This window comes from Nyctereutes procyonoides, unplaced genomic scaffold, assembly GCF_905146905.1.
Source record: "Nyctereutes procyonoides isolate TBG_1078 unplaced genomic scaffold, NYPRO_anot_genome, whole genome shotgun sequence".
NCBI lineage: Eukaryota > Metazoa > Chordata > Mammalia > Carnivora > Canidae > Nyctereutes > Nyctereutes procyonoides.
Window position 1 is genome coordinate 68598554 of NW_026575140.1, and position 143710 is coordinate 68742263.

Genomic DNA, 143710 nt, shown 5'->3' on the forward strand with positions numbered 1-143710 from the left:
CCATTTAAGTATATTGATGGGAGAATGGAGGACTAGCTGAGGACAAAGCACAAGCCTGGGGCAGCACATTGACAAGTCCTTGAAACAGTCAGAGTGACCTTCCTCTACCGACTCAACTGTCTCCTTGCTAAGGGCAAAAGGCAATCTTAGCCCAACCCCCAGGATCCTGTAAGTCTACTTTAAAGTTCAAAAATTTATTTAGAAATGTCCTTTATCCCTAAATCCCCAAGATACGTGTTGGCAATCATTCCCCAAGCACATGGCCCACCGATATGGATTTGAAGGGTCTCATGACTCAGGTTTTATTAGATGGTAAATAATACCATATTCCCAATAATAGCTAGCCCTCTCAAGGTCCTGGAAACCTTGCTTCCAAAATTCCTTAAAGAGTACTTTTATTCCCAAACCGCTCCCAACTCCCAGGTATATAATCAGTCCCTCTTCACAGGCCCAGGGCAGCAGCTCTTCCTGCCCATGAGTCCTGTCCCCATGCTTTAATAAAACCAATAAAACCACCATTTTGCACCAGAGTGTCTCAAGAAACTTTCTTGGTCGTTAGCTCCGGACCTCACCTATATTCCAAAACTTCATCATACAATTCAATGATGTTTAGTTTTAGATTTAGATTTACCAAGTTGGGTAGGGACCACCATTTGGGGGCAGTCCACCCCAAAATGTATCATTTTGGCATGTAGATTACTTTAAGCTGAAAACAATCAAGACCCAAAAGACTCAGAAAGAAACTTTTTGACTTTCTTACAAATGTCTAAGAAGAATTTAGATAGAGGACCTGTTCCAAGAAGGGAGGTATCACCATGGATAACTATAGTATATAAAATGAACTAAGGGTGGTAAACAGCGAGGAATTTAGCGGTCTGTTTGTTAAAATTCCTCTTTATGTCCCATTGTTTCTGAAGGGCCCAACAAACATTTGCTTACTAAATATTTATTTTGTTTCATCTCTCTGTGAATTGCTTTCCTTCTCTTTGAAGTCCCAGACTCCTACACCACTTTCCTTAGTTCCAGATGACTTATATACTTCATTTTTGCCTATCTTTGGTATCTCATGTCTGGGTGGATTTCCCATACATATACAATGAAATTTGATTTTCTCCTGTTAATCTGTTTCATGTCAGTTTAATTCTTAGATTGGCTAGAAGAAATTTGAATGATAGAGTAAAATTTTTTCCTCCTCAACATGTGCAACCATCACCATATCCAGTTTTAGAACGTTTTCCTCTAATAAGATCCTTCATATCTGTTGACAGTTAATCCCCATTTCCACCCTTAACTGTAAGACAAACATGATATAGTTTTTGAATGTAGGTGAGATCCAGAGCTGAGGACCAAGAAAGAATTCATGAGTTGTCTTTGGTGCAAAAAGGTGGTTTTATTAAAAGCACAGGGACAGGACCCATGGGCAGAAAGAGCTGCTGCACCAGGGTTGTGAGGAATGGTTGATTATACACTTGGGAGTTTCAGGTAAGGAAAAAGGGAGTGTCCAAAAGAATTTCATATGCTAAAGAGGACCTACAAGATATTGGAGACCTTGCCATTGCCAAGTTAAGGTTGTTTCTCCCTCTAGCAAAGTATTAACGTTAAGACAGTTGGATCTTTACTTTTGGGAGTTAGGTTATTGATAAGAATGTTTTTTTGTTTTTTTTTTTTCTCGTAAACCACTAAGACATTTGTAAACTGAGGGAGGCTCACATCTTTCTGGACTGTGATCTCTATTAGTTAGTCATTTGTTTTTCCTTCCTGTAGCTTTAGGGCAGGCAGGAGTGCCTGAGGAATGTCACATATATCTCACCTGGATTTGCCTTTCCTAGACATTTCATGAGAATTGAATCATAATCTTTTGTGTTTGGCTTCTTTTATTTAGCACAATGTTTTTAAAGTTCATTCATGTTGTAGCATGTATCTATATTTTACTTTTTATTAGTGTTGGTATTCCATTATGGATATACCACATTTTGTTTATTCCTTCATCAGTTGATGGACATTTGGGCTTTTCTCACTTTTATGACTATTATGAATAATGGTGCTGTGAATGTTAATGTACACATCTTTGTGTGAACATGTTTTTTTCTAGTGTAGATATGTAGGAATGGAATTTTTTAAAAAAAGATTTTATTTATTTATCCATGAGAAACACAGAGAGGAGAGAGAGAGAGAGGCAGAGACACAGGCAGAAGGAGAAGCAGGCTCCATGCAGGGAGCATGATGCGGGATTTGATCCAGGGTCTCCAGGATCACACCCTGGGCTGGAGGGGGCGCTAAACCGCTGAGCCACCCGGGCTGCCCCGAGAGATTTTATTTACTTTTGAAAGACAGAGAGAGAGGCAGACATAGGCAGAAGGAGATGCAGGCTCCCCTCAAGGAGCCTGATGCAGGATGTGATCCCCAGGACCTGGGGATCACGACTTGAGCCAAAGGCAGACACTCAGACCCTGAGCCACCCAGGTGCCCCAGAAATGGAATTTCTATATTTATCTTTTAAAGAAACTGCAAAACTGTTTTTCAAAGTGGCTGTACTATTTGTATTCCCATCAGCAGTGTATGAGAATTTGTTTCTTCACATCCTTACTGACACTTGACATGTTGATGGTAGCCATCCTAGTGGACAGGAAGTGGTTTCTCATTGTGGTGTTAATATGCATTTCCCTAATGACTAATGATATTAAGCATCTTTTTTTTTCTTTCTTTAAAAAAAATTTTTTTTTTTTTGAGAGAGTGCACAAGCGGGGGAGGGGAGAGGGAGAAGAGACTCTTCAGGGAGTCCTGCCCAAGGACACATGGGGCAGTGTGGATCCTGGGACTCCAGGATCACTCCCTGGGCGGAAGGCAGGTGCTCAACCACGGAGCCACCCAGGCATCCCTTGAATTTTGATTAAGTCCAATTTATTTATTTATTTTAATGGGTCATGCTTCTGGGATTGTGTCTAAAAAGTCTTTGCATAACCCAAGGTCTTGACATAAACCCAAGATTTATAGCTTTATTTATTTATTTATTTATTTATTTATTTATTTATTAAGTAATCTCTGTGCCCAACGTGGGGCTTGAATTCATGACCCTGAGATCAAGAGTTGTATGCTCTATCAACTGAGACAGCCAGGCACCCCAGCTTTAGCTTTTACATTGATGTCTCTGATCCATTTTGAATTTTTTTAAAGATTTTTTATTTATTTATTCATAGAGACAGAGAGAGAGAGAGAGAGAGGAGCAGAGACACAGGCAGAGAGAGACAGAGACACAGGTAAAGGGAGAAGCAGGCCCCATGCAGAGAGCCTGACGTGGGACTCCATCCAGGGTCTCCAGGATCACGCCTTGGGCTGCAGGCAGCGCTAAACCGCTGCGTAACCGGGGCTGCCCTAATTTTTATATAGAGAGTGAGATAAGGGTCTACATGCATCATTTTGCATGTGGATATCCAATTGTCCCAGCACCATTTCCTAAAGACTCTTCTATCAAACTGCATTTGTCAAAAATCAATTGGTCATAAATATAAGGGTTTATTTCTGAATTCTCAAATCTGTTCTATTGATCTGTGTTTATCCTTATGTTAGTATCAAACTGTTCTGATAACTGTAGCTTATATTAAGTTTTAAGATTTGGAAATAAAAGCTCTTCAACTTTGTTCTTTTTCAAAATTTTTTGGCTATTCTGTGTATTTTGGATTTCTATACACATTTTAGATTCAGCTTGTCAACTTATGCAGAAAAGATGTGCTGGAATTTTGACGGACATTGAGTTTAATCTATAAATCAATTTCAGGGAACTGCCATATTAACAATATTGAGTGTTCCAATCATTGAACATGGAATATTTCTCCATTTATTTAAATCAAGCTTAATTTCCCTCAATGTTGTTTTTAAATTTAGTGTACAAGTCTTGTACTTCTTTTGCTAAATGTATTCATAAGTATTTTATTCTTCTTAGTACTGTGAATAGAATTTTCTTTTTATTTTCAGATTGTTCATTCTCATATGTAGAAATAGAATTCATTTATTTTCATATATTAATCTTGTATTCTGCAACCTTGCTCAACTTGCTTATTAATTATAATAGGGGTTTGTGTGTATATGTGTGCATATATATTTTGTGCATATGTGTGTGCATATATTCCTTGGGATCTTCCATATACAGAATCATGTTGTATGTCAAATAAGGACAGTTTTACTTTTCCCTTTTCTTTTTTTTTCTTGTGATTGTACAGGCTAGAACCTGCAGTATGATGTTGAATAGAAGTTGCAAGAGCTGACATTCTTGCATTATTTTTTCGGCATTAAGTATGATGTTAGCACTAATACAAAAAGAGATATGCCCCCCTATGTTTATTGTAGTATTCTTTACAATATCCAAAACATAGAAGCAACCTAAGTGTCTAGTGATACATGAATGGATAAAGAAGATGTAGTATATATACAAAATGGATTTTTACACAGGCATAAAAAGAATAAAAAGAAATCTTGTCGTTTGCAACATGGATGTATCTAGAGGGTATAATGCTAAGTGAAATAAGTCAGTCAAATACAAATATCATATGATTTCACTCATATGTGGGATTTAAGAAACAAAACAAATGAACAAAGAAAAAAGACACAAAAACCTCAGACTTTTAAATACTGAGAACTGGTGGTTACCAAAGGGAGGTGAGTAGGGGGATGGGTGAAATAGGCGATGAGGATAAGAATATACATATCATGAGAGCATTCAGTAATAGAATTATGAGTCACTGTATTACATACCTGAAACTAATATAACACTGTATGTTTATTGGAATTAAAACGTAAATTAAAAAAAATATATTAGCTGTAGGTTTTTCATAGATGCCCTTTACTACATTTTAGAAGTTCTCTTCTTTTTCAAGTTTATTGAGAATTTTTATTATGAATTGGATTTTGGCTAATGCTTTTTCTATATCTATTGAAATTATTGTGTGGTTTTTATCTTTTATTTTATTAATATAGTATATTATGTTAATTTATCTTATAAAATTAAACTATCTTTACATTGCTGGTTTGAATGCCACTTGATCAGAGTATATAATCCTTTGTATATGTTGCTGGATTCAGGATCAATCTGACTTTGGAAGAAATGCAGAAATTAGTCAAGTGAAGTAGTCTTTACAAAATCTTGTTTTTAATGATATTTTTTAAAAATTAGAAAGTTCAGTTATCAGTATCTTTTGTCATTAGGACTAGTAACCCAAAAGATTGAAAGCACTTCACAAATATAATCTATGTTGCAATTAACAATGTAGAATGTGTTTTGAAACTATACATTCTTCTAATGTTAAACAAATATTTTATTCACCTGGATAAGGACTAATTTCAATTTTGTGATACCTGCCTATTCATTTCTTTTTTCTTTTAATATTTTAATTATTTATTTTAAGAGAGAGCCTGTGTGTGTGAGTGGAGGGAGGGGCAGATGCAGAGGGAGAGAGGTTACCTCCCATGCTGAGTGTAGAGCCCAACGTGGGGCTTGATCCCACAACTGTGAGATCATGACCTGAGCCGAAATTAAGAGTCGGGTGCTCAACTGCCCGAGCCACCCAGGTGCCCCTTATTCATTTCTTAGTGGTATATTTTGAAACTATAATTAATTTTATTTCATTACTACAATTAAAGGATCAAAGTCTCTTATGACCTTTCTGAAAGACAAAAACTCAGAAAATTCAAACTGCAATTTTCATATCTAGCTCTTGTTTTGAACAGTGAACATTATGGATTTATCCCCATTTTCATCCTTTTCTTTCAAAATGAGTTTGAAAAGATCGTTCTCTTTTTTACAAGCTAGAAAGTGTCCTTTGTACAACGAAGACTCAAATTGTATCTTATCATCATGGCCTGGAACACTTCTCTGAAAGAATATGATGTCATTTCCTTCATCATTGATACTATCCGGAGGACTCATTTTCTACAGAGGGGAAAAAAAAAAAAAACATGGTTCAATTTTTTAAGGGCATGAACAGTTTGAATACATGTGGTTTATTTTGAAGTTTATCACTACACAGAACTAAAGAAGTTTTTATTCTCATGAGTTAAGAAAAAACAAACCTTTCAATGTAACATTACTGATCTCCCCTCCCTCTTATTTATCTATTTATCTATTTATTTATTTATTTTAAATTTTATTTATGATAGGCACACAGTGAGAGAGAGAGAGAGAGGCAGAGACATAGGCAAAGGGAGAAGCAGGCTCCATGCACCGAGAGCCCGACGTGATATTCGATCCCGGGTCTCTAGGATCGCGCCCTGGGCCAAAGGCAGGCGCTAAACCACTGCGCCACCCAGGGATCCCCTTATTTATTTATTTATTTTTAAATTTATGATAGTCACACAGAGAGAGAGAGAGGCAGAGACACAGGCAGAGGGTCTTCTCCCTCTTAATTCCAAATCTATTCTTCCTGTTTACTCTTGCTTTTCCCACCATTGAATGCACATTCAGGTTTAGGCTTGTAGTTTCTTTTTTCCTCTTCCCTGAGTGGAGTCCATATCTGGTCAAGACGAAGTAGAGTTCCAGCACAGACCAGCTGTTTGTGCTGTTAGTTCTTGTCTTCTTCAACCATTCACAGCTAAACAAGTTGATAACTCCACTCCTAGGCATAAGCTAGCTCTTGTGAGCCAAATGTGAGAGAGGCAGAAAGTGGCATCTTAGCTTCTTTCTTCCTTCAGTGGGGCCAAGGACTGAAACTTGCTATAAATAGATCCCCTACTTGTACTGGGGCCAATGCCTTGGGTTCCAGTATAGCCTTGCTTATTGGCTGAGACAGTACTTTTGCTCTGCCAAGCACTCTAGTTCCATAGTAGATTTCAATTTTTATCCTGACATTGGCTGGGCCCTACCCTGAACCAAATGTTGACTCCTATATCTTTCAGCCACAGCATAAGGTTTTCTCAAGGATAGCTAGATCATTTGAGACTATAATCCTGCTGGTCACCCAACTGTACTTTTCCTATTATTGCATCATATTTACTTCTTGGGATGGGCTAGAAAATGTGAGGATCACCTGAGATTCTTTCCATGTTAATCCCAGAGCCAACAGACATTTTGATTTTAATTTTGAACCCTTGATAGGAAAGATTACCCTGATCCTAAGGAACTGATGGAAAGAACTCCAGACCCAAAATAGCATTCCAGCATCCTCTCAAGATACCTGAAAGAATCTGAGTGGAGGGGGCTACCTCCAAACTTCTCAATCAGTGGAATTTATAGGTCTAACTGACCTTTGTCCTTTATCAACAAATGAGAGTCCTGAACTGATGACAGTATAAACAAGTTCACTCCAAGCTCATAATTCTATGCCTGTCTACAATATACCAGAATTTAGGAAAAGACCCCAAACTGAGGGAGCCAATTTGGGACTAAGCTAAAGTCTAATGTATAAGTAATAGATCATCCCTAGTTAAAACTCCAAGAGGTCTAGAAATATTAGAGAGAGGTAAACCTTTTAGTTCAAATCTAGTGTGGAAAATTATTGTTGAAGGTAGAGGTGTGGATAAGCAGAATAGGTGATCTCTAACTAGTTCGATGTCCTATTTCAGAACAAAGGCAAGGAAATCTTGGGGCAGTGGCTCTCCTCGGTTTTAGTGTTGATTATTCAGAGCCCTCTTTGAGAAGGTGCACAAGTGGACATGGAAACAATCCCAATGACCTTGGCGAACCCTCAACTTGGAAAGGTCTACCTGGTGAAACGGGTGCTCCAAGGGCCTAAAGTATTCTTTACATCAGGAGGAATTGAATCTGAACCCAGGGAAAGGGAAGCTTGATCTAACGTTTAATTATTTTGGTCCTCTCCCAAGTGCACTTGTAAATCTGAGAGAACCCTGACCCTGCCTGTAGTATAAACAAAAAATAGACACTGACAGTAAGCTCTTGAAGCAAATCCCTCTTGGTGTCATGAAGGTTCCTGCCCAAAGAAAATCGGGGATAACCAGAAGCACTAGGACTTTATAGCTAGTAACCAACCCAGAAAGGTGAGCACATAATGGCAGCCAGTTGTGTTTTACAATCTAGAATTTAGTCTATATTTATAATCATGACTAAGATCCTTATTAATGGGTGGAAGACAGATTAAAGAACATGCATTAAAAATTGTCCTAGGGATCCCTGGTTGGCTCAGCGGTTTAGCACCTGCCTTCGGCCCAGGTATCACAAAAAAAAAAAAAAAAAAAAAAAAAAAAAAAAAAAAAGGTGTTCAAGTAATGATACACCCATTTAAAATATTCAAAAAAATAAAATAAAATAAAACTGTTCCTAAATCCCTCCTTCCCACTAAGTATCACCTGAGTCCTTCCATTTGCTATGAAGCTAATGAAATTTAAATGTCAGAGCCCCTCACTTGTCTTCCTAAAGGCCTTTTCTTTCTTTCTTTTTTAAGATTTTATTTATTTGTTCATGAGAGACAGAGAGAGAGAGAGGCAGAGACACAGGCAGAGGGAGAAGCAGGCTTGAGCAGGTAGCCTGACATGGGACTCAATCCTGGGTCTCCAGTATCAGGCCCTGGGCTGAAGGCAGCACTAAACCGCTGAGCCACCGGGCTGCCCAGGCCTTTTCTTATTCTAAATAAACCATCAACTTTATTACTTTGGTGATTTTTTATATTCTCTTTCTTTAAAAGGGCTGCCCAAATTATAGAAGCTTCAGGCTCTCGAAGACCTGGATTTGCCTAGTTCCTACTCTACGCCGAGCATTATTTCCATCTTAACATCCTCCCCAGTCTCTCTCAACAAGACTGCTTACAGGTTAGGTTCATCCGTTTCTGAATCTGCCAACACAACTGAATTAGTTGTCCTCTACCCCTGAAGGCTGGAGCTTAGTCAAGTCCCTCCTTCCCTTCTGAGTTTGTTGCTAAATAATAACGTGCTTAACCCACTTCAGCTCATTTGTTAGCTCTCAGGCCTTGAAAGCCATTATGATAACTAAGCTTCCTGCCTGTCAGGTCAACATGGGAGATTCCAACTGCCACCAGAAGGGAGTGGCACTCTGGTTGGAAGGCGATGGCCTAAGGGCACAGCTAAAGTTGGAAGTATTTGTTGCATTGGTCTTCCTTGGAGGATATATTTTAATCAATTAACTAATTAATTTGAGAGAAAGGGAGAGCGCACAAGAGCTGGGGTGGGGTGGGGAAGGACAGAAGGAGAGGAAGAGGGAGAGAGAGAAGGTAAGGTGGGATCTCACATTCCTGAGATCAGGACCTCAGCTGAAATCAAGAGTTGGACGCCTAACCAACTGTGCCACCCAGATTCTTTTTTCTTTCTTTTTCTTTCTTTCTTTCTTTCTTTCTTTCTTCTTTCTTTCTTTCTTTCTTTCTTTCTTTCTTCTTCTTTCTTTCTTCTTTCTTTCTTTCTTTCTTTCTTTCTTTCTTTCTTTCTTTCTTTCTTTCTTCTTTCTTTTTCTTTAGACAAGAGGGAGGCAGAGACACAAGCAGAGGGAGAAGCAAGCTCCTGGTTATGGAACTTGATCCGAAGACCCTAAGATCATGCCCTGAGCCGAAGGCAGATGCTCAACCACTGTGCCATCTGGATGCCCTGGATTATATTTTAAAATGGCTCTTTCTACCTTCCCAAATGTTCCCTTGACATGTTCACTAAAGTTATAACTAGCTTCCAGTAGGAACTGGGTGACCTTGACATCAGTTGTTTATTGGCAAATCCCCACTTAGCAAGTCTTTCATGTTGTGGATTCACCTTTGAAACACTGTCAACTTGTGAGCATGCCCTGGCTGCTGTTATTGGGAAGAAAGTTTTCTGGGTCAGTCTGTAGCTTTAGTTAATGGTTGTTTATTTGATAATACTGGAGAAAATAGAGAAAAATAATGGAGAAGAAAGAAAAATAAGCAGTGGCCAGAGGTAATTTATCTGACCTTGAGACAGATTAAAGAGCGTTCAGTTGGTTTAAGTGTCTGACTTTTGATCTCAGCTGGAATCTTGATCTCAGGGTTGGGAGTTCAAGCCCCACATTAAAATGTATTTATTCACTAAATAAATAAATAAAGAAAATAACATACACAAAGAAAGTAACATATATCAATTGAAAGTTGAAGGATGTAACCAAGACTTAGGCTAAGAAGCAGGAACAAAATAATTAGGGATTAAAATATAAATTACATTATCATCAAAATTTACAAAGTAGAGGGCTTACAGAAGGTCAGTTAGCTTCATTCTCTGTGTTAGGACTCATTCTGTAAAGTCACATGCCATTCTTTACTAATACATGATAATTCATGTCTGTATTTTATATTATTACTTTATCTATGGGTTGATTATTCAGAAGACTCTGGTTCTGAAACAAGTCTGCCCCTTCTCCCCCTATAGCAGGCTCAGAAAAACTATGATGTTATTGTAATGTTAGAGAGTCTGACAATTTTTAGTAACTATCCATTTTCATGCTTCTCTGCTTCTTGCTACTCTTGTTCTAGATAAAAGGTTGGACTGAGGATATTTGGGTTTTCAAATTTTGCACAAAAACATGACTAAAACAAATTAAGGCTCAGTCTTACCTGAAAGGAAATAGTTTTGTTCTTACAGGAGAGAGTAGACATTGTCTTATACTTCACAGAGATAGTTACTGCCAGACCTCTAGTGAGGCTATCTTTATACATATAGATGATAAATATGGTATGGGGTGCATTATCTGAAACAAACCATTAATAAAGGAAAACACTAGTTAGAAAGAAGTCTTGCAAATCAGTATTTATGGAAATTAGCTTAAGGATAATCCTTAATAGACCCATTACCATTACTTTGAGGTTCAGTCAGTTCAATAGGCACCCTCACATTCTTTAAAACACATTCACAATATGTATTGTAACACAAATGATGCAACTTTTTGAGTGTTTTACAGATCCTTTGAGTTCTAAAAGATTGTTTTTAACTTTATTTATTTATTTTAAAGATTTTATTTATTTATCCATGAGAGACAGAGAGAGAGAGAGAGGCAGAGACACAGGTAGAGGGAGGAGCAGGCTCCATGAAGCCACCCAGGCTGCCCGTTTTTAACTTTATTTTTTTTTAAACTTTTTTTTTATATATATTTTTTAATTTTTATTTATTTATGATAGTCACAGAGAGAGAGAGAGAGGCAGAAACATAGGCAGAGGGAGAAGCAGGCTCCATGCACCGGGAGCCCGACGTGGGATTCGATCCTGGGTCTCCAGGATCGCACCCTGGGCCAAAGGCAGGTGCTAAACCGCTGCGCCACCCAGGGATCCCCTGTTTTTAACTTTAAATGCTAAGTAGAACATTTAAAAAAATCTGTTAAGGTAAAAATTTAGTTTTTTTCAAAAGTGCACAGTCACTGTTTCAACTCTGCTTTAGCTCTGGTATTTAGAATTCAAACCTTGGGAGGCAAACTGATTCACTTTGTAAGGCACTCTAAGTTTCTGGCGTAAGACAGAGTTACCTGAAATGCTTGTGTATTTATTTTTGAGTTTTGAAAATGCTACCAGCAATTTCAGCTATAAGCAGCAGGTATTAAGGATCTATGTAGAGATCCTATATAGTTAATGCTATTAACAAGTGAAGGGATTGATAACCTATATGTAGGGTCACAGCAGGACCTCTAGCAATGTCTATTGCGTCTAATTTTCACCCCAACTAAAAAAATGTGGGATACCCTATCAAGTTTCTTATGAGTGAAATTATTACTACTCCTAGGACTTTTCATCTGAGGATTAGATCTATCAGAGAAAAACAGAGGTAGTTAAATGGAGTGGCTAGAAGTAGTTTATCACTTTTATGTTACAAATATATATTTTTAAAAATACCTGTACAGTCAGAATCAGGCATATCCTCAAATACAGGTTGATTTCCCTCGTTAACGAAGAGGACTTGGTCGTTCAAATTTCGTATGATTGAGAGTTTAGGTTCAAGCTTGCCAAAGTAATCTGATTCCAGGCCTTCTACAATGCACATTAAATATCCTTTAAAAATACGTTTTCCCCCCGCTAAATTTACAAATAAGCATACTATATGTCTTTCAGTTTTCAATAGCTACTGATCATAATCTGGTACAGAAGCAGCTATGATAAAGTTGCACAGTGTTTCTTTAACCCACTTCCAAGAGCACGCCCCAGTTCTTGTTATCACCCAGAACTACTCTACTTTTACAGTTTTATATTCAAATATTCTGTTTTCTAACCACAATGTCTCATTCCTTTAGCTTTCTTAAGCTTTTCCTCTACTTCAGAGTTCTGCCTCTTAAATTTTCTCCCTGTCTAACCTCTTCCTGTCTTCCCTATGCAGCTTGGACCTCGTGGCTCATCATTTTATCTACCCCTTTGCCAGTATCTTAAATCTCGAATTTGTTTGTCCTCCTACTACAAAACCCCAAACCTGGCCGCCTGAGTGTGGCTAGCAAACAATTATAGAAATGTACAAATTGGTGCCATCACAAATTCACCGATACAATGTCAATACATTCTGTTAACACTATTTTTCCTAGTGTTCTTAAGTTTCAGTGCCTAAAATTATTTATAATAAACACATTATTTCTATAATCAGAAAACATAAAGCTCTTTTCACTTTGAGATTTAAAATTCCTCCATCAATTGTATCCAGTCTGTAGCTGGCCTTGTTTCTTTCTTCCTTTTAATAGCTAAGCTTCTGGTAAGAATTGTCTGTATCACTTCCTTACCATTTACTCTTCTACCAATTGCAATCTGCCTCTGCCTCCATTTCTCCATTAAACTGCTTTCGCTGAGATCACCAAATTCCTTGTTGGCAAATGTGATAGACTTTCTGGCCCTTGGTTTTCAAGGCTGCAAAATCTAACAGGGTGCCTATGAACTCCAGCTTGAAAGGCTTTCCTGGGATTCTGTGGCATTCTCTTGTTTTTTTCTCCTTCCTTTTTGGTTACTCTGTTCTTTATCAGCTTTTTTACTGCATCCTTTAAATCCTTTCCATAGAGTTTAGTCCTTGGCTTTCACTTTCTCACTCTATACATTTCCTCTGATTTGTCTTTTTAATCCTATAGCTTCAGATGTCATTTCTATGCATAAGTCTCCTACATCTATATAACCAGCCCAGATTTTCATCCCGAGCTCCAAACTATATGTCCAAGGGTCTACTGGACATTTCCACTAGGATTTCCCACAGACAAGATCCAAAACTAAATTGATGTCTTTCTCTTTGCTCTGCAAACCTCTTTACCCTATTCTTCCTCTTGTGTTTCCTATTTAACTGAATGGTAGAAATTGCCTATGTGAAAAAAAATGTAGCCATCATCTTTTCTTTCTCTCCCCAGCCCCAATCATGTCCTGTTGATTCTTTCAAATATTTCTAAAATCCCTCCACAACTCTTCCTTGGTACCTGCTGTGCCTACCTTAATTCATGTCACCATCATTTCTTACAGGGACTGCAAGAATAGCCTCTTAATTGGTATCCCCATGTCCGTACATCAGTTCTTTATATTGAAGCCAGAAGGAATTAAAATTCAATTTTAATTAAAGTTGAAATTCAGAGAGATGATCATATTATCTCTGAATTTTAACGAGGCACATAGCCACTCAGAATAAAGATTAAAATTTCCAGATTTCCTCACAGCTGGTGTGGCCACATGACTAAATTCTAATGGATGGAATATGAGTGCAGTTGATGTGTGTGACTTCTAAGAAGAGCCTTTAAAAGGAATGGGGTTTTCTTCCCCTTATTTTGAATCCTTTCTTGCTGGCTGGGATACGGACCCAGGAAATGTGATAATGCTTTTCGAGTATGTGAATGTGTTCAACAACCTAGGGATGCTGGAATAACAAGAGAGAAGAAACTTGAGGTCCCAACATCATCAGGCAGTATCCAGCCATACTAATCCTAAATTACTGACTTGGACTTGTGTTTGACAGAAGCATTTCCTATCTTATTCAGTTACTATGTTTTTGGAACTCCTTGTTATGGCAAACCACTCTGAATACCAGATCATGTACACTGTGCACAATGAACTCCTATTATCCCAAAGATAAGGTCCAAATTCCCTATCTTGGAATAAGGGAACCTTCTTTATCTGCGCCCTATTATCATTCTTCTCTCACCATTCTCCTACTCCCATTCTGAGTTACTTTTAATTCCTCATAGCTGCCATGCTTTCTTTCATATCTTGACCTTTGCATGTGGTCTTTTCCCTACCTAGAATACTACTTCTTGGCTAACTCCTATTCACTCTTCAAATCTGTCCCTCCTTCAAAGTGCCCTCCCAGAATCTACTGGACTGAATTAGGTGCCCGTTTTATGTGCTCCTTTTGTGCCTTTGTAACACTTAACATATCGTATTCCAATTGCCTTCCTGATGTGCTTGCTACTTTCTGCGGGAACCATGTTTTGCTCACCATTGTATCCTACTGCTTAACATAGTGCCTGGGATATAGGTATCAATATTTATTGAATTAAATAAGTGGAGAGTAGGGCAATCTTTAAGAAACATGAGGGGTTATATGCCAATTATATCTCAGTAAAGCTGGGGGAAAAATAAACATGAAAAAGTAGTATTTTTTTTTTTCAAATAAATTGCCATCTTCTATTTCCAGTTCAGTAGGATTACTTTAAGAATGGGAAAAGTGCTATTTTTAAGGAAAAGTATGAGAAACTATACTGTGGACTTTAATAACCTGGGGGTCTGTTAGAGGGTCACCGGCCAGACATGGGTATGATCTTACCTAAATACCAGAAGGACAAGGCCTGGGTGCATTCACATCTTAATAAGACTCAGTGACTTAGCCTCATAATTCTGCCTGCTCCACCCTTCCCCAGCTCCTCTATTTCCAGAAATCTCTGGCTCCTGGGCACCTCCCAGGCTTTTTCCCAAAGCATTTCTGAGAGAGAGGGTTGAAGAAGGAAGATTTTCTTGATTTTGGACAACTCTCATGCTTCAATCCCTTTTTCCTCCAGAGAATCAATGATTTCCTGCTAATCTCAGGATCTGTATAACAGGCAATGACTACTTTGTAGATTCTAAGGGCTAGAGAATTTCCTAAGGTATAGAGAGAAACATATTTTGCTAGAGGTTCCTTTTGTATCCCTTAGGGTCATCTTTATTCCAAGGCTGTTCTTTGGGGTCCATATTCCTTTGAGGGAAGATTCGCTTCTCAAATATACTGGTACCAGTTTCTCTCAGCTGAGAGTGGTGATATGAGTGTGTCTGACAGACACTTACTCAAGTAGTTACTTATTTTACAAAGAAAGAGAAATAAATTTATACTTTACCATCACTTTCCGCTAAAGGAGAAAAAAGAGAAACAAAATACGTTAAGTTCTATATTTCAATTCAGAATATTTTTTACCCTATCATTTCATTGCTTTCCTGTCACTCCCCAAAATTTAACCACTATCTTACCAGTGATGGCCTTTGTGGAACTCCATCAGAAATATTATATAATCACCTTAAAGGTCCCATAAAATGAAGCTCATTAGACTTATTGTGTTCCCAGGTAAATTAGATATAAAACCTATATTCAGGGTTTATAAATTTAAATTTTCAGTTAAAATGAAATTTTATAAAATGAGAGATTTGCTCTTAAGTTCATTGTTTCTTTTTAAAAATATTTTATTTGTATATTTGACACGAGAGAGAGAGAGAGCACAAGCACGGGGAGCAGCAGACAGAGGAGAGGGAGAGGGAGAAGCAGGCTCCCCAGTGGAACAGTGAACCTGATGCAGGCTGGATCCCAGGACCCTGGGATCATGACCTGGGCTGAAGGTGGATGCTTAACCGACTGAGCCACCCAGGTGCCCCAGGTTTATTATTTCAATGGAAAAGTCACCTGGGGATTTTCTTTGAAGCTTTCAAATGAAGTCAGCCTTTCAAGTGAAGCCCAACTGCCCAGGGAAGATTAGTCATTAGCACCTGTTTTTGTCAAATATGTTTACCTAAAATGGTGTAACTCACTCACCGAACTCTAGATGTAAGGCATTTCTTATATGATTTGCAGTTTGTTTTGGGAAATTATATTCCCTGAATGTACCCAATTTTGTGGGATTTTCATGATGTGTACCTGAAACCACCTTGAGTTAGCTACTGTTAAAAGTGCCGGGATTTATGGTGGGATGAGGTGCTAGGATGTTGGACATATTGTGGTTAATTTCTAGAGGCCCAATATTTTTTCTCTCCAGAGAAGAGTGTCATTACAGAGAGTATTACAATGCAATTTGGTGACAAAAAAGAGGCACTTAATAGTTCACCTCAACATATTTTCTAGCTGCATACATTTCTGAACCCTCATTTGGCCTATTGCCATAAGCTTACCTTTAAAGTACAGTGTATTATTAATAAATTTCATTTTCACAAAGTTGATGCAATCATCTTCTATTGGGTTAGTAGCCATCTTTATTCCTAATGAAAGCAAAGCATTGTCTATGAAAAGGTAGTGGTTGATACATATATATAAAAAGAATTTTTACTATTTACTGCCTTGTACTACCCCGAATTCAGAAGTCAGTGTATCACCCAGCATGCTGATGAACACTTTGGACACTTAATAAATGGTTGGGTCTTTGCCTTATGAATACACATACTCAGATGTTCTCTTGCCAACCATCAGATATTTGGAATCTAGAAAGTGCCTTTTCATAAAACAGTGTTATAAAGGATGGATAAGTGGCCCACTACTGAACTGAAATATTGTCCTAGTATCTTGGGAGAAATAGAATATCAATATAAATATAAGATGCATGTCATTTAACTACAGATTGGCTCTATCTCTTTCAACCAAAAGGATCACGTGCATGGGGATTCAACAGGATCACTTCATTGTCAAAATACTTAAAGTGAGACAATGATAAAAATGATCCCTTCACTTGGCAGTGAGGGTGAGGCTTGTCATCTGGTGGCTCTTTTTCTCTCTACACAGCAGCAGCAGCAGCTTTAGATCTGGAATTTGGCTTATACTATGCCTTTTACACAAATAATATGTAAATATACAGTATTTCTGTAAAAAACAACAACAAATAATATAGGCCTTGAAAATGTTAAAACTTTTCTTTGCTCTTCTCTTGTGCCCCTACTCTACTCCACTCCACTCCAATATAGTATGTATCCTTCCAGACCTTTGTCTATGAAGCAGGGAATTTGTGAACTTGGATGGGAAAAAATTTACATATTTATTTATACCAGTTTCTAACTGAAATTTAGCAGTTCCTTCCATTATGGTGTAGGAAACAAACAAATTATTGGCAGTACCTGTAATGTCATTAACAGAAATACATATTTCCTATTGTGGTATCTTGAGTTCTTGAAATAAGGTTTGAAATATACAGAAGTGATTGGTCCTCCCAGATTTTGTAATTTATGTGTTAATGAAGAAGCACATAATTATACTATATCAAAATTGGTTAAATTTTTTTGATAACTCCATTTTGATACAATAGATTTCCTTTATAATCCTAAGTATTTAATGTTATGCATGTAAAGATATTATTTTGAGAAGGGATCCATAAATTGCACCAGATTGTGGGTCCATGACACAGAAATGTTTAAGAGGTTCTATCTACTCCAGAGTTCAGCAGTACCTTGGATTCCTTTTTTTTTTTTTTTTTTTAGATTTTATTTATTTATTCATGAGAGGCACAGAGAGAGAACAGAGACCTAGGCAGAGGGAGATGCAAGCTCTATGCAGGGAGCCTGATGTGGGATTCGACCGCGGGACTCCAGGATCATGCCCTGAGCTGAAGGCAAACGCTCAACTGCTGAGCCACCCAGTCGTCCCAGTACCTTGGATTCCTTAGGGTAGTTACGATTGGGACTCTAAGGGAGGTGGTTGGGTCACAGTCGTCGTTGGCATATATAGGGGTATTTAAGCTGAAGGTTCCAGTTAGAGAATTGACTCGAACATTTTTCTGATATAGTCTGCTGAAGCCAGATATATATGGTAGAGGAAGCAGGAAATTAAAACCCAGTTTAAAAACGTAATCCAAATTAGGTTAACCCAAAACCCTTGTCAATTGGTGGCTATTTAAATTTTATCTAGGTTCAGTTCCTTATACACATACAAATGTGGATAGTTATCAAATTTATATAGATATATAATATACAAACATATGAAATAACAGCTAGGGTGGTCTTCTCACAAACTTTTGTTGGACCCTGGCTCACGGGTGCCAACGTGTCCCGGTGGACGCCCCAGAGACTCAGACCCCAGACAGGCAGATGCAATTAGCAAGAGGGTTTATTGAACGTTTGCGCAAACGGGCTCTCCGCCTCTGAGGAGGAAAAGAGCCCCGATTAGCAATTACAGGGATCTTTTAAAGGCAAAAGAACCGCGGGAGTCGCATGGCATCCAGGTTGATTCACAGAGGGTCAACATGAACCTATTCAGGGACATTCCAATCAGGGTGTGGGGGGAAATGGTTTTCTTATTGTAAACAGAATGCTTTTAGTTGCTAAAATTTCAGGAAGGCGCCTGGATGGGCTGCCTCTGGGTTAGGGCTGGCCCTACTTACAAGGGGGGAGGTTTCTTCATTCCCTCCTCTTGTTTGGGCTGATTTTAACCTTAAAATCTTAGGGAACATTTATTTCTTCAGTTTGGAGGGCCCGACATTGCTGAGTTAATACCAGAGCTTGGGTAATAGACAATCTTTCTCGGATGAACTGGAGCAGCCGGTTGAGGACGCAGGGGCCGAAAGTTAGCAGCAGGAGCAGGATAACTAGAGGGCCCAGAATGGTAGAGATTAGGGTGGTCAACCAGGGAGACTGATTAAACCAGCTTTCAAACCAGCCCTGCTGGGCCTCCCGGTCCCTTTGTCTTTTATTTAACCTTTCCCTGAGTTTGGCCATGGAGTCTCTGATGACTCCAGAATGGTCTGCATAGAAACAGCATTCCTCTCCCAGGGCCGCACACAGTCCTCCCTCTTTCAGGAATAGTCAATCCAAGCCTCTCCTGTTTTGAAGTGCTACTTCTGAAAGTGAGGTGAGGGACTGTTCTAACTTAGAAACGGACTGCTCTAGTGTCCGTAGATCCTCATCTACAGCTGTTTGGAGTTCTATATAACGTCGTGAGCCCTGGATCAGAGCAGCTGCGCCAGTACCCACCCCAGTAGCGACCCCTAGTCCCAACACTTTAATGTTATGTAATGGACTCGTATTTTTGGAAAATAATTTACCCAAAAAGTACTAAGTAGTATGTGCAGGAATTGTATGAATTTACTTATGTTTACTAGAGTGAGTAGTGAATCAATGAATGAATGGATTTAGAGGACACTGTTACCTTAAAAAATAATAATATTACACAATATTTGAAATCATCAGTTAATTACTGAGCATGCACTAGGTGTCAGGCGTGGCGTTAGAAAGCTGACAAAACACAATACCTACCCTCCAATTACTCAGAGTCTAATGAGAGACAAATACATAAAATTCCAAAATAGTATAATGAATGCTTTAAGAGCTAGGTTTACAAGAGACCCTCTCTGTGTGCCTGGCGTGTTGAAGAAGATATCTTAGAGGAAGTGATAACTGTGCTGATTTGTAAGAGAGACAGGCATTTTCAAGGCCAAAGGAAAAGCTTTCCACAAAGAGGGAACAGTCTAAGCAAAAGCCAGGAAGCAGGGAATTCTGAGAGACCATGGCTTATTTGGTGCCTCATCATTATTATTGTAGTTGATGGAAATGCCCCTCCCTTCCCATTTTACAGGAGGTAAGCATTCTTGATGATCTCACATAGTTAAAGATTAACTTTTCCTCAGGAGTAAACAGAAAAGTATGTGAAGTGTTATCCTTGGAGTACATAAATCTACAACAACCAAAGTAGTATTCTAGCTTTCTTTCTTTGTTTCAACTTTCTCACCCACTAAAGCTTTGCATAGTGCTCTCTCCACACACTCTATCATGGTGGTACTTTGGCTTTAATCTTGCACCTGTTTTTCCAACTTATTTATTTGGAGATGTTTTTCAGCACAACAGTAACAATACCCCTCGGCACTTCAATAACATTACTATCAGGTATAAAAATATTTAAAATTATGAGAGTAGTGAATATTTTAAAAATACCATACAAAACCTGTATGTCTCAGGAACTTCTGATATATTTAAAGAATAGCCTAGTTTACATAATACTGACAAGGAAGTAGATCATTGTCAGGTATAAGAGACATTTAAATGTGTCAAGCGTGTTTTTTTTTTTTTTTTTCCAAGAGTGTTAACAGTTCACAACTCACTTAGCCTACCGGCTTTGAAATTATGTCATTCTAGATAAACTAATTTGGAGGACTTCACATATTTTCATTATGTCTATGAAGTGAGGCTCTTATTTTTTACATTTCATGAATTGATCCTGCCTAGTTCAATTCATATAAAATGCAACTTGCGATGTAGTTCAGTTTGACAAAACTCTGGAAGGAGATTCAGATTATAAAGACCTGGCTTAAGTAGGCTAAAGAGTTTGAACTGTTTTTCTGAAAAAAATACTAATTTTCTTCAAGTAGGAGAAAGACAAATTTATGTTTTAAAAAAAAAATGGACAGAGCCCAGAAAACAACCTCAGAAGCAATGTTAACAGTTCTGGTAACATTTGATGAAGCTATAAACTAAGGTAGTGGCTGTGGGGATGAAAGGAGATTTAACAGCAGGATTTTTAAGCTGATTGGCTGTAGATCAAATTGGAAGAAGGAGGAACTGCAAGTGACCTCAAAGTTGATGGCTTGGGCAATTTGCTGAGTGGTTATAACTCAAAAAGAGAATGACAGGCTTCAGTAGAAGATAGTTTAGTTTTGCAAATCTCAGAGAGAAGTGTCAGAGAAGGCAAGGGAGAAAGGAATTTCAAAGACAAGCTTGAGATCAAAAGCTGTAGAGCTCACAGTTTAGATACAAGCTCAAACTTGTTCGTTGAACTTGGCAGTTAGTAGGAAGTTTTGGTGTTAGCACAGTATGGGGAATGTGGAGGGAGCAGAGGCACGCTGATAAAGATCTAGAGCAGAATTGGGTGGGGAAGGACTAGAGGTGCAGGGAAATAAGACAACAAATACAAATCATTCTTTTAGGGAGTTTGGCTATAAAGCGAAGAGAGAGTGGGGGAGCTAGGTGGCGGGGGAGGTGGGCAGGGGCAGTATGTAACTTGCAAATTTCAGTTTCTGACTCCAGACCCACAGTCCAACTGTAGGATATACTAATGAATTACTTTCCGAAACATTCTCAAGTAACCTGTCCCAAATGGAAACCAGGGAGTCCTCGACTCCTTTGTCTTAACTGCTTCATAAATACTGTAAATTATAACTCAGAAAGGTCTCTAGAGGGGATCCCTGGGTGGCGCAGCGGTTTAGCGCCTGCCTTTGGCCCAGGGTGCGATCTTGGAGACCCGGGATCGAATCCCACATCAGGCTCCCGGTGCATGGAGCCTGCTTCTGCCTATGTCTCTGCCTCTCTCTCTCTCTCTCTCTGTGTGACTATCATAAATAAATAAAAAAGGGCAGCCCCTGTGGCTCAGCGGTTTAGCGCCGCCTTCGGCCCAGGGCGTGATCCTGGAGACCCGGGATCGAGTCCCGCGTCGGGCTTCCTGCATGGAGCCTGCTTCTCCCTCTGCCTGTGTCTCTGCCTCTCTCTCTCTCCCTGTGTCTCTCATGAATAAATAAATAAAATCTTTAAAAAAAAAAAAAATAAATAAATAAATAAATAAATAAAAAGTATTAGAAATGTCTCTAGAATTTGGTATCTTTTCTCCATTGCCATCACCACTGTTTTATTTATTTATTTACTTTTTATACTGATTAATCCAGTTTTTTAATTTAAATTGAATTAATTAATATATAGTATATTATTAGTTTCAGAGGTAGAATTTAGTGATTCATCAGTTGCATACAACACCCAGTGCTCATTCCATCACCCAGTTACCACCCCCCCTTCCAGCAACCTTCAGTTTGTTTCTAGTGTTAAGAGTCTCTTATGGTTTGTTTCTCTTTCTGATTTTGTCTTATTTTATTTTTCCCCTCCCTTCCCCTTTGATTCTGTTTTCTTTTTTTTTAAGATTTTATTTATTTATTCATGAGAGACATAGAGAGAGGCAGAGACACAGGCAGAGGGAGAAGCAGGTTCCATGCAGGAAGCCCGACGTGGGACTTGATCCCGGGTCTCCAGGATCACACCCTGGGCTGAAAGCGGTGCTAAACCACTGAGCCACCCTGGCTGCCCTGTTTTGTTTCTTAAATTCCACATGAGTGAAATCATATGAAAATTGTCTTTCTGACTGACTTATTTCACTTAGCATATACCCTCTAGTTCTATCCATGTCATTGCAAATGGTAAGATTTCATTTTTTGATGGCTGAGTAATATTCCATTGCATATATACACATCTTTATCCATTCTTCTGTTGATGAATTCACCTGGACTCTTTCCATAGTTTGGCTATTGTGGACATTGCTGCCATAAACATTGGGGTGAAGTTGCCCCATTAGATCACTATGTTTATATCCTTTGGGTGAATACTTAGTAGTGCAGTTACTGGATCATAGGGTAGCTCTATTTTTAACTTTTTGAGGAACCTCCATACTGTTTTCCAGAGTGTCTGTACCAGCTTGCATTCCCACCAGCGGCGTAAGAGGGTTCCCCTTTCTCTGCATCTTCAACATTTGTCATTTCCTGACTTGTTAATTTTAAGCCATTTGGACTGTCCACCAGCACTGTTTTAAATCCAGCCCTCATCACTTCCGACATCTTCTATTTTAATACTCTTTGACTTGGTTTTCCTGCTTCCAGACTCCCTCAGGCTACATACTGTTGCCAGTGTCACTTCCCCTACCAGGCCACAACTTCCCTGCTTTTGTTGCCTGCCAAACCTTTCATTCTTCATCCTTTAAGGCCCAGCTCAAACATTTTCTCTAGGGAAGCCTCCTGGACTCCTCCATTCCTACCTAGTCATTCTTTCCTCAGTGACCCCCTCCATCAATGCCGGTTTATGCTTCTCAAATAGCTCTTACTACAAGATTATTTTGATTACAAATAGGTCTGCCCAGCTTCCATCTGAGTTTCTTTTTTTTTTTTTTTTAATTTTTATTTATTCATGATAGTCACAGAGAGAGAGAGAGGCAGAGACACAGGCAGAGGGAGAAGCAGGCTCCATGCACCGGGAGCCCGACGTGGGATTCGATCCCGGGTCTCCAGGATCGTGCCCTGGGCCAAAGGCAGGCGCTAAACCGCTGCGCCACCCAGGGTTCCCCTGAGTTTCTTTAAAATGAATTGTCCTTTTTTTCTTGTATCCTCAACACCTGGAAAGCTTGTATACAGCAGGAGTTCAATAAATGTTAAATGAATAAATGTTTGCTAGGATAAATTGTGCTGCCATGACAACAGTGTAGAGGGGTTGGTAGAATTTTTTTTGTCTTAAAACCTTCACTCTATCTGAAAGCCGATGAGAAAGAGAAGGAAAATGAAGAAAATCTGAAACATATTTTATTTTACTTTTAAAGTGATTTTACTTATTTGAGACAGAGAGAGAGGGCATGCATGCTTGAGGAGAGGGGTAGGGAGGAGAGGGAAAGGGAGAGGGAGAAGATCCCGGGCAGACCCCATGCTGCTAAGTGGAAGCCCTATGCAGAGCTCTATCTCACAACCCTGAGATCCTGATCTGAGCCAAAAGGAAGAGTGAGATGCTTAGCTGACTGAACCACACAGGTGCCCCTGAAATATATTTTATAAAATAGAGTAACTTCTTCAATATTCTCCCTCTTTGTTTTTTTCTCTATTGATTTTTTTATTTCATGTGTTTATTTTTAATTCTTTATTTCCTTGCCACTCTGTTAGATCTCAATACAGCTAAGATTACAAATGTTGTGCCCCCTTTCACTCCTCTCCTCAATTTTCCTCTTTTGCTTTCTTATCCGTGTTCCTTTGCTTTCTTAATTCTAGTCTATGAAAATTATAGTTCCCATTGGATAAAGATACTTTGAATATCTCATCTACAATTCTCAGATTATTGACTTTTTCTTTTTTTAAAGGTACAAACCACCTTGGAACGATCCTCTGGGGAATATGCACTGGAAATTGGTTCTTTGAAACAAAGCCAGTTTTAGTTATACAAGCCTTGGAAACCAGCCAAAGGCTAGGGAATGGTAGAACTCATGATGGAAATTAGGTGGTGGGCTTTGCAGTCTTGCCTGGGGCGAGGGACTTAATTTGGAGAGTCTCAGTTTCCTCATTTGAACAAAGAGGAAGTTGAATCGTTAATTTTTCAGATCTTATCCAACCCAGCGGTCTGTAATTCTAGATTCTAGGTAAGGCTGCAAGGAGAGAAACATTTGTACGTGGCATATATGCTCGTAACCACTTCCTCATATCTAAAACAATATGTAATGATTGAATATTTATTATATAGCCAGCACTGTTAACCCATTGGAATTTAAAAACATACTATTAAAGTAAAAGTGTCTTGAATTTGAAAAGCAATCACATTTATCCTTGCTGTGGAATTACAATTCTGTGGCATAGGCATGTCATGAAGTGAAGAAGCATATTACCTAGTTCCCTAAAATCAGGTACGTAGTCATCCTGATAGCAGCAAGATCAAAACCTAACTATTCAGTTCTATAAATCATTTCGTTCTTAAAAATGTTGCCCTTTTATGAATATATGCATGTAGGTGTGGCAGAAATGGGATGGAAGAAGACCTAGATAAAAATTTAGGTAGTTAACGATAAAAGATGTATATGTAATCAATGGGTACATACAGACTCAAAGGAAAAAGCAAAAATGGAACTGATGTAGTTGGAATGGCCTTGTGTGAAAAGGAGAATCAAATTTAACCTTAAAGAATGCTTAAGATTTGAATGAATGGAAAAGGAGGTGAAAGAACATTTATGTGATCATTAAAACAATGTTGTGGTGGAGGGTGGACTGAAGGAACCATATTTTAGACTGTAGTGAAACAATCCTGCTGTCCTCTAGTGGACTCAAGGCAGGGTGGGGTTAGAGAGGGCTTTGGAAATCACTGGAAGAATGTGAATTTATCATCTATTTATCTGAAGTTTATTTATTTTTCTTAGTTAACTTCTATACCCAGTGTGGGGCTCAAACTCAAGACCCCCAGATCAAGAGTTGCATGTTCTTCTGACTGAACTAGCCAGGTGCCCCCGGAAGAATGTGAATTTAATCTTGCCGGCAATAGGAATGCAGATTACTGAGCGAGCAAATGCATTATGAAAAAGACAGAGGCAGGCTGACACTACTGTAAGAATTCATGTAGGAATTCACAATATTCATGTAGGGATATTATGAACAGGCCAGGTTATGAAAAATATTGTGGAGGATGATTTAGCTGACATAGTCAAAATTGAAGTAGCTGGACATAGGCAAAAAGAAAAGAGTTTAAGGGCATCCTAATTTTTGTTAGTCACACTTCAAAACAGAGATTTTTATTCAGCCCTTTCCTTCTTGTAAAATAAAATTCTCCTGGGGAATACTATAATTTTGTAAAACTGTAGGCCAGCTAAGGGTGTTGATGCAGATTCTATCCAAATAACCAATCTTGGGCAAAATTTTTTGTTTGCTTTTAGAATCATAGATTCAGAGTGGAGACTCCCTTTGGAGAGAAGCTTACTTATTTTATCACTTATTTTTTTTAAAGATTTTATTTATTTATTCATGAGAGACACACAGAGGGACAGAGGGAGAGAGGCAGAGACACAGGCAGAGGGAGAAGCAGGCTGGCTCCATGCAGGGAGCCCGACATGGGACCCGATCCTGGGTCTCCAGAGCCTTGCCCTGGGCTGAAGGCGGCACCAAACCCCTGAGCCACCTGGGCTGCCCCTATCACTTTATTTTTTTTTAAACAGATTTCATTTATTTATTTGAGAGAGAGAGAGAGAGAGAGAGAGAGAGCACAAGCAGGAGCAGGAGGGGCAGAGGGAGAAGCCGACTCCCCGCTGAGCTGGGACCCCCCCCAGAGCGGGGGGGGGGAGGGGGGGATGGATCCCAGAACCCTGAGATCATGACCTGAACTGAAGGCAGACACTTAACCCACTGAACCACCCAGGCACCCTTATTTTATCATTTTAAAGCAGCGATTCTCAAAGGGCTAATGAGGTCAAAGCTATTTTCATCACAATTTCAAGATATGATTTGTCTTTTTCTTCTCATTTTCTCAGGGGTGTACAATACAGTTTAGCAGAGGCTACATTCTGTGTGATACTGTATAGATTGAACGCAGAAGCAGATAGAAATGCAGCTGTCTTCTATTAAGCCAGACATTAAAGAGATCCATAAAAATGAAAAACAATGTCACTCTTTAGAGTAGATTTTTACAAATATACAGTTATCTATATTAAAAATATTATTTATGCTAACCCATGATGTGCTTATTGCTATTTTAAAATAAATTAAAAAGTCACTATTTTTTAAATTTCTCAGTTTTAATTTCTAACACAGTAAATGACAGTAATACAGTAAATACCCTAGAAGAATAAAACTTTTTCAGGCTCCTCAGTAATTTTTAGGAATGGAAAGAGGTCACAAGACCAAATAGGTTGAGGACATTTGCTCAAAAGTGATACACTCCATTGTTGGTTAAAAAAGAGAAAAATCTTCCACTTTGACTTTGCTATATGTTCCCTACATTGTTACTGCCTGGCCATCAATTAGTGGTGTCACAGGACTCACATTGCTCTCAAACACTTTTCTAGCTTACTTACTTTTAAACCATGACTCATTTCCAAACAAAGAGGAATGATATTTCTTACCTGTGCTCGATAGTTTCCTATAAGAGGAAGGGATCTGGAAGGTTTGAGGTCTCTTTCTTTTCCTGAGGCTGTGTAGATGGGAAAAGGTGGCAGCTGAAGCAGCCAGGAATGCAGAAAGCATCGAAAACAGAGCCAGCTGTCGTCTTATCTAATAGCCATCTGGGGGAGGAGACCAAGTGTCTGGGGGAGGAGACCAAGCGATTGGGAGAAAGGAGGAAGAAGGTGGAGGGAGGAGACTGCTATGGCACGCCTTGGACCTGCCGTCAAATGTGGGCTCTTTCCTAGGGCAAAAGAACTTGAAGTACTGTTAGAGAATATGGGTATTTCTTTTCATGTAAAATCACTATTTTAATGAAATAATTTCTTCTGTAAAAGTTGGAGTTTTGGGCCTTACAAAGCTTGTGCCTCTTTCAGAAGCACTGTACTTCCAAGACTCCTCCCCCCTTTTTAAAAGATTCCTTTTTTTTTTTTTAGATTTATTTATTTTAGAAAGAGTGAGCATGGAGGGGATAGAGGGAGAGAATCTCAAGCAGATGCCCCACTGTGTGGGGAATCTGACTTGATTGGGATGCGGTGAGTGCAAGGTGGTGGTGGAGGGAGACTATCTCTGGACCAATGAAATCCTGACTTGAGCTGAAACCAAAAGTCAGACACTCAAGAGACTGAGCCACCTAGCTGCCCCCTAAGCCCTTTTAGAAAAGCACCTGCGTGGCCAATTAGAAGCATCTTTTCTCATATTAAACCCTGTTTTGAGGGACGCCTGGGTGGCTCAGCGGTTGAGCGCCTGCCTTTGGCTCAGGGCATGATCCCAGAGTCCCCAGATTGAGTTCCACATTGGGCTTCCTACATGGAGCCTGCTTCTTCCTCTGCCTGTGTCTCTGCCTCTCTCTCTATCTCACATGAATAAATAAATAAAATCTTAAAACAACAACAACTCTGTTTTGAGCCTTTCTATTCACACTTTGGCACAAAACTCCTTATCTTGCGGTGCTGAGTAATCAGCCCTATTAGAATAGTCCCTATAACGTAATATAGCACCTAAAATGTAACTTAAAGTAAAATATTACAGCCTTGGAAATAATTAGCAGATACAAAGTTCCTTGGACAATTTTCTCTTGAACATGTGCTAAATTGTATTACCTTGCTAGCAAGGGAATTAGCAAAGCAACTTTTTGTTTTTGCTTTTTTTGTGCATATAGAGACTGTATAGAAACAGAGGGGTTGGGCAGCCCCTGTGGCTTGGTGGTTTGGCGCCGCCTTCGGCCCAGGGTGATCCTCGGGATCAGGGATCAAGTCCCATGTTGGGCTCCCTGTGTGGAGCCTGCTTCTCCCTCTGCCTGTGTGTCTCTGCATTGCTTTATCTCTCTCTCTGTATCTGTCATGAATAAATAAATAAAAATCTTAAAAAAAAAAAAAAAGAAAACAGAGGGGTTCTAGAATTAGGAAGTGAAATGTGTCCATAAGTAGCTAGTTGGGCTTGTTTTGTTTTTTAAGAAAATAGAGTTTTTATTTTATAAGGTCAAAAACATCAGGTCCCAGGAGTGATTACAAAGGAAGTCTGTGGTGGGATAGTCAGAGTGCTTGGTGCAGAGACCACTAGAAGAAGAAAAAATCACATATTTAAGTAGTATATAATAAGAATCTACATATGATTGAAATAGAAATAACAGATTTTTCCTCCTCCAATTATAGAGTATGAAAGCATGAAGTGGAGTCAAACAGTGATCAAAAGCATAGCACCAAACGTGTTAATTGCCAGTGATTTTTCTCCAACTGTAAAGATGTGGAATGCACAATTTACCCATTTCTTAGTTCTGGGATAAACATTTTTTTGATACAGAGTACCCCAGATGTCTTCATGTCCTGCCTACTTCACAGGATTGTTTGTAAAGGTTAAATGAGATGATGATAGCCCTCTGAATATTTTAAAGCACTAGACAACTATAACTCTCCATGTATTCTCACTTATTCTTACTCATTTAGTTTATACAATGGAGATAACATTTTAAAAATAAAACTTAGGGCAGCCCCGGTGGCGCAACGGTTTAGCCCCGCCTGCAGCCCAGGGCGTGATCCTGGAGACCCCGGATGGAGTCCCCCACATCGGCCTCCCTGCATGGAGCCTCCTTCTCCCTCTGCCTGTGTTTTTCCCTCTCTCTCTCTCTCTCTCTGTGTGTCTCTCCTGAATAAATAAATAAAATCTTTTAAAAAAAATAAAACTTATATACTGTTCTCTTAATCTGGTGTAAACATTTATGTATTAGGTGGAATCATTTTTCTTGGAAATATTTTAGGAACTAGATAATGATCTCTTTAGATATCATACAATGTGAAGTCTGAAAGAGGAATTAGATCAGTATTTCCCAGGCTTTTGGATTTAATGGACTATTAAGAATAATGACAATAATGATAACGCAGAACGAATGAACACTGAGTGGGCAACTTTATATTTTTTCAAGTAGGACATTAAAAGCCTTAAAAATCTTTGTGGTTTTATTTCATGAAAAACCACTTTCACACCAAAAAGACTAGGAAGTACATAGAATAAGAGTAAAGGACCATTTTTTCAGGTAGATGCTGCGGCTTTATGAAAAGCTCTACTTTCCCCCCTCATTTTATCACACAAGGGGAAGATGTCAACACAGATTGTGATCAGTCCCCAAACAGTGGTTGGGATCCTATAAAGACTGCCCATAATAACTGCACCCTGATCATCTAGTCTAGTTTTATGAAGTAACTTATATTTCACAATATTAGCAAATCCAGTGAAACAAACCAAGTACCTATTTCCTGGGAGCTTACTTAAAACGAATGGCCTTTTTCACAAATAGCCAACACACACACACACACACACACACACACACACACACTGAGATGTTTCAAAGGGTGTGTGTGTGGGGAAGCATGTGCAGAGTCAAACGTAGTTTTGCTAAGGTGTGAGACTGTGTACCTGGAATTTATGATGTTATTGACCTTTGTTTTATGAGGTGATATATTTTTTTCTTTCCCATCAACTAACTGGGCATAACCTTAAGAATGTCTATCTTTGAAATTGCAGGTCAAAGTCACCACAGGAAAGCATGAACTTCAAAGTATGTGGGCCATGTATGTTAGAAAGTATTTTTTGAATGCTGCCAATTAAGTCGACTAGACCTAGGGACAGCAGGAAAGGAATCTTCCAGCAGGGGCCCGGGGGCGGGAGGAGGCGAAGGCAGGGAGGGCCCGGGGTTGCAAGTCTCGCTTCCGAAAACGCCACCTGGAACAGGATGGAAGTCTTATTTGCGAAGCAGTGTCCGGTGACCCATTTTGTGCTCCTTTACTGACATTCTAAGCAGGTGGGACACATCCCACCTAGCCTCGCTCAGGCAATTCTCGTTCTTTCCTGAGAAACCAGCCTCAGGGTCTTCCCATCTTCCCCAAATACACACTTGGAGGCAAGGAGAGATTTTTGACTCACGGATCGCAACTGGGGGGTGGGGGGGGGCGCCCCTCGGCCAAGCGCGGGAGAGCTCCTCGCAGCGCTCCCGGAAGCTGGAAGCTGTGCGGCGGCTCGTCACGTGGCCCACGCGCTGCCTGCTGGGAGCCCGCGGAGTCTGCGCACTGGCAACGCTCGGTCGCGAACCAGGCCTCTTCATTCCCGCGCTTTCGCTGAAGTGGAAGGTCCCGTCGCCATGTAGTAGTAGCCTGGGCTTGGGGTGGGGCGGGAGGGATGCATGTTCTCGAGGGTGTGAAGCCAGGCGGTGAGAGGACGGACGCTTCCTCTCAGGGGCATTAGCGGGTCTGGAACACAAGGAGGGAGGAAAGGCCGCGGGGAGGGAAGCGAGGGGAAGAAAAAAAGGTAGGTGACATGGCCCCAGGGGCCCACTAGGCGTTGAGGAGAAACAAGATGAGGAGAAAAAAAAAAGTTGCGTAAGGTGCAGGGTCATTGCTTGGTAAAGTCTAGGTCACCGGAGCATTGGCTTGCGGAGCCGAGCTCGGCGTCTGCGAGTGGGGTGTGTCACGGGAGGAGTCCCACCCAGCCTCGTGACCCGGCGGACTCAGCAGGGCGGGTGGGGGAGGGCGGCTAAGTGGATGACAGAAAAAACAACAACAACAACACAGACAGATTAATTTTTGCAGAAACAGAATTACCTAACTGTGGAAGTTTTCATTTGCTGTCCACACGCGTTCTGCTACCCTGAGGGGGAGAGAAGAGGTGTAGAAGGAAAAAGGGAAGAGAAAAAGGGGAAGGGAGAGGAAGAGAAGGGCTCTGGTGGTGGCTTCTCTTTTGGAACTTCCCAAGGCAGAGTGAGCCCTACGGGGCACGTGTGGTGTTTTCCTGCTGCTGTGGTGGTAGACCGTGTGGAGCACCAGGAGGGAATTCATGATCATCATCAGTGTTTTAGTATTGTTCGTTGTTGCTGTCTTTCTGTCTCATTTATACGAATATGATGTGTGACCAACCAAACAGATTCATTACAATTTTTCAGGTCACCATAGTTTATACAAGAAAAGAAGAAGAAGAAGAAGAAGAAGAAGAAGAAGAAGAAGAAGAAGAAAAGTAAATTGATATTCGAGTATAGACCAGTCTCATCTCTCTTTTTTCTTTTCTTTTTCTTTTTTTCTTTTTCTTTTCTTTTCTTTCTTTCTTTTTTTTTTTTTTCCCTGGGCTCATCTCTTCAGACGTAGAGGCTATCCCTGTGTGGGTTTCTACATTTTTACTGTGACCGTAATCTTTCAGATTCCTAGGGAAATCATCTTCAGGATTTATGGAAAAGTAATTTAAGAGTAAAATTTGATGCTCTGTGAAGGTCAGATAGGGCGGTGGAAACTCCGACGCGAAATCTCGGTTCTAGACTGGCTCAGTTGTACTTGTTTGAACTTGGCCAGTGATCTCTGCCTCTGTGTTCACGTCTGTGAAAAATGACATTGAACCAGTTAGGTAGACTATGAGATCTATTTCACCATTAAGATTTTTTTTGAAGGTAGAAGAATCTTAAATTCTGAAACGAGGCAAAAGTGCCAAGGAGACTAGTTTGGCTGAACCTAGGCAGAGGGAGTAGGTGAAAATCATGGGTTGGTAGGTTGGCCCCAGGTGACGTCGGACTTTAGATGCCCTGCCATGGAAATTGAACTTGTTCTGGAGCAATGAATAGTGGGAAGGGAATTTTGAGTTAAGGGAATATGGTAATCAGTTTGAAATATTGGCAGTAGTTGATAGGATGGAGTGGGGTAGAGGGAAATTCAGTAGTTCAAATAAATGACAGATAACGAGAGCCTAAATGAACAATTAGAGCTTAAATAAAATTGGTGGGACTAGGAAGAAAGGGGAAGACTAAAATAAGCTGTAGCATAGAGTTTGTACTTACATTTGGCATTCCTTTAAACTTTGCAGCTCTTGCCTCCAGAATATGATGGCAAGTCACATCGTAAAACCTGATACTAGGAATTGCAAGAGACCAAGAGAGCTGGAGGTAATCCATATGCTCCTGGAGCCTTAACCTTTGTTTTTGTTTTTTTTTTTATACTTCTCAAAATTTTTTTCTATTTAACAAAGTTCTGTTGATGAATGGAATTTAATGTTTTCATATTCCCGGAATTGGGCTTGTCCCAGCAGGAACTATGTTGACTCCAGCTGCTTTTTCACTAAATTAATGGAGGTCTTCAAGAAACTATTGGGAGATTTCTTTGTTGTAATTAGTGGTGTAGAAACAAATGGTTTCATGCATGTATGATACCGAAGATTTTAAGTAATTGTTTTGCTCTAGTAAGTAGGAGACCTAGGTACTATAGTTGCTGATATTTTCAATTAAGAGCACTGTGTTCTGCCCTTCTTCACTACTGCTCCCACCAATAGATCTGTTTGCATTTAGGATATTATTTGCTTCCTTAAAGATCTTGCAGAGGGGATCCCCGGGTGGCGCAGCGGTTTGGCGCCTGCCTTTGGCCCAGGGCGCGATCCTGGAGACCCGGGATCGAATCCCACGTCAGGCTCCCGGTGCATGGAGCCTGCTTCTCCCTCTGCCTGTGTCTCTGCCTCTCTCTCTCTCTCTCTCTCTCTGTGTGTGTGTGTGTGTGTGACTATCATAAATAAATAAAAATTAAAAAAAAAATATCTTGCAGAGTTTTCCAGACATTTGTCTGTTGTCTAAATGAAAGTTTTACATTATTGCTGTGGAAACATCTACCCTTTCAGGATACAGGAAACTTTTCCATCAAGGGATTCATACCATAATCAAAGCCTAACGTAAAGCCAAAGTAAAATTTAGCATGTTGAATAAGGTGCTTGTTAGGCCTAAAAATTTTCTCGATAATAAAATGACTAAGTGGGACATGAGTGCATATAATTTCTAGTATGTTTGCTCTTTCCCTGAAAGATATTTTATTTGCCTTTTTTGGGGACAGCATGCATATGTTCTAAGAATCCTGTTGACTATTTTCTTTACTTTTTTTTATTAGCCTCAAATGCCAGATAGTCCACAACTGTCTTCTCTTGGAAAATCAGATTCCTCTTTCTCTGAAAGCTCTGGACTGTTTTATAAAGATGAATCCCTGGAGAAAGATTTGAATGGTGATATATAAAATGCATATATTTCTAAACAATGATTTTCTAATACAGAAAGTTTGTTATAGTTCATAACTTACTCAGTGACTTTTTTTTTGAACAGATATGAGCAAGGAAATTAATCTAATGTTGTCTACATATGCAAAGATCTTAAGGCAAGTACTTATAGTATATCCTCTTGAGTCTTTCTCTTAGAAATGATTTTTTTCTCGAAACCATAATGGGAAGTTAGTTCAGTGGCTGCAAATCTGTCCAGTAATTGTAATTTCAGAGTTTTTAAATAATTAATTAGTTGGTTATTTTCAAAGACTAACATGAACTTTTCCACTAAAATCCTGTGTTTTGTTACTACCAAAGCTAAGTACTAGGTTGGTTGTATTTTGATCTCTGATTAGATGATATAACATTTAACATTTTATGAAAAAAATTTCTTTGAGAAAGATGCCATTTGTTGAAGTTAATGATAAGAGTGCTATTAAAGATAAATATATTTATGAGATATTAAAATATTATGTCATATATTTGAAGACTGAATTTAAATATTTTATTTGCCTGAGATTATCATGTTTGTAAGATGTTTGTTGTTGTTTTGTTTTTTAAGGTGTTTTTTTTTTTTTTAACTACTGGACAATCATTGTATTTGGAAGATGGTTTGTGTGGCTGTTAAAATAATGTGTATAGTTTAATATGGGAATTATAATGTATTGTAAGATATATAGTCTGCAGTGTCAGGAGACTTTGAATAGTCCAAAATGTTTACATGACTAATTTAACTTTCACTGAAGAGTGTTTGTAAGTTATTGAAGCTTTTTGATATGCAAAGCTATTTAAATGAAGTTGCTAACAAATAACATCACTGTGATAGTGTCACTAGACATTATAACTATTTAGTTTAACGTAAAACTTTTTTTTCCTCATTAGTGAGAGAGCAGCAGTAGATGCATCTTATATTGACGAGATAGATGGACTCTTCAAAGAAGCCAATACTATTGAAAACTTTCTAATACAAAAAAGAGAGCTCCTGAGACAGAGGTTTACAGTGATTGCAAACACATTGCACAGATAAAATTGTGTACTTAACATAAGCTGAGAATTTAAGCCCATTATTGTACTAAAAGAATGACATTTATGCTCTGAAAGCTCTCTAGTTACTAAAGAAAATGTGTACCTTAAATGTAGAAGGGGAAATTCCTTGCATTTCTTTTCTAGATTTAAAAGGGCCTTTAAACTGGACATTAATATGAAGTATGTAGCTTTTTTTTTGAGGGTTGGATATTTGGCATATTTCATAGAAGTATAAATTATTTAAGTTCTCTGTAGATTTTTTTTAAACCTCCTAGCCTTTCTTAAAATTCTAAAAGAGAACTCAGTGAGTTAATTTGATAATGTTTAACAATAATGCACTTTTTCTTTTAGAATACTCTGTCTAAATAGCAGATAGATAGCTATGGAGATAGTTTTTTATTGGAGATAGTTTTAAATGGTTTTCATGGTCAGTATTATTAAAAAAAACTAAAACCTCAAGATAATTTGTCCAGTTTCACAATATGTAATAAAATATGACTCAACTATTGCGTTTAATGTTATCGTTTGATTATTTTAACTATTATTATATATGACTAATAAAAATTCTTGGCTTAAAATTATTTTTTTTGTGATAAAAGTGATAAAATAAAAACCAGAAATTACTAACCAGAACCTTACATGAGTTGGCTTTTTTACATATCAACCATACAATGGTGCAGTTAATAAATTATGTTTAGAAACCTTAGCAACTGTGTGGTATAAGATTGCCTAAACAACAAAGTAACCTTGGTGAGTCATTTAAAACCTATGATAATTCATAAATTGAATTTCAATTAGAGGATCTAAAACTCATCTAGCTAAAAAAAAGGTTGGAAGGTTGTGTATGATTTTATCAAAGACTTTTAATATGTTTTATAATTATATGTTAACTATTATATGTGATAACTATATTAAACAGAATTTTAAAAATCAGCACACATTTGTCAATCATATAAGTAATTCAATCTATTTTATGTATATTTTGCCATATAAGCAATCACAAATTTGGACATATTTACAAATAGCACCACAGGGAATTTGATATTCCTCTGGTGTGCAGGATATTTGCCTTGCTGCCTTCTAAATGTTAAAACTCATCTGACAACTAAAATAGCAATCACATTACTATTTGAAGGCATATATACCACATTTATATAAGTACTCATGCAAGAAAGGATTGAAAACAGTAAAATAAAATATTAACTAAAAATATTGGTTAAGTGAAAAAAAAATTAATTAGGTTTATAGAGGGATATGCTAATGGCACAGGATAGGTTGAAGGTCAATGAGCTATTAGTGATGGAATTTTATTTATTTATTTTATTTTATTTTATTTTTTCAATTGAGATAACTCACTACCTTCGGACCAGCCAGTAATGGAATTTTAGGGGCAGCCTGGGTGGCTCAGTGGTTTAGCGCTGCCTTTGGCCCAGGGTGTGATACTGGAGACCCTGGATCGAGTCCCACGTCGGGCTCCCTGCATGGAGCCTGCTACTCCCTCTGCCTGTGTCTCTGCCTGTCTCTCGCTCTGTGTGTGTCTCATGAATAAATAAATAAAATCTTAAAAAAAAAAAGTAATAGAATTTTATTTTTTAAAAAAATATTTTATTCCTTTATTTGAGAGAGAGAGGTAACAAGAGAGAGCATGAGTGGAGAGGAGTGGGAGAAGCAGACTCTCCATGAGCAGGGAGCCTGATAGGGTGCTCCATCCCAGGACCCTGGGATCATGACCTGAGTCGAAGGCAGGCACTTAACTGACTGAGTCCCCCCAGGCATTCCAGTAATGGAATTTGAAAATACTAAATGTAACCAGAAGATTATATTTGAGTTGCTATGACATGTCACATAGGTTTTGAGTTATTCTGTTAACTTACAGAATTTTATAATGTTCTAAATACAAAGACATCTATTGGCACATCATAATTTAATGTTCCCGAGTTACTCTTTTATAAGCATTTATTATTAATGAGAAAGATAAGGCTAACATTGTTTCAGAGGGCATTTCATAATATGCTTGTTATATCTTGATGGTATCACCATTGTTCAACATGTTCTTTTTTATGATGGTTCAGAAAATTGGTTTGATCATTTCCTTTGGTGTGATTAAGACTAGGGGAACTGATTTTTAGTTACTATGTGTTCACTGGTCAGAAAAGCTACCTCCTATGATAAAAGTTCCTGAAAGCCTAATTAAGACTGATTTTTATCACGTTTTGGTGTTTTTTGTACCATCCATATAAACAAAAATAATTATCTTTGGATGATTAACAACTGCAGATACGTTATTACCCTTTAGTTTGCACTTCTAATATCACTCATTTCAATAAAATGTCACAGTTTATAAATTATTTCTCACTAGTTACCAATAAAAATAGATATTGAATATTTTTGTACATCATACTCTGCTAGGCATTGAGGGGAATACAGAATAAGATACTCTATTCTCCCTTTTGACAGTTGTAACCACTCCTTTCTTGAAATATACTTACATGTCTTTGCTAGGAAGCCAGGATAGGTAAATGTTAAAAGTATCTCTGTGCAGTGCTAGTTAACTCCTTAGTGGATGTTGGCAAAGGGGTCAGAAAAGTAGTGAAACGAGTTTTGGAAAGGAAAGAAGTGGATATTTCAGGCAGGGGAAGACTTGCTAAAATGGCACCAAAGAACAAAATCATGTGGTATGTTGGATAGACATTCTCTGGAGCTGGGAATTCACAAGGGAATAGTGCATCATCTAAACTACCAGAGAGCAGGGACTGAATCTTGTTTCCTTATATTCCTAATTTGTAGCACAGTATTTGATATATTGGTGTTCAAGAGTGTTTGTTTAATAAAAATATACAGGGTTATATGTTTTTTAAGAGCATACCTTCACAGAGCCTTATTCATACTAGCTTGTCAGAAAATGTTTTGTAAATTAAATAAATGGAAAAGAAAAGGAGGGATGAAATATTAGAAAGCAGAGAGACAAAAGATGGAAAGGTAGGTGTGGCCAAAAAGGTAGAGTCCTTTGTTGCTAGACTACGTTGGACTATATTCTCTAAGGAAAGAGATGTGGATCTTTGAGAGAAGTGGCATAATGAAACTGAGCCGATGGATCAAGGGGTTTAATTGTACTGTGAGAAGAGGTTTGAAAGAAGAAAGTTTAGGAAAGGAGACCTCTATTAGTGGTCTAATTTCAGAATTTGAAACAGCTATTTATGATAGGTTAGGTAGTTAGGATATGTCTCCTGAAAATGAGACTAAGAGATTGCAGGTGTCTGGAAGCCCTGCCCCTTGTCTGCCTTCCCTGACTCCCTCCCCCATTCCCTCCTATTCTGTCAGTGAGCCAAGGACAGCCCAGGAAGTGTGAGGTTTTGGAAATCACAGGATCTGCTGCTACTAAATTCAGTACCAGAATGTTTTCTCAGACCTTTCTCCATTTTGTCAGCAACCTTTCTACCATTGCAGTGGGGTTCCTTTCTGTGGTAGTTCACTGGATCCCAGGTAGGGGATTTGCCCCTTGCTCCTCCCCTTCCTCCTCTTCCTACGTAGCACCTTAGGCTTCCAATTCTGTGTCTCCTTCCTGAAAAGTTCTGGGGGCTTATGAAGCTTTTCACTCTGTGTGTAGCAGGTGCAGGCAGCAACACCATGGAGCTGGGAGTTAAGGAAGACTTGAGTCAGGATCTGTTTACTTGTCAGGGAAACAGTCTTTCTATTTGTATATTTTGTATAACATACAGGGCAGGATTCAGGGTTTAGGGATTCTCTTGAATCTGCAATATGAAGAATATTCACTATTTAGACCCTTCTCAATTGCAAATCACTGCTACTCATCCTAATGTAAATGTTTGGTTATTCTATTTGCGTTCTGGGGGACTGCTTTAAAACGTCTGGTGGTTGTTTTCTAGCTTTTTATTATAGGTACTATCATGACAAGATTTTATTTCTTGAAATTGGCTGATGTTGAACTACCAGGAATCATACTAATATGCATTATAAACTTCAAAATTGTTTAATAATTTAGTGCTTGTAGTATGCAACATAGTGTGTTAGGTACTGGAGTGGGGGTAAAAACAAGTGATCCTTTATTCAAGAAATACCAGTAGTAGAGGTTATAAATTGTATTCATCTTTATCACAGAAGAGAGAGTAAGATGAGTGCCTTAACAGAGCTGAAATAGATGCTGTGTGAGTTCACACTAATGAGAATCAGTTCTTGCTATAGAAAAATGGGAATGCTGTGTTTGAGAAGCACCTGCTATGGGCACTGGATCTTGAAGGATGAGTAGGGTAAGTGAATTTCACCTGGAAGAGATGGGAAATATCCTAGGTGAAGAGAAGGTTGTAATTATGATGAGAAGAGAATGGGGAATGGTTTAGTTTGGCTGGAGTGGAAGGCATTAGTGAGGGGGCACCTGGACAGGTAGGTTGGTGTGAGATCGTACAGTGCCTTCAGTGCCTGCCAAGAAGTTTAGACTTTACTTGATAGAAGCGAGGAGTTATATGTGAAGGCTTTTGGAGGATTATTTAATACAATCAGATCTGTACTTAAGAAGATTAATTTTGTAACAATGCTTCCCGAAATTTTTCACATCATAGCACACATAGAAAATGATAATATTTTTACCTTACATTGGAGTAAATTGGATGGGATCTTTTAGAGCTGGAGACAATTGGCCTGTGGCCTCTGGCCATCCCAAGGGATCAAAGGATCACGAGGCCCACCCAGTCAGAGGCTCTGCAAGGTAGATAGCTTCCCTATCTAGTTTCTCCTTCCAAGTAAGAGGCTATGCTAACATCTTCTAAGAGGATGTGAGGACCTAAATTAGGACAGTAGAAAGGAAGTGACTGGATAGGTAAGAGAGATTGAGGAGGACAGGTTCAGGCAGAAAAATTGGGGGGGGGCGGGTGGCACTGCCCAGGTGGGGTGGACTAGCAAAAATCTTTACAAAGGATTTCCCCAGGCAACCTTGTAAACTTCTCAGCCCTAATAGTTTATACTGGCCACCCCATATCATCCCCTTAGCATTCTTTTCCTGGTCCTGTCTGGGGATAGTCAGAATTTAACCACTTAGTGAATGTGAGGGGCCAGTGGAGAAGATGAATTCAAGGCCCACAGAGATTTTGAAGCTAGATGATTTAGCAGGTGGAGAAAATGGATTTGGAAAGGGGAAAATGAACAATTCTCTTTTGGCGTGTTGAGAGTCACCTGTAAGAAGTACTTGGTAAAATTAAGGGACTTGGTGAGACTACCAGGGAGGGTGTGCTGAGATTATAAAGAGTAAGGTCCAAGGTCAGACTCAAGAGGTGATAAGAAGAGGAGCCAATTAAGGGAAACTACTCTTATTATATTTAATTATGACAACAAATACAAATGGGAAATATTATCCTCCTTTCACTCCATGATCCCCATATTACCATTGAAAAACTTGAGGCTCAGAGTGATTGGTAACTTACCCAAGGTTGTCAGCTAGTAAGTGAAGCTAGTGTAAAGCAAACAAAGAGAGAGTAGGGAAGTTAGAAAAATGCAGTGTTTTCAGGAACCAAGAATAGAAAAGGGTTTAAAGAGGTATAGATCACAATATCAAGTGCCATGGAAGATTTGAAGTGTACAAAAAACTGCCAATAACATGCTATGGCATACAAAACATATGGACATATACATTTTTTTCTAAAATGCAAGGTTTTTTTTTTATAATTATTTTTTTTAAATTTTTTTATTTATTTATGATAGTCACACACACACACACACAGAGAGGCAGAGACACAGGCAGAGGGAGAAGCAGGCTCCATGCACTGGGAGCCCGACGTGGGATTCGATCCCGGGTCTCCAGGATCGCGCCCTGGGCCAAAGGCAGGCGCCAAACCGCTGCGCCACCCAGGGATCCCGCAAGGTGTTTTAAATTCATGAATCTCTATTCAGACAAATGTCCAATCTGGGTATTCAGTTTCTATTTAAGTGTGAGGACTAAAATCACTGACCTCGGGACATTTATTTTAATGTTAAGAGGAGAGTGAGATGAATATGCATAATATAAATGAAAGTAATAAGATAAATTCCTCCTCCAAATTTTCAAAGTATCCTCTTTATACCTCTAATATTGGGGTTCTCAAATTTTGGTATAGCTAAGAATACTTGCTTGCTGTATCTGATTCTGCTTAGGTCCAGTCTGGAGACCATTAATCTGCATTTTAGCAGTAATACCGTGTATTTCTGTTCCAGGTAGTCCTCAGATCATACCTTGAGAAATAGTGCTCAAACAAAACACTGATTACAGTACAAATGGTCTGTTTGTATGTCCATTTACTAGGGAACAAGTTCCTTTACATCAAATTCAAATACCTTTTATCCCTTACCAGTTACCACTTTGTAGAATGAATAAATAATTTGAAGGAAAATGATGTTAGGTCTTGTTGGGTTGATCATTGAAAGCTATATAAATAATGATAGGTAACATTTTTTTCTAAAACCTTGTTCTAAAACCTATACATAACCTAACTCATTTATTTTTTATAGCCCTAGAAGTAATAAGAATTATTATTATCCCCATCTTAGAATGGAGGAAACAGAGCACAGAGAGGTTGTCTTGTTCAAGGCTATTTATTTGAAAAATGGGAGGCCAGGATTTGAACCTAAGTAATCTGGAGCCCAGCAGAAGAACCTGGGCCAGTACTTTTATCAAATATTACACTAGACTTCCTCTTAAAGGAGGTAGCACTTGAGATAGAATTTGAACAATACTAGCATTTCCTTAGGGATAGATGAGTCAATTTTATTTGGGAAATTAGGAAATAGTTCAGTTTGAATTGTTATTTATAGGAAAGTAGAAGGAATCATGTACTCTAAACTGAATTTTATAGATTTGGAAGAAATGGGATAATAGATATAACATTGTAAAATATTTTGCTAAAATCATGTAAATCTCACTTCTTCGGAGGAATAGTATCTCTCTGTGTTAGTTTTTCTGGTTTAGATTTCTATTTTACTGTTCAAGATCTGTGAAATAAAATAAAGCACAGTCTAATTATATATCTCACCACCTCTCTGTATTAGGCAACACTATCTTGTGAACATCAAATAAATATGAAATAATAGGGATAATTTCCAGCTTATTATATAGTAATGATTTTTTTCTTCTCGTGACTTTTGAAGCCCAGATAATTTCAGACCATGTATCACTGCATAATTGAATTCATGACATCCTTCATTTTTTTAAAATGACACCCTTCTTTTAGAAAATACCATGCACATTCATGTGTATGCCACTAAAATGGAAGAAATTGAATTACAGATCCTACTAAATTCTCATAAATTGCTATGAAATCCTTGGCATCCCACTTTGGTGTATCAAAAGTACTGACATAGATGTAATTAGGATAGTAATGAATAGTGGTCATTTTTCATTCTAACAATGAGGTTGCTTTTAGCACATCTGAGGTTAATATGTAGAGTCAGTCTTGTGAAAATAGGACCATTGTTCAACTGTGAGAAATGATAGTAGTAATAAAATCTTGAGTTAATTCTTAGGCAGATTTGTACTGCAAGACTACAAAAAAAAAGGATTGTTTTAGTTCAAAAATGGAGACCCGGGATGCCTGGGTGGCTCAGTGGTTGAGCATCTGCCTTTGGCTCAGGGTGTGATCCTGAGGTACTGGAATAGAGTTCCTCATCAGACTCAGGGAGCCTGCTTCTCCCTCTGCCTATGTCTCTGCCTCTCTCTTTGTGTTGCTCATGAATACATAAATAAAATCTTAAAAAAAAAAACAATCCAGAGAGGTGACATTTGAGAATGAGGAGGTAGAGGGATTTGGAGATGATATTTAGTATTGGGTTTACTTTTCCCTTACTAGTAGGTAGGAGTATTGTCTCTGGAGAAACAGGTATCTTGTACAATTTTTTGACTCTTGATTTCCTCTTCACAGTTTTAAAGAAATACATGGAAGGTACTCATCAGAAGAAGGCAGTCTTCCATAAGCGTGAAAGGCTCCCGTGTATTGCACCACTACTAACCACGGTGGAGGAGACGCCACAGATGGTTTCTGCCCAAGTCCGAGGACAGTTTCCTGAGTGGCTCAGTGGCTATCTACTTCGAATTGGGCCTGGGAAATTCGAGTTTGGGAAGGATGAGTAAGTCTTGATTTTGGAGAACAATTTAGATTTTTTTTAGTGTGACTGGTTCTGCATTAATGTGCATTAAGTCTGTTTTCTCTCTGAGGCTAATGTTGCATGCAGTCCCTTTGATTACAGGTGAGAAAACCGTAGTCTACAGAAAAGAAAAGACACTTAATTCTTAAAAAAAAAAGAAAGAAAGAAAGAAAGAAACGGGGATCCCTGGGTGGCTCAGCGGTTTGGCGCCTGCCTTTGGCCCAGGGCACGATCCTGGAGTCCTGGGATTGGGTCCCACGTCGGGCTCCCGGCATGGAGCCTGCTTCTCCCTCCTCCTGTGTCTCTGCCTCTTTCTCTCTCTCTCTATCATAAATAAAAATAAATAAATCTTTAAAAAAAGAAAAGAAAGTTCAGACTTTTCTGCTTTGCAGAATATTATGAATTCAGAGTCCTCTGAAGGCTTATGCCAAAAGAGAAGTGCCTGTATGACTACCAAGCTCTGTTTCACCACAAGTTCCTGAAGGAAGAGGCAATGTCTTCACCTCAGACAGCTCCCCTACTCAGTGCTCGCCAGACACCATGACTTTTTCAGTTCCTCAAACTGGACACATTTATTTTTGCTCAGGGTCTTGGCATTGGCCCTTATCTGTCTTCCCAAGTCTGATTCTTGTCATTCAGATATCAGCTCAAATGTCCTTTGAGGCTTTCCTGATCTCCCAATCTAAAAATGCTATTATTAATTATATTACCTATTAGGGCGTCTGTGTGGCTTAGTTGTTTGAGTCCCTGACTCTTGGTTTCTTGGCTTCGGTTCAGTCATGATCTCAGGGTCATGTGATGGAGCCCAGTGATGGGCTTGGCACTTGGCTCAGGGTCTGTTTGTCCCTTTCCTCTGCTCCTCCCCTTGCTCATGTGCCCCTCCCCCCAACTAGATGAATAAAATCTTTTTTTAAAAATGGTGTTACCTATTTTAATTCTATGCATAGCGCTGTCAATGCCTAGTATTTGTTGTTGTTGTTTATTTGTTGTTTTATTGGCTGTGTTCTTCCACTAGAATATAAATTCCATGAGGGCAGAAAGTTTTTTCTTATTCACCCTATATCCCCAGTATCTAGGACAGTGACCTGTTCTTTTTTTTTTTTTTGGCCTGTTCTTAAATAGCTCTCAATAAATACATATAAATAAATGAAAAACACCAGTGATTCTTTATTATTACTTTGTATGTTTAGTAGGGACATGAAATAATTAAAGAAACCCCTATGGTAAGGAAGGAATCTTCTTTGCCTTAAACTTTTTTTAAAAAAGATTTTATTTATTCATGAGTGACATACAGAGAGGCAGAGACACAGGCAGAGGGAGAAGCAGGCCCCCCACAAGGAGCCTGACCCAGGATCTAGGGATCACAACCTGAGCCAAAGGCAGATGCTCAACCACTGAGCCAATTAAGTGTCTCTTTAAACATTTTCGAATATTAGAAACTTTTTTTCGTTATAAAAGTTTTTACTTATATAAAACTTTTTGAAATATAGAACAGAGTGGGGGAGGGGCAAGATGGTGGAAGAGTAGGGTCCCCAAGTCACTTGTCCCTACCAAATTACCTAGATAACCTTCAAATCATCCTGAAAATCTATGAATTTGACCTGAGATTTAAAGAGAGAACAGCTGGAATGCTACAGTGAGAAGAGTTCACGCTTCTATCTAGGTAGAAAGACGGGGGAAAAAAGAAATGAAACAAAAGGCATCCAAGGGGGAATGGCCCCGTGAGGAGCCGGGCTAAGGCCAGGGCGAGTGCCCCCAGGACAGGAAAGCACCATCCCAGAGAAGCAGGGGCTTCACCAATCTTCCCGGAAAAGCAGGGGCTTCACCAATCTTCCTGGAGGAAAGGCGCTGGCAGGGAGTTAGAGCAGGACCCCAGGAGGGTGGGGATGCCCTCAGGCTCCCTGGGACACTAACAGACACTTGCCCCTGGGGAGAGTGCGCCGAGATCCCTAAAGGGCTTCAGCCCGCGGCACGGCTGGACCCGGGAGCAGCTCGGAGGGGCTCAGGCTGCAGCTCCGCGGAGAAGGGGCAGCGCGGCCGGGAGCTTGAATCCAACAGCGCAGGCCTGGGAGCACAGGACATCGGGGACACAGCCCAGGATCTGGCCTCTCCCCGGGACAGGCAGAGGCCAGGAGGGCACAGGACAGCAAGGACGCTCCTGCCCCAAGCTGAACAGATCAGCGGCCCTGCCCCCAGAGCATCCAGGCCCCTGCAGACTGAGAGCTCTGTAGCTACTGCGGGAGCTGAATCCAGGGCTCCAAGGCTGGCCGCTGCCACTGTGGTTGTTCCTTCTGGGGCCTCACAGGGTAAACAACCCCCACTGAGCCTCACAGTGGCCTCACCGATAAACAGGATAAACATCACTTACTGAGCCCTGCACCAGGCAGGGGGCAGAGCAACTCCCCCAAGTCCTAACACCTGAAAATCACAACAGGCCCCTCCCCCAGAAGACTAGCTAGACGGACGGGGGAAAAACAAATTATTGACCAAGCAGCACTGGAAAGTTCCAGGGGAAGTCAAGGGACTTACAGTATACAGAATCAGAGGATATTCACCCTTGGTTTTTTTTTTTTTTTTTTTTTTTTTTGATTTTTGATTTCTGTTTGCTTCCCCCACCCCTTTATTTTCCTTTCTTTCTTTTTTCCTCTTTTTCTTCTCTTTTTTTTCTTTTTTTCTTCCTTTTTTCTTTTTTTTCTTTTCTTTCCTTCTTTCTCTTCTCTCTTTTTCTCCTTTTCCCAATGCAACTTGTTTTTGGCCACTCTGCACTGAGCAAAATGACTAGAAGGAAAACCTCACCTCAAAAGAAAGAATCAGAAACAGTCCTCTCTCTCACAGAGTTACAAAATCTGGATTACAATTCAATGTCAGAAAGCCAATTCAGAAGCACTATTATAAAGCTTCTGGTGGCTCTAGAAAAAAGCATAAAGGACTCAAGGGACTTTATGACTGCAGAATTTAGATCTAATCAGGCAGAAATTAAAAATCAATTGAATGAGATGCAATCCAAACTAGAAGTCCTAATGACGAGGGTTAACAAGGTAGAAGAACGAGTGAGTGACATAGAAGACAAGTTGATGGCAAAGAGGGAAACTGAGGAAAAAAGAGACAAACAAAAGACCATGAAGATAGATTAAGGGAAATAAATGACAGCCTGAGGAAGAAAAACCTACGTTTAATTGGGGTTCCTGAGGGCGCCGAAAAGGACAGAGGTCCAGAATATCTATTTGAACATCATAGCTGAAAACTTTCCTAATCTGGGAAGGGAAATAGGCATTCAGATCCAGGAAATAGAGAGATCCCCCCTAAAATCAATAAAAACTGTTCAACACCTCGACATTTAATAGTTAGGCTTGCAAATTCCAAAGATAAAGAGAAGATCCTTAAAACAGCAAGAGACAAGAAATCCCTGACTTTATGGGGAGAAGTATTAGGGTAACAGCAGACCTCTCCACAGAGACCTGGCAGGCCAGAAAGGTCTGGCAGGATATATTCAGGGTCCTAAATGAGGAAGAACATGCAATCAAGAATACTTTATCCAGCAAGGCTCTCATTCAAAAGGAAGGAGAGATAAAGAGCTTCCAAGACAGGCAGGAACTGAAAGAATATGTGACCTCCAAACCAGCTCTGCAAGAAATTTTAAGGGGGACTCTCAAAATTCCCCTTTAAGAAGAAGTCCAATGGAACAATCCACAAAAACAGGACTGAATAGATATCATGATGACACTAAACTCGTATCTTTCAATAGTAACTCTGAACGTGAATGGTCTTAATGACCCCATCAGAAGGCGCAGGGTGTCAGACTGGATAAAAAAGCAGGACCCATCTATTTGCTGTCTACAAGAGACTCATTTTAGACAGAGACACCTACAGCCTGAAAATAAAAGGTTGGAGAACCATTTACCATTCAAATGGTCCTCAAAAGAAAGCAGGGGTAGCCATCCTTATATCAGATAAACTAAAATTTACCCCGAAGACTGTAGTGAGAGATGAAGAGGGACACTATATCATGCTTAAAGGATCTATCCAACAGGAGGACTTAACAATCATCAATATATATGCCCCGAATGTGGGAGCTGCCAAATATTATCAATTAATAACCAAAATTAAGACATACTTAGATAATAATACACTTATACTTGGTGACTTCAATCTAGCGCTTTCTACACTCGATAGGTCTTCTAACACAACATCTCCAAAGAAACGAGAGCTTTAAATGATACACTGGACCAGATGGATTTCACAGATATCTACAGAACTTTACATCTAAACTCAACTGAATACACATTCTTTTCAAGTGCACATGGAACTTTCTCCAGAATAGACCACATACTGGGTCACAAATCAGGTCTGAACCAATACCAAAAACTGGGATCGTCCCCTGCATATTCTCAGACCATAATGCCTTGAAATTAGAACCAAATCACAACAAGAAGTTTGGAAGGACTTCAAACAGGTGGAGGTTAAGGACCATCCTGCTAAAAGATGAAAGGGTCAACCAGGAAATTAAGGAAGAATTAAAAAGATCCATGGAAACTAATGAGACTGAAGATACAACCGTTCAAAATCCTTGGGATGCAGCAAAAGCAGTCCTGAGGGGGAAATACATCGCAATACAAGCATCCATCCAAAAACTGGAAATAACTCAAATACAAAACTAACCTTACACCTAAAGAGCTAGAGAAAAAACAGCAAATAGATCCTACACCCAGCTGAAGAAGAGAGTTAATAAAGATTCAAGCAGAACTCAACGAAATCGAGACCAGAAGAACTGTGGAACAGATCAACGAAACCAGGAGTTGGTTCTTTGAAAGAATTAATAAGATAGATAAGTCATTAGCCAACCTTATTAAAAAGAAGAGAGAGAAGACTCAAATTAATAAAACCATGAATGAGAAAGGAGAGATCACTACTAACACCAAGGAAATACAAACGATTTTAAAAACATATTATGAACAGCTATATGCCAATAAATTAGGCAATCTAGAAGAAATGGACGTATTTCTGGAAAGCCACAAATTACCAAAACTGGAACAGGAAGAAATAGGAAACCTGAACAGGCCAATAACCAGGGAGGAAATTGAAGCAGTCATCAAAAACCTCCCAAGACACAAAAGTCCAGGGCCAGATGGCTTCCCAGGGGAATTCTATCAAATGTTTAAAGAAGAAACCATACCTATTCTACTAAAGCTGTTTGGAAAGATAGAGATGGAGTACTTCCAAATTCGTTCTATGAGGCCAGCATCACCTTAATTCCAAAACCAAAGACCCCACCAAAAAGAATTATAGACCAATATCCCTGATGAACATGGATGCAAAAATTCTCAACAAGATACTAGCCAATAGGATACAATAGTACATTAAGAAAATTATTCACCATGACCAAGTAGGATTTATTCCTGGGACACAAGGCTGGTTCAACACTCGTAAAACACAATGTGATTCATCATATCAGCAAGAGAAAAACCAAGAACCATATGATCCTCTCATTAGATGCAGAGAAAGCATTTGACAAAATACAGCATCCATTCCTGATCAAAACTCTTCAGAGTGTAGGGATAGAGGGAACATTCCTCAACATCTTAAAAGCCATCTACAAAAAGCCCACAGCAAATATCATTCTCAATGGGGAAGCACTGGGAGCCTTTCCCCTAAGATCAGGAACAAGACAGGGATGTCCACTCTCACCACTGCTATTCAACATAGTACTAGAAGTCCTAGCCTCAGCAATCAGACAACAAAAAGACATTAAAGGCATTCAAATTGGCAAAGAAGAAGTCAAACTCTCCCTCTTCGCCGATGACATGATACTCTACATAGAAAACCCAAAAGCCTCCACCCCAAGATTGCTAGAACTCATACAGCAATTTGGCAGTGTGGCAGGATACAAAATCAATGCCCAGAAGTCAGTGGCATTTCTATACACTAACAATGAGACTGAAGATAGAGGAATTAAGGAGTCAATCCCATTTACAATTGCACCCAAAAGCATAAGATACCTAGGAATAAACCTAACCAAAGAGGTAAAGGATCTATACCCTAAAAACTATAGAACACTTCTGAAAGAAATTGAGGAAGACACAAAGAGATGGAAAAATATTCCATGCTCATGGATTGGCAGAATTAATATTGTGAAAATGTCAATGTTACCCAGGGCAATTTACACGTTCAATGCAATCCCTATCAAAATACCATGGACTTTCTTCAGAGAATTAGAAAAAATTATTTTAAGATTTATGTGGAATCAGAAAAGACCCCGAATAGCCAGGGGAATTTTGAAAAAGAAAACCATATCTGGGGGCATCACAATGCCAGATTTCAGGTTGTACTACAAAGCTGTGGTCATCAAGACAGTGTGGTACTGGCACAAAAACAGACACATAGATCAATGGAACAGAATAGAGAATCCAGAAGTGGACCCTCAACTTTATGGTCAACTAATATTCGATAAAGGAGGAAAGACTATCCATTGGAAGAAAGACAGTCTCTTCAATAAATGGTGCTGGGAAAATTGCACATCCACATGCAGAAGAATGAAACTAGACCACTCTCTTGCACCATACACAAAGATAAACTCAAAATGGATGAAAGATCTAAATGTGAGACAAGATTCCATCAAAATCCTAGAGGAGAACACAGGCAACACCCTTTTTGAACTCGGCCACAGTAACTTCTTGCAAGATACATCCACGAAGGCAAAAGAAACAAAAGCAATAATGAACTATTGGGACTTCATCAAGATAAGAAGCTTTTGCACAGCAAAGGATACAGTCAACAAAACTCAAAGACAACCTACAGAATGGGAGAAGATATTTGCAAATGACGTATCAGATAAAGGGCTAGTTTCCAAGATCTATAAAGAACTTATTAAACTCAACAGCAAAGAAACAAACAATCCAATCATGAAATGGGCAAAAGACATGAACAGAAATCTCACAGAGGAAGACATAGACATGGCCAACATGCACATGAGAAAATGCTCTGCATCACTTGCCATCAGGGAAATCCAATTCAAAACCACAATGAGATACCACCTCACACCAGTGAGAATGGGGAAAATTAACAAGGCAGAAAACCACAAATGTTGGAGAGGATGCGGAGAAAAGGGAACCCTCTTACACTGTTGGTGGGAATGTGAACTGGTGCAGCCACTCTGGAAAACTGTGTGGAGGTTCCTCAAAGAATTAAAAATAGATCTGCCCTACGACCCAGCAATTGCACTGCTTGGGATTTACCCCAAAGATACAGATGCAATGAAACGCTGGGACACCTGCACCCCGATGTTTCTAGCAGCAATGTCCACAATAGCCAAACTGTGGAAGGAGCCTCGGTGTCCATCAAAAGTTGATTGGATAAAGAAGATGTGGTTTATGTATACAATGAATATTACTCAGCCATTAGAAATGACAAATACCCACCATTTGCTTCAACGTGGATGGAACTGGAGGGTATTATGCTGAGTGAAATAAGTGAATCGGAGAAGGACAAACAGTGTATGGTCTCATTCATTTGGGGAATATAAATAATAGTGAAAGGAAATAGAAGGGAAGGGAGAAGAAATGGGTAGGAAATGTCAGAAAGGGAGACAGAACATGAAGACTCCTAGCTCTGGGAGACGAACTGGGGTGGCGGAAGTGGAGGAGGGCAGGGGGTGGGGGTGAATGGGTGACGGGCACTGAGGGGGGCCCTTGACGGGATGAGCACTGGGTGTTATTCTGTATGTTGGCAAATGAACACCAATAAAAAATAAATTCATTATTAAAAAAAAAAAAAGAAATATCGAACAGAGCAGAGATGGTGGTTGGGGGGAATGTGGACCATATCCTGGTAGCACTTTGGTGTATTTCCTGCTAGGCTTTGCCCCATTTGTATAGATTGGTTTTAAATAATTATAATCATATTGTGTGTAGAATTTTTTTATTGAAGTGTAATTAACATAACATTACTTTCAGGTGTACAACCTAATGATTTGATATTTGTATGTGTTGCAAAATGATCATCAGAGTAAGTCTAGTTAACATCTGTCCACACATAGTGTTTTCATGTTATGAAGACTTTTAAGGTTTTTTTCTCTTAGTAATTTTAAATATGCAATATAGATTATTGACTATAGTCACCATGCTGTATATTACATTCCCATTACTTATTTTTGTACTTTTCGACTTCCTTCACCCATTTCACCTAACTTACCCCTCCTCCTCATCTCTTGCAACCACATGTCTAGTTCTATGAACTTGGGGTTTCTTGTTTTTTGTTTTGTTTTTAAAGATTCTTTGTATTAATGACATCAGGTGGTATTTGTCTTTTAACACCTGATTTTTTTTTATTTAGCAAAATGCCTTTACCATACTGTCACAAATAGTGGATATCCTTCTTTTTTATGATGGAATAATATTCCATTGTATATACATATACTTTATCTTCTTTATGGGTTTACCCATTGATGCACAGATTGTTTCTGTGTCTTTGCTATTGTAAGTCATGCTACAATGAATGAGGGGGTGCAGATATCTTTTGGGGCTAGTGTTTTATTTTCTTCAGATAAATACCCAGAAGTAGAATTACTAGATCATATGGTAATTCTGTTTTTAATTTTTGTGGAACCTCCATACTGTTTTCCACAGTGGATGCACCATTTACATTCCCACTAACAGTACATGAGGGTTCTCTTTTCTCAACAGCTCACCAACACTTGCTACTTGTCATTTCTTTGATATTACCTATCCTAACTGTGAGGTGCTATCTCATTGTGGTTTTGATTTTCTTTTCTTTTTTTTTTTTTTTTTTTGATTTTCATTTCCATCATGATTAGTGATTTTGAGCATCTTTTCATATGCCTCTGGGACATCTGAATGTCTTCTTTGGGAAAACATCTACTCAGATCTCCCCATTTTTAAATTGAATTGTTAATTAATTAATTAATTATTATTATTATTTTTTTTACTATTGAGCTGTGTGGGTTCTTTATATCTTGGATAGTAGTTGATTTTTTTTTGCCCTTATTTAGAAAGTTTCACGCTATCATAAGCCTTTTAACCCATGTTGCTATGAAATCTGACCATTATTTTTATGGCTGGATGGTAGGTGGTTTGGAGGCAGAGAAAAAGAAGGTGAATGAGCTGGTCTGTGGATCCCCCTGGCCCTAATCAGCAGAGTTGAGCTTTTTTCTATTTCCATATCTTGATTCCATGCAAGTTATAATTTGAAAATATAAGCCAAAAAGAAGAGGGAGGAGGAAGAGAAAAATAAAACTACTAGTCCAACCCTGAGAGGGTAACAGTCTCTTGCAAAAGCATATGGTCTTTCATCTGCTGCAAAAGTAGCTCTAATAAATTTTAAAACTAAGCAGCAGGGCTGCTCATGGCCTAGGCTTGTACTACATGCCTCTTTTTTTTTTTTTTTTACATGCCTCTTTAAAGATAAACATCTTTGTGGGGGAAGTGGTAATGTGGCTGGTCCATTTTTTCAGAGCCGGCAGTAGGCATTTACAGAAGGACAGGATCTAGCCTTCCCCTTGGGTATGAGGTACATATGCCTTCAGGTCAAAGAAGAGGTTTGGTTTAGTGATTGGCCCCCCGATCAAACTTCCTGGGCAGGTGGAGAACTAAAGCCGGGGGACCCCAACCTATGGATGAGAGTAGCCCCACTCAGTCATGAGTGTTGGTCCCTTTGTGAGATGCCATTCAGGAGTCTCTGTCAACATGCAGACATAGTAGTCTTCTTCAATTAAGAGCCATTTTTCAATCAAAAATATTTCACTGATTTTATCAGTGATTTAAGCAATGATATCAATGATTCCATGCTTATGAGTTTTTAAAATGACATGAATTTGGGTGGAATGGGAACTACACTTAGCATTTTCATACCTACCACTGTCCTGGACTGACTTCAGGACCTCCCATCCCCGCTGCAGTGACTCTCCCCTCTGTGCCACAATGACAAAGCTACATCTGCATCATGGAACTTATGCCACAGAATCGTCCTGCCCTTGATATCTTGAACTCTGAGACTCTGCTCTCCGTTCAGTACTCCAGTGTCCCTACTCCTTCATTCCCATCAAACTTGTTTTCAGTGTTGAGACACCTGGGTGGCTCAGTGGGTTAGGCATCCAACTTTTGATTCTGGCTCAGGTCATTGATTTCAGGGTCATGAGATCGACCCCTGTGTCAGGCTCTGTGCTTAGCAGAGTCTGCTTGTCCCCCACGTAATTTCAATCTCCTCAGGGTTTCCCGTCCTCTGTCTTCTCTGTCCTCTCAATTTATCAATGCTCCTCTGACTTGTCCCTGGTACAGATCCCACCGTCTGTTACTTCAAACCCACTCTCACCACTGTCCATGCTTCCTCTACTTGGGGATCCCCACATCCCCTCTGACCACTACCAGTCCTGGATGCACCCATCTCCTCTTCCCGTGCAGGCCTGCCCAGCAGTTCCAGGGGAGACCACATAACCCGCTGGCAGGTTCAAGAACAGCACCATGTTTGGCAGCCCCAGCTGAATCTGGTATTGCCGGCATGGTTAGCATTCACTGTTCTTCCCAGCTTCTCACAGCATCCCTTCCTGAAGCCTCCTTTACTCCATCTGTCCCTCTCAATGTCACAGGCACAGTAAAGCCAACTTCATAGTGAAGAGGGCCATCAGACTTGAGCTTTGTCCACTACCCTCTTCCCAAACTTCTCCACAAAATGCCTCTTCCTGCCTTCTCATGATCAGAGGAGCAAATGGCCCTTGTCTTCTCCTCTGAAACCTTTGCCACATCATTCACACCCTCCTTTGTGTCTGTTTCTCCTTAACCAACTCCTCATCTCAGCCTCCAGATGCTCTCTCACGCTAAAACACCTTCGTTGGCTATTGTACCTTCCCCTTCAGCTAATATCCATTCTCCTCCCTCACTGCCTCTGTTTACCTGCTTCCTCATGTCTTCTTGGTTCACGGCCCTCTGACTTCTAACGCCCCACTCTACAGTATCTGTTCTCAAAAAGGTCACCAAGCCTGTGTAATTATTAAATGAAATGGGCTTTCCAGTCCTTAGCCTGACTTTTCAATAGTGTTTAACATTATCGACTGCCTGTCTTAAAATAGTGAAAGGGAATATAAGGGAAGGGAGAAGAAATGTGTGGGAAATATCAGAAAGGGAGACAGAACATAAAGACTCCTAACTCTGGGAAATGAACTAGGGGTGGTGGAAGGGGAGGAGGGCGGGGGCTGGGGGTGAATGGGTGATGGGCACTGAGGGGACACTTGACGGGATGAGCACTGGGTGTTATTCTGTATGTTGGTAAATTGAACACCAATAAAAATTAATTTATTAAAAAAAAATAAAAATAAATAAGCCACCACTGAGGTGGGCACTTGATGGGATGAGCACTGGGTGTTATTTTATATGTTGGCAAATTGAACACCAATAAAAAATAAAACATAAAAAAAATTCTCTCATCCCTGAACTCCTCCATACCAATTTCTCCTGATTCTTTTTTCTTTTTCTTTTCTTTTATTATTTTTTAAAGATTTTATTTATTTATTCACGAGAGACAGAGAGGCAGAGACACAGGCAGAGGGAGAAGCAGGCTTCATGCAGGGAGCCCGACATGGGACTCGATCCTGGGTCTCCAGGGTCATGCCCTGGGCTGAAGGCGGCACTAAACCACTGAGCCACCCAGGCTGCCCTTTTTTTTTTTTTTAAAGATTTATTTATTTGAGAGAGAGCACGAGTGTGGGGAGGGGAAGGGCACAGGGGAAAGGAGAAGCAGACTCTGCTGAGCAAGAAGCCTGACCTGGTACTTGATCCCAGGATCCTAAGATCAGGACCTGAGCCAAAGGCAGATGCTTAACCAACTGTGCCACCCAGGTGTCCTCTCCTGATTTTTTTTCTACCCATCAGATTTCTCATTCTAAAATAAATTTTTTGTTCTTCATCTCACTTCCCTTGTGCCTTTGGTGTTGATACCTACCAGCCTCTGCCCTGAGTATTCTTCTTCTCTCATTATATGCTTTCTTTGATGTAGTAGAAATAATACATTCTTTGGAGTAGATGGAGTGGATTCAGATCCCATTTTGCCATTTATCAGTGCTGTGGTCTTGGGCAAGTTTTCCCATGAGAAATGGGGCTAATAATACAGATTTTAGTGATTGGGCATGAGAATTAAAGGAGACAATGCATAAAAAGTACCTCAGTCAGTGGCTAACAAGAATTGGCAGTCAATACATTTTCATTTTCTTCTTTCCCTTCCGTGCCTTCTCTCCCCACTCCCTTTCCTGCCAAATTACTTTTTATAGTTCACCTTAATTTTTGGGGTGTTGTAAGATCCCACGATTTGGGGTCAGCACTGAATTCAAATCCCTTTCCTGCCACTTACCAGCCCTGTGACCCTGGTGTGTTTTTATTCTGTACATTGGTTTCTACATCCTTAAAATGGTAATAATATCTATTCACAAGATCAATGCATGTGTGAGATAAATATTAAAATAATATTTTATGTTTATATATGAGTTAAAATATGTTATAGATTTATTTTTATGTATGTAGGAAAGGATGTGGTAACATGCTTATTAGCACAGTCCCAGTGGGTGCTAAGCACTCAGTACGTGGTAGTTACTGTCTTATTTGCACCTCACCTGTGCCTGTCACACACAGATACTCTCACACATGCAGCTTCCACCCAGCCCCCATGTCTTGTGCTCTAGCACCTGTAACTTTGCCAATGGGCTGTAGAACATCTTTACTCTGATGGCTTCAATTAGCTTGACTCTTGTTCAAAATGGAATGCTGTGCTCTTCACATGTTCTCCATCTCAGTGAAAGTATCTCTATCTCTCAGGTATGACTGTACTTTCTGTTTTTGTCACTGCTTTTATCCTATCAGTCATCTCATTTGTTTCTGGAATTTGTCCTTTTCTAATTATACTATGTCAGTTCAGGTTCTCATAATCTCTCACTTGAATTGTTGCCTGGTCTTTTTATTGGTTTCTCCGAATCTGGATGCTCCTCATTCTGTCTTGCATTCTACTGTGTGTCCCAAGTGACCTTTCTAAAATGCACATCTGCCTGTTTCACTCTTCTTGTTTCAGAACTCCATACATTGCTGTTAAAAGTCTGAGCTTGGGGATCCCTGGGTGGCTCAGTGGTTTGATGCCTGCCTTTGGCCCAGGGCATGATCCTGGAGTCCAGGGATCACATTCCACATCGGGCTCCCTGCATGGAGCCTGCTTCCCCTCTGCCTGTGTCTCTGCCTCTCTCTCTCTCTCTCTCTCTCTCTCTCTCTCTCTCTGTGTGTACTCATGAATAAATGAATAAAATCTTTAAAAAAAAAAAGAAGTCTTTGAGCTCTAAGTCTAAGTGTGGATAGATCTTGTGCTGACTGATTTCTCCACCATCACCAGCCACTGACAGCTGCCCACATATGGATTTGTTAACTGGATGTTTCTCCAGGATCACCACATGCCTTCAATTCTCTTTTTTTCTTTTTCTTTTTCTTTCTTTCTTTCTTTCTTTCTTTCTTTCTTTCTTTCTTTCTTTCTTTCTTTCTTTCTGTCACCACCTCTCCCTAGAGTACCCCTCCCCCATCTTTAGTTGGCAAACATCCTTAGGGAATCAAAGTCTTCTCTCCTCTAGACCCTTCCGCGATCCCCACATCCTTCCATTCTGTTGCTCCTTCTGTGCACAGATAGTATTAGTTAACACCTTTCTGTTGTCTCAGAGAACAACTTTATGACATAGTTATGTGCCTGTAAGTACTCATCTTGGCACGAGCCTGGCAGAGTAGTAGGGGCTCAAGAAAAGTTGGCTGGTTTGAGTAAATGGATGCATGGAATGATAAGATCTAGAAGGATTTTATGAGATGGAATCTAACAAGTTGAATATTTTTAAAGGTAGATGAGATGAAGAGAGATTTCATAAGCACAAGTAATTCATAATGTAACAGCATAATGTGTTAAAAATTACTTAAGCGTTTTGGTTGACAGCTCAGTGTGAGTCAATACTATGAGGTGGTAACAAAAAAAATAAGTAGGAAAGAAAAAAATATGAAGTTTCTTAAATGAAGAAACTTGAGTGTCTGCTGTTATACCCAGAGTATTGTGTTTGGGACTCTGTGTTGTGGTTTTATTTTATTTTATTTTTAAAATTTTTTTTTGTATTGTGGTTTTAGAGATACTTAGATTATAATAGCAATAATTATTGAAATTATTTTCTTTATAATGTTTTTGGAAGAAAATTACGCAAACAGAGAAACTACTAGCTAATACAATCAAGAAGAAAAAGGACAGAAGCACAAATGTGCAAAACAAGAAATGGTAGGAGGAAAGGAAACCATCGAAACATAAGAATGTACAGGAGACTTTGCACACCTCTCAGCAAATACATTTGAGGACCTTGTGAAACGGATGGTTTCCTGGGAAAGCACAGATTACCACAATTGATAGAGATAGCAGATGTGAACACAACAATTTCTACAGAGGAAAGAAGAGATATGTATTAAGTATCCACCTCTCAAAAAAAGCACTAGGCCCAGATTTCTTCACAGAGAAATGCTACCAAACCTTCAAATATCAAATACTCCTGATGTTCTCTATACATTATTTCAGAGAATTGGAAATGAAGGGAAACTTTCCACCTTTTTTAATGAAACAAGTGCAATTTTGACTATACACGATACAGATAGTACAGAAAACTAGTATTCATATTATTTCTGAATATCCATGAAAAAATATATATAGTGTTAATACAAGACAAATATTTTATTAACAAATAGAATCCAACACTATTTTAAAATATAAATAACTATGATAAGATTAATTCCAAGAATGCAAAGTAAGTTCATTATTTGGAAATCCACCAATATCATATACCATATTAATAAGTTTTAGGATAAATAATCATAGGATTATCTCCATAAATGCTGACAAAACTTTTGTCAAAATTCAACATCCATTCTTCATGGAAATACTCAAGAAAACAGGACCTGATGGATACTTTCTTAATGTGATATTATATATATTTATATATATGTACACACAAGTATAAATATATGTATACATAATTTATACATATATGTAAATAATATGTATGTGTGTATATGTATATATACACATGTGTATTTATATTGATATATGTATGTATATACACATTATATAGTTTGTATGTATATGTGTATATATGTATACACACATAAGATATTTTAATCTTAGTCTTAAAACCAGTAATATTAAATTGGGAAATACTACAACTCATTTCTTTAAGACAGGAACAGGGGAGAATGGCCACTATTCCACAGCTTTCAACCAGATGTAACCAATACAGTTAAACTAAAGAAATTGACTAGAGTTCTAGCAGCCATGTCCACAATAGCCAAATTGTGGAAGGAGCCTCGGTGCCCATCGAAAGATGAATGGATAAAGAAGATGTGGTTTATGTATACAATGGAATATTACTCAGCCATTAGAAACAACAAATACCCACCATTTGCTTCAACGTGGATGGAACTGGAGGGTATTATGCTGAGTGAAGTAAGTCAATCGGAGAAGGACAAACAGTGTATGTTCTCACTTATTTGGGGAATATGAATAATAGTGAAGGGGAATATAAGGGAAGGGAGAAGAAATGTGTGGGAGATATCAGAAAGGGACACAGAACATAAAGACTTCTAACTCTGGGAAATGAACTAGGGGTGGTGGAAGGGGAGGAGGGCGGGGGGTGGGGGTGAATGGGTGACGGGCACGGAGGGGGACACTTGACGGGATGAGCACTGGGTGTTATTCTGTATGTTGGTAAATTGAACACCAATAAAAATTAATTTATAAAAAAAAAAAAAAGAAATTGACTAGAGGCACGAGGATTAGTACAGTAAAACTCTGTTGTAGATGATATCTTAGTAAACCTGGAAAACCAGGCAGAATCCATGACAAAACCAATTCAAGCAATAGAAGGTAAGGTAACAGGGTGTAAAATTAACCTACTGAAATAATAGCCTTCATATACACAAACAACCAGTTAGGGAACAATAATAGAAAAAACCTTTACAGTAGCAAAAAAGATTAAATATTTAGGAACTTAACAAGAAATGTGTGAACTTTAGAATACTCCTGAAAGACCCAATTAAATGAAAAAACATCCTGTATTCTTGAATAGGATAATTCAACAACATAAAGATGTTAGTACTCCTTAAGCAGCCCAGGTAGCTCAGCGGTTTAATGCCTGCCTTCGGCCCAGGGCCTGATCCTGGAGTCCCAGGATCGAGTCCCATGTCGGGCTCCTTGCATGGAGCCTGCTTCTCCCTCTGCTTGTGCCTCTGCCTCTCTCTGTGTCTATCATGAATAAATAAAATATTTTAAAAAATTATTTTTATTTTTTTTGTAAAATTTTTTTTAATTTAATACAATCTTAATAAAAATTCTAACAAGTTTTTAAAGGAAGTTAAACAAAACAAATAAAAAAATAAAGGAAGTTAAATCAATATAAAGTTTATATGGAAAAATAAATATGCAAAAATAGTCAAGAAAACACTAAAAAAGATTTTTCAGTGAAGGGACACGCCCTTCTAGACATTAAAATATACTATGAGGTGTCTAAGTGGCTCAGTCATTTAAGTATCTGACTCTTGGTTTCAGCTCAGGTCAGGATCTCAGTGTCCTGGGACCTAACCCCACTTTCAGCTCTGTTCTCCGCAGTCTGCTTCTCCCTCTCCCTCTGCCCTTCACCTTGCTCTTGCTGTCTCTCTCTCTCTCTCAAATAAATAAATAAATAAAATCTTAAAAAGAAACCTATAACATAAAAATTACCATCTTAGCTATTTTAAAGGGTAAAGGTTAGTGAAGTTTATTCACATTGTGAAAGAGATCTTCAGAATTTTTTCATCATGCAAAATTGAACTATACCTTTTGTGTGTGTGTGACTAGATTATCTCATTTATAACAGTGTCCCCCAAATTCTATGTTGTAGCATGTGACAGAATTTCCTTCCTGCTCATTGCACACTGGGTTGCTTATTTTTTGATTATTGTAAATAATACTGCTATAAACAAGGTGTACGAATATCTCTTTGATCCCCTGCTTTCTGGACCATTGCCTTGAGGCAGTGGTGTTAGCCTGGCTTATCCATGCTGAGGACATTAAGCATTCAATCAAGCACGTTAATGAAAAGACTGTAAGGTGTGAAACCATTTAGAAAGCAAAGCCACAACTTTTCCTTATGGTTTTTTGATGTTCTGTCATTTATTTATTTATTTAAGATTTTATTTTTTTATTATTTATTCGTGACAGACAGAGAGAGAGAGAGAGGCAGAGATACAGGCAGAGGGAGAAGCAGGCTCCATGCAGGGAGCCTGATGTGGGACTTGATCCCGGGACTCCAGGACCACGCCCTGGGCCAAAGGCAGCGCTAAACTGCTGAGCCACCCAGGGATCCCCTGTTCTGTCATTTAAATAGATCATTTCTACTGTAATTATATGTATAAAAATGATTAGCCAGTAAGGACAGTCATCTTATTTATTTAGTTTAGCAAAATTCTGATAATTTGAAAAATTTTAAAGTCAATGGAAGATATAAGATATGAAGATAACTTCCTAAAAATTTAGGAACCCATTTTAATTGAGAAAATGTAAAGTATTCTATATCCTTGCATGTTATTCTCTTGGCCATAGGCTAAAAAAATCAGAATTATCTTTGGAGTCAGCAATTTGGAGATTATTTTTAGCTTTCTAAGTGTGAGTTTTTTGATGGGGTAGGGGTCAGGAGAATGTAGGTTGCTCTTTCCCGTTATATTCCAGGATATACTCAAAAGGTATCATCCCTTAATTTCAAGTTTTCTAATTAATCAAGTTGTGCTAGGAACCCATTCTGATTCCTTATCTCTATATTTGAAGGCTCTCATTTTGACACCATGTTTTTCCTACTGATAACTGTTTTTCTCTTTTTGCTCCTGTTTGAAGGTACAGTCACTGGTTTGATGGAATGGCTTTGCTTCACCAGTTCAGGATGGAGAAGGGCACAGTGACCTATAGAAGCAAGTTCCTACAGAGTGATACCTATAAGGCCAATAGTGCCTATGATCGAATTGTGATCTCAGAATTTGGCACACTGGCTCTCCCTGATCCATGCAAGAATGTTTTTGAACGTTTCATGTCAAAATTTGAGCTGCCTGGTAAGCAGCCTTTACTGTACTCAGAATTTGTGGGTGATAGTGATGATTATTTCATTATGATATGTATCAATCTATATAAATATATACTTTGAAATACATATATCTAGGTATGAGAGGATGTTTAAACTGTGCTGTTGCTCTGATTGCGTGCTACAGTAAGTTGTGATGTTTAATTAACTCTGGGGTTTGGTTTCAGCAATAACTGACAATACCAACGTCAACTATGTGCAGTACAAAGGTGACTACTATGTTAGTACTGAGACCAACTTTATGAATAAAGTGGACATTAAAACTCTGGAAAAAACAGAAAAGGTAAAATATAGGTAAAAAATGAATAAAATAGACCCTACAATTTTTTTCCTTTCAAAATACTTTTTACTGTAGTAGATACCTGAAGAAGAAATTGAGGGGGCACCTGGGTGACTCAGGCAGTTGAGTGGCAGACTCTTGATTTCAACTCAGGTCATGATCTCATCTCAGTCTCCTGGGATATAGCCCCAAGCCTTTCTCAGCATTCTGCAGGGAGTCTGCTTCAGGATTCTCTCTCTCCCTCTGCTCTTCCCTCTCTAAAATAAATAAGATCTTAAAAAAAAAAAAAAGAAAGACAATTCTAGACTTCTTAGTCCTAATATCTGAAGGCTATGGCAAAGGAGAAATAGAATAGTATAGATTTACATTGGCTGTTTCATGTTCTTCCTAGCTACAGGTAGAATTGGACTAGAGATTGTCTAGACCCATACTGCTTTCACTTAACACATTAATTAAAAATAAATAGGATTTTGGACCAGAATTTTAATTTTAATTCTTATTTTTTGCACTTTCCTGTGATCTTGGGGGGAAAATCCTTACTGGATAATTGTTTTTGTCCATTTGTTGTTAATGATGTTGCAGTTTTTGTTTATTATTTATTCTCAGTTTCCTTAGTAGGAAAAATAAATTTGATTTCTTGGGGGTGAGATACTGGGGCTTATACTATAGTTTTTCTATTCTATTTTTAAAATATTTAACACATTCCTACTGTCTATGCTGCAAGTAGGGATCTGCCTATGTAACATTAAAAATCCCTGATGGTCTTAAATTTACAGGTAGACTGGAGCAAATTTATTGCTGTGAATGGAGCAACTGCACATCCTCATTATGACCCAGATGGAACAGCATACAACATGGGGAACTCCTATGGGCCACATGGTAAAGTTGAGATGGAGGTCTTTTTAAAAATAATTAGGAGTTAACTATCTTTCCAGGATTCCATTATGGTTAAGGTTGTAAGCCCATAGGAACTTTGTTTGAAAGGTTCTGAGAGAATTTTCCAAAGTGGTATAATTGAGCTTAAAGTATACAATTTACTGTGTTCTGTGGTCCTTCTGCACATACGCTTAGCAACTGATTTGCTATTTGACCTTTTCAGCATGACTTACATTTTTATATTCTATCATCCTTTTTGGCTCACAGGCATTGTAGGGATTTTTAATATGTATTTCACAAACTTGAATTTCTTAAAAGTATCATATTGCAAGTACAAAAATGTAGAATGCTACCACAAAGAGATATGGGGGGCAGGGAAGGTATATTGTTTATCACATGGGAAGGAATTTATCAATGGAATAACATACTGAGGTAAGTTAAGGTTATAGTGTGGTTGTATTTACAGCTGTTTATAACACATCTTTTTCCTGGTCATCCACATATTTTTTCAACTGCCTACCAATCTGCTCTGGAAAGTTCTTTTTTTTTTTTTTATAAATTAATTTTTATTGGTGTTCAATTTACCAACATACAGAATAACACCCAGTGCTCATCCCGTCAAGTGTCCCCCTCAGTGCCCGTCACCCATTAACCCCCACCCCCCGCCCTCCTCCCCCTCCACCACCCCTAGTTCATTTCCCAGAGTTAGAAGTCTCTATGTTCTGTCTCCCTTTCTGATATTTCTCACACATTTCTTCTCCCTTCCCTTATATTCCCTTTCACTATTATTCATATTCCCCAAATGAATGAGAACATACGCTGTTTGTCCTTCTCCGATTGACTTACTTCACTCAGCATAATACCCTCCAGTTCCATCCACGTTGAAGCAAATGGTGGGTATTTGTCGTTTCTAATGGCTGAGTAATATTCCATTGTATACATAAACCACATCTTCTTTATCCATTCATCCTTCGATGGACACCGAGGCTCCCTCCACAGTTTGGCTATTGTGGACATGGCTGCTAGAAACATCGGGGTGCAGGTGTCCCGGCGTTTCATTGCATCTGAATCTTTGGGGTAAATCCCTAACAGTGCAATTGCTGGGTCGTAGGGCAGGTCTATTTTTAATTCTTTGAGGAACCTCCACACAGTTTTCCAGAGTGGCTGCACCAGTTCACATTCCCACCTACAGTGTAAGAGGGTTCCCTTTTCTCCGCATCCTCTCCAACATTTGTTGTTTCCTGCCTTGTTAATTTTCCCCATTCTCACTGGTGTGAGGTGGTATCTCATTGTGGTTTTGATCTGTATTTCCCTAATGGCAAGTGATGCAGAGCATTTTCTCATGTGCATGTTGGCCATGTCTATGTCTTCCTCTGTGAGATTTCTCTTCATGTCTTTTGCCCATTTCATGATTGGATTGTTTGTTTCTTTGGTGTTGAGTTTAATAAGTTCTTTATAGATTTTGGAAACTAGCCCTTTATCTGATATGTTATTTGCAAATATCTTCTCCCATTCTGTAGGTTGTCTTTGAGTTTTGTTGACTGTATCCTTTGCTGTGCAAAAGCTTCTTATCTTGATGAAGTCCCAATAGTTCATTTTTGCTTTTGTTTCTTTTGCTTTCGTGGATGTATCTTGCAAGAAGTTACTGTGGCCAAGTTCAAAAAGGGTGTTGCCTGTGTTCTCCTCTAGGATTTTGATGGAATCTTGTCTCACATTTATATCTTTCATCCATTTTGAGTTTATTTTTGTGTATGGTGCAAGAGAGTGGTCTAGTTTCATTCTTCTGCATGTGGATGTCCAATTTTCCCAGCACCATTTATTGAAGAGACTGTCTTTCTTCCAGTGGATAGTCTTTCCTCCTTTATCGAATATTAGTTGACCATAAAGTTGAGGGTCCACTTCTGGGTTCTCTATTCTGTTCCATTGATCTATGTGTCTGTTTTTGTGCCAGTACCACACTGTCTTGATGACCACAGCTTTGTAGTACAACCTGAAATCTGGCATTGTGATGCCCCCAGATATGGTTTTCTTTTTCAAAATTCCCCTGGCTGTTCGGGGTCTTTTCTGATTCCACACAAATCTTAAAATAATTTGTTCTAAGTCTCTGAAGAAAGTCCATGGTATTTTGATAGGGATTGCATTGAACGTGTAAATTGCCCTGGGTAACATTGACATTTTCACAATATTAATTCTGCCAATCCATGAGCATGGAATATTTTTCCATCTCTTTGTGTCTTCCTCAATTTCTTTCAGAAGTGTTCTATAGTTTTTAGGGTATATTTTGAGAACCATTTGAATGGTAAATGGTTCTCCAACCTTTTATTTTCAGGTTGTAGGTGTGCTTTTGTCTAAAATGAGTCTCTTGTAGACAGCAAATCGATGGGTCCTGCTTTTTTATCCAGTCTGAAACCCTGCGCCTTTTGATGGGGTCATTAAGCCCGTTCACATTCAGAGTTACTATTGACAGATATGAGTTTAGTGTCATCATGATATCTATTTAGTCCTTGTTTTTGTGGATTGTTCCACTGAACTTCTTCTTAAAGGGGAATTTTAAGAGTCCCCCTTAAAATTTCTTGCAGAGCTGGTTTGGAGGTCACACATTCTTTCAGTTCCTGCCTGTCTTGGAAGCTCTTTATCTCTCCTTCCATTTTGAATGAGAGCCTTGCTGGATAAAGTATTCTTGGTTGCATGTTCTTCTCATTTAGGACCCTGAATATATCCTGCCAGCCCTTTCTGGCCTGCCAGGTCTCTGTGGAGAGGTCTGCTGTTACCCTAATATTCCTCCCCATGAAAGTCAGGGACTTCTTGTCTCTTGCTGCTTTAAGGATCTTCTCTTTATCTTTGGAATTTGCAAGCTTCACTATTAGATGTCGAGGTGTTGAACGGTTTTTATTGATTTTAGGGGGGGATCTCTCTATTTCCTGGATCTGAATGCCTGTTTCCCTTCCCAGATTGGGAAAGTTTTCAGCTAGGATTTGTTCAAATACATATTCTGGCCCTCTGTCCCTTTCGGTGCCCTCGGGAACCCCAATTAAACGTAGGTTTTTCTTCCTTAGGCTGTCATTTATTTCCCTTAATCTGTCTTCATGGTCCCTTAATTGTCTGTCTCTTTTTTCCTCAGTTTCCCTCTTTGCCATTAACTTGTCTTCTATGTCACTCACTCGTTCTTCCACCTCGTTAACCCTCGTCGTTAGGACCTCTAGTTTGGATTGCATCTCATTCAATTGATTTTTAATTTCTGCCTGATTGGATCTAAATTCTGCAGTCATGAAGTCTCGTGAGTCCTTAATGCTTTTTTCTGCTCTAGAAAGTTCTAATAGCTAATAGTGATAGCTAACTTTTATTGAGCACAAGTGCCTAGTACATGCTGATGTTAAGCATTTTTACATATATTTTCTCATTTAATCCTTCTAACAACTCTCTGGGAAAGGTACTAATAAACTGCCCCCATTTTACAGATGAAAGGAGTGAACCTAAGAAGGTTTAGGATACTTGCTTAAGCGAGCTTCTAAGTGTATAAAACCAGTCTTGAGCCTGAATCATACCCAAAGTCACTTTGTTGGACAATCTTAGTAATTTTTCATTACTGAGTACAGAAGACTCTCAGACCATGCAAATTCATGTTCTTGTAGCTTGAGTATGTATCCCTCTGAAAAGAAATGGATAGGTGTTAAGATATTGCTGTCTCTCTTTGCTGTCAATCTATCATCTGTAACCTGTGAAAGCTTTGTAGAGTTTAACTGTTGTGTAGGTTAATGTATACGTTGATAGTGAGTAATTGGTTTTGCAGGTTGTTGGTCTTTATATTTACAAATGTGGGTGTATATTAAAATGAATACTGCAGGGTATTTTTATGGCTCAAGTAAAGATAGGGTATTCCGACACTTTATCACCCATGTCTCTCTCCTCTTCTTTATTACTTGATCTAGGATAGGGATGAATCCTTCAAAGCTGTTACAGGACACAGCAAACATTCTTTTAGATAAAATGTTTCAGCAAATAGGTAAACTGACTCAGTGGTTTTGTTTTGTCTTTGGCTATCCATCTTTTTTCATCATTAAAAAAAAAGATTCATTTAAAAAAATGATGTCTATATATTTTTTTTGGTCTGTTTTTTCTTCCCTTAGTAACATATTAGTGTAATTAATTACTCATTTTGCAGAACCAGGCTGCATAGAATTCTCCTAAGTAGATGTACCTCTTTTTTTAAAAACTATTTTCATGTTGATTAAAATATGGTTGACAAAAAATACATTTACTAATAAATTAATTCTAGGGGCACCTGGGTTGCTCAGTGGTTGAGTGCCTTTGACTCAGGTCATGATCCTGGGGTTTTGGGATGGAGTTCTGCATTGGGCTCCCTGCAGGGAGCCACCTTCTCCCTCTGCCTATTTATCTGTTCTCTCTGTGTCTCTCATAAATAAGTAAATAAATTTTTTTAAAAAAATAACTATTAAAAAAAATAACTATTAATCAAGTAGATAACTTTGTAATTAGTTCATAATATGATAAATACTGTTTAACCATTCTGAATTTTATATTCTAAAATAAATAGTCATTGGATTAGTGGTTCTCAGCCTTTAATGTGCCTAAGAATGTTCTGGAATGCTTTTTAGCAATGTAGATTACTGGGCATTGTCTTCAGAGATTTTGGTTCAATAGACCTGAAAAGGGGCCAAGAATCTGCATTTTAACCACCCCCTTACAAGGCCCTTATCTTGGGACATTTGAATAGTCCCCAGGTGATTTTGGTACAAGTGACTCCTGGATCTTTGAGAAACCCTGCCCCCCTGCCCCAAGTCATCAAAGGCTATCTTGTTACTTTGCCTCAATTTGCTATTATACAAAGTCCTGAAGAGTCTCCCACAGTTAAGACTTGTAGTATGGGCAGGTCATTCTGGGCATTCCTTTGCTGGATGTTTCCTGGGCATGTGTCTGCCTTGCTCAGGCCTTCACAACTTGTGGTTAGAACAGTTCATTAATGGGGAGCCTGGGTGGCTCAGTTGGTTAAGTGTCTGCCTTTGGCTCAGGTTGTGATCCTGGGGTCATGAGATCAAGCCCCAAATCTGGCTTCCTACTCAGTGAAGAGTCTGTTTTTACCTCTCTCTCTGCCCCTTCCCTCGCTTGTGCTCTCTCTCTCTCTCTTTTTTCAAATAAATAAATAAAAATCTTCCAGGAAAACAAAAAAATAGTTCATTAACTAATGGTTACGTTTAATGAATTGAATATTGTCACTTAATCCAACTGCTGAGATGGGCAGTTCTTCTCTTTATCTTCTGCTTAATCTCACTAAAACTGAATTTTCTTTCTTCCTCTTCCTTCTTTTTACTTGATGATTTAGTCTGGTGTGGAGTTTTTGAACTGAAACTCAAATGTACATGTAGCTGCAGGGAGCTCGACTACCTAAGAAGTGTTTGGGGGGAATTTAGTGATTCTCATAATAAAGTGCTTGCCAGTAATTTTTATCTTTAAGAATTAAAAAGCTTTTAGTTGTTTTAGTCTTTCCAGGTATCTTTAAGAGACCTTTAAAAATGAACAAAAATCCTCTAAATATTAATCAATCCAGCTAACTTTTAGTGTTAATTAAATATATGTAATCATTTAGATGGTAATATGGTACTCTTGAACTATAGAGCTTGTCTTTTATTGCTTTATAACTCATCTTTATATATAATGGGTGCTCAGAACACATCTATATCCCTAACTCAGACCTCTCCAGTATTTTATATCCAATTGCTTACTCAGTGTTTTTACTAGGATGTCTAATAGGCATTACAAAATTAACTTATCTAAAAACCAAACTCCTGAAGATTTCCCCTGATTTTTTTCTGCTTAAAATAATCCCCATCTCAGTTGATGCTAATTTCATCCTTCCAACTGCACAAGGCGACAATTTTGGAATCATCCTTCCCACCTCTGTCACATCCATATCCAATTGGTTAAAAAGCAAATTGCAGCAATGCCTTCAAAATAAATAAAAAATCCAGCTACCTCATATGACTTCTACTGCCAGCACTCTGGTTTGAGCCTACAATCCTCTCTCATGTGAATTATTATAATGGCTTTTTAATGGTCTCCATGCTTCAGTCCCACTTCATTTCATTCTCAACATATCAGCCACTTATCCTTTGAACCCACCCACCTCATCTCTCTAGACTCTTCCCGTTGTTCACTGTGATAGGGCCACACTGGCCTTCTTGGTTTTATTTGAACACTCCAGACTTAACTCCTGGTTAAGAATCTTTGCATTTGCTCTTCTTTCTGCCTGGAATTGTTTCTCTTGAGTATCCTCAAGGCTCTTTTCCTCACCATCTTTAGATCTTTGCTCAAATGTCACCTTTTTAGAGAAGCCTTCTCAGATCACCATATCTGAAATTGCAAACAGTGGCCTCCATCCATATACACTTACTCTTGATCCCTGTTCCCTGTTTTATTTTTTTTCATAGGTCTTTTTTTTTTTTTCCATAGGTCTTACCATCATCTCATGCTTTATGTTTTTACTTATGGGTACTTATTAGAACTTGAGCTTTATCAAAGAAGAGCCTTTTGTATATTGCACACCACTGTATACAAGTATCTGGAAGATAAACTTAGGATACTCAGAAGAATACCTGGAATATAGTTGGCACTCAATAAGTAATTGCTGAATAAATGAATAGAGAACTGTATGGTTATCTTGTTCCAAAAGAAGCTCAGTAATTACAAAATTTTGTAAGTTACCCCAGTTTTTCAGGACCAGCATCGACAATTCTAATACCAGAAATATAATTTGATATGAACTCAATATTTATTATAACGTATGATTTAACATAACATATGATTTAACAAATATGTTAATTAATCGGTCAATAGCTATTTGTACTGTGCCTACTGAATACTAAGTCCTTGCTTGGTACTGAGGATGCAAAGATGAATCAGACACAATTCCTGCCCTTAAAGAGCTTACCAGTCTACTGGGAAGCAGATAAATAAGTCACAATCATAGTGTAATAAGTGCTATAACTGTATAGGATATAATCAGGGCATTAGAGGAGGGGCACCAATTACATTTGGGGTAGGGAAGAGTCAGGGATTGCTACCTGAGGAGTGGCTACCTGAGCTGATTTCTGAAGAAGTGGTAAGATGAATGATTGCATGAATGAAGGTGACTGCATGAATGCATTGATGAGAAAGGATGAGATGGGACTATGGGACTCAGAGCGCCCCCAGGGATTCAGAGGATTGGACAAGAGTGGATGTTGGGGCATGTGGAGACTATAGTTGTAGGGAGTAGGAAGAGGGACAAATAGAATTTGAGGATATTAAAAAAAGTAAGAATTTGAGGATAATACTGACTGGTACCTAATCTTTTCCTATAAAGTAGAGAGTGAGATCATCTTCAGGGAGTGAAAGGGTGAATAACTTTTCGAGATCATTAAAATGCAATAAACTTAGCTACAAATCATGAAAAAAAAACACAATAAATTGTTGATCGATTACTTTGTATTGTTTGAAAACCTTAGCTAATGATTTTTGTAAAGTTCATATTTTTTTAAATCCAAGTCTTCATTTGAAATAGCCCTGTATGAAATATGGATGTCATGCATATATTGCATAAGTCTTTTCACTGCTTTTGTGTAGTTCATGAGTTAAAAGGATTGTCTTTGATTCTAGAATGTGTATAATATAAGACAGGATTTTGTTTTCCAGGTTCTTGCTATAATGTTATTCAGATTCCTCCAGAGAAGGTGGATCTTGGGGAGACACTCCACGGAGCCCAGGTGATATGTTCTATTGCCTCTGCAGAGAGGATGAAACCTTCTTACTATCATAGCTTTGGTAAGCCCAGAGATAAGGTCAATTAACATCGCTGCAGCAGAGGAACTAGTTTGGGCAAATGCTGTGTCAATACACCTTCTCAAAGTATGCTGATAATGAGATCAAAGTTGCATTGTAATGCTAGTTAAATTTATTCTGTTTAGTCACATACTTCTTACCCCGGCCAAATGACTGCTGAAAAAGACATATTTAAAAAATTGACAACACCAAAGTGAACCATAATATAAGTTATGGACTTTGGATGCTTTTGATGTATCTATGTAAGTTCATCAGGTGTAGTAAACATGCTGATCACTCTAGTGCGGGTGTTGATAATAAGGAGGCTATGCATGTATGGGGGCAAGGGGTATATGGCAAGTCTCTGTACCTTCCCTTTAATTTTGTTACAAACCTGAAACTTCTCTAAAAAAGTAAAGGCTTAATAAAAAAAATCATTTGACCATAAAAAATTGACAGAACTCAAAATTTTAGGTAACTTTAAAGCCATAGGTAATGATCGGACATGAAAAGATCTTGACTATATTTTGGGGGGAAATTCATATTTTGTTTGATTGCTTCAGATCTTTCTCAGAATATTTATTTTCTGTGTTCTAAACCTTTATAGCCAATCTGCTCCTGAATCCTTACCTTCAATGTAAATAGCAAATGGAATACAGAATAAACATTTCGATCACAAATGACATTTTAATATTATGCTTCTTTACTTTGTTCCTAAAACAAACAATTTAGGGGTGCCTGGTGGCTCAGATGGTTAGTTTAAGCATCTGCCTTCAGCTCAAGTCATGATCTCAAAAAGCACGCTGAGGGCATTCAAACCCCAGCTGTTCTAAAGAAATTCCCTTTTTTATGTAGGAACAGAAAGTATGTTAAGCAAAGCTGGGAAACAGTGAAGAATTATTTTGTGGCTGGCTTTTGCTTAGATCAGCAGTACCGTGTCCAGGCATTTGGATGAGTCCCCATAACTGTTAAATTTCAGACAACTCTAATTTGCCAAGTAACATTTTATTATTTGCTGGAACCTTTTAGGAATGACAAGGAACTATATAATCTTCATTGAACAGCCTCTAAAGATGAATTTGTGGAAAATTGTCACTTCTAGAATTCGGGGAAAGGCCTTTTCAGATGGAATAAGCTGGGAACCCCAGTATAATACGCGATTTCATGTAGTGGATAAGCACACTGGACAGGTGGGGTATTTTGAGTATACTAAAATGATTGGACATAAGGGCATATTTTCTGTGGTTGATTTTTACCTTCTCTGGGCATTGCTTGCATAAGACACTCTTAATCAAGGATATTACCTTCTTCCATAGGTAGAAGCTCACTTATTTATTAATACAGTGGGTTTTGCATATTAGAAAATGGTAAGAAATGGCTTTACACTTTTAATTATCTGACCCAACTATAATGGCATCTAGGAAACCTTCTTAGCATCTTAGCCTGGATTTGTCCATATCATACTATTTGCTAAAGAGAACGTTGTTCGTGCAGAGGTGTTCTGTAACTTTTGCACTCATACTTTAATTGCTTACTTCTGTGACTTTTTGATATGTAAATATGATAATCCTACCAAAGTCCAAAGTATGTTGGTTAAATATCTTTCTATATTCCTGATTAGTGGCACTGGTATGTTTGTCCTTTTTTTAGCCTCTTTAAAGAGATAATACCCTACATTTATTCTATCCTAATTTCATTACACAAAAGAATCCTATTTTTGGTAATGAGTGCATTTTTCAAAGAATTAATCATAAGTTACTTAATGGCAGTATTTTCTATTTAATCATGTAGAGTCCAGGATTTATTTATCCCTCAGAATATTGAACCATATTTCATCAGGACTTTTAAGTTCATTGTAACAGTTGACTGGTTTGTATCAGATAGCCCCAGTTCATTGTTTAATATGAGATGTGATGGCTTAAACAAGCAATGCTCAAATCAAAACGTTTGCTTCTACTTTTTACACTTGCTAGGCTTGTCATTTAAAGGGGAGGGCACCTTTTTAATTTAAACTTCGTGGTTCTGTTCCCTAGAGAAAAAAAATGAAACAAAAAATAAAATCTCTCTTTTCATTGTTGTATTTCCCCTGCAGCTTCTTCCAGGAATGTACTACACTAAACCTTTTGTTACTTTTCATCAAATCAATGCCTTTGAGGACCAGGGCTGTGTTGTAATTGATTTGTGCTGTCAAGATGATGGAAGAAGCCTGGAAGTTTACCAGCTACAGAATCTCAGGAAAGCTGGAGAAGGGCTTGATCAGGTAAATAACTGATTTGTCAGGAGTTGTCAACATAATTTTGAACTAGTCAGGTTTTGGTTAGCTTTGGAATTAGCTGTTTCTTTTGCTTCTTTGGCAAATAAAGAAGGAGAATGGTTTTGAAGCATTGAAAACACAGCTTTGTAATTTACTTATTTTATACTTAAAAATAATTCAAAGTACTTACTTCATACCTAATAAATAAAAAGCATATTAAGGAAAACCAAGAGATGTGTTTTGGAGCTCGTGTGATTAGTTCTTTATTATACTTGAACACTAAATACACTTACGTTTCCTGGAAAGGGTAACAAAATGAACTATATAATATCTTAATTCTCTGATAAAAGAAAGTGTTTCAGTTCATTTAGCTAAAGGGATTCACATTTTCCTGATACTGAATCCCAGGTAAAGTTTTCCCTTTAGATTATGCAATATAAATTGGTTTGAGCTGTAGTTTTTTTTTAATATTTATTTAATTTTTTTTTTTTTTTTTTAAAGTAAGCTCTAGGGATCCCTGGGTTGGCTCAGTGGTTTAGTGCCTGCCTTTGGACCAGGACGTGATCCTGGAGTCCCGGGATCAAGTCCCATGTCGGGCTCCCTGCATGCTTCTCCCTCTGCCTGTGTCTCTGCCTCTCTCTCTCTCTCTCTCTCTCTCTCATGAATAAATAAATAAAATCTTAAAAAAAAAAGCTCCATATCCAGTGTGGAGTTGATGTGGGGCTTGAATTCACAACCCTGAGATCAAAACCAGAGCTGAGATAAAAGTTGGATGCTTAACTGACTGAGTCACCCAGATGCCCTTGTAGTTTTATTTTTAAATCTTTTTAAAACATTAATTTTAAAGTTCTTTATACTTACAGAGCTGACCTATGTTAGTGGTGCTTTTGATGAATAAGTTTCCAAGATATCAATTTTTTTATGAGTAATACATTGTACATCCTATTTCAGATATCGTCCCATCATAAGGTCATGGAAATATTTTCTCATTTACCTCTAGAAGAATTTTTAATTGTAAAAATTAAGTATACATATATATAGTTCTATTTCTGAACTCTGTATTCTGTTCCACTGTTCTACTTATGCATTCTTGTACCAGTATCCCATTGTTCTGATTACTATCTCTGTATAAAAAAAAATCTTTATGTTTAGTAGATCATGTCCTCCTAATTTTTTTCTTCTAGAATAAGTATAGATTTCCTCCTGGGTATTACTCCTAGGTATTTATTTCTAGGTAATATATATGTGTATATATACACATATATATATTTTGAAAGAGTGTGCATGAATGGGGGATGCATAAGGAGAGAGAAAGAGAGAGAGAGAGAGAGAGAGAGAGAGAAAGAGAGAATCTTAAGCAGACCCCATGCTCAGCTCAGAACTCAAGATGGGGCTCCATCATATTTTGAAAGAGTGTGCATGAATGGGGGATGCATAAGGAGAGAGAAAGAGAAAGAGAGAGAGAGAGAGAGAGAGAGAGAATCTTAAGCAGACCCCATGCTCAGCTCAGAACTCAAGATGGGGCTCCATCTCATAACCCTTAGATCATGACCTGAGCCAAAATCAAGAGTCGGACCCTTAACTGACTGAGCCATTCAGGTGCCCCAGGTATTTAATATTATTTTATATTAATTTAGATGTTATTTATCTTCACTTTCATTTATGTGAATACTGCTGTATAGCAATATGATGATTTTTATTTATTGATCTTATATTCAGTAATGAATGTAGCAATTAAGTGATTCTAATAATTTATAGATTCTTTAAGATTCTGTACATCTATAATTGTATCTTATGCAAATAATGATGTTTTTTTTCTTCCTTTCCAAACTAGTTATTGGTTTTCTTTCTCTTGCCCTACTTTACTGGATCTCCAGTACAGTGTTGGATGTAAGTGGTGATAGTTGCTATCCTTATCTGATGCCTGATCTGAGAGGAAAAGTTTTCTTAATTTTACTATTAAATATGCTGTTTGCTATAGATTTAAACAAACGAACAAACTAGTAGACTTTGTTTTTTTAAAGAAGTTTTAGGTTTAAAACAAAATCAAGCAGAACATACAGAGAACGCCCATGTATATTCTCTTACCCCTTCTCTCTTCAGGTTCCCTATTATTTACATCTTGCCTTGGTGTGGTATACTTGTTATAGTTGATGAGCCAATATTTATACATTATTACTAAGTAAAATCTATAATTTACATTGGCTTTCATTCTTTGTGTTGTACAATTCTATGGATTTTGACAAATGCATTAGGTCATGTAGAATAGTTTCCCTCCCCTAAAATACCATGTTCCACCTATTCTTCCTCCCCACTTCTCTCAACACCTGGAAACTAGTAATCTTTTTACTGTCTCTATAGTTTTTCCTTTTCCAAGATGTCATATTATTGGAATCCTAGAGTATGTAGCTTTTTCAGACTAGCTTTCTTTTAAAGATTTATTTATTTGAGAGAGAAAGAGAGAGAATTATTGCTAGATTTTTTTTAAAGATGCTTTTTATTTGCTTAGAAAAGTTCTTTCTTACTTATAGTTTACTAGAATTATTATCATGGATGGGTGTTGGATTTATTGTTTTTTTTTCTGTACTATTGAGATAATCATATGACTTATCCTTTATGTAATCAATGTGGTGAAGTATATTGATTGATTTTAAAAATGTTTATAACAGCTACTTATTGATTTTTTTTTTACTTATTGATTTTTGAATGTGAAGCTTAACCTTCCATTCCTGATCCAAATCCCAACTGATTGCAACATATTTTTCTTTTAATATTGTTAAATTTACTTCACTAATATTTTGTTTAGGATATTTTTGCATGTATTTTCTGAATAAGATTGGCCTACAATTTTTTTCTTATAACGACCTTGTTAATTTTGGTATTAAGGTTTGGTGATCTCATACAGTGGGTTGGAAATTGTTCTCTATTCTCTGCATGAAAATGTATCAGATTGGCATTATTTCTTAAATGTTTGGAATAATTCAAGAAGTTAGCCATCTGGGCCTGTAAATTTCTTTATAGTTAGATCTTAAATTATGAATTCTGTTTCTTTAATAATATAGGATTATTTTGATTTTCTGTTTTTTATTGTGTCAAATTTGGTAAATTGAGTTTTTCTATAAATTTATCCATGACATCTAATATTTCAAATTTATTTACTGGATGTTATTCATAATATCATTCTATGTTTAAAAAAAATGTACCTAGGGTTAATTGATACCACCTGTTTTTATTCTAATATAGTTATTTTTCCTGTCTTTTTTGTTCATTTGCTTGCTAAGGCTTGCCAGTGTCTTATCAATTTAGTGAAGCTTTTCAAAAAGGACTATCTTTTTTCCTTTGCTGGTGCTCTTTAAGGTGTGTTTGTTTTCCATTTCATCAATTTCTGTTCTTATTTTTATTATTTCCTTTTCTACTTTGTTTTTTTCTTTTTTAGGTTTTTATTTAAATTCCAGTTAGTTAACATACAGTGTAGTTTCAGGAGTAGAATTTAATGATTCATCAGATGCGTACAACAGCCAGGGCTCATCACATCACAAGTGCCCTCCTTCATCCTCATCCTCCATCTAGCCCACCCCCCACCCATGTCTCTCCAGTGACCCTGTGTTCTCTATTGCTAAGAATCTGTTTTATGGTTTGCCTCCCTCTTTTTTTCTTTTCTCTCCTATCATCCTCTTTTTTTTTTCTTAAATTCCACATCTGAGTGAAATCATATGGTATTTGTCTTTCTCTGACACTTTCTACTGTCTCTGTGCTTAATGTGTCCTCTTTCTAACTAAGGATATGGATCCTTAGTTTGTTGGGTTTTTTTTCTTTTTTTTTAAAGATTTTATTTATTCATTCATGAGAGAGAGAGAGAAAGAGAGAGAGGGAGGGAGGCAGAGACACAGGCAGAGGGAGAAGCAGGCTCCATGCAGGGACCCTGATGTGGGACTCGATCCTGGGTCTCCAGGATCACACCCTGGGCAGAAGGCAGCATTAAACCGCCGAGCCACCCGGGCTGCCCAGTTTGTTATTTTTTTATACTTTTCCCCACAACATATGTCTTTGAGATGATAAATTTCTCTTTGGCTGTATCCCACGAGTTTTGATATGTTTTATTTTTATTACCTTTCAGTTAAAGAATTTTCTCTCGGGATCCTTGGGTGGCGCAGCGGTTTGGCGCCTGCCTTTGGCCCAGGGCGCGATCCTGGAGAGCCCGGATCGAGTCCCACGTCGGGCTCCCGGTGCATGGAGCCTGCTTCTCCCTCTGCCTGTGTCTCTGCCTCTCTCTCTCTCTCTCTCTCTCTCTCTCTCTCTCTCTGTGTGTGTGTGTGTGTGTGGGACTATCATAAATAAATAAAAATTAAAAAAAAAAAGAATTTTCTCTCATTGAGGTATCTTCTTTGAAACATATTTTTAAAATTCCAAATACATTGGGATTTTTCTAGTTATTTTCTGCCATTAATTTTCAGCTTAATATTACTGTATGATTTTAAATTTATAAAATTTATTGAGATTTGCTTTATGACCCAGAACAAGATAATTTTTATTTTATTTTTTTAAAGATTTTATTTTTTTATTCATGAGAGACACAGAAAAAGAGAGAGGCAGAGACGCAGGCAAAGGGAGAAGCAGGCTCCATGTAGGAAGCCCGATGCGGGACTCGATCCCGGGTCTCCAGGATCATGCTCTGGGGAGAAGGTGGCTCTAAACCGCCAAGCCCACAAGATCATTTTTAAATGCTTCATGTATGTTAGAAATAGTATATATTCTGAATTTTGCATGTAGTGTTTTAATATATGTCAATTAGGTCATATTTGTTTATATATATCCAAATCATGCTTGTTTTTATTGATTGCTGCTTATTATATAAGGTTCCGATATGGGATCCCTGGGTGGCACGGCGGTTTGGTGCCTGCCTTTGGCCCGGGGCGCGATCCTGGAGACCCAGGATCGAATCCCACGTCGGGCTCCCGGTGCATGGAGCCTGCTTCTCCCTCTTCATGTGTCTCTGCCTCTCTCTCTCTCTCTCTCTCTCTGTGTGTGTGTAACTATCATAAATAAATAAAAATTAAAAAAAAAAGGTTCCGATATAACATGAGAGGCATATTAAAACTCTTACTTAGAGTATAGACTTTTCTGTTTCTTTTTATAGTTATGTTAGTTTTATATAATATTATTTTTTAAAAGATTTTATTTATTTATTCATGAGAGACACAGAGAGAGAGAGAGGCAGAGACACAGGCAAAGGGAGAAGCAGGATCTACGCAGGAAGCCCGACATGGGACTCGGTCCTGGGTCTCCAGGATCAGGCCCTGGGCTGAAGGCAGCGCTAAACAGCTGAGCCACTGGGCTGCCCTTTAATATTATTTTTTAAAGTAAACTCAACTGCCAATGTAGGGCTCGAACTCATGACCCACCCAAAGATTGAAAGTTACATGCTCTACCAACTAAGATAGCCAGACACCCCTTTAATTATGTTAATTTTTACTTTATACATTTTGGTGCTTTGTTATTATGTATATACAAACTTAGAATTGTTTTACCTTGATAATTTATTGAACATTTATTTCTGAGTAATGGTTTTTGCCTTAAAATCTACTTTTTTGCATAGTGCTTGCCTGCTGTAACTTTTCTACTTTTTTAGTTTTAATCTTTCTAAATGCGTACCTTGTAAGCAACATATATTTTAAAAATCCATTGTGCTAATTCTTGATGTTTTTAAAAAAGATGTATTTGTTTGAGACAGAGGGTTGTGCGCATGTGCGGTGGGGGAAGATGGAGAGACAGAGAATCCTTAAGCAGACTCCCTACTGAGCCCGGATCCTGCAGTAAAGCTCCATCCCAGGACCCATGATCCCAGGATCATGACCTGAGCTGAAATCAGGAGTCAGCCACTTAACTGACTGAGCCATTGGGTGCCTAAATCTTGACTTTTATTTGAGCCTTTAGTTGGAATAATCACCAATATTGAGGTTTAAAAATCCCATCTTACTATTCACTACCTATTTGTGTCAATGATTCTTTCTCTCTTTCTTGCCTTCTCTGGATTGGTTGAGTATATTTTATTGTTTCATTTCTATCTCCCTTCCTCCAAACCTTGTTTCACCCTCTGCCCATTAGCTTGGTATACATTCTTTTGGTAGTTATTTTAGAGATTAAAACACAGATCCTAGGGCAGCCCAGGTGGCTCAGCAGTTTAGTGCTGCCTTCAGCCCAGGGCATGATCCTGGAGACCCCGGATCGAGTCTGGTGTCGGGCTCACTGCATGGAGCTTGCTTTGCCCTCTGCCTGTGTCTCTGCCTGTCTCTGTGTGTGTGTGTGTCTCCTGAATAAATGAATAAAATCTAAAAAAATAAAATAAAATATAGATCCTTGATTTAACACAATGTATTATAAATTGATTCTTTTAATTCTTTACATACAGTGTAAGAACTCTGGAATGCTTTAACTCTATTTATTTTACTCCTGGTTTATACACTGCTGTTGTTGTGTATTTTAATTTTCTTTCTATATTAAAGCCTATAAGGCATTATTACTAATATTGCTTTATGTAATCATAGTTCCGCATACTACCCATTTACCCACATCTGTACCTTTCAATTGCTCTTAATTCCTCTCAGTCTGTCTGAACTTCCGTGTGGAATCATTTCTTTCTGACAGAAGACCATCTTTGTTGTGAAGTAGTGTCTCATTGTGGTTTTAATTTTGTATTTCCTTAAGGACTAATGATGTTGAGCATCTTTTCAAGTACCTATTGGCCATTTGTATATTTTTGACGAAATGTTTATTCTAGTCTCTTGCCTATTTTTATTTTTTTTATTTTATTTTTTATTTTTTTAATATTTTTTATTTAATTATTTTTATTTATTTATGACAATCACACAGATAGAGAGAGAGAGGCAGAGACACAGGCAGAGGGAGAAGCAGGCTCCATGCACCGGGAGCCTGACGTGGGATTCGATCCCGGGTCTCCAGGATCGCGCCCTGGGCCAAAGGCAGGCGCCAAACCGCTGCGCCACCCAGGGATCCCTCTTGCCTATTTTTAATCAGTTGTTTATCTTTCTGCATTATTCCATGCCAATCTGCAATGATCTCAGGATTAAAAAGTCTAATAAAGAAATTCTCTCATTTTCTCAGCCTTTTTCACCTGCCTTTTTTGAGAAGCAGCTGATATCCTGAGGGGACAAATTGCCCCCCAGTATCTTATTTACCTGTGGGTTTCCTTCTCTCTTCAAATCTCTGCCCTGTTGGTTTTCACTGCCTTTTAGCTCACCAGTGCCTACACACAGCTATTTAAAAAATCTTGTCCAGCTTCTTTAGCTGTTTTCAGTGGGATAGTTGATTGACATTACCTAATCCATCAGTACTGGAAGCGCTTTTGTTCAGCTATGGTTTTGCAAAAGAAAAGAAATGTTTAAATAAATTTAAAATTAATTTTTAGAAATCTCTTTGTGAAGTTTAAAAATAGCACTGAATCTTTACTTGGTAAAAACATTTCTATGTGAGATGGAGATGATATGAACCAAGTGTATGAAGGGAAATGGCAGTTTGCCTTCCATCTTAACAGTAGTTCAAGAGAAGAAAATGTGCTGAAAGCATTCTTATTGTCAGAAAAAAAAAACATTTATTTTATTAGCGTCTCCTGCTTAAACATAATCTGTGTTGGGGGTCCCCAAAGTCACAACCCCCCTTGGTTTGATGATTCACTAGGAGGGCTCACAGATCCCAGGAAAATCAGCACATGAAAAGGTGCATGGGATGATGCCTGGAGAAAACTGACAGGTACACATTTCCAAGTCCTCTCTGGTGGAGTCACACAGGACAGGCCTGAACTCTTCAGCAACTTTGTTGTGACAGCGTGTGTGAAATGTTACATGGCAGGGAAGCTTGCCCAAGCTGGTTGTCCCGGGTTTTGTTGGCACATGGGCCCATAGCCTCTATACAACCTGGGTTAGTGAGCCTCCATATGCCCATAGGAAGCAGGTGTTCATTATAAATCACATTGTTAGTATCTGGAGAAGATAGTACAGTGTGGCTCAAGACCTCAGGTCTGCAAAACCACTCTTGTCAGACAAAACATTCTAAGAGCTTAATTTCCAGGTGCCGGCCAAGGACTGACTAGTTGTGAAAATAGACCGTTCTTGACAATGTGACAGGTTTCAGCAGCCCAGGTCTACTATGTTAATACTTTTCTAATGCAGAGGCCCATTCTGACCAAACATGAGGAAGGAAGCACCCTGTTACTCTGTAGGCTCTCACCCTGCAGTATGTTTCTTAATGGCACTTATCACTATCAGACCTTGAGCTATGTAATCATTTGTTTATTAGACATTAATTCAATAACCTGTGTTTTAATTCTTATTTATTATCATCCTTTCTCCATTAGAATGTGAATTCCATGAGGCCAGAGACTTGGTTCACCGTTGCATTCCCAAGGTCTAAAACAGTGCTTGGCCTATAGGAGGTAGACAGATATCCTCAGCAGATATTTGAGGAATAAATGAATAAATGAAAATTATCACTTAGGCAATTACTTATGAATGCCAACAATATTCCCTGGGTATAAATTATTGGGATGTGCTGTTATCCCACAAATGACATTTTCTCATCTGTTTCTTTGTCTCTCCTGAACAGGTCTATAATTCAGTGGGCAGATCTTTCCCTCGAAGGTTTGTTTTGCCCTTACATGTCAGTTTGAATGACCCCGAGGGAGAGAACCTCAGCCCATTGTCCTATTCCTCAGCTAGTGCTGTGAAACACGCTGATGGAAAGGTACGCTATGAAAGGACATTAGACGAAGACTTTGAATTTTAGTCATATTGCTTTATTCCTTGGCTGTTCTACACAATATTTGGTGCCCAATAAGTCTGATAACATTCGACTGAGCAGAGTAAGGTCACAGGAACAGCAGAATTCTGAGTAGGAGTCAGCAGTCTGTTTACTTTTTGTATTTTGAAACATGCAATTCTCTAATCGTTATGGAACATCTAAGTATTTGATATTGGTATTGATCATCTTTACCTTTTAAATAGTTTGCACTTACCACAGGCATGTCATTGTGTAGCTATAAATATTTCAGCTTTAGTAGAGTAAAAAAAGCACACTTCCACATGCCATGTGACAGTCACAAAACCTGATAATTTTTTTTTCTCGTTTGAGAGTGTGCATATGTGTGCAAGCAGAGGAGGATATGTGTGCAAAAGGGCAGAATTTTTTTAAATTAACACATACTGTATTATTAATTTCAGAGGTAGAATTTAGTGACTCATCTGTTGTATATAATACTCAGTGCTCATTATATCACATGCCTTCCTTAATGCCCATTACCCAGTTACCCCATCCTCCCACCTACCTTCCTTCCAGTGACCCTCAGTTTGTTTCCTATAGTTAAGAGTCTTTTATGGTTAGTCTCCCTTTCTGATTTCATCTTATTTTATTCTTTCTTCCCTTCCCCTCTGATCTTCTGCTTTGTTTCTTAAATTACACATATGAGTGAAATCATACAGTATTTGTCTTTCTCTGACTTATTTCACTTTAGCATAATACCCTCCAGTTCCATCCACATCTTTGCATATGGCAAGATTTCATTCTTTTTGATGGCTGAATAATATTCCATTATATACATATATATGTGTGTGTATAATATGTTATATATATATAATATGGCACATCTTCTTTATCCATTCATCTGTCAATGAACAGTGGACATCTGGGCTCTTTCCATAGTTTGGCTATTGTGGACATTGCTGCTATAAACATTGGGATGCATGTGCCCCTTCAAAATACTATGTTTGTATCCTTTGGATAAATACCTAGTAGTGCAATTGCTGGGTTGTAGGATAGCTCTAGTTTTAACTTTTTGGGGAACCTCCATACTATTCTTCAGAGCAACCGCACCAGTTTACATTCCAACAGTGTAAGAGGGGTTCTGCTTGGAGAGAGAGACTCTTAAGCAGGCTCCATACACAGTGCAGAGCCTGGCATGGGGCTTGATCTCACAACCCCAAGATCATGACCTGAGCTGACATCAAAGGTTGGATGCTTAACCGACTGAGCCACGCAGGTGCCCCCAAACTCGATAACCTTTTATGCATTCGTACATATGATGGAAAGAGGAACAATGGATAAAAATACTTAGAAAGTCTCAATTCCCAAGCCCTGTGGTAAACCCAGTCCTCTCACTGACCTACGCTGTGTAAAATAAGTGAGAAAGAAAGCAACAACTGCAAATCTTTTTTTGGGATCTCTTTTAGATTTGGTGTTCTTATGAAAATCTACATCCTGAGGATCTTGAGGAGGAAGGAGGTGTTGAATTTCCCCAGATCAACTATGGCCAATTCAGTGGCAAAAAGTATCGCTTCTTCTACGGCTGTGGCTTTCGGCATTTGGTGGGGGATTCTCTGATCAAGGTTGATGTTGTGAACAAGACACTGACGGTAATGAAAATATTTTTTTCCTTTCTGAACTCTATTTTTTTTGAACTCTATTTTTAAAATTTTATTTATATGAGAGAGAGCAAGAGGGCATGAGTGGGGTGGGGAGTGGCAGAGGGAGAGGAAGAAGCAGACTCCCCGCTGAGCAGAGCCTGAAGATGTTGGGCTGGATCCCAGGACCCTGAGATCGTGACCTGAGCCTAAGGCAGATGCTTAATCAGCTGAGCCTCCCATGTAGCCCTCCCTTTCTGAAGTTTTAAAAGACCTGCTTTGCCCTTTGAATTGAATTGAATGTGAGTAGTGAATTGAATGAGTCTCCCTTATCTTCCTCTACTCACATCACTTAGTGTCTCAGTCATCATGATATTTGAATTGAATTTCTGTTTTGTTAAAGTAGCTTTTGAGATTCTTTAATATTATATAAGCAGCTCAGCTATTTACTTTTCTTAAGTTTGAGAACCATGGAATCACTAAGCTAGGGGAATATTCCATCTATGGAGTTTTAAATGAATCACAAGCCCAGAAAAACAAGTCTGCGCTTGATGTTATTTTTAAAGAAATCATGGGGTTCAGGTTGTTGGGACACTTATGTTTCAGGTGGATGAGAAATTATAATTGCACAAATTGTGTCTGATGATGATGGAGTCTGCAGCTGCAAAAACACCCCCCTCCTCCTCTCAACTCAGTGAGCCTGATTCTTTTACTGTTGGAATATTGTACTGACAGCCAAATTCATGACATGTGATAAAAGCTATCAATAGCTTCCTGATCATAATTAGCCTTCAATCAAATACTGTTTTGGGGGACTTCTAGATTTGGAGAGAAGATGGCTTTTACCCCTCGGAACCTGTGTTTGTCCCAGCACCAGGAACCAGAGAAGAAGATGGTGGGGTTATTCTCTCAGTGGTGATCACCCCGGACCAGGTAGATATATCTTCCCATCACTAGTCAGAGAGAAAAGTAGCACTGAGCCTTTTGAGGATTATATTCAGTGATGCTGTCAATAGTTTTTTTTTTTAATTTTTATTTATTTATGATAGTCACACACACACACACACACACACACACACAGAGGCAGAGACACAGGCAGAGGGAGAAGCAGGCTCCATGCACCGGGAGCCCGACGTGGGATTCGATCCCGGGTCTCCAGGATCGCGCCCTGGGCCAAAGGCAGGCGCCAAACCACTGCACTACCCAGGTATCCCTGTCAATAGTTTTTGATTCCAATATAGCACTTTCTCCCTTTTCTTCCTCTATTCACATGTACATGCCCTTTTAAAAATCATAATCTGTGCTTTATTATTGCTTTAAAGCTCTGTCTCTATATAGTCATAATTTATATTTGCACAGAAATTCATTTACAAACGATTTTCACACATATCACTATATTTACTCATCAGAACAGCTTTGTTGGATATCATTTTATGCATGTGGAATTTGTAACTTTTAGAAGTTGAGACAGCTTGTGTCAGATCTCATAGTGGTAAAGACAATGTTTCAGTCTGTCTTCTGACATCTAGTCTGACGTTCATGCCACCATTTGTACTGCCAGTTTCATCAGAGTGCCCCAAAAGTGTAATGGGGTGAGCCTTAGTGTCTCAGTCATCATGATATTTTAACTTCTTGTCTAAGTCAGTCTTGTGGCAAATCAGTTATTAGTGACTGCCTGGGTATAGGATTCTGAGGCTTTTTAAGGGTTCAGTGAGGAAAGTGCTATGATCAATTACTAATACCTGCCATAGGCCTAGAAGGACTTTGTCCTCACACCATGTACTTACCACTCCTGTAATTAGGCCAGGGCAAATATCAGTGTGCCTTGTAATGCTACCCTTTGTACAGCTCCAAAGTAACATGAAATGGAAGCATTTCTAATTTGGAAGAAAAGAATTCTATGTCTCTTAGGAGATTGAAAAGGAACAGGTAAAAAGATCCTTAAGCTCTGAGAGATTCTATGAAGGTAATTGGTATAGACAACTTAATTTCTTCACTCTCTGTGTGAACTTCTTCAGCCATGATTTCCTTTTCAGGCTAGTTCAGCCATTCAGCAAACATTTAGTGAATGTATAGATAGCCAAGGCACTGTGCTAGATGCTGAAGATAGATAGGAAGATGCATAAGACGTGATCAAAAGGATTTTCAGTATTGTCTTTCTATTCTAGAATGAAAACAATTTTCTCCTAGTCTTGGATGCCAAGAACTTTGAAGAACTGGGCCGAGCAGAAGTGCCCGTGCGAATGCCTTATGGGTTCCATGGCACCTTTGTAGCCACCTGATAGAACACCTGGAAATGCCTGGAAACTAGCTCTGAGATGAACATATTCTGTACAAAAGAGAGAACAAAAAGAACACCTTCCCTTCCAAACCACAGACATCTGGTTTTAAAATTTCTATTAAAAACAGTTCTTGAGATAGTCATGGTTTTATAATTTCTTAGGGCTCATCCTTAAAAACATGAAGCAAGTGTTGATACATCCTTTTGAAGAGAGCTTTAAATTTATATTTACTAGCTAGATCTTCCTCTAGGTCATAAGAATACACGAAAGAAAAAGTAGAGCTGTGTTATTACCACCACCAGGTAGGGGGGTGACAGAGGTCCTCACACTTGGGAAAAAAATACAAATAATTATAGATAGTAAGATATGAATACAGCTCTAAAAAGCACTTTGTTTCTTCCATCACAGCCTGCCTATTAGCACAGCTTCAAAGGGGCCCAGGGAGGACAGGAAGCCAGTTATGTCATGCTTAGAAGCTTTCTTCCACACTGTTTCTCCGCTGTCCACGGGGGGCACGGCAGTTGAACTGCTAGCTGCCACCTTCTACCCCAGCTCAGCCTTGGGAGGGTTGTTTTGAGGGATGTCACTAAAATTTCTTCTCATCTCCAGGTATATGGTTCTCCAGAAATTGAAGAGGAGTTGGTAGTTCTTCATTCAATTGGGCAACAGGTGGCACTAGAGGCCATATAATCTCTACATTCATACCCCCCCCCACCAGTTTTTAACAACCGCCCAAATCTGCCATATGTCTGTCATGTAAGCCACACTCTTGCCAATACCTTCAAGATCCCTTGTTCCTTTTTCCTTCAGTTGTACTTCCTCCCTCCACTTCAGTCCAGTTTCAGGCCCGTTACACTGTCCTCCCTCCCTCTGCATGTTGAATGTTGCTGGGGAAGCCTCCTAGAGCTGTAGTTCTAGGCAACTGTGAACTCGCAGTTAGATACATGCACAACCCTGGACCAGCATCGCCAGTTTGTTCCCAGTTATCCTCAGGAGTTGTTGCAGACATCATAAACCCTGTTCTTTTCAGTGAAGTGTTCCCACAGGTACACAGATGCTGTGTGTAAGAGTTTATATTGTGGCAATAAAGTGAAAGTTCTAAGTTTTGTGTCTGAGTTGATGAAACACGGAACAAAAGCAGTGAGTAACAGAATGACGAGAAGATACCGGAGTAGAGCTAATACAGCAGATGGGGGAGCTTCGAGGCTGAAGTCACCGTAAAATCCCCTCATATCTCACAGAAATCCTCAAAAAGGCATTGTACTTTCCCAGACAAGGTGTGGAAGATTGTTTTAGATCTTCTCTGGATCTAAAGGGTGGAGGAGATTCTAGCTGACATCTGGGAGTACGTGGAGCTGATAAGTGTCTTTCCTCTATAAACTCCATCCTAATCACAGGGAGTGAAGTTCAAGCATATAAAGGTTAGCAGTACAATCATAAGGTTTGGACCCAAAGGTGCCTAAATTCTGCCATGGTTCTGCTAGCTATGAGGTTCTTGATGGAGAAGACAAAAAAGGATCAATGACATTTTGTAATAGCCTATGCCTGATAATCCAGCGCAGAGAGTTTTGGTAAATTGAGTGAGCATTTGACTAGGCTTCAAAGCCTCTGCAGGGCCTCTTCCCCTCTCATCACTCAGCAGTGTCTAGAGACTCAAGGAAAGGGAGTATGTGATGTACAAGGAAGAAGGAAAGGGACCTCTCCAGTGACTATTAACTAATTACATCTGCAAAGACCCTTTCCCAAATAAAGTCATATTTTGAGTTACTGGAGGCTCAACACATTAATTTGGGGGGGGCATTACTGAGCTCATAACAGTATCACTAAGGGTGAATTTAGTACCTTTACTAAAAACATTTAGAGAAAGAGCTCTGCAAATGTAATGCCATACTACAGTAACTGAATAACAGCAATTTATCATAAGTTCTTTCAGCTTTGTATTCTTTTTTTTAATTTTTATTTATTTATGATAGTCACACACACACACACACACACACACACACACACACAGAGGCAGAAACAGGCTCCATGCACCGGGAGCCCGACATGGGATTCGATCTCGGGTCTCCAGGATTGCGCCCTGGGCCAAAGGCAGGCGCCAAACCACTGGGCCACCCAGGGATCCTTGTATTTTTTATTCTTTTTTTTTTTTTTTGTATTTTTTATTCTTATGACTCCATTCAAAATGAGTCAAGTATTCTATCCTAGATGTGGTCAACACCCAGGAAATACTGTTTTATTGTAGGATCTTGGATGAGTAATTCACTTATCTGGGCCCGTGTTTTCCCATTGGTGAGAGGACTGAACTAGGTAGTGTCTATCTCAGATATTTCCGAAGTTCATCCCTCGAGGTGAACTCGAGGTGGGGGAGAGAATAAAAATATCTGAAAAGGTGTTAAGAAAGGTTGCTCCATGGCAATACTTTTTTTTTTTTTTAAGATTTTATTTATTTATTCATGAGAGACACAGAAAGAGAAAGGAGAGAGGCAGAGACACAGGGAAAGGGAGAAGCGGGCTCCATGCTGGGAGCCCAATGTGGGACTCCATCTAGGGACTCCAGGATCCGCCCTGAGCTGAAGGCAGGCTTAACCGCGGAGCCACCCAGGTGTCCCATGGTAATACTTTATAACGCAGAGTATGTAGCAGCAGACAGGAGACGTTTGAGAGAAGTCACTTTTTGGAGGCTGTACGCCTGCCACTCTCTTGATTTAATCTGTCCTTCCCAGTACCTGGAACCCTGCCAGCCTCATGGTTAGCTACTCGGTAAGTATTTAGTGAGGGAATGGATGGAGAAAAGAGGGGGCCTACGACTGGGAACTGCAGGTAGCGTGGATACTGCTTATAAGTAAGTGAGAGGAAACAAGCTCCGTTCACTGCAGACGTGTCCACAGAGGACCGAGGATTGCTAGGGTGTGTGTGTGTGCATGACTGGGTGTGTTCACACACAAATGGCTTCATGTGTGTGGATGACCAGGAAAGCGCGAGGATTTCCCCTAGTAAGAAGAATCTGCACAAACAGTCCAAAGGTAGTATCATTTCCGAAAGCCAAGTGGTCCCACGTGTGCCCTGAAATTCCCGCTCCCTTTATGCTGAGTAGTTTGGATCTGGGGCTCATCTCAGAATACCCAGCCAGCGGCGGTGGTCGTAACCGGGGCTCTCTGGAAGGGAGTGGCAAGAGCACCTCCAAGAGGCCCCTCCGGTGTCCAGAGAGTACCCAGGCCGACCCTCCTGGCCCCAAGTGGCCTAAAGCCGAGCAGTCCTAAGGAAAGCCGTCCCTACCACCTCTTCTGACCTCGGGGAGGTTTGCCCGGCTGAACCCGCCCCCAGGGAGCCAACAGACTCCGGCCCTCGGGGACGCTCGCTTTACTGCCTCCAGGCCAGCAGGGGGAGCCAGCTGCCGCGCGGAGCGGAGAGGGCGGCCCAGGGCGCCGGCCGCACTGCGCAGCCGCGGGCGCGCCGCCCGCCCCGCCCCTCCGCTGACGCCGCGGGAAGGCGAGGCCATGAGCGGGGAGGGCGGCGGCGGCGGCGGCGGCGGCGGGCGGCGGCGGGCGGGGGCGGGGGCGGGGGGCGCCGCCGGGCGCGAGTGTCCCGCCTCGTCTCCTTCAGCGCCACCCACCGACTCCACAGGTGCGGGGGGGGGGGGTGCCGGGGGGGCGGGGCCCGCGGGCACCTGGAGGGCCGGTGACGGCGACGGCTGTGGGGCCGAGCGGAGGCGGCGGGGGGCGCGGGGGCTCAGCAGAGCTGCCCGGGGGCACGCGGCCGTCCCCGGGACCGTACGGCCCCCCAGGTCTGTGTCCCAGCCCTGAACGCAGGGAGCCCCAGACGAGCCCCAGACGAGCTGCTGCGGGGGCGCTGTGGCCTCTCGGTCGCCTCCCCGTCGCAGACCGAGGAGCGTTCCCAGCACGGCCCCCGCCCCCCCCCCCGTCCCTTCCCTGGGCAGGCAGTGGTGCCCGGGGCGCGCCCGTCCCGCCTTCCGTGCGGGCCGCGTCCTCTGCGCAGCTTTGGGAGGGGAGGGGTTCGGCGAAGTCACGTCGTGCCGAAGCCTCTAAGGATACGTGGGCGAGCCGGGAGGAAGCGGAGGGAAGGAAGGAAGAGTCCCAGGAGGGCGTGCCATGGCAGGGCGTTCCCGCCTGGGCTTCACTGAGGAGGCTTAGTTGATGGGACAGGCACAGGCACAGGCAGAAACGTTCATTAAGAAGATTGTTTTCCACGGGAATCCCTGGGTGGTCGCGGGTTTAGCGCCGCCTGCAGCCCGGGGCGTGACCCTGGAGACCTGGGACGAGCCTGCTTCTCCCTCCGCCTGTGTCTCTGCCTCTCTCTCTGTTTCTCTCATGAATAAATAAATAAAATCTTAAAAAAAAAATTGTTTTCTGTCCAGAACTACAGCTGAGTATTGTGATTTTTAAAAGTTTCACCTAATTTGAATCCCGCTCTCGGGATTGGCGGAGTGGCCAACGGGCAGTGGTTAAGGCCGAATAGTGCGAGATCGGGAAAGAGGAGAGGTAGTGGGCCATGTGATTATTTTTCAGGAGAAACGAGATTTTCAAAAAATATTTTATTCATTCGTGAGAGAGGCAGAGACACAGGCAGAGGGAGAAGCAGGCTCCTCCGGCAGGGAGCCCCACGCAGGACTCGATTCCAGGACCCCGGGATCACGACCTGAGGCAAAGGCAGACGTTCAACAGTTCAACCACTGAGCGGCCCAGGTGCCTCAATGCAAGGTTGTTAAAGAGGAGATGTAGTAGGTCATGGAACTATTTTTCAGGAGAGGGACTTGAGCATCTAGATGAGTTGGAGTCTTGCCATAGAACAAGGGTGTGGGCTGGGTTGATGCTCATTTGTGCTGTAGAGTAGCCCAATTAGGGGGCATACACTGGTTCCTGACAGAAAGCTGAACAATGAAGTCCAGTTGCTTTATGACTCTCCCTTTGGTGAGCTAAGGTAATAATAAATTGTGAAGCTTTTCAAAGGCAAGAGCAAATAAACATAGGGAACAGAGAAGGTGTCTGAACTTGTGTCATGTAAATTTTTCTTTTTTTTTTCCTTTGGTCAGCAAATCTCTGAGTAATGAAGAAAACTTGAAACTCTTTGGGAAATGCAACAATCCAAATGGCCATGGGCACAATTATAAAGGTGAGAGAAAAACTGATGAAATTTTAGCCCTTCCAATAAGGATGAAAGTATGATCAGCAAATACAGTTTTAATAAGTAAGAAACTTTACGGACAAAGCATATTTGAGCCTTAAATGAGAAGTTACCTGGAAGTTCAGAATGAAAAAAAAAAAAATCTGTTACCTTGGTTGGATGTGTCTTAAATTTTACCTTGCAAGTATCTGCTCTGTTAGAGATAATGAATGGTTTAAACAGGTTTTTCTTCCCCCTTGGCCTTAGTGTGCATAATGAGATTCTTTTGGCACCGTATTTCCTTCTAATTAGGTATTGCTGAGGCTAATGTTAAAATTAGATTGTATTAAGAAAATTAGGTTGTATTCTTTGAGTAAATAATGACTGACAAAAGGGAGATATTGGCTAGGAATAGCTGTATGGCAGGAAAATAGGTTGGACCTTATACTGGCGGCAGTGTTCCAAGAAAATAATTTATGCGACTATAAGAGACTTGATTCTTTGAGATAAAGCTGATATCTCAAAAGAACAGCCCTGTAAGCTATAGAGTATCAACAGCGTATAGTTCAGTAGAGTAAAAATATTCAAAAGGTATCGGAAGATCAGAATTTCTAGTTTAGTTACTGCCTCTTACGTGATCTATGATATTTATCATTCTTAGTTTGCTCATTTATCACATAATACCTAATAGTGTTTGTATAAAGCTGAAAAGCATATATAAAGGTCACTAATTTGTAAAATGCTCTCATCATCATTTTTCAAGTGCTTCAGACAAGCACTTTGTTAACTTACAAAGTATCACCTTAAACGGTATATAGGTCCTGTGAGAAAAGGGATCAAAGTTTTAGGTCAGTCGTGGTTTTCCTTGCTGAGAAAGGTGTTGCCCACTCTTGGGCCATCTCCGTGTGTTGCTAGATGTCTTCCTGTGCATTTTCTACTTTTGCAGGCAGTGATCAAGCAGCATCTCACTATCTAGTGGACATTCCTACGTAGTGCATCAAATTCATGCAATCAAATTCATGCATCAAATTCATGCAAGGGTGTACACCCTTTCTGGCTTTGGCTGGGCTCCTCTGCCTAAACAAAGCTCCTGCTAAGCTTCTCTGTCTTGGCCAAGTCTTGCTTTGGTTGATAAAAAAGATCTGAACCAAAGGAACTGCTGTTTTAGGGAAAATACAAATAGAACTTTGCAGGGCAGAGATCTAATACTTAATTTATGTTGTTAACTTGTATTTGGCTGTTTTCTGTTGAAAGTCATGTGGTTTTTTGGTATTCTGTTTTCTTTCCCATAGTTGTGGTGACAGTGCATGGAGAGGTACGTGCTGAAAATAGCTGTGTGATTTGTGCAGATTGCTGGGCTCTTTCAGCCAACGTGATGGATTCTGTGTTGAAAAATTGTGTTCAAATCAATATTGCTTCAGTGTTGGTCTTTGTGTGTGGTGAGCTGCTGGCATTCCAGGCCTTTCCTTTCCCGGAGGGTTATCTGTAATGTGCTATCTGTGGACAGGTTGAAGAGCAGCACCATGAAAGGGGCTCCTGGAGCACCAGGTGTTTCCATACTGAGATCAATGTCCCGGGAATGAAGGCAGATGTGGGCACAATTTCTGCACGTTGTATAGCCTTTAAATTTAACAGAGGTTTAAATATGAAGATAATATTAGATTAACATTCATCTTTGTTTATTCTTTAGATTGATCCTGTTACAGGAATGGTTATGAATTTGACCGACCTCAAAGAATATATGGAGGTAACGTCATGGTGGATGTTTATTATGTATGGTCCTCTAAGTATATTGGATGGCCCCCTTATCACTCCCCAACCAAGTATCTGCAGAGGTTCCATGACCTTGTGAGTGGAATTGGGTATGGGAGTAGGGAAGTAGTTGGAGGAACCATTCTCATGTTTTTCTAAAGGTGTTTGGGTGATTTAAAGGAAAGAAGTCCCAGTTGTATTGCAATGATGGGAATAGCAGTAACAGGCTCATCTTGTATTTCTTGCTGGCGTATCTCAATTTCCTCTGTGTAACAGATTCTGCCTTTCTTTCAAGACACAGCTTTTCCCTTGAAGCTTTCTTTTCCTTCTCTGGATTTTCCTTATGCCTTTGATCATAGATCTTTAACACTACCCTGTGTTATTCACTCTAGTTTTAAATTCACTGAGGCAGTTCACCATAGGGATGACATAGAAGAAGGAATTCAAAGACTTGCTGACTGTATCATAGAAATCCTGCCTGGTCAGAGACCTTAGAGATTATCTTTTTTTTTTTTTCCTTAGAGATTATCTAAACCAACTTTTTCATTCCATAGATTAAGACTAAGAGAGGCGGAAGAGTTAACTGACTTGCCTTAGGTTGTGTGGTGAGTCTTTTACAAAGTTGGGAGTGGACTTCCTTCTGTCCAGCTCTGTTTTTATGATTCCATCATTTTACCTATTTGTTCATTTCTTCACTTAAACTCTGCTCCTTTCTCTCTCTCTCTCTCTCTCTCTCTCTTTTTTTAAAGATTTTATTTATTTTATATGACAGAGAGCACAAATGGGGGAGCAGCAGGCAGAGGGAGAGGGAGAAGCAGGGCCTCACGAGGCAGGGAGCCAGATTCAGGGCTTGATCCCAGGACCCTAACCATGACCTGAGCCCAAGGCAGACACTGAATTGACTAAGCCACCCAGGCATCCCCTCTGCTCCTTACTCTTGTTTTAGAATCTGACATTTGTCTCATAAAAATGCTATTAATGATCATTACTGCTTCCATGGTACTTATCATCTGTATATTCAGCAAGTTTGTCCACTCTGTATCAGTCTTCGGGCTAAGTATCAGGAGTACACAGATGAGTGTGACAAAGTCCTTCCCTGCAGAGTGCTTTTTCTAAGAGGCAAACAGTAATAAATGGTCAGTAAGGTTCGGCTGAATAAATGAATAAGGAGAGCACCTGGGTGGCTCAGTCGGTTGGGTGAACTGACTCTTGATTTTAGTTCAGGTCGTGGTCTCAGGGAGCTGGGATTGGCCCTGCATTGGATTCTGCATTCAGAAGAGAGTCTGCTTCAGGATTCTCTCTCTCTTTGGTTCTTCCCCTGCTCACACACTCTTCTCTCACGTAATTAAATAAATCTTTAAAAAAAGAACAAATGAATAAAAGATTCAGTGTAAAAAAAAAAAAAGATTCAGTGTATTCCAAGTACTTTAGGAAAGCTATGAAGACAGAATTTTTACATTTATTGGGGACATAAAATATATATGGACACAGTGCTGTACAATACAAGACAACAGTATAGGAAGTATGAGGTATCCCATGCATGCATATGACCACATGCTAGAGGAGAGGTTCTCTGGAGAGGACTCTTCCCCATTTTGTGTGTCTGAGGGACACCACGCAGCCCCATCAGTAACAGTGGCTCATTGTGGCTTAGATAGTAAAATCAGAAGGAGCCTGTGAAAGAAGCATTGACAGAAAAATTGGGACCCGAACTGGATTTGAAGAGAAAACAGGTATTTTCTTGATTTCCATGTAGAACAGCCTTTCATTTGATTTGTTTTACAGTCTATTTAAGACTTAACTCTTTAAAAAAAAAAAAAAAGACTTAACTCTTTTTATATGGTTCCTTTTTTGCTCAAAAAATGATTACCATTATTATTAATGTACCATTCTGGGATCAATACCGCTGGAAAATTAGATTGTTTTTCAAATGCATAGATTTTGTACAATAGCTAAAAGTAAAAAGTTAGAATAAGGCAGTTACTGCCCTTGCCACTAACAAGGGAAAACATTGTGTTAATATATATAAGCATTAGGAAACAATGGTCTCCACAGATTTACATTTTTTTCCTCCCAAGTGTCCAAGACCATTCTTAAATTACTCCTCATAGCAGAAGTTTAGAACTGCTTACATAATTTCACTTAGTCTGCTTTGTAAAATGTACTACTCACTGGACCCTAATGACATTGTGGCTCTGTGCAGAAGGGAAGACTGTATGGAGAAGTGTTTTTGGTAACTTTTGGGACAGCCCGTCACAAGGTGTTAAATTCAGTTCTGAACCATAGTGGCTGGTTCCAAGAAAGCTCCAGTGAATCCTCCTGTACTTGTTAGTTTCTTACCTCTTTGCGTTTGTTAATAAGGAGAACTAGTCATGGTGGAGATCTGGGCCTTGCTTTATTTTTCAACTTTAAGCGTTGAGACAAGGAGGAAGTTCTTAAAAGTATTGAGTTAGTGGCTAACTGACGAGGTAAGGTTTAGGGGTGAAGATAGAACACTTTGGAATTTGAGTCTGAAAGGGAATGAGTGGTATCCTTCCTTTGTTTTAACTATAGGAGGCAATTATGAAGCCCCTTGATCACAAGAATCTGGATCTGGATGTACCATACTTTGCAGATGTGGTAAGGTGAGTCTGATCATCTTGCCTTATGTACATAGTAAGAAAGAAGAATTGCTGTTAACATTTTATCTGACTGCTGCATAATTTCTGAAGTTTTAATATTCTCTTTTAACATCTAGAATTTCTGTTCTCTATAAATATCAAAAGTGAAATTTTGTATATTTGTCTTTGATCTTCTTTCTTTTTTTTTCCTACAGCACAACAGAAAATGTAGCTGTATATATCTGGGAAAACCTCCAGAAATTTCTTCCTCTGGGAGTTCTTTATAAAGTAAAAGTATATGAAACTGACAATAATATTGTTGTCTATAAAGGAGAGTAGCTTTTAGGAGATAATACTGTAGAAAGACTAATTTCTTTCTATATTTGAAAAAGGTCTTCATCCCCCTGGACTATTAAGAAGTCATCACCTACTTGTTATGCCTTCACACTGTGTTCTAGAGTGCCCGACTGATTGAAATCATTGTGTGTAGGACCTGTTGTAATTGAAATCTATCTTAAAACCAAACTTGTAAAACATTCTGATTATCATTTAGAGAGTCTTTTATCTATAGATTAAAAATCACTTCATTTTCAGTAAAATGTTGTGGTGTGGAGTTTGAAAGCAAAATAGATCAATTTTTGTTTTTCCGTTATCTCATTTTTAATACTCAATTTTTTGGTATAATATAAATGGCAGAAATGTTTATAAGACTTATAGTAGGTGAAACTTAAAAATACAGATGACCACAGAGTCCAGAAACTGACAACATATACTTCTTTCTTGATTACTTCTCAGATGTGTAAGGGCACAAGTTTATTCAGTGAAAATGAGACACACAGATCACCTTGGCAATGTGTTGTAGGTGGATATACAGGATTGATGAAAATACTGCTTTAAGTGAAATTGTTGACTGCAGTTTTGCACATCTTGTTGAACTATGAATTGCTAGTGAGGAACAGCATGTTCATTGAACATTTGTTGGAATATCATTGGACTATTATGTATATTTGTGTATGTTTCCAGACCTTATGGCCACCTGAACAATTTTAATTCAGAAAACTGAAGAATAGTCACATATACTAAATCTTATTAAATAACATGAAAAGGATATATTATACTGTAATGCATCTCTTATATACAGTTTTTCCTAATTGACCTCATTTTGTTCTGATCATTAAACTTCTACCTGCTTAAGTTGAACTGTATTCTTGGCATCTGGTATCTTTTCTTCATGACTAAATCCACAAGAATATATTTGCTTGGTTTGCCCAAAGAATTGTTCTCTCCTGTGTACTCATTTGTATTCTAAACTTCTTAAACATAGGGTTTTATTTTTCTCTCCACATAGCAGCTAGTACACAATAGATTTTCAGAATGTTGCTGCCTGAAAATTTTAAAAAGACTTGTGCGGTGATTACTATACTAGAAAATTTTTCAAAGGAGTGTGCTGTAATTTTGGAGAGTTAGGGGGTGCCTGGGTGGCTCAGTTGGTTAAGCATCTGTTTTCAACAATGATTCATCATGATCCTGGAGTCCCTGGCTTACATCCCTTCTCTGAACCCTACGTTGTCTAGCTCCCTGCTTAGGAGGGAGTCTGCTTTTCCCTCTGCCCTTCACCCCACTTGTGCTTTCTCTCTTTCAAGTAAATAAGTAAAAAATTTTTTAAAAATTAAAAAAATATTTTGGAGAGTTAGTAATGCAGGAATTTTATAATAAATTTTGGTAATAGTGCAATGCCCACTTAATTAAATTTGAATGTGTTTTAGTAGTCAGACACAATTTTTGTTATGTATGCATGTTTATTCTATATTGATTACTTAAAAGACAGGATTTTTAATTCCCACAGATACCATGCAAGGTGCATATTATTCCCATTTTACAGATGAGAAAATTAAAATTAAGAGGGTTTAAGCCACTTGCCTAAGATCAGCCAGCAAATAAAGAGCAAACTGAGGGTTTGACACTCAGGGTCTGTCTGACTCCTAAACACAGACTCTAAACAAAGGGTAATAGGATAGTGTATGTATATTTGAGGATTTTTTAAAAAAGATTTTTATTTATTTATATGACAGAGAGCACAAGCAGAGGGAGTAGCAGAGGGAGAGGGAGAAGCAGATTCCCCACTGAGCAGGGAGCCAGACATGGGGCTTCATCCCAGGACCCTGCTATCATGACCTGAGCTGAAGGCAGATGCTTCACCTACTGAGCCACCCAGGTGCCCCAAGGATTTTTTTTAATAGATCTAATTTTGTAGATCTGATATAGAAATCATTAGAAAAACGTTATTTTTCATAGTAGCATGGAAATTCCAGGTGTTTGCTGTTCATAAATTGCTTTGAGAGAACATTTTTTTTTCTACTTGTTCTCCTTAGAAAAGTGAGAAATCTGTCTATCAAATGGAGAGAATGAGTAAAAATATTATGTAGGTGATTTTTTTTTAAAGATTTTATTTATTCAGGGATCCCTGGGTGGCACAGCGGTTTGGCGCCTGCCTTTGGCTCAGGGCGCGATCCTGGAAACCCGGGATCGAATCCCGTATCGGGCTCCCGGTGCATGGAGCCTGCTTATCCCTCTGCCTATGTCTCTGCCTCTGTCTCTCTCTCTCTGTGACTATCATAAATAAATAAATTAAAAAAAATTAAAAAAAAAGATTTTATTTATTCATGAGACACAGAGAGAGAGAGAGAGAGAGAGAGAGAGAGAGAGAGAGAGAGGCAGAGACACAGGCAGAGGGAGAAGCAGGCTCCACGCAGGGAGCCTGATGTGGGACTCGATCCTGGGTCCCCAGGATCAGACCCTGGGCTGAAGGCAATGCTAAACCGCTGAGCCACCCAGGCTGCCCCTGTAGGTGATTTTTTTATGTCTTCTTAGAACCTGCTGTCAGAGACCCTAATTGAGCTGTATTAATAACTATTGCTTTACCTTTTTGTGTTCTCACTACCCTAAATTTCTTGTGGGCAGAGTCTTTATTCTAAGTAGAGTATCCAGTAATTTTTTTTGTTGATTAAATAAATGAATGGCATATTGATAGAAAGTGTTGAAATTCTGTGGTCCCCTATACATAATAGGCACTTGGTAAATGTTTCTAGAATAGAATAACATGAGAGTTTCGAGGCTTGAATTCTGGTCCTCATGACTGTTCAGGTATTGTCCCTTTCGTCTTAGAGCCTAGTTTCTTCATAAAATGAATGCTTGGACCTGATACTTTCCAAAGTTGCTTCTGCCTGTTGTCAGATTTTATCTTTGTGATTTTAAATACTAAAGGAGTATATATTAAATTAGACAAGGAAGAAGGTTATCATGGGGGTGATGAGGTTTGGAAAAGCTTAGTAGAGAAGGTCAGTCCTGAATGGTCCTTGAAGTGATGGGGTAGGGAGGGTGGCCTTGGGAGTTCAGGAGAAAGGAAGGAATACATACTGGATGGGTACAGTTCCTTCATGAGGATGCTGGTGGAAATGGACCAAGTATATTTGGGGCAGAGCAAATAGATTTATTTTAATAGAAGGGTGATGAGATGCAAGCAGGCTAGGAAATATAGGATGGGGACAGTCGAGGCCTTGAGTATCAGTTTGGTTCTTAACCTTTGAGAAATAAGGAGCTGTTGAAATTTGTTTGCTTTTTAAGGAGGATCACTTGCTGGACCCAGGGAAGTAATGAAATCAGTTGCAAAGCCATTATGGGGCTCCAGATGTGAGGTGATGGTGGCTAGAACTGTCAGGGCTCAGGCAGTGGAGCGGCAGGGAAGGAGGGCAGAGCTAACACGTCACAGTGCCTGCAGTGGCCTCAGGCATTTTGCTCAGTACTTTTTATATTACCTCACGTTATCCTTATGGCCACTCTGCAAGGGGAGTGGGCTACTTATCTACTGCTACACAGCATATTACCCCAACATCGTGGCTCAAAACTGCACATTTATCATTATTATCACAGTTGGAATGTGCCAGAAGTCTGGATGAGTCCCTGCTGGCCCAAGGTCACTGACAGGCTACAGTCATCTATCCCCAGGCTGGATTAGGAAGGGTCAGCTGCCAGCTCATGGGATTGTTGACAGGGTTTAGTTCCTTGTGGGGTTGTTGGTCTGAGCCCTCAGTTCCTCCCTCCCGTTCTTGCCACAGGGGCCCCTGCATAGAACAGCTTACAACAGGGCAGTTTGCTTCCTCAGTGTGAGCAGGGAAAGGGAGTGATAGTGAGCACATGCCCCAGCACGGCGGAGGCCACAGTCTTTTGACCTAATCACATTTCTAGATTTTGTCCCTTAGAAGCAACTCACTAAATCCACCTCACACTCTAGGGAAGGTGCAAAGTGTTGCGAGGACCGCAGGAGAGGTGGCTGGGGAGGTAACTATGGGGAGGGGGTGCTGTCATGCCCCCCCCCCCCCACCAGGGGATTAAAACCCATTTCCTTTTACAGGAGTGAAATATCCGAGCAGCATTGGTTGTTTCCAATGAGCATGGTGGGTTTTGTGGGTAGATACACAGATCTTTAAAGCATGGGATTCTTGAAATTAAAACCCTCTCTAAGGTGAGAAGTTGAGAAAAATTATATTGACCGTATCACTGTGAACAGAATGACCAGAACTCAGCTGTCACTTAGTCTGAACTGGATGTAGTCACTACCAGTGGGTTATAGAAACGGCCAGAATACGATCAGTTGTATATGTGCGGCTACTCATAGACTAGATCTATGGTAAGTGTCCATTTTGTGTGTGTGTGTGTGTTTTTTTTTTTTTTACATTCCAAACTTTTATATTCCTTCTGGAAATAGAATTATTTTAAAGGTGGGAAACAGATTGTGCTCGTTTCGCTTTTGTTATGTCTGGGATATTTCTAGTCTCTCTTGCACACAGAAAAATCATTGTTAGTTTCACGCAGTTTAACTTTATAGCAAGATTCTGTTGCAAGACACTTTTGGAAACTGTCCCAGATAAACACTCTCTCCACATAGCTGCAGAGAGAACTGCTATCACCACAAAAGAAAAAGTAGGGGAGGGTGGTTTGTGTGCTGGAAGGAGTTTCAAAGCGGCAGTTAGGCTTTCAAGTAGCTCATCAGTTGATTTGTTTCCTTCAGAATCTATCCCCCCAAATCCCACTGGCATTCTGTCACTATGAAGACAGGAGTATTAATCATTTAAAAAAAAAAAAAAAGCACTGACCTTTTTTTTTCTTTCTTTCTTCCTTTTTTTTTTTTTCCCCTGGTTGAGTAAAGAAATGACATCCCAGGCTTGTATACTTCAAGATGCCCAAGAAACAAATCCTCAGCACGTCAGCCCAAGTTCACCTTCAAGCAGCCAGTTTATTAATGAAAACTCCCAATTTAGTGAAAGCATGAACTCAGTATAAAAACCCTTTTCACTTTTCACAAATATCACTGTGGCTGATGACAACCTGAAGGAACAGAAGGGCTAGTGTTGTGATTCACCTTTTAAAGGTTTACTTTGCCTGCAGAGAGAACCATTGGGTAGCGAGGTGCTACATGGACATCTCAAAGTTAACATTTCCTAAAGCAAAATCCCAGTTTCCTCCTTTAGATTTTATTCTTCGCCAGTCTTCCCTGAAAATGCTGCTACCATCCATTTTTTTTCAAGCCAGAAATCTGGGTAGTGTCCTGGATTCCTACCACTTATTTCTAATAATCAGAAAGTTCTATTGGTTCTACTTCTAAATATGCAATGTTAGAGATGCCTGGGTGGCTCAGTGGTTGAGCGTCTGCCTTCAGTTCAGGTCCTGATCCCAGGTCTGGGGATCAAGTCTCACATAGGGCTCCCTTCTATGCCCCTCCTAAGCACAAGGAATTCGCTTCTTCCTCTGCCTATGTCTCTGCTTCTCTCTCTCTGTGTCTCTCATGAATAAATAAATAAAATGTTTAAAAAAAAATGCAGTGTTGGGGCACCTAGGTGGCTGAGTGGTTGAGTGTTTGCCTTTTGCTCAGGTTGTGATCCTGGGGTCTTGGGATCGAGTTCTACATTGGGCTCCCCACAGGGAGCCTGCTTCTCCCTTGCCTATGTCTCTGCCTCTCTCTCTCTGTGTGTCTCTCATGAATACATAAAATCTTTTAAAAAATAAAATATGCAATGATTTTTGTCTATCTCTCCATTTTCAGTGCCATTGCCCCCAGCCAAACTGCCCCTGTTTCTTGCCTGGATTATTGACATGGCCTCTTTGCTGGTCTCCTGCTCACCCTTTGGTTCTCCTCCATATTTCTTTAGTTCTCTCTTCTCTCCTATTACCGGTTGAAAGCTTTCTCTTGATTTTAAAACAGAACCCAAACTTTATGCTTCATATGACCCAGCCACTGGTTCTCCACAGCCTCCATCTGGAGAGCTGGTCACACTGGCCTTTTTTCAAGTCCTAAAGCACATCAGTTTCATTCCTACCTCAAGATCTTTGTATTTTCTGCCCTTCTGCCTGGAATGCTGCCCCCTCACCTCCACCTCCCACCTCTTCATAAAACCGATCATTCTCAGATCCCAGCCAAAAGATCCCCCTCTTGCAGAAGCCTTCCTTGGCCACCTTGTTATTTTCTGTTGTAATTCCTATATACTCCCCTTTCTCGCAGTCTCAAAACTTTTACCTGTATTTCCTTTTGTCTCATTTATTTGCTTACTGGTTTACTGTCTTTCCTGATCATGGAGATGTCAGCATTGTCTTATTACTCTCATTTCGCCAGAACCTAGCCTAGAGCCCCACTACCCAGCAAGTGCTGAATAATTAGTTATTGAATGTGTGAAATCGCCTGCCATCTCCAAAGAACAGGTTGAACCTGGTTAGGTAAACATTTTGAGATTTAATACTGAAATTTCGAGGATACTTCCCATAGGTGTTATTCTTTATGTATTTCCATTTGGAAGACAACCACCACAAAATAAAAATAAAACCCCCTAAGTATTTCTCCAGACTTGGTTATATGACTGATTTTATCTTCCTGGAGATTTTCCATTTCCATTTGTGAGTAAGAATTATTTTAGTCCTCAACTACTACCTTAACTAAAGGCAAGCCAGCTTTCTGAATTGAGGATCTTTTAGTAAATTTGTATCCTCATGGCTACCATCATTTGGTAGCTGCCCTTAGGTGCTCACGGACAAGGTACTCCCTTTAATGGCAGGATAAACCATAAAGATTGGTGGGAAGATTGGTGGGGAGTAGGTTTGCCCCAGGCAGAGAGAGCCTCAGCTGGTATCACAATGCTTTTTATCATTCCATCTGGTTGGCCCCTAAAAGCAGGATTCTTTGCAGAGTGTAGAACTAAATAGATCTGTGGCAACACTGGTCAAGGCTCCATTCTCCATTCTAGAAAACTATTTAGAAAAGGAAAAAAAAAAGTATGCAACTGAACCAGATTGTGGGGTATAATGTTTTCCACCCTCAGGGAGATTGTGTTGTTAACCAAATTAAGGTTGTTGGTATTGATTGGCTTAACATTATGCTCACCACTCTGTGTCCAGCATCTCCATCACTGTGGCTCTGTGAGGTGGGAGGAGGCTCCAGTCCACTGAGAAATCTGGGGTCTAAGGGGATGAAGGGTCTTATTCAAAGTTACTCATTAGGTGGAAGAGCTGGGATTTGAACCTAAATTTGTTTGGCTTGAAAAAAAAAAAAAAGGGAAAGGAAAAGAAAGAAATGGAGAAAAAGACTCAATTAACAATTAAAAAATTTTCCCAAGCTCTTTAAATGTACTATCTACATATTTTGTTCCTTTAGCCAAAGGCTTTTTGAGTTTGTTGAACTCAAGCATCTGAACCTAAAGTCTATTTTTACATACAGGTTATATCCATATGCATATATAAATGTGTGGGTTTTTGAAGAAGTTATTCCCCACTTCTATCAGGTATATATATTTAACTTCATTCTATCTATATACACGGACATAACGTATATAAAAGCAGGGTGGGGGGTGGTGGTCCATATGTCCCAGTTTCACTGCTGAGCTGCAGTCAAAGAAATAACATTTCAGCCATCAGAAGTAAAATAATTCTTATTTTCACTTGTATGCCTTGAAGGACATGAAGAGGTAACCGGTTTGTAACCTAGAGCAGCTCTTGGGAAATCCCTTAGCCTCCGCTCGGCCTGCAGAGGCTCCTTTCCATCTCAGCCCCCACAATACTCATCCCAAACTTGGCTTCTCTCTTTCTTCTCCACCCTCTCTCTTAACTATTATGTAGAAGAATTAAACCCCTCACCAACAGTTTAGTTTCTCTGTAGAAAGGAACAGACCCAGCACACAAGGAGGCATTTTACTTAGAAGCTTGAAGGGCGGCGATGGGGCTGTGGAGAAAAACTGGAAAGTCGGACATGAACTATTTCTTGTAAGAGTTACACGTTAGTGGGGGACCTAGTGGGGCACCTGGGTAGCTCAGTAGTTGAGCATCTGCCTTTGGCTCAGGATGTGATCCTGGGGTCCTGGGATTGAATCCTGCATTGAGCTCCTTGCAGGGAGCCGCCTTCTCCTTCTGCCTATGTCACTGCCTCTTTCTGTGTGTCTCTCATGGATAAATAAAATATATATATAAAAAAAAGAGTTACATGTTAGTACTTGTAATCCTTGTAATAGGTACCATTTTATTTGCAAATATTTATATGGGCACAATACGTGGCTTTCTTACACATCAGTATATCATTTGTGATGCCTTTTTAGGCATTAGATAATTATATATGCTTACTTTGTGCCAGGTAGTGTTCCACATGCTTTATATGTATTAACTGACTTAATCTCCACAAGGGCCTGTGGGTAGCTACTATATTTCTCCCTAATTTACAGATGGAGAAACTGAGTCACACAGAAGGTAAGTAATGTGTACAAGGTCCCACAACTAATAAAGGGTAAAATTAAATGAATTAAACTCAGGTGGTCTGGCTTCAGAGTTTATTTTCTTTTTTTTTTTCCAGAGTTTATTTTCTAAGACAATTGCCAAACTGCCCCTTGTGTGAAATAATAAAGTTTTTTTTACTTCATTATTAATATTTTTAAACATTTATTTTCAAAACTAATGTGGAGGTTGATAGATAGTAAGATGACATCTGCGTGTTCTGCCTGTTGTGAACGTTTTCCCTGTTCTGCACGGTCGGTGTGATAGCTGGACCACTAGCTGGGTTCGGACTCCTCCTGCTGTGTGAAGGTCTTCAAGGTACCAGGATTTGGAAGACAGCAGTTTCCTTTCCTACTTCCTCAGCACAGAAGCTCACTTCCCTTCAACGGATGGACAGTTGCTGTTTCCAACTCAGGATAAGCCCACGTTGAATTTCACAAAACATGAAGCCACAAACAAGAAAATGTAAAAGTGGAAGAACAAGGTTGGGTAAGTGAGTGTGGGAGTGGAAATAGTCCATCTTTTGTTCACCTCTTTCTTCTCTGCACCAGGTGCAGCCCTGTGGGTTTCCTTGAAGATCCTATATGTCTGTTTTCCTTGTGGTTGGTCACCTTCTCATCAGTGAGGATCAGGATTAGCCTGTTCCTAGATGGTGAATGTCCATACTCATCTATCCCTTTACTCTGGTTCTGCTGGCCGCTCACTGGATTCTCTCAAGAAAGAGCAAGGACGGCAGATACCAGGAAGCCCTGCCACTTCAGTGTGGCCTCCTGAGCCCAGGGGAGATAACATTGTTGAATACGACACTGTTTCTTTTTTCTTTTTTTCTTTAAGATTTATTTATTTGAGAGAGAGAATGAGAGAGAGAGAAAGCATGAGTTGGCGGGGGAAGGAGACGAAGACTCCCCACTGAGCAGGGAGCCTAATGTGGGGCTCGATCCCAGGACCTGAGATCATAACCTGAGCTGAAGGCAGACACTAAACTGACTAAGCCATCCTGGCGCCCAGACACTCTCTGAGCCTGGCTTTCACGTCTTCCTCCACAGGGCTCCCAGCAGCCTCTGCCCATCAATCACACATGGCATCGAGCCACACTGCCTTACCACTTCTGACTCAACTTTGAGAACTAGGTGTGGATGTGACAGAGAAATCAAAATGGAGAGCCACCCACAAGAGGGCTCAGATGCCACCTAGACCAACCCTGTATGGAACAGATGAGAAACCGGGGCAGAAGGTCCCCCTTCTTTCTGAGCAGCAGAGCTGGAACTTCATATGTTCCCTGCCTGTGAATCCAATGGCCTTGTGTAACTGCCTCTGTGCTGCATTGTCTGCATTCAGCTCCCCAGATTTCTTTGAGTCTCAAAGTTTCCAGCTTGAGAGTGTTTTTACTGAGTCCCCAATAGTTGTCCCAACTTCTACACTGAACCTGAGATGTAGCCAGGCTGAGCTATGATGGATAAATATGAAGCTTGTCCCTTGCTTTTGGGTCAGGGCTCACTGCAGCTTATCTCAGAGGTGGCAGCAGGGAGTGGGTGTGGAGGAGCACTGCTGGAGCTTGTGTCCATGAGTAACACCTGTACCCTGTCCTTATCATAGGACCCTGGGGGGCAGGTTTTCCTGGGGGATGCTGGGAGATGCAGAAGCCACGCAGGGGGCCCTTCAGGCATCCTGGTTAATGCTGCAGGCTCTGAAGTGGTCAGAGCCTGGTCAGAGCCTGGTCAACCCAGCCTCACCACTTACTAAGCAACTCTGGACAAATGATTTCTCTGTCTCTGCCTGAGTGTCCTCATCTGTAAAACAGCTATATCTTCTAGGATTGTCCTGACGATTAAATGGGATGATGCACTCAAAGCGCTTAGCACAGTGCCTGGCAGTACTAATAACAGCTACCAAATGATGTCATAGAAAATGGCAGGATGAGGAGCTCCAGGAATCTGTTGCTCCACCGCAGCAACCTTTAAGCTGGTAAAGACTGTCAGAGTGAACTTTCTCAGCGGTCTAGGATCTAAGAAAAGAAAACTTCCAGCTATTAGAGGAATGCTTAATGAAGAAAGAAGCTGCTAAATTTTGAAATTTAAGAAAATCTGTCAGGTAGCTGGCTTGCTACTGAGATAACAGAAAAGCGATGTCAATGACCACACTCAACAAGGAATGCAGTCTGTACGAAATAGTTGAGAAAAGTAAAGCAACAAGCAGCAGCGTGTCCTGGAGAGGAGGCTGAGCCCGATTGCCAGAACCACCATGTTATAACCTTTAACACATCCAGTTCTTAACAAAAATTAAAGACCTGCACGTAGGAAAGTGTGGCCTATTCACAGGGAAGAAGAAGTTGACAGAACCTGCCCCCAAAGAAGACTCGTTCCTGGATGTTGGCATCCTGGAATTCAGCATAATTATTAAAATAAAACTGTTACCAGGATATTACTGGAAATCTCACACTTTTCTGTTAGTTTTACATTGTATTATGAGTGCTCTAAATATTTTGCCCATTTCTTAGTGAGAATTACCATTAGGGGAAAAATGACCAGTTTATACTGAGGAAAAGTAAAATTGGTAAAACTCTACCCTTAGATCTGGCTTTGAAAATATACACTCCCACTATTCTTTTAATTTTTTTAAAGGTTCACATACATGAATAAAATTAGACACCAGGTTGTACTTTAGGTTAGAGTAATCATTCATTAAAGACATACTTGAATTTAACACATTCATTATTCTTGTTTGAAGTATAGCTTATTTGGTAAAAAATAGGAAATAATGTATTTATACCATAATATTTCCCTATGGTTGGTTGCTCAGACATGGTACATTCCTGTTGTCTAGCCCTTCACATACTACTGGTATGACCAATAACATCAAGGCTAATCATTTTTTCCTTCCCTTGTTGGGTGACATGAAACACAGAAGGTCTGTGTAGCCTGAGTGGGGTTGGTCAGAAATCTGAGGTCATCTTGAAAGTGAAGAAAGGTTGTTTTTTTTTTTTTTTATCCCTCAGAGACTCAGGTGTAGAGGAATATTTGACAGTGAACAAAAGTTTACACTGGCCATGGAATTGGCTGTCAGCTTGTGATACCAAGAGTCGGAATTCTGGGTTACACCCAGACCAGGTCTAAGTAGTTAACAAAAAGGCTAATTAATGTTCTGAGAGATCCAGTTGAACATCTGTATGCCCTGAGCCCACCAGTGAGTGGACTAGCTACCCTCTCCACCAAGTGACCTCCAGGTCTCTATTTTGGTCCAAAGCAGTGGCAGTAGAGTTGTACATTTGAGAATGTAGAGTCTTCATTTGCACACCTATCAGAGCACTGGCTTGAGACTGAACGTAGGAGGATGCAGTGGGCGCAGGACCAATTATTCTCCTAGCTTCCTTCTAGGAGAGGAGTTTGCTGGTGAGAAAGACTAGGAGGATCTGAATGGCACTTGTGATGGGGCAGAGGAAGGTTCTGTTGGCCAAGTTGGTTGTTCTTGGGATCGGGTGTGGGGTTGTCTTGGTTGTGGAGATGTGTTTTGTTATTGGGGTTGAGTGTGGGGTTGTTGTTGTGGAGATATGTTTTGTTGTTGGGGTTGGATGTGAGGTTGTCCTGGTTGTTGAGATCTGGGAGGTGGTTGTGCCTGGAAAAAAAAAAAAAACCACAATGGCATTAGGACCTCTTTTGGAGGGGGAGACACTAGAGAAAGGAGGCTAATCTGACAAAAGGCCAGAGCCAGAAATTCATGAGCAAACTTCAGTCAACACGTCTCAGTGGCCAAGTATATGTAAAAGAGGAGGAAAACTAGGGAGTACAGAATGTCAAGGAAGAAAAAACAAATAAGAAACACTCTCTACCCTTAAGGTCTATACAATCCTATGGGGAGAAGGAGTTTATACAACTACTGAATTTATTATTGGGTGGGTAGTCTGTCCTCAAATGTCTTCATGTCCTTAATGTTATATTAGATCAATCAGTGCAAATATGATCCAGAATGGCACAGTTTTTTTCCTTACTAATTTCAAAGGTTGCACACAAAGTTGATAAGAACTAGATATCATCCAGACCTGAGGACAGCTACCCCCACTCTAAAGCAGGTGAATGGAGGCCCCATCCAGACCCCTGAATCTCTTTCTATGGTTTCAGAGGCACTGCTTATTGTCCTGTGCAGGGGTCTGACCATCCTTTGGTTTTCTGAGGTTGCCTTGCAGAGAGTTGGAGAGAACCAGGCCAGGGGCTGATCCTGGAAAAACTGGAGCTTTGTTATGATGCCTCCAATAGTATGTGGATCAAAGAGAACTATATGGAAAGAGGAGAGAGAAGTCCCATGATTTGGTCAGGCCCAGGCACTCTACCCTGGCGGGAGGGTGCCTACCAGTTGCGAGGCATTGTTTTAACTCATTTAGTGTTCCCAGGGCAGATGTTTCACCAGTATCTCACTGAGCCACAGAGTCTGAACACAACTCCTTCCTTCCTTCCTTTTTTTTTTTTTTAAACTGGATTTTATTAGTGTGGACCTAAGGAATCCTGATCGGAAACAAACATTTTTTTTTTTCTTTCTTAGCATTTACATGAGTATTCATCTTGAAAATGTCCTTCAGGAAGAATATAACACCCCTGTCTTTTCACAGAGGGAAACCACCAAGGAAGCCATGAAGGCATTCATGTAATAGTTTCCTTAGGCAGAAAAACTTTAAAATTTATTGTTGAAAATAGATATCTCTTGTGGCTATATTTGCAGTGTATGGCCAGCAGGAAGATGGGCAGCATGCTGCACGTATTTCAGTACTGGGGGGCTCCCAAGGAAGATCTGTTATCTGGACATTGAGAAAGACCAATGTTTCTTGTTCTTGATTGAACTTTGTATTTAAAAACTTCATTAAGAATGAAAGATTATTGGGGCACCTGGGTGGCCTAGTTGGTTACGTGTCTCCCTTTGGCTCATGTCATGATCTCAGGGTCCTAGGATCGAGTCCTGCTTCAGGCTTCCCTGCTGAGTGGGGAGTCAGCTTCTCTGTCTACCCTTCTGCCCCTATTCCTACTCTCCTACTCTCTCTCTCTCTCTCCTCCCCCCTCAAGTAAATAAATGAATATTTAAAAATGATTGCCTTTATAATTTTGATGTAAGTCTAAGAAAAGTGAGAGGAAAGTGTAAGATGTGGGCTATGAGTCCTAGTTTCTCCATTTACTTTTTTTGTGGTTTCAGACGAGTTACCTGTCTTTCCTGGACCTCAGTTTCTTGAATTTGTTTCAGCTCCCTAGAAGGAGGCAAGAGAGAAGGAAGACGACAGAGAAGGGAGGAGAAGGACAAGGAACTTCAGGATAATTGGAAGTTGGGGACGACAACTTATGAAAGGTCAGTGGAAATCCCTTGTGGTAGTGGTGGTGGCCAAGGCTACTCTGAGAACTAAGGAAACTATGAGCATTTCTACACTATCAAGGCTTCTTTGTGCAAATCTCCCCCTCTTCCCCTTGAGCCCCTTGGTTAGAGTCTGCTATACCTAGGAAGGCTTTGTGCGAATGGGAATTCTTTGTGGAAATTAAAGGGCTGACTCTTTTATCCATCCCTGTGGTATTGGACATAACGGCTCCCGAGGCAGCAGGAGTCTGGAGCTGCAGGTGGCTGTGAGAATTAGAGGCCCCTAGGAATTGGCAAAAAATCTTGGGAATGGCTTTTGTTTCCTACAGGGTGTAGGATAAAGGGTCGAGCTGTCTTCTGTAGGTCTCAGGTATAAGGAAACTCAACTGACATCTGGATAACACATGATTAGAAGATTCTTCTGGGACCCTCATCAAGTAATTTTCCAGGCTGACGGAAATGTGTAAATAGGCCACAGAGGAACTTACCTTTTCTTTCTAGTTGCAGAGAAGAAAATGTAGCCACATCATAGAAATTAATAGTGAAGGCTCTGTGGAGAGTAAATCAATGAGAGATAATGGTGAGGCTCTCAGCTGTGGAACTCCCAAGTCTAGCTCCCTTTTCTGCCTTCCCAGAGGATCCCCACCTTAGTGTTCTCTCAAGCATAATCAACAGATCATTGCTGATCTGGTCAATATTGTCTTGACTAAGATCCTCCGTGGTCTTGCTCCAGTCAAGCTCTTGTCCATCACCCACCCCCCCACCATCTTCAGCACCTGAACTCCCCACAGGCTGGCATGCACACCTGGTCACTGTTCAAGCCAATTCCACCCATTGTCTCCGGCCTGGTCCCATCTGCCTATATACTCAACAGTGGCCTCTGTGAAGCCATGTCTCCCTGTTGTCATTAACCCAGATGGAGCTCCATTAGAGAGACATGCCCCTCAACTGCACTGCCTTGCTGTGAGCCAGTCCTGCCACGGCAGGAGGACAGGTTCTGTTGTCAGCAATGCCTGATGCATAGGAGGTGCTTAATGTTCATTAAACAATCTGTACAGCTTGTTGTGCTGTTCTTAGATCAGTGGCTCTGTTATTATTTCAGTCTCTTGTTCACACTTTGAACAGTTGACTAATGAGAGTGCTCCAGCCACGTGTCAGTCACCGTGCTTGGTGCCGAGGGGACATGGGTGGAGGAGACAGGCAGGGTTCTCACCCTTGTGGCACTTTACCGTCTCTTCAGAGAGACAGACTTGAAACAAAACAATCAATAAACAAGGAATAACAAAATATCTAAATAATTAGATCCCAATTGTGATATGTGTTATGACAAAGCAGTGGAAGCTATGAGAGTGAAAAAAGGAAGCTGGAACTTGACCTGGGTTTTAGGGAATGCTTTCTTGAGGAGTGATGTTCAACATCTGCAATTATTTCCATAGAGGCCCTGCCTACCCAAAACTCACTGTGGAGCCCTGTGGGCAGGAGCCTCTTCACATCCCATTGCCCCCCCGCCCCCCCAGCACAGTGAGCTCCCTGCTCTCTGTTCTCCCATTGTACGTGCTGCTCCCCTTTCCTCTCAGGCATGGGGACCAAACCAGAGAGGCCAGTGCAGTTTAAGAGAGGTCTGGAGACTGCACTGTGGGTGGGAATGTGCTGTTTCTGTGGCAGGTTGTCACAGTTGGGCCTTTTATCTGTTGTAGCATGGAGTGTGAAGGGTTTAATGAGGTAAGAGAAAGCAAAGTCGTTGCCCTGACTAGTTTTTGCTGGCTTCGAAGAGGCTACTGTCCTCCTGAGCCTGGAATGTAGCAGCTCCCTTAGATTTCCACTTTCCGAAGTCACTGTGGGCAAAATTACCTCTCTAGGGCCAGCTATGTCCAACCAGGCCCTGGGTTTGGCAGGAGAAGGCAGGATGGCTTGATAGCATCATCACCACCAGTGTCCACAGAGACCCAGGGGACACGACCAGGGTACATGGCTTGACCTGCCCTTTCAGTACAAAGCGGCAGTCTGAAAGTGTGAGGGCCTCTCAACATGGACACCTGAAGTAACCTGGATAACATTGCTAGCTGAGAGGAACGTCTTTTGCAAGCCCCCAGGTGGCTTCACCTCACAATCTGAGCATGTCCATTTTGTATGACACTAGGAAGCCAGTTTTATGACACAATCATCACACTTGGCATTTCCAAAATGAATCTGTATTTTAAAAAATGATTCTCCAGAATTTGAAGCAAGCAGCATGGCTAGTGACAAAGATCTTTGCTTAATCAAACTTTTGTCAGGCTCTAGAACCCTCTCAAGCCTATCTGTGCACTTGCTTGTAAAATACAGTTTTAGTAGGAACCCTGCTAAGTCAGTTGAGCAAGTACCTTCCACCCTTTACCCTGAATACCTACTCCTTCCTCCTCTACCACTCCCAGGGAATACCTGAGGGCCCTGGCCTGCTATCTGCAAGAATCCTGTTAGGTCAGTTTAGCCAGAATCCCCCTTATAAGGCCTTAACTGTCTCCTCTCAGTGACTCCCACCCTGCTTCTTGGCTATAATTCCCACTTGCCCACATTGTATTCAGAATTGAGCCTGGTCCTATCCTGAAGTCTCTTTCCCCAAATAAGTTTTGTTTTCATTTGTTTCTTTGCTTGTTTGGCTTTAACCACTGTACAGCTGTGACCAGAGCTTTCTGTCTATGATGAGTCTGCCTGGGGGTTTGTGCATGTGTGTGAACTCCTGTAGGTAGAAGGTAGGACAGAGAATAATGAGGCAGAAAAGGAATTCAGCTACTAAATTCTCTACATCATGTCTAGGGTGTTTTGAGTTGTCCAAGGTCAGTGTGAAACTGCATAAACCCCATCTGCAGTTGTAAAAGCCCAAAGTAAATCACATAGAGATAGATTCTTACTGTAGCGTGATTGTGGTTATGTTCGTGGAGTTAGGAGATACCCAGCTTGCTGTGAAGAGCTCGTCACTCGGGTTTTCCAGGTGATACAGGACACTGTTGTTGCAAAGCTCATCTACTTTTTCCCAGAGGCCTACTGAGTTGTTGTTCGCATCCACTGCTTGCAGGACCACAGAGGTGATGTTGGCATTCACGGGAACCCACACTAGGAGGAAAGGGTAAGGAACCAATCAGCCATCTGTGCAGTCAGACAGGATGAGGATAGTGAAATCAAACATCAGTGTGAAAAAGGAAGTTACCAATAGCATTATACATATAGTATCCCATTTTATTTTATTTTATTTTATTAAAGATTTTATTTATTTATTCATTAGAGACACACACACACAGAGAGGCAGAGACACAGGTAGAGGGAGAAGCAGGCTTCATGCAGGGAGCCCAACGTGGGACTTGATTCTGGGTCTCTAGGATCATGCTCTGGGCATTGTATCCCATTTTAAATGAAGTTGAAGAAAAAAGTCTGGAAGGAAGTATAAGATCTTACTATGGTGATTTCTTGGTAGTGGGATTATCCATTATTTTTATTTTCTGCCTTGTGCATTTTTGTGTTCTCCAAATTTTCTCCAGTAAAAGGTAAACAAAAGAAGACATGTGCGCCTGCCCTGGTTTTGTTGTGTCACACGGGTGAGATCCTGGCTGGCTCTTAACCTCCAGAGCCAGGTTCCTGTCTGCCAGATGAAGGGGACAGCCTGTTCTGCCCTTCTCTCAGGGGGAGTAGAGTATGGGAAGAGGTGGGCTCAATGCATGGGAAAGGATCAAGTGGGCCCCCCGAGAAGTGTGTCATGACATAAAGGGACCAATAGTGCCAAGTCAAAGCAGAGTCCATTTCCTGGTCCCAGAAACATTGATGCCCTTGGCCTCTGTTGTTGAGCATGAGGGAGTGGGTGGGGTCTCTGAGCCTCAGTACCTGTCATATAATCCTAGGGCTTCCTGACCTTCCCCAGTCAGGTGAGTCTTCCTGCTGACTTAGCCTAGGGTATGGTCACAGGGACCTCACTCACACTGGCTGATTCCAGTATTCTGATGTGTAACACAGAGGGAACTTCAAGAGGACACTTCATTCAGTCTGTCCATTTCCTTCCTTAGAAGATCCCTTCTGGAAGAATTTCTCAGCACTAAAGGGTTATTCTCCAGGGCCCTGTCAGCCACCCAAAATTCATTCAAAGACTTCTTTTTACAAAGCAAAGAAAATCGAGCAGGTAGCACAGTAGGATCAGCCAGTTCTTTTTTTTTTTAATTTTTTTAAAATTTATTTATTTATGATAGTCACAGAGAGAGAGAGAGAGAGAGAGAGAGAGGCAGAGACATAGGCAGAGGGAGAAGCAGGCTCCATGCACCAGGAGCCCGATATGGGATTCGATCCCGGGTCTCCAGGATCGCGCCCTGGGCCAAAGGCAGGCGCCAAACCGCTGCGCCACCCAGGGATCCCCGGATCAGCCAGTTCTAAATAAGAATTTTAGCTCTCCCACTTAGGAGAGGTCATTTCATCCCTCAGCCTTTGTTTCCTTATTGTTCATTACTCACTCCACAAGTGTATATCTAATGCCCACTCTGCAGCAGGTCTGGTCCTAGGTCTGGGGATGATGACATCCCTCATTATAAGGAGATCACACTACCTTATCTTACAGCATTCCTGGAGGAGCACAGAGAAGAGTGTAAGACTTTAACACATGATGGGTGTCAGATGAATTGCGACTGTTATTTATCTATTTATTTTTTAGCACAAAACATTTCTGTTCTGTTTGTCCAAATCAAGGTAGGCTGAGCCAAACCCCACTGGCCCTGACTTGCCCAGTGAGAAGCTGACAGTTCTAGATGTGTGCACAACGGTGAGATGGATGGTGCTCAGTGGTGCTGTCCTGCAGAGAGCACCAAGTCTGTCAGTCCTCCCACGGGCAAACTCTTGTCTCGCCATTTCTTCTCTCCTTCTTGCCTTCTGGATTCCAGCTTCCTCTTTTCCCTCCTAGGCATCTGTCACTTGGATTTCTGGCCTCTACCTTCTCTCTTCAGGACATAGCCAGATCAGATTCCATGCACAGCATTTCCATCAGGACACAGTACTCCAGAACTTTCAAAGTGCCTGTCTTTCTAAATAATCTAGACATTTCTGCTTTGTTCATTTCTGTTGATTATAGTACCCAACACATGGCTTTTATGACCCTCCTAGCCTAACTGACCGCGCTTTTCGCACTTCTGCTCTAGGGGCAGCCAGCCCTCCTCTGGTTCTGCAGATGTACCTGGCCCACACCAGCCAGTCCGTGGCCTTTTTCATGTCTGGAACCCTGCCTTATCACACATTCCATCCCTGCTTGCTCTCCAGGACCCTGCCTATGTTCCACCTCTGGGCCAGTTTAGCCTCCCTTCCTCTCACTCCTGAAACATTTACATTTGTTATTGTAGAGTTGAGTACTCATTCTATCTGTACTATATACTGTGGTTTCATCCATGTCAATATGTGGCCAGCCAAACACTGGAGATCTGGAAGGCACTAAATAACTACTCACGGATTAATTTAAAAAGTTGTGTATTATACAGTATTATACAATGCCCTTAAAGATGAAGGTTCAAGAAAAAGGCAAGCAGGTTATAGCCATCTTGCCCACGGAGGCAGATGCTTGCCCAGCACAATCTTAATATAAATGTCACTGCGTCCTGGGTTTCTTTCACTGATATCAAGACAGACCCAGGGAACCTCTTCTAAGATCCTGCCTGAGCTGCACTTGTGCCGTGGAATGTGCCAAACCATTTATGCATGACTTACCAATGTAGACACAAGCCCTGAAATTAAAAAAAAATTCAAAATCAAAATAAAGAGAAGCAGTTGGTTTCTGTGGGTCTTTACCCAGTCTCTCCAAAAGTCTCGAGTCCCAGTGATTGGGATCTCGAGTCCCTCGTGATTGCTTCACGAGGCAATCATGAAGCCTGTTATGTAATATAATCCTAGGTGTGGAGTCTGGCACTTCACATCTCCGTGAGCGTAGGATTTTGACTCTCAAATCACTCACACAGTGATTCAGTTTATCATAGAGCTTTAGCACATTTCTGTTCTGAGATGAAGTCAGATGAAGTTTGAAGAAGTGCCTGGCACGAAGTAGGCATTCAATGAACCAGAGTTGGTCTCCTCCTCCTTTCCCTTTCTCTCTACTCTACCCAACCCCTCTGTAAATGTTTGATTTTCCCCTCACCCAGCATGTTGCCTTTCAAGGGGTCTTATGGATCCTCTCTTGACTGTTCATTCTCCTATCTTGCTACTTTCAGAAGGCCCCCATTCTACATATCTCCCCCACAGCATCTTCACAAGATGGGTTTCTTTTCCTTCCATTTCAACAGCAAAATCCCTCACCTTGTGTTATGTTATCTTACGTCCCAAGTCTGTGATCTCTTTTGTAGCAGTCCCTCTGACGACCCCCAGGTCCTTCTTTGTGTGCGAGATCACACCTATGCTTTTCTGTCCTCGTCTTGAATTATAAGGTTATCCTCCCTGTCTTGGTAGGACAAGACCCACTGCCTGTGGAAGTGGGTGGGATACAATGACCCAAGTTACAACTGAAGCCCTTAGTGACAGACCCCATGAAGAAAAGAAAGAAGGACAAGCTGGGACAAGTGTGTGAAAACAGACAATAGTTGTTCTCCTGCCCCAAGTCTGGAATCTGTGGTTCATGGGTGTGGACATCACCCTGGTGCTCTAGGAGAACAAGATGACACAGTAGTGAGACAGCAGGCTTTGAAGCTAGACAGCCTGGCTGAACAGAGCTGGACAAATCTCAGCTGTTACTTAGGTTCAGATACTAACAATGCTACCCACTATGGCCTGGGTAGAACTTTAACTCCCTTATGCTGCAGTTCTCATTTGAGAAAACAATAGCATTTACCCAGAGAACCGCATCCAGCACGTAGTAAGGAGTCTCAGCTCCCATTACCATAAGTGAGGGGCATAGAGTATCTATGGGCCAGGTATCTGAAACTAGACAGCTCTGGTTCATATCCCAGCTCCATCCTGTAAGGAACTCTGTGACCTGAGCAAGTGACTAGCACTTCTACCTCTGTTTTCTCATCTGTGAAACTGGAATAACCATGGTATGTTATCTGCCTAACAGGTTATCACGAGATCTAAATGCATGAATATATGTAATCATATTAAATGTTATTATGAAAGTAATCAGAAAGCACCTGTCTTGACTTACAGGTGTGGCTGATCCCAAATGGGATATTCGTAAAATGTTCCGAGGCACTTCGAAGAAAAGCCTTGGATTGGGAAGAAAAGACCGAGATTTAGGAGCTAGCTCTGCCCCTTATTAGCAGGGGAACCCTGAGCTGCCACCTAACTTCTCTCAGCTGCAGGGCTGCTCATAAACAAGGTGTGAGAGGAACACTTTCCCTCCCTAGCTCACTAGAGTTTCCACCCACACACTAAAGGCAAACAGTGCCTCCCCGTGTTGTGCAACATACCATCATCCATGGTGGCATTGTTTTATCACATGGATGTGAACAGACCACACACTTTGGTGGACTTATTATCCCTGAAAACAATAAAAATGCCCACTTTATTTAAGTGTGAGAATTTGCCGCAGGTGTGCTCTTACTGGGGCTCAGTTAACCTGGGTATCAGGATTTAATGACTCCCAGCTCAGATTTGCACAGAGAACAGAGCAGAAACAGTTCCACCCAGCCAACTCTCTCACACATATTCCCTTCTTTTGTTTCTATCTCCATTTCCCATCTGGGTCAAAAACATATGTTTTGTATGATTGAGAGCAGGAGTGGAGGGGGAGTGCTCTGAAATTCTAGTTAACTCCCCTCAGAAGACAAAGGACAACAAAGAATGGTTTCTCCTCACCTGTGTAGTTTGTGTTGCTTTCGTAGACATCTGAATTGGCCATGATGCCTTGGTCAGTGGTGGTGACTTCACTGAAGAGCATGCAGCTGTCAATGTCATCTGCAGAGCTGGCCGAAGAACACAACAGTCCAAAGCATAGAAACAGCCTGAGTGGCAGCAGTGTGGAGCTAAGGACTGCCATGGTCTTGACCTATTTGGAAACTGCTGGGCCCGGTACTGGGTAATACCTGTGACTCTGCAGCTGTTTATATGCTCCAGGGCTGGAGCGTCTGTGTGAAGTCATACATGCAAATCTCCTTCCCACTCCTCCCTAAAATGAACTGGTGTCTGGAATTTGGCGCAGGATATCACCCAGGAGTGAATCTCATGGTACTTGTCAGCATGACCCTTTACAATTCCAGTTTTGCTCAAGAAGGGGAAGGTACTGATCATGGTTCTATTTTGCATCTCATTCATCTCAGCATCTGCTATTTGAAGAAAGCTGTTGATAAAAGGCTTAGTGCTGGCAAAGTGAAATTCAGAGTTGAGTAATCACATACTCGGCCAATTTAGAAGCACCACACTACTCCCTGTAGGGAATTTAGGCATAAAAGCTCTATTTTCTTGGAATATTACATATCCTTTTCTAGCTCTCCTTTATTGAACATGTCTCCAATCCCAGTTTCTTTTGTGACTAGCATAAAATGTAGGAAGACTGTGCCTTTGGATTTATGTTTATTTTTTGGAAATAAACAGCTTTGATCCACCTTGCTCTTGACACATTCTTCCATAGCACCATAGTACAAGGAAACTACTTAAAGAATTAGAAAATATGTTTTCTTGTATCTCTCCTCTGATTTTTATGATTTACTCACTGAAGGAGTATTATGTGAGTAGAAAGGAAACCAAAACAATGGAGAATTGAATCAAGATGATATTTATAAATGTTTCTTCAAGAGAAGCACATACAGAATGGTAGAACAAGGACCTCTGAAAAATCTCCTCCTCCAGAAAAGCAATGAGAACAAAAATAGTCAAAATCAACTTTTTCAGAACTCTGGAAATTAAGCAAAGGTTTACAAAAATCTGACAAGCATTTTTTAAAGAAAAATGGCTGAATCTCATTGAACACAATGAGCATGGTGGCACTGTAACTTGGCTTATTTACACCCCTCTCACTACACCTCTGCACTAGCCTTAGAAACCAACAGCCTTGCCACTATAGGAGCCATGCAGACTGGCAAACTAGCAGCCAAGGGAAGGGGTCAGAATGGTCTTGGAGCGCTCCAAAAAGCCTCATTTCCAGAGGATTGTCACTATGTGACGTGTCTGGAAATTGCCTATAAATCTGAATTCTCAGGTTTTATTAGCTGACTACCAAGTGGACTCAGCAGAGCCTTCAGTGCTCCACACATGGTAAAGAAGATAGACTTCTTTAGAATTATTATTATTTTTTTTTCATGGTGGGTGCCTGGTTTATTCAACTCTCAGAGCTCCATCCCTGGCCAACGAACATGAGTAAATAGCTAGGAGCTGTAGGGCCCAAACAGAGCGGGGCTGTGCAGGTATCAGGAGATAAAAGGAGCTCAGCTAAGTAGCCAGAGCAGCATCAGGGCCAGGCGGAGCAGGAGAGGCCCAAGCACACAGTGCCCAGCCTCACTCATGGCCCCAGCATAGAACCTCGCCACTTCCTCGTTGGGGTTGCCCTGGGCCGGGTCGAACCACATCTGGATGCAGCGGCCACTCCCTCAGCTGTAGTTGCTGACTTTGTAGGAGTGACTCCAGATTTCACTGCACAGAGCAGTAGATGTGGGGAAGTAGAAATGGAAGGGATGGCAGGCAGCTCTCTCTGAACACTGGTTATACCCTGAGGTCTAGTTCCAGCCCTTTTGCCAGTTGCTCTTGCTGGTGTAGGAGGTGCAGCAGTCCTGCCACCATTGCTCGCAGGCCTCTCTGCACAGGGGCATGTGCAGGATATGCTCCTTGTGCCAGCCCTGGGTTCACCTCCTGAATCCAGAGCCCCAGGTTGGGGGAACACTCATATAGGCAGGTGTCCTGGATGAAGTCCTTTTTGCAGGCATTGATTTGCAATGGTTCCAGTTGAATCTGTACAGGTAGGAAATATCCTTATGGGCTTCCTGGCTGGTGTTGGTGAAGCAGCAGGAATTCTTCTTCCAGGGGCTGCACTGCTTATGCAGCTTGTCCTCTGGGCTTGGCTTTTCCTTGTGGTGCTTGGCGTCCATACAGACATTGATAAGCTCAGTTCTGGGCCACGCTGTCCGTATTACGGCCACCCCCACCAGGAGGAACAGCATCTGCGTAGTCACCAGCTGGGCCATGTCAGTCTCTGAAAGAAGAGCTGTGGTCTGGGAGAGGAAGTGGTTTCTGGTCTGGCTCAGGCTTCTGCTCCACTCTACAGTTCCCCTTGACCTCCTCCAGGGCACAGCTGAGGTTTAGTGGCTTGAATCCTGTGACAGGCAGGGAGGGTTAAAGCCTCAGAAGACTTCAGCAGGTGAAGGGCCATCAGACCCCCTCAGGCCTCTCTTCTGGCTTTATCCTTTAGAATTAATTTATAAAAGTCACTAAACAGACAATAGCAGCAGCAGCAGCAGCCGCCGCAGCAAACAATAATAACCAACAGAAACTACAATAAAACCTGGGAAGGAGAGGTATTGCACATCCAGAATGACTACATTGTATTTTTTAAATGTCCAGTTTCAACAAAAGATTACAAGACATGCAAAGGAACAGGAAACTGGTCAGTACACAGGAAAACCTCCCAATCAATAGGAATTGTCCTTGAGGAAAACTGGATATTAGACCTAGTAGACAAAGATGTTATCTCAAATATTATAAATATATTCAAAGAAGTAAAAGAAAGCAGGTCTAAAGAGTAAAAAGAAAGTATGAGAATAATGTTTCACTCAATAAAGAATATTAATGAAGAGAGAAAAATGATTTTAAAAAAACAAATAGAAATTCTACTGTGGAAAAGTATGATGACTAAAATGAAAATTTCAGTAGAAGGGCTTAACAAAAGATTTTAGCCAGCAAGAGAAAGTATCAGCAAACTTGAAGATTTTCAATAAAAATATAGAATAAATTTATCAAAAGAAATGTAAGACTTGTATACTGAAAACTATGACACAGGACCCAAAATAGCCAAAATGGTCTTGAAAAAACGACAATAACAACAAAGTTGGAAGGCTCACACTGACTGAAATTTCAGAACTTACTACTAAGCTGTAATAATCAAGATAGCATGGTACTGGTGTAAGGATAGACACCTATAAATCAATGGACTAGAGTGAAGAGTTCAGAAATAAACTCATACGTTTAGAATTAATTGATTTTTTTTGACAAGGCTGCCAAGACAATTTGATGGGGGGGTGGGGGGAAGAATAGTCTTTTCAACAAATGGTGCTGGAACAACTGGATATCCATGTGCAGAGAAATGAAATTGAACCCCCAAATCATACCATGTAGAAAATTAACTCAGGGTGGGGTCAAAAACCTAAGAGCTTAACCTTAAGAGCTTAAACTATAAAACTCAGGGGAAAAACAGATATAAACTTTTCATGTCCTTGGATTAGGCAACAGTTTAATAGATAGAATGCCTTAAAAAAAAAAAAAAAAGAATGCCTGAAGTACAAGCAACCAAAGAAAAAATAGGTAAATTGGATCTCATCGAAACTAAAGCTTTCATTCTTCAAAGAACGTTATCAAGAAAGTAAAAAGACTACCCAAATAATGGGAGAAAATGTTTGCAAATATCTGTCTGATAAGGGCCTACTACCCAGAATATATAAAGAACACTTACAATTCTTTTTTTTTAACACTTACAATTCAACAATAAAAAGACAAGTATCATAATTTAAAAATGGGCAATGAATACTTTCTCCAAAGAAGATAAATACAAAAGATGCTCAGCATTATTAGTTATTAGGAAAATGCAAATAAAACCTCAAAGAGAGTACCACTTCACAGCCACTAGGATGGCTAATTGACAGATAATAAGTATTGGTAAGGATATAGAAAAATTGTAACCTTCATGCATTGCTGGTGGGAAGGTAGCCAATTTGGAAAACAGTTTGGCAATCTTTCAAAAAATTAAACATAGAATTACTATTATAGGAACCAGCAACTCCACTCCTAGGTATATACTCAAGAGAATTGAAAATGTATGTCTGCACAAAAACTTGTACATAAATGTTTATAGGACCATTATTCCTAAAGCCAATAGGTGGAAACAACCCAAGTATCCATTAATTCTTGAATGGATACAAAATTATGATATATCCAACAATGGACTTCTATTCAGCTATAAAAAGGAACAAAGTATTGATAGATGCTACAACATAGATAAGCCTTGAAAACGTTATACTAAGTGAAAGAAGCTAGATACAAAGGATCACAAATGGTATGAAAGCACTTATATGAAATACCCAGAAGAGGCAAACTGACAGAGACCAAGTATTTTCCAGGGATGGGTGTACGTGTGTGTGTGTGTGTGTACATGCACGCACATGCGTGCAGATTTGTGGTTTCTTTTTGGGTTGATGGAAGTGCTCTGGAATTAGATAGTTGTGACAGTTCATAATTGTGTGACTATACTAAAAACCACTAAACAATTTTATGGTATGGGAATACATCTGAGTAAAAGTTTTTACTTATATACTATTATATGTAAGCAAGTTGGGGGTAGTAAAAAGAATGCAGCAAAACTTTAATATTAGATCCTGTTTAATTTGGGAGAGTTTTAACCTATCTGGCTTTTAGTTTCCACTTCTGAAAATTGGGGCATTAATACCAGTCTTACATATTTTTATGTATGTTCAATGAGAAATACATGTAAACTGTTTTGGAGGATGAGATGGGTCTGGCACATAGTAGCTGTATAACACATGTTCACATGTTGATTTGTTCCCTCCCTTCTGACTTTCCTTCCTTCTTTCACACCAGATTAAGGCAGTAGGTCAGAAGAAGAGAAAATATAGGAGCTTTGCTGTTGATATGGACATCACAGTGTAAACCTCCTTGTGAACTGGGGGCAGAGGATTGGGACAGAAGAGAAAAGTGATAAAGCAGAATTGTTCCATTCATTTACTGCATTGTGGAGTTCAGCCCTAAAGATGGCCCATATGGACTCACCAACATTGCTTCTGGGAGGAGGGAGCTGCCTGTTGGCTGCAGGGACATATGTTGACAAAACAAAATTAATCTTTGATTCCTTCCAGAAAGGACTTCAGTTTTCTTGAGAATAGGAGACCACAAGAAAACTAGTTTAAAAAAACAAACAAACATGTATTTGGACTTTGCAATATTCCTCTACCTGTTTCTCTCTAATTTTGGACTCTAGTTCCTGGAAATTCACACTCTTTGAAAACTGCATAGGTGATTCTAGGACAGTGCTTTTAAATCTTGAATGTGCATTCAAATCATGTGGAGCATCTTGCAAACATGCAGTTTCTGATTATTTTGATTCAGTGGGACCAATGTGGGGCCTGAGACTTCTCATTTATAACAGGATCCCAGAGGATACTAAGATGTAGCTAATCCCTGGAGCTCACCTTGCAAAGCTCACCTTGATCTGAGTAAACCAGGTTGGGACTGAATGTCAGACTAGTTACTAAAGTCAGAAAAGCTGGGCTCTGTGACTGTGCTGGGTACTCCGAAGTTTCCAGTTGGCCTAGAGCTTGTATGCTGAGACTTCATGATGCAGAAAGTGGTGGGCACTTCCATATCTCTGTCTCTCTAGGAAGTACAGCTTTCAGACAGCAGAGAGCAGCTGGTCTTCCTAAGGTCGGAGTCTAAAGAGAAGTTCCCTGAAATTCCCCAGGAGCAACCACTGATGAATGCAGGGATCAGGAACCTGAGGCACCGTGGCTGGTTTTTGATCTAATCTCCCAAGTGTGTCAGAGGTGAGCTTTGCCACAGGTTTTAGAGTCACAGAAGCCCCCATTTGAATCCTGCCCCTCATGTCGTGACCTTGGACTGTATTTAACCTGTTCTGAACCTCAATTCTTTAAGTCATATTATGGAGTTAACAATACAAACCTTGCAAGATTGTCTCAAGGGTTTGTTTTTTTTTTTTTTTTTTTTTAGATTGTATCAAAGTTTAAGAGAGAACAAAGGTTACATGCCTGCCATCGTCTGCCTTCAGTAAATGGTGGTTCTTAGCAACCCCTGGCAGAGCAGGGTGCAAATCTAAGAGAAGGGGCCTCCAGGGAGAGGGAGAGGGCTGGAGAATGTTTACAGCATCTCCTTTGTTTGTCCATGGTGGATGCTTACGACAACACGTTGACTTTGGGACTAATTGGGTTGTACTCTTTGCTTTTTTATATTTTTAATTTTTTATTATTATTTTTAAAATATTTTATTTACTTATTCATGAGAAACACACACACACACACACACAGAGAGAGAGAGAGAGAGAGAGAGAGAGAGAGAGAGAGAGAGGCAGGCAGAGACACAGGCAGAGGGAGAAGCAGGCTCCATGCAGGGAGCCTGACGTGGGACTCAATCTCAGGTCTCCAGGATCAGGCTCTGGGCTGAAGGCGGTGCTAAACCACTGAGCCATCTGGGCTGCCCCTCTTTGCTTTTTTAGATCAGGGTGTTGGGTATTGCGCTTTTGAGGATTCCATAGGGTGGATCCTTATGCCTTAGAGGACAATCAGGCAGCCAGCAGTTTAGAAGATATAGCTCATCTTTCAGCTCATCTTTCTCATTCTCCAAGGCTTACAAATTCTCAGGGAGATAACGCACTATTGTATATGACATTAAGAATTTTCAAACTATGGGTGATGGGCACTGAGGGGGGCACTTGATGGGATGAGCACTGGGTGTTTGCTATATATTGGCAAATTGAACTCCAATAAAAAAATAAAATAAAAAAAGAATTTTCAAACTGAACTGGCTCTAAGAGGTCACTTTATTTTATTTTCTAAAGATTTTATTTATTCGTGAAAGACAGAGAGAGAGGCAAAGACATAGGCAGAGGGAGAAGCAGGCTCCCTGTGGGGAGCCTGATGTGGGACTCAATCCCAGGACCCCGGGATCATGACCTGAGCCAAAGGCAGATGCTCAGCCATTGAACCACCCAGGCACCCCTAAGAGATCACTTTAATCAAACTTCCTCATTTATGTCTGAGAAAACTGAATACAGAAAGGTGAAACTTTCCTAAGGCTATAGCCATACTTAGTGCCAGTGTCAGGGCTGAGACCACACTGCCCACCTCTTGGCTCCAGCCAGGTGTTTTCTTCACTGTACAGTTTTACTACCGATTACATGCCTGCACCTACTTAGCATTTGAGATTCAGATGGACCAAAGTCAAGGTATACATTTTAATTTTAATATTTATTACATTATAATAATTAAAAACATTACCTAATTTTAATTTTAATAGTAAATTAACATTAATAGGCATGTGTACTTTGTGATATATTTGGGACTCTTACTAGTCTATTTGCATTTTATAGAACTATAGAGATAAATGTACTCTTGCCATAATTAATTGTTATCTTTCCTCTAGACATTTGTTGGTTACATTGGTAGCTTCATTTAGTCCTAAATTGTGTGTCGGTGGCACAGTTGGGTTAGCACAGTGCTTTACCCACATTGTCTCATTTGCATCTTTGATCAGGAGACTAGGATTGGGAGGCACTAAGTCAACTGTCTAATGTCACACAGCTTTAGGGGAAAATACCCCTGCCTTATAGCCATTCATTGTGACTCCAGGCTGATGACAGTTCTTTTGTTCTCATGGAATAGGAGGATGAGAACAAAACGGTGAGATTTTGAAAGAGAATATAAAAATTTATCAATTTAAGGGCTCACCTTTTCTTCCAACATTATAGTTTTCTGACATTTTGTTATTAAAATGTCCTTTCTGTTGTGAAATTATGGTCATTGTAGATTGTAGGTTGTAAATCCCTCCTTTCATCTATTTTTGTTTAATGTCCTTATTTGGCAAAATTAAAAATTGATACACTTTCTAGGTCCCTGATGTCCAAAATCTGGAGACCAGGGATCTACAAAGATTTACTTTGTGTAGGAACATCCAGAAATGCCTTATGTTACTGTGGCAAGAAGCAGGGATTACTGGCATTTAAGTAGGAGCTGATGTTCAATGACCTCTTTCTCAATAAGTGTGATATTGAATCTTTTTTTTCCTGTTCTCTAATTAGGTTTCCAGAACTTACACACAACTGAATGTATGTACCCTTTGACCACCATCTTCCTTTTTCTTCTACCTCTGAGACCCTGGGAAACATCATTCTAATGTCTGCTACTATTTTTTTTTAAGATTTTATTTAAAAAAATAAAGATTTATTTATTCATGAGAGACACAGAGAGAAAGAGAGAGGCAGAGACACAGGCAGAGGGAGAAGCAGGCTCCATGTAGGGAGGCCGACATGGGACTCGATCCCGGGTCTTCAGGATCATACCCTGGGCTGAAGGTGGTGCTAAACTGCTGAGCCACTGGGGCTGCCCTGTCTGCTACTATTAATTCAACTCTTATTTTTATATTTAGATTCCACATATAAGTGAGATCATGAAGTCTTTATTTTTCTGTGGGTGGCTTATTTCATTTAGCATAATGTCCTCTAGTTTTATTCATGTCACAAATGGCAGGATTTCCATCCTTTTTAAGGGCTGAATAATATTTCAGTGTTTTTCTATGTATGAGTATATGTGTATATATATACACATGAAATCCATATATTCATATGTATGTGTATATATCACAATTTCTTTACCTATTTATCCATTTCTTTATCCATTTTGCTGTTTCCCTATCTTGTTGACTCTGAATAATGAACATGGGAGTCCAGATATCTCAAGGAAAGTGATTTTATTTCCTTTGGATGTATACCCAGAAGTGGGATTGCTAGATCATTTGATAGCCATATTTTTAATGTTTTTGACAAACCTCCACATTGTCTCCTAATGGCTGTGTCAATTTACCATTAGCATACATTTATTTATTTACTGACAAACCTCCATGTTGTTTCTCCTGATGATTGTGTTGTTTACTATTAATATTTATTTATTTATTTATTTATTTATTTATTTATTTATTTATTTATTTATTTATTTATTTATTTAAAGGTGGGGGAAGAGCAGAGGGAGAGGGACAAGCAGACTCCATGCTGAGCACAGAGCCTGATGTAGGGCTTGATCCCTCAACCCCTTGAGATCATGAAATCAAGAGATGGATGATTAACCAGTGAGCCACCCAGGTGCCCCATCATTAACTTATAAATGTTGCCAGGAGGTATTTTCTTTTTTCTTTCTTGTATTGAAGTGTAATTAATGTACAGTGTTATATTAATTTCAGGCGTACAATATAACAATTCAGCAATTCTGTATATTACTGAGTACTCATAAGGGAGTTGAACTTTTTAAACTCCTCCTTCTAACATTAGCATTTGTAGTCACTCCAAAAATCCAAAATCAGTTACATTCATTTTTAGGCAGAAAAAGAAGTGTCAAGGATCCTCAGCATCTGGTCATAGAGTGGGTTGGTGGGTGAGGAAGTGAAATGAGACAAGAGAAGTCAGGGATCAGTGCTTCCCAATCCCCAAAAGAAGAGGAAGTGGAACAGGGATCCCCAGCAGAGGGAGGAGGTGTGTTTGGACAGCCCTTTCACTGCCCAGCTAGTGGGAGTTCCTCCCTGGAGAGACAAGAGCTCTCTTCCTGAGAGGAAGTATCCTGCCAGGTGCCCTGGTCAGAAACCCCTGGAGACAAATGGCTTTCCTTAGTTCCTCTTAGCTACAATTTGGCACATCTTTGGAGGCTCTGGTATTTTACCAAGAAATTCAAATGCATTTTCCTGACTGTTTAACTGGACAGTTTAATTGTGAAAACATACGGGACACTTTAATCAGTGGGACATGAGCTGAACTCCCAGAAGGGGCAATGGACCAGTGCGGTGGGTGAACTGACAGGATGCAGCAGAGGCAGCTCTCCAGGGGCAAAGTCACTACTTATGGGAATCCCCTTACATCCAGTTCTTTAAAAGAATATTGATTTTCTATTATCCTACTTTGTTCATGTAGGATTTAAGGTAACTTACAGAAATGCCTCTGCCTTTGCCTCGTGTCATGATCCTGTGGTCCTGGGGTCTTGGGGTCCTGGGATGGAGCCCCACATCAGGCTCCCCACTCCATGGGGGTCCGCTTCTCCCTCTCCCTCTGCCTGCTGCTCCCCCTGCTTGTGCTCTCTCTCTCTCTGTGTCAAATAAATAAATAAAATCTTTAAAAAGAAAATAATTGTTTCATTATTTGAGTCATAGAAACATCTTTTAATTCATTTAATTCCCTTAGATGCTATTGACTTCTGCCATTAATCATGAACAGTGATTTTTTTTCCCTTTTGGTATTGATTTGATAGAATGCACTAGTATTTAAATATCACTACTGTATACTATGGTGTCTTCTCTTTTCTAAAAACCAAACAAATGAACCTCCTGATAACAAATAGGCTCTATTTCTAGCCTTGTATACAAATATAATTTTGTCACTTATGTAATTTGTTGATACATTAATTTCAGAGTTCTTTGTAGCCCTGTTTCCTGAGACTTTGAGAAATTCCAGCTTACTAAAGAATATGTCTTTCAGTTGAGAATTATCACTTCAAAGATTTTTTAAAAAATAACATGTAAAGGCTATTTTTTAAACTTTTTTTAGTTTTTTATTTTTATTTTTAAAAAATATTTTATTTATTTATTTATGAGAGACACAGAGAGAGAGAGAGAGAGGAGCAGAGACACAGGCAGAGAGAGAAGCAGGCTCATGCAGGGAGCCCGATGTGGGACTCGATCCCCGGTCTCCAGGATCATACCCTGGGCCAAAGGTAGGCGCTAAAGCACTGAGCCACTCAGGCTGCCCTAAACTTTTTTTAAATAAAAGTTAGGGACCAATTCTATATAAAAGTTTCTTAAGAGTAACTATTGAGTCTTGTGGAATAGTCTATGTATCTCAGAGACCATCAGGGATGAATTAGAACACTGACATAAATGGTCCAGTTTGGAGAGAGGACAAACAAGATAGCTGCATTTCCTTGTCAGATGAACTCATGCAAGGAAACCAAGGAGAAGCTCAGAAAATATAGGCAATGGCTGCTCAAAAAGAATTAGGAAGGCATTCTAAATGCCACATATTGTTAACAGTGTGCAAGTTAATGCAATCAGAGGGAGAAAACAGGAAACTTTTTAATAATAGCTGGGTACAGGTCTTGAGAATTCAAGAAAACAATCAATAGTAGACAAAGGAGCCAAAAGTCTCCTCAGTTGACGGTTAGGACCTAGATAGTCTTCCTAATGGCTCCAAATAGTCAAGGAAATCTATTGTTGCCAAAAGCATCAAAGCAATTCTGATTTTTATTTTTTTTTTTTTTTTTTTTTTTTTTTTTTTTTTTTAAATTTTTTTTATTTATTTATGATAGTCACAGAGAGAGAGAGAGAGGCAGAGACACAAGCAGAGAAGCAGGCTCCATGCACCGGGAGCCCGATGTGGGATTCGATCTCGGGTCTCCAGGATCGCGCCCTGGGCCAAAGGCAGGCGCTAAACCGCTGCGCCACCCAGGGATCCCGCAATTCTGATTTTTAAAAAGCCAGACAGAATTTTCTGCTTCTCCTCCAAGATCGATTACCTTTGAAGGAAAAACACACCAGGAAGCAAGACAAAAACAAAACCAAAAAACCAAAAAACAAACCCAACCACCAAAACCACAGAAACAAACAAGCAAAACCCCCCACTGATGCTAAAGAGAAGCCGTTTTTTACTCACATTTCCAATTAGAGTAACAATACTTTTGCTTTTTTTCTACATATGAACAATCCTAGGACATTCCCCTGAAAAGTAGATGTGTAAAGGCTATTTTTAAGTGATCATTGAAATTCAAACAAAACAGGACACCTGGGTGGCTCAGTGGTTGAGCATCTGCTTTGGGCTCAGGGCGTGATTCTCTGATCCTGAGATCTGGGATCGAGGCCCTCATCCCTACTCCTGTAGGGAGTCTGCTTCTCCCTCTGCCTGTGTCTGCCTCTCTTTCTGTGTGTCTCTCATGAATAAATAAATAAATCTTTAAAAAAAAAAAGTCTTGAAATTCAAACATAAAATCTAAAAATTCTAATGGAACTTGTGGATCCTAAGAATACACTAGATGCCATTGGGAGATATACTTATTTAAATTATTTATAATGTGTTGATTATTAATAACTAATATCATATTTTAAGAACTGATATAAATATTACTGTTTTATTTTTGGCACCAATAAAATTATATAAAAGGTAATATGTTAACTTTTTTATGAATACATTTTTGGGTATGCACAATATATATTCTCCAAGCCAGAGATTTTGATCCAGCTGGTGTACAGTAGGGTCAGATATCTGCATTTTGAAAGTTCTTTAGGATTGAGAAGTGCTCTGCTGGATGGTGGAGAAAACAAAAATCAGAAATCAGGGCCTGGTAAGAAGTAACTTTAAAAAAAAAAGATTTATTTATTTATTTTGAGCAGGAGACAGCGTGTGCACATGTGTGCAAGCAGGAGGAAGGGAGAGAGGAAGACACTCAAGACTCCCTACTGAGCCTCAATCCCAGGATACTGAGATCATCCCAAGCTGAAACCAAGAGTTGGATGCTTAACTGACAGAGCCAGCCAGGTGCCCCAGAAGTGACTATTTTTGAGCTCTCTTGAGACTTAACTTTGTGAGATAGTTTCCTTCTAACTGTTGTATTGAATTCTCACGACAAGGAAACTTCACCTCCATTTTATAGAAACTAAGATTTGGCAATATTAAGTGAATTGACCAGAAGCTAGTATGTAAAGGAGCTGAGATATAAAAAATATTTATGTCTACACTATCTTGTTGCAAAAAATGATTTGGGACTATGAGCAGGGATTTGAACCCAGGCCTTTGTTTTGGCTGTGTATGGGTTCCCGCCAGCCTATGACATCTCACTATGAAAGATTCTATAAGCAGAAAGTGATTTGGTTCAGGCATAACAGGAACATTGCCTTGATCTTCTGAAATTGATGCTCTGGTGCTTTTATTTTATAAGAAATTCTCAGGAACTCTCATATTTATTAACTATGAGTAATAAGGGTGCTCTTTTATTGTAGGTAGAACTATGCTTTCCAGCTGTTTTACTTTGAGGGAATAAGTACTATCATTTTTATTTGCTTACTCCAGAACAATAGTTGCCACCTGGGGGTGTTTTGCCACCTAGGGGCATTTGGTCATGTCTGGAGGCATTTTTGCTTGTCACAGCTGATGGTGGTGGGATTGCTACTTAAATCTAGTGAGTAGAAGCTAGGGGTGCTGCAAAATACCTGTGATGCACAAGACAGCCACCACGATAAAGAATTATTCAGGGGGGAGGGGCAAGATGGCGGAAGAGCAGGGTCCCCAAGTCACCTGTCCCCACCAAATTACCTAGATAACCTTCAAACCATCCTGAAAATCTACGAATTCGGCCTGAGATGTAAAGAGAGACCAGCTGGAATGCTACAGTGAGAAGAGTCCGCGCTTCTATCAAGGTAGGAAGACGGGGAAAAAGAAATAAAGGAACAAAAGGCCTCCGAGGGGGAGGGGCCCCGCGAGGAGCCGGGCTGAGGCCGGGGCGAGTGTCCCCAGGACAGGAGAGCCCCGTCCCCGTCCCGGAGGAGCAGGAGCTGCACCAACCTTCCCGGGCGGGCGGAAAGGGGCTCGCAGGGAGTTGGAGCAGGACTCAGGAGAGCGGGGATGCCCTCGGGCTCCCGGGGACACTAACAGACACCTGCGAGCGCAGGAGAGTGCTCCGAGCTCCCTAAGGGCTGCAGCGCGCACAGCGGGACCGACCGGAGCAGCTCGGAGGGGCTCGGGAGCGGCTCCAGGGAGGGGGCTGCGGGGCGGGAGCGCGAATCCAACAGCGCAGGCCCCGGAGCACAGGGCGCCGGGACACAGCCCAGGATCCGGCCTCCCCCTGGGACAGGCAGAGGCCGGGAGGGCCCAGGACAGCAAGGACGCTCCTGCCCCGAGCTGAGCAGATCAGCGGCCCCGCCCCGGAGCCTCCAGGCCCTGCGGATGGAGAACCGAGAGCCCCGAGCCCCGTAGTTCCTGCGAGGCTAAATCCAGGCTTCCAGAGTTGCCATAGCAACTGCTGCTGTTCCTCCTGGGGCCCCACGGGGTAAACAACCCCCGCTGAGCCCGGCAGCAGGCAGGGGCAGAGCAGCTCCCCCAAGTGCTAACACCTGAAAATCAGCACAGCAGGCCCCTCCCCCAGAAGACCAGCTAGACGGACCAGTGATACTCCCCCGTGTTCCAATACAACTTGTTTTTGGCCACTCTGCACTGAGCAAAATGACTAGAAGGAAAACCTCACCTCAAAAGAAAGAATCAGAAACAGCCCTCTCTCCCACAGAGTTACAAAATCTGGATTACACTTCAATGTCAGAAAGCCAATTCAGAAGCACTATTCTACAGCTACTGGTGGCTCTAGAAAAAAGCATTAAGGACTCACGAGACTTCATGACTGCAGAATTTAGATCCAATCAGGCAGAAATTAAAAATCAGTTGAATGAGATGCAATCCAAACTAGAAGTCCTAACGACGAGGGTTAACGAGGTGGAAGAACGAGTGAGTGACATAGAAGACAAGTTAATGGCAAAGAGGGAAACTGAGGAAAAAAGAGACAATCAATTAAGGGACCATGAAGACAGATTAAGGCAAATAAATGACAGTCTAAGGAAGAAAAACCTACGTTTAATTGGGGTTCCCGAGGGCGTCGAAAGGGCCAGAGGGCCAGAATATGTATTTGAACAAATCCTAGCTGAAAACTTTCCCAATCTGGGAAGGGAAACAGGCATTCAGATCCAGGAAATAGAGAGATCCCCCCCTAAAATCAATAAAAACCGTTCAACACCTCGACATTTAATAGTGAAGCTGGCAAATTCCAAAGATAAAGAGAAGATCCTTAAAGCAGCAAGAGACAAGAAGTCCCTGACTTTCATGGGGAGGAATATTAGGGTAACAGCAGACCTCTCCACAGAGACCTGGCAGGCCAGAAAGGGCTGGCAGGATATATTCAGGGTCCTAAATGAGAAGAACATGCAACCAAGAATACTTTATCCAGCAAGGCTCTCATTCAAAATGGAAGGAGAGATAAAGAGCTTCCAAGATAGGCAGGAACTGAAAGAATATGTGACCTCCAAACCAGCTCTGCAAGAAATTTTAAGGGGGACTCTTAAAACTCCCCTTTAAGAAGAAGTTCAGTGGAACAATCCACAAAAACAAGGACTAAATAGATATCATGATGACACTAAACTCATATCTGTCAATAGTAACTCTGATCGTGAATGGGCTTAATGACCCCATCAAAAGGCGCAGGGTTTCAGACTGGATAAAAAAGCAGGACCCATCTATTTGCTGTCTACAAGAGACTCATTTTAGACAGAAGGACACCTACAACCTGAAAATAAAAGGTTGGAGAACCATTTACCATTCAAATGGTTCTCAAAATATACCCTAAAAACTATAGAACACTTCTGAAAGAAATTGAGGAAGACACAAAGAGATGGAAAAATATTCCATGCTCATGGATTGACAGAATTAATATTGTGAAAATGTCAATGTTACCCAGGGCAATTTACACGTATAATGCAATCCCTATCAAAATACCATGGACTTTCTTCAGAGACTTAGAACAAATTATTTTAAGATTTGTGTGGAATCAGAAAAGACCCCAAACAGCCAGGGGAATTTTAAAAAAGAAAACCATATCTGGGGGCATCACAATGCCAGATTTCAGGTTGTACTACAAAGCTGTGTTCATCAAGACAGTGTGGTACTGGCACAAAAACAGACATATAGATCAATGGAACAGAACAGAGAACCCAGAAGTGGACCCTGAACTTTATGGTCAACTAATATACGATAAAGGAGGAAAGACGATCCACTGGAAGAAAGACAGTCTCTTCAATAAATGGTGCTGGGAAAATTGGACATCCACATGCAGAAGAATGAAACTGGACCACTCTCTTGCACCATACACAAAGATAAACTCAAAATAGATGAAAGATCTAAATGTGAGACAAGATTCCATCAAAATCCCAGAGGAGAACTCAGGCAACACCCTTTTTGAACTTGGCCACAGGAACCGGAGAAGGACAGTGTATGTTCTCATTCATTTGGGGAATATGAATAATAGTGAAAGGGAATATAAGGGAAGGGAGAAGAAATGTGTGAGAAATATCAGAAAGGGAGACAGAACATAAAGACTTCTAACTCTGGGAAATGAGCTAGGGGTGGTGGAGGGGGAGGGGGGCGGGGGGTGGGGGTGAATGGGTGACGGGCACTGAGGGGTACACTTGACGGGATGAGCACTGGGTGTTATTCTGTATGTTGGTAAATTGAACACCAATAAAAATTAATTTATTAAAAAAAAAAAGAATTATTCAGCCCCAGATGCCAGTAGTGGTGAGGTCATGAAACCCTGCTCTAGAGGAAAGGAATTATCTGGTATGTAGAATATTAATGGTTTTAATAATAACAAATAGATGCTATTTATTAAACATCCATGGTGTTCTTGGAATCACTTCCAAAGGAACCTTAAAAATGATTTCTAACCTCAGAAAGCTTCTACACCAATGGGAAATCAAGAGAGTTCTGAGAATTTGAGCTTCTATCAAAAGGGAAAAATCAGGGGCTCCTGGGTGGCTCAGTCAGTTGGGCATTCACCTCTTGATCTCAGCTGAGGTCTTGATCTCGTGGGTTCATGCCCACTCTGGGCATGGAGTCTACTTAAAAAAAAATTAAAAAAAATTTTTTTGTAAAGGGAAAAATCATAGTCCATACAATGAGAAGAAGGGAAGATGCCCCTTCTGTGTGGGCAGGTAAGAGCAGGATTTCTGAAGTCAGGAAGAAAGATCTGTGTGTGTATCTGCTTATCTGTTGGTTATCCACATGATCTCAAACCAATATATTGAACTGCTTGCTCTATTCTCTGGTTTATAAAATGGGGATAATGGTAATACTTATTATAAGGTTGTTGGAAGCTTTTTAATGAGATGGTACATGTAAAGCGCAGTGTTTGGCATAGAGAAAGCACTCATTAAATTCTTATTTTACTTCTTATTTATTAGAGAGATTCCACTGAGGTGGTGCCTGGGAGCTGTTCACACCTCCTCCAAAGGGGAATTCCAAGGATCCCAGGCTTCACCGCCTCCTTGAGCAATGATAGGTGAGTCAGGGCTGCAAGAGCTTCACTCTGGCTCCAGGACACAGCCTGTCCAGCTGGTAATGAGCTGTCCATTGCAGCTGAGCTGAGATGGAGCTGGGCTTGGTTGGCTAAGGGGAACCAAGAAAGGAAGATAACAAATTCTTTTTTCTTGTGAAACTTTATAAACTGAAGGCCTTTATCTGTAGAGGAGCAGCAGAGTATGGAGCAGATGTATTAATGTCTCTATTTGTGAATAAAAACTATGATTTAGAGCTGCAGCTGCTCTAGCTTCCTTCCCCAAGCAGGAAATAAGCTCTCCTAGTCCTAGAACCCTTTAGGGGCGCGGGGAGGTTGGCTTGGCCCCCAGAGATTAGGGTGAAGACAGAGGGTGGGGGAGTTCTTGCCTTGGACACCTGCCAGATTCTCTACTAATGAGGTCATTCTGGCTCTTCACCTTTGTTTGACATGGAGTTTACCAGAGAAGGGCACCCTATCTTTATCCTTTGTTACCTATACCCTTGCTGCCTTTTCCTGTGTTTTGTCAACACAGGATGGTATTTTTAGTTTTGTTTTGCTGATATCATTGCAACCCTGTGTCCTTGTGCCTTCCTTGTCTGAGGCAATCATCTTCTAGGTGAGGAGTTCCAGAGGAAGGTGTGCAGGGATCGCCATGTATGATGTGTGCAGGTGTGGTACCATTAGCTGGATCTAACAATCTCCTCTTTTGTTGTGCAGTGATTCTGTGGGTTCTGGGCTTGAGCTTTCTTTGGCTTGTCTTGTGTCTCTCTTGGCAGCTTTTGTTCACTGCCTTCTGTGTTTCAAGTTGTAGGGGAAGGCTGCTGGGCAGTAGGTGGGTGAGACTAGGGACCTCCCAGGAGAGGCTGAGGGACATAGCAGCTCTATTTCACACAGATCCATATTGATTTGTCTTCTCATATCCTTTGGATAGTCCATGTCTTGTATACTAGGAACTTCCCGGAGGCTTGTTTCCAAGAGAGGGGCTTGTTTCTAAGAGAGGACTGAGAAAATGGTTGCAAAGCACAGTTGTGAATATTTGTGGGAACATCAGCTGCCTGAGGTGCAGCATGTAGAATTAGCTAGTAGGCTGCTCAGGCCTGGCACTGCCAGCAGTTTATAATATCAGGACTCCACATACAGCCAGCGATGCTAGGACTTTAAGTCCATAATCTTCTGCCTTCCAAAATCTTGCCCACCATCATTTCCTTAGATTGCTCATGTACACTGTCACCCTTAGGTGATGAACTGACATACCATTCTCATTTTTTAAAAGATTTTATTTATTTATTTGATAGAGAAAGAGAGAGAGGGAGAGAGAGGGCACAAGCAAGGGTAGTGCAGAGAGAGGGAGAAGCAGACTTCCTGCTGAGCAGAGAGCCTAACATGGGGCTTGATCCCAGGACCCTGAGATCATGACATGAGCCAAAGGCAGACGCTTCACTGACTGAACCAGCCAGGTGCCCCTGACATGTCATTCTCATTTGTTTCTATGCTTAGCTTGTGTTATCCAGATTGTGTTTCAAAGAGCATAGGCCTTAGAATTGATTTAAAATCACTACTCTCCCATCTACTAGTATATAACTTGCTGAGTCTGAGTTTCTTCATTTGTAATACCTGCCTTGTTGCCCTACTGTGGCAATCAATTCAATGATTATTTTCTGAGTGCTTACTAGGTATCAGGCAATGTGCTCAGCACTGGGGCCTGGGGGAGGGGGCACAAAGCCTAGTACCCAGTACTTGATCCCTGTTTTTGAATTTGGTTTAGTGTTGGGGGGTAGGCCTATAAGCAGATAGTTTCAAGACAGTGAGCAAATGCTAAGACAGAGGTAGGCTTAGGTATGCATTGGAGTACAAAGACAGGAGTGCTTTTTGGAGTAAATGGAGGACGAGACATTTTGAAGGATGAGGGGTAGTTGGGGTGGGAGTTTCTGGATGAGAGGAATGTGGAGGTAAGAAACAGCATGGAGGGAGCAGGGAATTATAGAAACGTAGTGCTCAGGACAAGGGGTGACACAGCTGATGCTGGGGAGTGACTAGGAAGGAGTCAAGTCACCAAAGCTTTGTAGGTCATGTCAAGAATTTAAGACTCTATCCTACAGGCAATAGGGTTTTGAAGCAGGAGAGTGACGTGGCCAGATCTGAGTTTAGATCAGTCACTTTAGTGACTATGTGGGGAGTGCATGTGGGATTGAAAAATCTGGAATCAATCCAATCAGGAGGCTGTTGTAATAGTCCAGGTGAGTGATGATGAGCTATCACAAAGTAGTCATGAGGTGTAGGATATAGAAGGGAGGGGACAGAATTTAAATATTAAGGCAATGAAAAGGGCAGATTTAGAGATAGTTTGCTGGGGAGAGGGTGGAGTTAGGATGACTCCAGGTGTCTGGCTTTACTGGACGGGAGGATGATGATCCCGTTGACTAACATGGGGATCACTGGAGGAGCAGTTTTGGGGCGAGGGTGGAGATGGTGAGTTAGGTCTCATTTGAGATGCTATGTCTATGGTGTATCCCAAAAAAGACATCTAGCATAGAGTTGTATATACAAACCTGATGTTTGGGAAGAAAAGCCAGACTATGATAGAGACTCACTATCTGATGATAGCCAAAACACCAATGATGGAAGCTTTTGTCCAGGAGCATTGTGTGCAATGCAAAAAGCAGTAGTTTAAGGACTGATTGGCAGGGAATCCCAATGCTTAAGTGGTGGTTGGAAGAGGACTCCAAGGTGGAGACCCATGCTGACAGAGAGAGAGAGAGAGAGAGAGAGAGAGAGAGAGAGAGGCATGACAGTCACAAAGGAGTAGATGGTTTCAAGAAAGATTAAGCACTAGGGTCAAATGAAGCAGTAAGAAAAGTCTAGTAATTGTCCACTGGATTTTGACAATGGGAAGGAATTGGTTTTTTGCTGGAATGTGGTAGTAGGGGATCAGAAGCTGCAATGGAATGAGTTGGGGAGAGGAGGAGAGGCAGTGACGAGAGCAAGTAGAGGTTTCAGTAGAGAAAAAAGGAGGGAGATAAGATTGGGTTGGAAAGACCCAGGGGAAGGAAGGTTTCTGTTTATTTTTAAACATTGCAAAACTGGAGTGTATTTATAGGCTAAGAGGTAGGAAACAGTAGAGAAGGAGGTGTTGGAAGGTAAGGGTGAAAGCTGAGGGAGACAGGTGCCAAGGGAACACAGATGGAGGGACTGGCCTGGGGCGGGAGGAATAACCCTCATCCCGGGAGACTGGAGACAAGGAAAAGGAGGAGTGCGGAGACTGATGAGGATGTAGTAGGGACGGGAAGGTAAAGCAGCTCTCATTTTATGGCTTCAGTTTTCTCATCAAGATAAGAAGAGGTGTTGTCCACCAAGACTGAGGGGGCTTTGGGGTTGGGTGGAGGGATTTGAAGAGGGATCTAGCAATTGGAACAGTTCCTAAGGAGAGTGGGGAGATGGCAGGCAAAGCACTAGTCTAAGGATTCTCAATTTGCAGCACTCTGAACCCAGTTGAGTATGGAGACCATGGTGCTATGGTAGAATTGTGTGCTTTTCCTCAACAGCACTTGGCCTGGGCAGAAGGTCGATTACAGGATTTGTTAGGGTTGGATTTTTCCAGAAAAATGAGATTGAAGGTAGGTGCTTGTGAGGGTATGGTTCAGGTGGTCAGCTGTGAGGTCTGGGCTGGGCAGGCAGCAAATGAAGGATTCAGGGGACCAGGGATGCCTGTGATGCTGAGGAGCAAATGGAGTAGGAGTGAGGACAGGAAAGAGCCACACAGTAAATGGAATGCTGCTTGGGGCTGGACTGTTAGACTTTGAGATTTCCTATAAGGGGCAGTTCTGACAACTGGATGTGGGGAACCCAGGGGGAATGGAGATGAGGAGGTTTGTGAGCTGTGAGACTGCAGCATGGAACGAGTTATGGACATCCAAGTTACTTAGCCAGGTGGTAGATATAAGGGACAGAGGGAAGCTATTAGCCTTCAGTGATGGGGTTGGAGGCCGTTAGAGCCATGGAGCTGAGTCTCAATAGCAGAGACTTCAATTGGAAGGGGAAGAGTAAAGATTTTGAAATGGCATTGGGGAGTATAGAGGACAGCACTCCCTTGATCTGGTGCCAGTGGGGAGTGGGATATTGAACAATCTCCATGGAAGGTTATAAGGAAGTAGTCAGGCTGGAGTTGGTGTAGTTTGTGCTCTGTCTGGGGAGTGGTGGGGCTCAAATCTGAGCTTTCACCATACTTTAGGTCCTGGGGAGAGAGGGAGCACTTTTAACCAATGTGACCCCCACCCCCAGAGGGGCCACCTGTCTCTAATTTACCCAAGGTTCCAAGGAGGCTAGTGGTGGACTTGGGAATTAGTGTCATAGGGTAAGGTTATAGGGAAAGGACTGAAGGTGTAAGGGAGCTTAGTAGGCTTTGGGGGCTTTGAGTGGCACAGAGGAAATGTTCTGAGAGAGGGAAGTAGAGAGACAGGGTGAGGGAAGGTGGAGAAACACAGCGGTGTTAGGAGGAGGGATGACTGGAGGGGCTTTCAATGCCAAGAGTGGATTGACTGCCTCTGAGGCATTAATAGACGGTGATTTCAAGGGTCCAGATGGAAGCCACTAGCCTCCTGGGGCGAGGCTGGAGCTCCCCAAGGATCTCGTCTGGATATACCACTGTGGTCTTTGGCATCTGCGTCACTGTCACAGGATGCTTATAAAAATGCATGTTCTGCAATTCTACTCAGCTCCAAGGTTATTCTGAAGCATCTCCAGTTTGAAAACTCCCATCTGGGAGTCTTGGTGGTCTTGCATACAGAGGGCCTGGTGGCACGCAGTGACGTCTCAGAGATACAGCACCACACACAGGGCCTGTCTGGTCAATGAGTGTCACACATGCTTGGACCCCTTGGTGACCTCTGGGAGGGTGTGTAGGCACACAGAGTTTTGTTACTGGCTGATGTACATGCCAATATGCTGGGGCGAGGAGCAAATATGGCTTCAATTTTTCCTCCTAGTACCTCTCACTCATGCTTCTGGGAAACCCCAGGCCCCCTTCTTGCTCTGGTCTCCTCCTTTCCTCTTCCACTGGCCTCTAACTCTTACCTGTCCGCCGGCCTCCCTCAGGGAGTTGTGGTATGTCTGAGGCTGGGATGGTGGTGAGAAGAGAGAGGGTGGCAGAGAGAAGGTGGTGCCAATTGCCACCCCTCACATCCTTCAAGTGCATTTTACTTTATTAACAGTCTACACCTTTTATCCATGTTGTTTTAGGAGTGGGTGGAGGGGACAAGGAAGGAAAGGTGTAAGGGGATGAAGAGCCCTGGCCACCTTGGCACCTGACTCTTCTTTATGCTTCAGGCTGGTCCCAGTCCTACTGTGGGGGCCACCCCTCTCCAGCCCTCTGGCCCTCACTAATCCAAAACACTCTTGGAACTGGAATCAGAATCTGAGTTTGTTCAGGGAAGCAAATGTTCATTTAGCTGAGCTGGCCTTAGATACTTTGGGCAACACAGAGAAGACACATGAGTGTACGGTCAAGGGCAACCTTGGGGATACGTCTGTAGTATTGGCGTTGTGCGATGTGCCTTAGAAGAAAAGATAAGGGAGACAGACCAAGCAGGGGCTGAGTGTGGATCTGCAGTGAGCAGATCAAAGGGAAGAAGGGCCCAGAGGGCCTAGCAGAAGGGTAGTTAGTGGTAGGGGAATTGAGTGTCGTGTGGACTCTTGTCGGTGGGGGGGCAGGTTCTCAAGCCAGGCACTCAGGTGTGCTGGGAGATGATCATGAGGTTTGCAGGGTCCCAGAAGGGCAGGAAGGGGATGTGAGCATCAGTAAGGTATGAGAAAGTAGAAAACAAACAGACCCCATACCCTTGAACCTCCCTACAGGTGGGGCCACGTCGATGAATCTGGCAGGTGAGAATCCTAGAATTCCGACAGTTGAAGGTGGTGTGGTGGTTTAGTTACTCAAACCAACATGTTGGTACAGTTCATGTAACTTTAACATCTAGTCCTATAACCTTGTACATGAGTGCCTGCCTGTATTTATGATATGCTCAGGTGTGTGTTGGACCAACTTGGGGGCAGGGGTGGGTAGTGGGCAGAGAACTCGGCAGCCTGTGGTTGTTTTATAACACTGAATAATTGTGAAGGAATTATGAAATCCTTCATTGATGTGACATGACAGGCCTATGAGTAATCCACCATATCTGCCCTCCAGGGCTCTCAGGTGATCCAGGATATAAGGCTTGTGAACAAGTAACAATAGTTCAAGACTGACCCAAAAAGCCACACTGGATGTGGGAAAGCAGCCCCATGAAATAACAGGGGAGGGAGGCTAATAGCTTAATAGGCTTAATAGCCCAAACACCTTGTATGTTGGTTGTCTCCCTTTCCAGCTAGCTTGCAGGTTCTTGGAGGATAAATACTATACCTTCTTTTGTGTTTCCCACGACTCATTGTATGCCTTGGTACTCAATATCTGCTCGCTCTTATTAATTTTTATGCCTGCAGGGTTTGCAACATGCTCTGCATATGTTAGGTACATGGTTTTTGTTAAATGACTACAATTAATTTTCTCTGCCTTTCTTACCATTCCTTCACTTCTCTCCCATCTCCCAAGGGTTTATTTTTTTTCTTCCAAGGGTTTATATAATAAATGCTTATTAAAATTAATCACGAAATTGTCAATGACATTAGAAGTTCAACTTCACCGATAAGAAATTTCATTTATTACATTGGCAGAGATTAACAAAAGTAAGATAATTTTCCACATTAATGAGGTCTCAGGTAGATGACACTTTTATAAATTATTGCAGGGAGAACAATTGTTCAGTTTTGGTGTGTGTGTGTGGGGAAAGGCAACCTGATACTATTTGTCAATAGCTTTAAGAAGGCAGATATTCTTCCATCTAGATGTTCAGTCTCTACAAATTTACCCTAAGGAGATAATTACCACTGAGTGGAAAGAAGATAATCATAGCATTTTTTGTGAGAGTGAACACTGAGAACTTCTGATAGGCTCACCAGTGAGGGACTGTGCGATTAGTGCCTCGAAGCAACTTATAATAACATGGCACAAAAGCATTTGAAAAATGAGATGAGAGCATGTTAAAACAGAATTAAGGGGGGGGGGGCGCGGAGAATCACACACACACAAAACCCAGCTCAGAGAGCTAGTTTGGTAGGATTTGTGGAATTCTGTTTCTTTTTTTTTTTCCTAGCTATATGACCCCAGGCAGCTCACTTGACCTTTGTGTGTTCAGCCTTCTTTTCTGTAAAATGGGGACATTGCAGTCTGCCCTGTAAGGATGGGTGATGTGTATGGGGAGCACTTGTTTCTGAACCTGTGTATCAGCCAGATGCTCAGTTAGTAGTGGATAGTATCACCCAATTTTTGTTGAAATAAATAAATAAAATGTATATTTGCACAGTAAAAGAACGGCCAGCACTTTTCTTACATAGAAAAGTTAGCAGTATTATCTCTAACTGGCAATAGTGTGATTTTTCTTTTCTTCTTTAAATGTTTACATTTTTTTTTAATTTTTATTTATTCATGATAGTCACACACAGAGAGAGAGAGAGAGAGGCAGAGACACAGGCAGAGGGAGAAGCAGGCTCCATGCACCGGGAGCCCGACGTGGGACTCGATCCCGGGTTCCCAGGATCGTGCCCTGGGCCAAAGGCAGGCGCTAAACCGCTGCGCCACCCAGGGATCCCCCTCTTTTCTTCTTTAGACTTTGCCCTTTTGCCAAATTTTCTACAACGAACACTATAGGAATTATATTAATATGCTAATTAGAAGCGAAGCACTTAGAAAAGAAATGGTCCTGGGCTTGTATTTAAAAAAAAAAAATTAAAGAATTAAAGAGATGAATTACTGATCCCATCTGTGTTAGAATTACAAGAGACCTGGGATCATTTGTTTAACCGCATTTTACAGTAGAGGAAATGCAGAGAGGGAAAGGGAGTCATGCGAGGTAATACACAGATTCATAGCGGATTTCACATTTCCTGAGCCAGGGCTTTTAGAACTACACTAGTCTGTCTTTGAGGACACAAGGCTCAGAGAGGTGCTGCTTAAGGCCTGGTTATCCCGCAAACCATTGGTGTCCCCAGTGGAATCCTGAATCCTCGGAATCCCTTCCTGAATCTCCCTGGAAAGACTTCTGCCTCCTTAACCTCTCCCCAGGCAGGATGGAGCCAGACAGCATCCACTACTGCAGTCCACTTTATTTCTACCAGACAAGTCTGAACAAGCCCCTTCTCCAGATTTCATTCTTCATTAAATGGAGACAGCGATGCCTCTGGAAATCCTCCACATTGTTTCCAGCCTACATGTCTCTCCTGGGTGCGACATCTATCTATTCATCCTCACGTGGAAGTCCCGCAGGCACATCCAGTGCCTGGTGCCTAAAGTGGAATTACTGTCTTCCCTCCCAAACCCGTTTCTCCTCCTGTTATTATGCCTTAGGAAATGGCAGGCCCAGAATCCAGGATGACATTCTCTACACCTCCTCCTTCTAACCCTTTATTGATTAGTTGTTAAGTCTCACTGATGCAACCCACATCACCCAGTCAGGATTGATGAGCCTGAGTGCCCTCCGTCCGAAGAGTGGATAGCGGGTGGGTAGGAGAAAACCTGAGGATGAATCAGACCTATCCTCAAGGAGTTAATCCTTTGCTTCACCATAAGCAAAGAAGAGATGCTGGGCTCTGAGACTTTCAAAGAGGAAGGTATTTCTAGTGAGGGGTCAGTGGGAGGCCATTTTGGACCTTGAGGGCAGTGTAAGATTTGGACATGTGGGCAAGAGGAAGAGAATTTCAGACATGAGAGCGCAGTGGGGAATGCCCAGGGGATGGGGAAAGGTTCAGCCCTCTTGGAAGAAGGAAGGATGGTGGTGGAGACAAGGGGAAACAAAGGCTGGTGTGGACATGAGGAAGGACTTGACTTCCATACACAGGCTACCAGACTGCAAAGCCCAGGGGCAGAGGGGCCTAAGGCCAGGGCAGCGGGCCAGAGCATGTTCCGAGCACATCCTTTTCACTCTTCAGTGCTGGTGGTGCTGTACGGTGGACCCTTGGACAACATGGCTTTCTACTGTGTGGCTCTACTCACGAGTGGGTTGTTTTTGTTTTTTTTCCCAATAAACCCAGTTTTGTAAATGTATTCTCTCTTCCTCATGACTTTCTTAATATTTTCTTTTCTTCTGCTTACTTTTTTTGTGAGAATACAGTATGTGCTATATATAACATAAAAAATGTGTGTTAATCAACTTTGTGTTATTGGTAAGACTTCTGGCCAACAGTAGGATATTAGTAGTTAAGTTTTTAAGGAGTCAAAAGTTATATGTGGATTTTTGACTGCACAGGGGTTTGGAATCCCTATTCCCACCCCCCACGTTTTTCAAGGGTCAACTATTCAAATTTTCAAGATTTGGTTTTTGCAAATCTGATGTGAATCAGTATCTCATTGTTTCAGGTATATTTCCTTTATGTTGGTGAATATAAGCTTTTATTTATTTATTATTTATTTATTTATTTTAAAAGATTTTATTAATTTATTCATGAGAGACACAGAGAGAGGCAGAGAGACAGGCAGAGGGAGAAGCAGGCTCCATGCAGGGAGCCCAACGTGGGACTCTATTCCGGGTCTCCAGGATCACGCCCCAGGCTGCAGGCGGCACTAAACCGCTGCGCCACTGGGGCTGCCCGAATATAAGCTTTTAATGTGTTCTTTCTCACATTCGTAGTGTGGCCATTTTGGCTTTCCAATTTATGAATTTGATGTATTATTTATTTTCCATATCCTCTGCTCATTTCCCTCTTTGGTTGTCATTTTCTTATAGATTTGTCGGAGGTTTTTTTTTTTTTAATAATGCTGGATACTGAACATTTGTTGGTTGTATGTGTTATATCTTCAAAATATGGCATGTCTTTTACCTTTCTTCTTTCTGGTGTGTTTTGCTGAACACATATTCTTTTTTAAAGATTTTATTTATTTATTCATGAGAGACAGAGAGAGAGAGAGAGGCAGAGACACAGGCAGAGGGAGAAGCAGGCCCCATGTGGGGAGCCTGATATGGGACTCGATCCTGGGACCCCAGGATCACACCCTGGGCCAAAGGCAGGCACTAAACTGCTGAGCCACCCAGGGATCCCTGAACACGTATTTTTAATTTTAAAATAGTCACATTTATAATCTTTTGTGGGCAGTGTTTTGTTTTTAAGCAGGTCCCGCAAGGAGCCCAACATGGGGCTTGAACTCACAACACTGAGATAAAAGACCTGAGCTGAGATTAAGAAACCACCTAACCGACTGACCCATTCAGGCACCCACGGGCAGTGTTTTTTTTTTTTTTTTTTTTTTAAATATTTTTGAAGAAATCCTCTCCTTTTATGAGATTTTAAAAAGATATCGCCCTATATTTTCTTTTAATGTTTGAAAGTTTTACATGTCACATTTAGGTCTTGAATTTACTATGGATTAATTTTTGTGATTGTTGGAGATAAAAATCCAATTTTTTTGCATATGGATAACCAATTATACCAATATGTTTTACTGAAGAGGCCATTCTATCTCCATGAATCTATAATGCCAGTTATGGGGGCAGAGTGGGGTGTTTAGAGAGAAGGATAGGGAAGTTCTCTGATGAGGGACATTTGAGCAGAGAGCTGAGTGAATGAG

General features: G+C 40.6%; 5 protein-coding genes and 1 pseudogene across 6 annotated transcripts; 3 read left to right on the forward strand and 3 right to left on the reverse strand.

Moving 5' to 3' along the window:
• Positions 1-4314: 4314 nt before the first annotated feature.
• Positions 4315-26812, reverse strand: IL18 (interleukin 18). The gene is made up of 6 exons (XM_055306138.1): positions 26653-26812; positions 16242-16328; positions 15203-15214; positions 11775-11909; positions 10509-10642; positions 4315-5923 (listed from the first exon to the last, which is right to left on the reverse strand). The coding sequence occupies exons 1-6, from the start codon at positions 26771-26773 to the stop codon at positions 5702-5704; spliced, it is 711 nt and encodes a 236-aa protein (XP_055162113.1). The 5' UTR covers positions 26774-26812; the 3' UTR covers positions 4315-5701.
• Positions 26813-32042: 5230 nt separating this feature from the next.
• On the forward strand, positions 32043-34667 carry TEX12 (testis expressed 12). The gene is made up of 4 exons (XM_055307090.1): positions 32043-32105; positions 33091-33202; positions 33300-33351; positions 34118-34667. The coding sequence occupies exons 1-4, from the start codon at positions 32043-32045 to the stop codon at positions 34260-34262; spliced, it is 372 nt and encodes a 123-aa protein (XP_055163065.1). The 3' UTR covers positions 34263-34667.
• A 2962-nt stretch (positions 34668-37629) lies between these two features.
• Positions 37630-84599, forward strand: BCO2 (beta-carotene oxygenase 2). 2 transcript variants are annotated; one of them, XM_055304905.1, is made up of 12 exons: positions 37630-37744; positions 42163-42367; positions 60305-60516; positions 60713-60828; positions 61602-61704; positions 69391-69519; positions 70546-70706; positions 71609-71776; positions 80390-80527; positions 82009-82191; positions 83002-83112; positions 84348-84599. In XM_055304905.1, the coding sequence occupies exons 1-12, from the start codon at positions 37657-37659 to the stop codon at positions 84459-84461; spliced, it is 1728 nt and encodes a 575-aa protein (XP_055160880.1). In that variant the 5' UTR covers positions 37630-37656; the 3' UTR covers positions 84462-84599. The 2 variants fall into 2 exon arrangements, with proteins under 2 accessions (XP_055160880.1, XP_055160881.1); XM_055304906.1 differs by lacking the exon at positions 37630-37744 and adding an exon at positions 38412-38529.
• Positions 84600-85613: 1014 nt separating this feature from the next.
• Positions 85614-95213, forward strand: PTS (6-pyruvoyltetrahydropterin synthase). The gene is made up of 8 exons (XM_055305271.1): positions 85614-85678; positions 87559-87699; positions 88014-88088; positions 89515-89594; positions 90878-90900; positions 91276-91332; positions 93891-93961; positions 94153-95213. Exons 1-8 carry the CDS (start codon positions 85614-85616, stop codon positions 94274-94276), a joined length of 636 nt encoding a protein of 211 aa, XP_055161246.1. The 3' UTR covers positions 94277-95213.
• Positions 95214-102784: 7571 nt separating this feature from the next.
• On the reverse strand, positions 102785-116540 carry PLET1 (placenta expressed transcript 1). The gene is made up of 4 exons (XM_055304907.1): positions 115856-116540; positions 110962-111163; positions 108559-108620; positions 102785-106354 (listed from the first exon to the last, which is right to left on the reverse strand). The coding sequence occupies exons 1-4, from the start codon at positions 116034-116036 to the stop codon at positions 106113-106115; spliced, it is 687 nt and encodes a 228-aa protein (XP_055160882.1). The 5' UTR covers positions 116037-116540; the 3' UTR covers positions 102785-106112.
• Positions 116541-117343: 803 nt separating this feature from the next.
• LOC129496703 (folate receptor alpha-like) lies at positions 117344-118289 on the reverse strand (annotated as a pseudogene).
• Positions 118290-143710: the final 25421 nt, after the last annotated feature.

What these genes read in the sequence shown, in the direction of transcription:
- IL18 (XM_055306138.1), bottom strand. Translation starts at nt 26,773, where the DNA reads ATGCTTTCTGCATTCCTGGCTGCTTCAGCTGCCACCTTTTCCCATCTA. An exon ending in GCCTGATTCTGACTGTACAG is followed by an intron (nt 10,643 to 11,774) that starts GTATTTTTAAAA and finishes GGTTTGTTTCAG; the next exon opens with ATAATGCACCCCATACCATA. An exon ending in ACAAAACTATTTCCTTTCAG is followed by an intron (nt 5,924 to 10,508) that starts GTAAGACTGAGC and finishes TCCCCTCTGTAG; the next exon opens with AAAATGAGTCCTCCGGATAG.
- TEX12 (XM_055307090.1), top strand. Translation starts at nt 32,043, where the DNA reads ATGATGGCAAGTCACATCGTAAAACCTGATACTAGGAATTGCAAGAGA. An exon ending in AGAGACCAAGAGAGCTGGAG is followed by an intron (nt 32,106 to 33,090) that starts GTAATCCATATG and finishes TTTTTTTATTAG; the next exon opens with CCTCAAATGCCAGATAGTCC. An exon ending in ACATATGCAAAGATCTTAAG is followed by an intron (nt 33,352 to 34,117) that starts GCAAGTACTTAT and finishes TTTCCTCATTAG; the next exon opens with TGAGAGAGCAGCAGTAGATG.
- BCO2 (XM_055304905.1), top strand. Translation starts at nt 37,657, where the DNA reads ATGTTTTCTCAGACCTTTCTCCATTTTGTCAGCAACCTTTCTACCATT. An exon ending in TGAAACACGCTGATGGAAAG is followed by an intron (nt 80,528 to 82,008) that starts GTACGCTATGAA and finishes GATCTCTTTTAG; the next exon opens with ATTTGGTGTTCTTATGAAAA. An exon ending in TGGTGATCACCCCGGACCAG is followed by an intron (nt 83,113 to 84,347) that starts GTAGATATATCT and finishes TTTCTATTCTAG; the next exon opens with AATGAAAACAATTTTCTCCT.
- PTS (XM_055305271.1), top strand. Translation starts at nt 85,614, where the DNA reads ATGACGAGAAGATACCGGAGTAGAGCTAATACAGCAGATGGGGGAGCT. An exon ending in GCTTCGAGGCTGAAGTCACC is followed by an intron (nt 85,679 to 87,558) that starts GTAAAATCCCCT and finishes TATGCTGAGTAG; the next exon opens with TTTGGATCTGGGGCTCATCT. An exon ending in GCCGACCCTCCTGGCCCCAA is followed by an intron (nt 87,700 to 88,013) that starts GTGGCCTAAAGC and finishes GGCGGCGGGCGG; the next exon opens with GGGCGGGGGCGGGGGGCGCC.
- PLET1 (XM_055304907.1), bottom strand. Translation starts at nt 116,036, where the DNA reads ATGGCAGTCCTTAGCTCCACACTGCTGCCACTCAGGCTGTTTCTATGC. An exon ending in AAGCAACACAAACTACACAG is followed by an intron (nt 111,164 to 115,855) that starts GTGAGGAGAAAC and finishes CTTTCCTCCTAG; the next exon opens with TGTGGGTTCCCGTGAATGCC. An exon ending in ATAACCACAATCACGCTACA is followed by an intron (nt 108,621 to 110,961) that starts GTAAGAATCTAT and finishes TACTCTCCACAG; the next exon opens with AGCCTTCACTATTAATTTCT.